Source organism: Protomyctophum bolini (genome assembly GCF_963924005.1).
Source record: "Protomyctophum bolini genome assembly, chromosome: 14".
Classification (NCBI taxonomy): Eukaryota; Metazoa; Chordata; class Actinopteri; order Myctophiformes; family Myctophidae; genus Protomyctophum; species Protomyctophum bolini.
In genome coordinates this window covers 11,467,946-11,589,841 of record NC_137875.1, presented here as the reverse complement: position 1 = coordinate 11,589,841, position 121,896 = coordinate 11,467,946, and the positions used below count along the sequence as shown (strand labels likewise).

The 121,896-nt window shown below is 43.1% G+C and overlaps 1 protein-coding gene across 1 annotated transcript; it reads left to right on the top strand.

Moving 5' to 3' along the window:
- Positions 1 to 322: 322 nt before the first annotated feature.
- On the top strand, positions 323 to 105,482 carry dntt (deoxynucleotidyltransferase, terminal; the record flags this gene model as incomplete). Its single annotated transcript, XM_080782162.1, has 11 exons — positions 323 to 420; positions 11,373 to 11,556; positions 21,415 to 21,525; positions 31,991 to 32,161; positions 36,746 to 36,817; positions 36,957 to 37,080; positions 43,869 to 44,001; positions 55,513 to 55,615; positions 70,662 to 70,922; positions 72,618 to 72,701; positions 105,396 to 105,482. Exons 1-11 carry the CDS (start codon positions 347 to 349, stop codon positions 105,480 to 105,482), a joined length of 1,404 nt encoding a protein of 467 aa, XP_080638288.1. The 5' UTR covers positions 323 to 346.
- Positions 105,483 to 121,896: the final 16,414 nt, after the last annotated feature.

Genomic DNA, 121,896 nt, shown 5'->3' with positions numbered 1-121,896 from the left:
ACCAACACTTTTCCAACTGCCACTCCATCCTGGTATTAAACAAGAAAACAAAGACATCGCAACAAAGTATCACAATACTGGCATCACCAAGTGGCTGCTTTCTTTCTTAGATGGAAGTTATATTAAGCAGTGCATGACAAGAAGTGCATCGTTTATTTGAAAAGTGAAAAGTAACAACATTATTAGATTTACTTTACTCTTTGGAAAGAGAATGCTCCGCCACGCTCCTCCTGTACCTGGCGTGAGGAAGAGGCAGCGGCGGGCAGCAGAAGCTGGCGTTCAGAGTCCTGATGGGCAGCAGCAGGTCAGATATCCAGAAGTGAGAGTGTATCTGGTGGAGAGGAAAATGGGCCGCAGCAGGAGGACCTTTCTGACCCAGCTGGCCAGGTCCAAGGGCTTTGTCGTCGATGACATCCTCAGGTTGGGATTCTGGACTAGATTTGTTGTCTTGAGAGAAGCAGTTTTGCTATAGTATTAACTTAACTTAACTTAACAGAACAGGATTCTTTGCTGTTCTGTCTGAGGAAAAGCAGACGTTGTTAATGAAGTGTGTGTGTGCGTGTGCACGTGTGCGGCATTTCTTCTTTGTTCCATTGTCCTGCTTGTCTTGTGTTTAATTGCCACAGATTCCTCCAGGATCTATATTCTCAGAAATATGGGTTTAAGATAGAACCTTTCCTAATTGTTCTTTTTTTAGATGGAACCGTACAGATCTAAAAGAGATTTATGTTCACCCTTGCCCATTTCTTACATTTCCCCCCCCCCCCTCATGTTCAATTGTTCATGTCATGAGAAGTTAAGGGTCGATTGTCTAAGGATCTGCAATAATGTCATTATAATTACTTAATCAGGAAGGAAGACCATTCATTTCTGGGAAGATTTAGTGGACTGTGTACTCTGGCCATGGCCCACAGCACCTCCATAAATAACATCAGGATGGTATAGAAAGAAAGTTATTTGCCAGCCCAGCTAATGTTTGCTGGCAACAGCAGTAAAGCAATGTAGAAACACTGCAAGAAGAAACCTTTTTTGGATGAGTATAGGGAAAAAAACAGCAGTATACAAAAACAGCAGTTTGGAAGTCATTCCTCTAGGAAAGTTTCATGAATTAACAGGGATTGGTTTTTACTTTGTGTAGCGAGCACTAATCTACCGCAGTGGTTCTCAAACTTTCATGTCAAGGACCCCCAAATTGACACTTATATTACCCCATAGACCCCCATAAGAGAAGATGTTTACAGCTCTAGCAGTGACTCAACCATTTTAATTTCAAGGATCCCTGCAGATTGACATGCATTGGGCTATACAGACCCCCATTTAATGGCATTTCTATCTCTGGGACCCCAATTTATATCGTAAAGCCAATGTTAATATAAGTGAGTTAAAGACCCATGAGGGTCCATTTGGTTCCTAACTATCCGTTTAGCTAAGGGCCCCCTTGGGACTCCCTCAAGGACCCCTGGGAGTCACATTGAGGAGCACTAATCTACCGTACAGATGCATGGAAACAATGCATCATCTGTCATCTCACAGGAGAGATAAGGACAGAGTATGTTATGTTAATTCATGTATTCCATTTATCAGTGAATGTGATGCAATGCATTGTGTTCTTGTGTTCTTGTCTTGTGACGAATACCAGAAATAGCTGATCTACACGCTCACAAGGTGTCACACTGGTATTTTCCAGTATTATGTTTGACTATATTTTTGATCAATGTTTTACATTTTCACCTGTAAGTGTACAAAATAGGGACGTGTGGTTGAAAATACATGGTTAAACTTAAGGGAGTTACTTGACAAAGATCGGTGGCAGTCCTCCATATGACAGCTGCGTTCCAACGTCACAGTTGCCAGGTTTAGTTATGGTGAGTGATGCCTTGCAGCACTCTATGTAAATAAGGATGCATTGTGGCAGGCCTATAGGCGGCAGATGTATTGAGCAGAGGTCTGTTTCAGCTGTAGTTCGATCTTTCTGGGAGTGAGTGTGAGATAGCGTGTGCGTGTGTGTGTGTGTGTGTGTGTGTGTGGTGTGTGTAAACTTTCCCTTTCTGTCAGTCTCTCTGTGTGTGTGTAAGAGTTTAAACTTTTCTTTTCTGTCAGTCTCTCTGTGTGTGCGACTGTGCGTGCGTGTGTATGTGCGTGACTGTGTGTATACGTGCGTCTCAGCCAGCTTGAGCGTCATGGCAATATTCCCAGAAACCCATCTTGAACGCTCTCCTACGGTTACGCTTGGCTTGATGCAGTTGTTTGAAACCAACGACAGGAAGTAGACCGCGGCTCCTCAAACTGACGGTAATTCTGCAAGTGGACAAATCTGTTAGCAGCTGCAGTTTGATAACGCTGCCTTTCTTCTACTATCTTGAGCAGTCTGTGGCACCACACACACACACACACACACACACACACACACACACACACACACACACACACACACACACACACACACACACACACACACACACACACACACACACACACACACACACAAATGACCTTTTGTCTTGAACTACTGTTTCATGCTACAGTAGTACAGTGTCACCTGCTTCCGTAGAATGACTACCTGTGTTGGCTAGTCTAAATGATTTCCCTTGGTTGTTTAGTTATAATAATGGGTCATGTATGTCCAAAACCGTGAACTTCTGTGCGCCACCTTTGTATGATGAAGTATTAAGGCATTCATTTTAAGGCGAAAAAACCCCCCATAAACAGTTTAAATATGGATATATGAGGTTTCTGCCCAACAGCATTGTTATGCATTGTTTTGCTCACTGCAGTTGTCTCAAACACCTCCAGGAAACAAATACACAGCAGCTGCTGGCTGTGTTATGAATAGAAATTGTGAGTCGTGCATTGAGGCCTCACTTAAGTTGTCTTGGCTCTGATATTTTATTTATGGATGTCTTAGTTATGTTTGGTTTTAAAAATGCATATACAGTACAGTGAGTCTATTCTGTGCCTTTTCGTGGTGGGCAGGGAAAGGTTGAGTGCTGGAGACAGCTCTCCGTATCAAAGCCCATTGACTTTAGACTGTCCTTGCTTGCTTGCTGAGCTGGGCTCAGGGTCCCGCTGTTTCTCAGAACTCCAATCTGGCAACAATCTGCATGCTACCTAGTTTACTTGTCAATCTCTTCTTGCATTAAATTTGGCTCTGCAACATCAGATATCTATCTATCTATCTATCTATCTATCTATCTATCTATCTATCTATCTATCTATCTATCTATCTATCTATCTATCTATCTATCTATCTATCTATCTATCTATCTATCTTAGTTTAGTCCCTTTTCTCTCATATAATCTCTCTTATTTATATATATGTAGGTGTATTCAATAATGTGCATTCAATCAATGTCCTGTTGCGTTGGTCAGTTGCGAAACAGCTTTAAAATTCAAGTGAAAGGGGCTTCAGTGGAGCAGAATCAATACCTGCCACCGTTACGTGGCAAGCAGTGCTGCTGATTAAATCAGTGACGTGGGAATGGAAGGACACTTTTGCCACTGAGTAAAAATGAAAATGCCTGAATTAAATGGGTTTTTGCAAAAAAAAAATGTCTCTCAATTGCCTATCTCACATTTGACTGGGATTAATTTTAAGGTCGCTTATCCAGCCTGGGTCTAGACTCTAGAGAGTGGATAGGGAAACGGTGCATGCAAATGTGTGTATACAAATTATCTGATTACAGTAGGTATAGACTCTAGTCTAGACAGGATCAGACCAATTAATTTAGAATAGAAATCAGGCTTTCCACAGTGATGCAAGGTTGGTTACATTTGTGGGGAAAAGGCTGAAGTTAATATTAGGAGGAAAACATCCATTTGAATTCTGAGATATAATGTTGCAATAGTGAGAATAAAACTCGTTGAGAGCTTGTAGATCTGTCTGTTATTGACAACGTGAACGAACCCTGACACCAGCGCTGCAAATACAAACGGGTTGAGAACCGCAGACGCGACCGTCTCTGCAGCCCCGTTTGCAACGCGTTGAGAGCTTGTAGATCTGTCTGTTTTTGCAGCACTGGTGTCAGGGTTCGTTCACGTTGTCAATAACAAAATAACCTATATAACAGGCGGAGATGAAGTGAAGTTCAATCAGTGCGTTGAATGGGCGACTGCGGCTCAAGAGGTCGTTCAATGATCCATGGGTCGGCGGTTCGAATCCCGGTGTATGAGTGTGTGTGTGAATGGGTGAATGTAATGCACAATCTATGTAAAGTGCCTTGGATAAAGGCACTATATAAATGCACCATTTACCATTTACCAATCAGCAGCAACAAGCTAACACCAGCCTGTTATATTAGCTTGTTGCTAATGATTTGTCACTCCCGTCTTCCTTTTCTCTCTTTTATTTTTTAAATTTCCCCCCTCGACTTCACGGGTCGTGCATTGGGTTGTGATGGCTCGTGAGACACGAGACGGCAGTGTGCATTCTGGTGTGACTGTATATTATTAAACTGCATGGGTCCGGAGCTGTCCTGACTGGAATGTAAACAACATGGAGGCTACAGTACATTAGCCTCCCTCGGTCCCAGCCTTGTTATTACTCGGCCAGCCCAGACCAGAGTGAGTGAGCGGCGCGCTGCATGACTTCAACTTCTCCCGTTCCCCGAGGCTGCTGCATGGGACTCTGGGAGCATAACGAGAGGAGGGGGTTTCCACTTTCCACCCGGCCGCTGTTACCACTTTCTGGCCCAAATTTATTTGCATTTTGCTCACACTTACATTATTTCGAAGGTTACTATTATTTTGCAAAAGAAATAATCGCAGCAATAAATCGCCTCATAACAATATTCGGCGATAGACTCATCCAAATCATGATTGCCGATATATTCGTATCGTCACCCAACCCTAATACATGTACATACAGAGTCAGACACAGAGACAGACATACATTCATACACACATTGCTTCTAATAGGAGTGGTTGGCACCATTTAAAAAGAAACTGCAACCAATGGTGACAATTTATTTATATGTTCATGTCGATTTCAGCTCTGACATTTATTTCAGACATGCTCTAGTATGTGAAGAGTCTGCCTGTGCCATTAACTCATTTTGGATTAAAATATATCAATTGTTCTCCTCCTGAACAGTTAGTCTTGCCGCCATGACTGTCTCTGTATCAAAAAGAGCCACATGGATTATGTGCTAACTTTGAGTATGAACACGTCACGACGTGAATATCTAATGTTACAATAGTAACATAATGTGTGGCAAATATGCAAAAAATGCGGAACTTTTTTTTTTTCACAGCACAGATTACAGGCTTAAATTTGACTATATACTGCCAACAAAATCGCACTGTATAGTTAAAGTTATTGTAATGTGATGCATTTCTATGAGACTTTGTTATGGTCCAGTGGTAGGATGGGAGATGCAGTCAGCCCTAAGGCATTTGAACATTTTTAGCTATGGCCTCCTTTGGAAAAAGAGTTTGGACACCCCTGGACGATACCCTTATTTATGTGGTATGCACTGTCTGTTGCCCGGTGAGTCACCGCGGTGCCCTATTATGCTTTATTTCTTAGATATAGTGCAGAGAGAGACAGGAAAGTACAAGGGCAGAAAGAAGAGAGAGAGAGACAGGAAAGTACAAGGGCAGAAAGAAGAGAGAGAGAGACAGGAAAGTACAAGGGCAGAAAGAAGAGAGAGAGAGACAGGAAAGTACAAGGGCAGAAAGAAGAGAGAGAGAGACATGCGGAACTTTGGGTCCTCGCGGCTCACAAGGAGCATAATTATGGTCTGTCAAACTAACTGTCTGAGTCACCATGCAGGCACACGCCTGGTAGCCATTTTAAACAGCCATCATTGACCAGGCCAGGGTATACAGAGCAAATCGAGGATTAGCTCCACCACTGATTTGCCCAATTAGAGCCTCAGACACCCCCCCCCCCCCCTAAGGAGCAGTTCCACCGACTCACGCCGAGCGGCGAGAGGAGGAAGAGGAGGAGCATATTGAGTGTAATTATCCACAGTCGGGCGCTTTGATTGGGTACGGTACTTAGCCACACAGTGGCAGGAAGCAGAAGGAATGAGGCTGTTATGAAAGTCTTACTGCGTCTCTGCAGAGCTGTGGGATGAGATGACGCCGGTTGAATGGGTGGAGGACGCATTTAAGGGCCTTGCAGGATTCACAGACACACGGAGGAGGCACTGAGCTGTCTGTGCCATGTGGTCGACTACTGACTAGTGTTGTTTGTGTTGATCCTCACTACACGCGCCTTGACAATGCTACGCTACTGTAGTTTTCATTTCATGATGCTTAAAAAATAACCGTCTTGTTGTCGATTATTGCCAGGAGAAATAAAGACGGCACAGTTCTTTTCAGATGTGGTATACCGTTCTATATAGGGGAATCATAGCAGTTTGAACCACTATTGATCATTTGTATTCCAGCTTACAGTATGTTGAGCACATAGGTTTCTTTTCAACAGTCAAGGTGTACCGTATATGCACACACACACACACACACACACACACACACACACACACACACAGGACACACAACTCCATTGATCCATTTGTAGACATCTCTCAGAGTTAAATCAACACTCTTGTATAGCATTCAAACGAAACGAAAATGCTACAATATATTTTATGCGGTTATTGCTCTTTGATGGAGGAAATTCTGTCCTTCAAACTTCACTGAACAGACCGGACCAGTGATACTGAGGGACAGATGGAGGCACTGAGGGGGGCCTGTCTGTGGTGACCGTTCTGTTATGTGTTGATAACTTACCAGCTGTCCTGTCCTGCCCTGTCCTGTCCTGTCCTGTCCTGTCCTGTCCTGTCCTGAAAGTAACTAAGTACATTTAGTAAGCACTGTACTTACGTTCAATTCTTAGGTATTTGTACTTTACTTGAGTATTTCCAATTTCCAATAGTTTTACTTCTACTCCAGTACATCTCAGAGACAACATTTTTACTTAATAATTGGAAAACGTTAGTTACTTTGTAGATTAGAAAACATACATTAACCACTTCAGCCCTGTATCCATTTTGGTCGTTTGAAAATAGCAGATCTACAAGCTCACTGTGCGTCGTTTTGTGAGGGACTTCTACTTGTAACGGAGTATACATCTACATACTGTACTGCAGTATTTGATACTTTTACTTAAAGGGCCACTTCATCCCTTTTGCAACCAGAGTGCTACTGTTATCTACTACAAATACTATTAAACATTGTAGTCGGGGATCCACAGGCCCAAAAGCTCTTGAAAATGGGTTGAACCTGTGATGTCATGCTATACTTTTTTTTGGTGTTTTTTCTATTAATTTGGTCATTAAGGTCCATAGAATAAGAGGGCTGCTCTGCCGGAAACATCGCGAAAAAAAGTTATGGCCATTTTAGTATAATGAAGCCTTTATTTTTTTGCCCATTTTCGCCTATTGTAAAAAACTAGGTTTCTTTTCTTAAAGTGCTCAGTAGGTTGTGTAGGCTGTCAATAAATGATTCCCAGATACACAGAACACATATGTGAACAACACCAAGTCCAGAAATACACTCACAAAGCCTTTCCAAATGATTTATAGCCATTTTTGGTACCAAAAATTCATCCGTTTTTTGCATTTTTCCCAATACTTTCATCTTTACTTCAATAGTAATCAACTTTGCCATGGGTTATGACATCAGCCAATGTCTCATTCTTTTCATCAATCTTTATAGTCATTCCACATTTTTTTTTAAATTAAAATCAACCCTAAATTAAAGGAACTGTGGTGACTTTATTACCCTAATGCTCAAAATTCCCAGAGCCTTTTTTTTCTTGAAAACAACTGTACCCCCACAAAATAAAAGTGTAACACAACAAATTCAAAACAACACAAGTATTTTTTTTATTATTATAAAATAAACAGATGTGCACAGCTGATTCTTTATGTTAGTTGAAATATCACACCTAGTGTGAAGTGAGCTGTGCTATTTATGAATACTAATATATATTGTCTCTGTTGTGATCATAGTGATGCAATTGCTATCCTTGATCTTGATTGGCGTACATACATGCTAAACGTCCCATGACGCTTGGAGCTATACTCCTTCCAGAAGCACAGCTCAAAAAAGGAAATTAAACATTGTCTGAATAAAATAATGTCTAATATCACGAAAATGAAAATTATCAGGAAAATGAAAACGACTAACTAATCAACTCACTCACTGTCACTGTCTTCGAGTGTGAGTTCAACTCGTGAACATCTTTTGGGGTCCCCAGTGCAGAGACAGGCAATGACATACTTGACACCGGCTCTTGCACAGGAGCATCCTCTGGCACACTTGCTTTTCTTGCAGTGGCAATATTTGGTGCGCTTGTATTGTGCAGGTTTTGCATCCTTCAGCATCATTGTTGCCACCAGCTTACCATTGACAAGCTCTCTGCCAAAGTTGGTTGCCACAGGGTAGGTTGGCTGAGACATGTGTGCCCTCTTACATACAACCAACTGATGCAGGGTTCTGAGAAGGTGTAATTTGAAGGCATCTTCAGTAGGTGGAAGGCAACGCAGGTCTCCTTTGATGTTGCCAAAAAGATGGGCTCGCAGTGTATCCAAGTTACCACTGAAGTCACTCCTCTCATACAGTGAAGCCATGTATCATCTAGCCGCTGTCCCGACATCTTGTGTAACATCCAGACTTTCCCCAGAGTCACCATTTTGGTCTTTCAGGTGATCTACGGCAGCTTTGTAGGCACGTCTTTTTCCTCTTCTGTAAAGATAGCTCACTGTGTCACATCCAGTCAGTATGTAGGTGCTGAGGAGTATGGATGAAAGATCGGAAGCTTCAACATCATACTTCACTGCCAGGGCATCCACAATTGCATGAGCAGGTAGGTAGATATCCATCTTCTTTACCCATAGCTCCTGTAGGCCATCCATGTGTGTGATGTAATATGCACATCATGATCACATCTGTGTCAGTAGCCACAACTACAGCCCGTTCGTGGTGCAGATGTTCTACTGAGTATGCAATGTGGGCAAACATCCTAGTATCTGCCTCCTCATGCTTCTCACAGTTCTGGAAGTTCTGGAAGCTCAACCTGGCAATCTGCTGATAACAGAACAGTGTGACTAGGATCACGGAGCCAGATCCATCCCTTGACCAAGGTTATGCCATGCGAAAAGGGAATAAGGCTGACTACTTGGCTGCAATCAAGACATCCCTTGGCAGTTCATGGTGTGAAGTGGACAGATTGCCACCATTCGACAAGCCTGTTGTAATGGTGGTTGATGCCATGGCATTCATCCAGCGTCAACAACATCTTGGTTGCAGCACCTTCCATGAACTGCAAGAAAAATACCTGAAGCAGCTCCTTAGTGGTATCCCAGACAACTGTGACTGCATCCACTTTGTTGGTGATCGATATGATGTCTCCAGCAAGATGGAGTACAAGCCACATGATAGTCTTGCCTTACCTGAATGGAAAGGCTTTGTTCAAAATCCACTGAATAAAGCAAACCTGTTGAACTATATGGGAGAAGCATGGGCTGCTCAGCACAAATCACTTCCTGCTGGATGCACACTTATTCTGGGTGGACTTTTCCATGATCCTAGTCGCACTGTTCTGTTATCAGCAGATTGTCAGGTTGAGCTTCCAGAACTGTCCTGTGAGAAGCATGAGGAGGCAGATACCAGGATGTTTGCCCACATTGCATACTCAGTAGAACATCTGCACCACGAACGGGCTGTAGTTGTGGCTACTGACACAGATGTGATCATGATGTGCATATATTACATCACACACATGGATGGCCTACAAGAGCTATGGGTAAAGAAGATGGATATCTACCTACCTGCTCATGCAATTGTGGATGCCCTGGCAGTGAAGTATGATGTTGAAGCTTCCGATCTTTCATCCATACTCCTCAGCACCTACATACTGACTGGATGTGACACAGTGGGCTATCTTTACAGAAGAGGAAAAAGACGTGCCTACAAAGCTGCCGTTGATCACCTGAAAGACCTTCTGCCTCTGTGCCAATACGGTGACTCTGGGGAAAGTCTGGATGTTACACAAGATGTCGTGACAGCGGCTAGACGATACATGGCTTCACTGTATGAGAGGAGTGACTTCAGTGGTAACTTGGATGCACTGCGAGCCCATCTTTTTGGCAACATCAAAGGAGACCTGCGTTGCCTTCCACCTACTGAAGATGCCTTCAAATTACACCTTCTCAGAGCCCTGCATCAGTTGGTTGTATGTAAGAGGGCACACATGTCTCAGCCAACCTACCCTGTGGCAATCAACTTAGGCAGAGAGCTTGTCAATGGTAAGCTGGTGGCAACAATGATGCTGAAGGATGCAAAACCTGCACAATACAAGCGCACCAAATATTGCCACTGCAAGAAAAGCAAGTGTGCCAGAGGATGCTCCTGTGCAAGAGCCAGTGTCAAGTATGTCATTGCCTGTCTCTGCACTGGGGACCCCAAAAGATGTTCACGAGTTGAACTCGCACTCGAAGACAGTGACAGTGAGTGAGTTGATTAGTTAGTTGTTTTCATTTTCCTGATCATTTTCATTTTCGTGATATTAGACATAATTCTTTATTTTATTCAGACAATGTTTAATTTCCTTTTTTGATAGCAGGAGCACAGCTCACTTCACACTAGGTGTGATATTTCAACTAACAAAGAATCAGCTGTGCACATCTGTTTATTTTATAATAAAAAAATACTTGTGTTGTTTTGAATTTGTTGTGTTACACTTTTATTTTGTGGGGGTACAGGTGTTTTCAAGAAAAAAAAGGCTCTGGGAATATTGAGCATAAGGGTAATAAAGTCACCACAGTTCCTTTAATTTAGGGTTGATTTTAATTTAAAAAATTGTGGAATGACTATAAAAATTGATGAAAAGAATGACACATTGGCTGATGTCATAACCCATGACAAAGTTGATTACTATTGAAGTAAAGATGAAAGTATTGGGAAAAATGCAAAAAACTGATTAATTTTTTGTACCAAAAATGGCTATAAATCATTTGGAAAGGCTTTGTGAGTGTATTTCTGGACTTGGTGTTGTTCACATATGTGTTCTGTGTATCTGGGAATCATTTATTGACAGCCTACACAACCTACTGAGCACTTTAAGAAAAGAAACCTAGTTTTTTACAATAGGCGAAAATGGGCAAAAAAATAAAGGCTTCATTATACTAAAATGGCCATAACTTTTTTTCGCGATGTTTCCGGCAGAGCAGCCCTCTTATTCTATGGACCTTAATGACCAAATTAATAGAAAAAACACCAAAAAAAAGTATAGCATGACATCACAGGTCCTCTCAAATTTCCGGTGACTGGATCCCCGACTATTGAGTGACTGCAAAGTTTCTTCTAGCGATGACATGACCCTTTAAGTAAACCATGTGTGTGCTTTCTGTTGTTCTGTACAGTGATGAAGTCACTCACGTGGTGTCAGAGGACAACCAGGCTTCGCCGCGGGGACTGTGGGCGTGGCTGAAGGGACACGGTGACCTCCAAGATCCGTCCCAAATGCAGCTGTTGGACATAAGCTGGTTCACTGACAGCATGAGGGAGGGGAGACCCGTTGCCGTGGAGACCAGGCACCGCATTCAGGTGTGTGTGTGTGTGTGTGTGTGCAACATCGGGAAGATGATCAATCAAGTTGAAGTCAGTAATTCGGAAAAATGCCCTGAAGGTCACATGGTATATAGGCACCTGACTAGATCATACAGTATATAAATGGACAACTGGCGGCCCGGGGGCCACATGCGGTCCCCACCTTCACCTAATGTGTCCCGCAGGTTAATATCCGAATATTGATATATTATTGATTAAATTCCAAACGTGACCCGCTTTAATTACTGCAGTCTACGGTATATTAGTAGCTGAATTATTAGTATTAGAATTTGTCTTTTTTATGCATTCAAGTTCATAAAGTTAACATGAGTAGCCACTATAACTAAATGCATTTGAAAGTTAACTTTTCAGGACTTCAATTCAAATATAGCATTAAGCAAAAATAGCAGATCTACAAGCTCAAAATGTGTTGCAGTGCAACACATTTTGAGCTTGTAGATCTGCTCTTTTTGATATGACAGTATATGGCTGCAATGTGGCCCTCGGTGAGTGAATCTGGTCCATCTTCAAAGTTTCCCACCCCTGCACTAGATGGCACTACACACCAAATGGGAAGTCCCTCCATCATTCACCATGGGCTTTAACAAAGGATCATAATTTCTGATGTTTTTGACTTGACTATATATTACAGAACCAAAAAAGATTCCTGTTAACATGAACGAAGCGGGGGGGGGGGACGGGACGACGACCGTAAATCACGGGAGAAAGGTAATTGATTGCTTGATTGAAATATGTATTAACAGTTTGCAGAATTACAGTACATTTCAAGCACAAACGCAATACAAAGACTGCACGACTGCACGACCCAATAAAGCATTACACTTGTTTACAAGAGGGTCCACCTTGTTCAATTCATCAAAACATTTAAAGACGTACAAATAGACACTTCTACAGTATCAAAGAACAGAACAGGAATTCATCATAAAACAGAACAGGAATTCATCATAAAAATTAGGGAACCAGCAAGGAGCTTTGTAATATATTAATATATATTAATAATACATGTACCGGTATATACAAATGTACTGTATATAAGCACTTGCACTCGATGTGTCTTTTTTTTGTTGTCAAATATGTTTTTATTGAACAGATTATAAATTATTACAAACATGATATGAAATACTTTTTTTTATGGAACAAAATGAAAGAAAAAAAAATAAAGACAAAAAAGATTAAGAAATCCCTTAACCCTCCCACCCATACTGCTCAGTGACACTGCATACTATATAATAAGATGATAGAAAGCTCATGGAAAACATCTGAAAAGAAAATGGCGTACAGTCAACCATATCAATGGTATCCTGTCTATTAATCGTTTCTACTCAGGTAATGGACATGGGGCAGCCAAACCTTATCAAACGGTCTCTCCCTGTTTCTCAGGAAATACCTTATTCTCTCAAGATGAAGTGTACTAGTCATTTCATTTAACCAGTGCTTAAATGCAGGAGCCTCTTCCTTCTTCCAGTGTGTCAGAATTCGTTTTTTCGCTGTAATCAGACCATATGAGAAGAGTTGTTTCTGTGCTCTCGTCAACATAGGCATGGAGTCTGACAAACCCAGAATTTATTAGTACAGGATCGGGGTCAATATGAATACTCAAAATATCAGAGAGCGTCTCAAATATCTTAATCCAATATCTTTGTATCCGAGGGCAAAGGGCGAAGCTATGAAGAAGATTTGCATCTATTGTATTACATTTGTCACAATGCGAAGAAATATCTGGGTATATGTTATGTAATTTTAATTTGGAATAATGGAGTCTATGTATGACTCGAAACTGGATAAGGCAATGTCTGGAATTGATAGAGCACGCATTCATTTCTTCAAGGCTGTCTTCCCAGAGCTCGTGCACTCGATGTGTCTAATGTGAGGCAGTCTGCGTGCACCATATGAGAGAGATGAGAACAGGGGTGGGCAACTTTCACTATATTTCCACACTCACTCCAGAGGGCCGCATTGCATATTACTGTTGTAGAAAAAATAGCCGATCTACAAGCTGAAAACGTGGCGTATTTGAATTGAAATTCGGAATATGTTTTTGCTGTTTTTGAATAGGAATCCTGAAAATTAATATATATATATTTAATTTCAAATGCCTTTAAAAATGCCTGTAAATTATAGTTATTTTAACTTTATGGAGTAAATGCAAATACATTGGACATAAAAAAGACAATAACTACTCATTAAGCTACTGATAAAGACTGAAGTAATGAAAGAGAGTCATGTTTCTGAATTTCATCCATTTATGAGATAGAACACGAGAGAGCACTTTGTTTGTGACTGGATGACTTGCCCTGCTCTCTCACTGCACATAGCTCTTTGTTTGTGACTGGGTGACGTGCCCTGCTCTCACTGCATGCACATGAATAGAATCAACACAGACTGAAGGACGTCTGAGAAGCTGAGAATGCATTTAAAGTCCCTTCAGCCTCCACTTGCAGTTCTGCATTTCAGCCTGGCTGACAGCAGCAGAAGTAACCCCCCCCCACACACACACACACACACACACACACACACACACACACACACACACACACACACACACACACACACACACACACACACACACACACACACACACACAGACATACACAGCCCACCCATCCATATCACACCACAAGTGCCAAATAGACCCATCAACTGGATGTCAGGGGTTCAGAGAAGTCGGCTAACAGAAACTCCCTCTGATTTGTTCCCCCTTGGATGGTACTATGGAGGGTTCCCATAGCATAATTATTATGGATCTCAGGCAAAACACATTTATTCCGTCTATTCCAGCCAGCCTATTTTCTTGGTCCCCCAGCAGTCAGTCAGTCAGAATACCCCATCCACGTTTTTCTCCGCCAACATACTAGTGGGCCTTCTTGTGTGCGTGCTTTGCTTCCTTCAGGCTGTGTTGCCATGTCTGCTTATTTTAAGCAACCTTTGACTTTCGACACTTTATAAACCAATAATAAATTATTGGTAGTAGCTGGTTGATGTTTTTGGGGGCTTGATTTTAAAGTGTATAGTATGCTTGCTTATTTGGGCTTGCTTCTACATTTCTTCACATCAAGGAACCCCAGATTAATACTATGTAATTGTCCACAAACATCCATCTGAACATATTTTGTGCCTTTTTTTTATTAAAATGTTTGACCTGGCCACTTGTTTCTCTTGCAAAACTGGCAACACAGCAAGAGAGCCTTTCTGTCCATCCTCTGTATACATTTACTGACTGAGGTATTTGTACTTTACTTGAGTATGTTACATTTTCAGTACTTTTACTTACTTCTACTCCACTATACCTTTCAGATATAAATATTGTACTTTTACTCCACTACAATTATCTGACAACTGTAGTTACTACTAGTTACTTTGTAGATTTTCATTATCATTACAAAACATGCATTCAGCCCTATACACATTTCGGCCATTTGAAAATAGCAGATCTACAAGCTCACAATGCGTCGCATCTTTATACATTTGAAAACTCAAAATGGGACATTCTGCATAATGAGTTCTTTCTACTTTTGGTACTTTAAAGGAGAATTCCATGCTAGAAGGCTTTCTTACCTTTCTTTGTACCAAAGAGGTCCAGGTGTTTTTTTTGTGCAAAAACGCTTATTTACTTTTACTCAAGTACATTTAGATTACCAGACTTTCACTTGTAACGGTGTATTTCTATATTGCAATATTGATACTTTTACTTAAGCAAAACATTTGAGTATTTTTCCAACCACTGCTCCGTCACTGACAGTGTCAGTGGTTACAAGGACATTCAGTATCTGTGTCATTGCTATGTGAAATACGAGGGGGGAAAGAAAAAGCCTCTCTTCTCATTCCCTCCTCTCCTCTGCCACTCGCACATCGTAAAATCCAGGGTGTTCATTTCAACTCAGAGAGTCTACAAATGGAACCAAATAGAAAGACCATTTGTACACTATATATATCAGGCGGAGTTAAATGTAACACTCTCTGTTTTACTGTGCTCGGCGGTGTTCCATCATGAGAGAGAGAAAGAGAGAGAGAGAGAGAGAGAGAGCGTGGCAGCGCATCAGTATTCCTCCTCTAGTAGCTCAGGTCATTACGTGGCGAGGCTAATGACGCGATGTTGACATTTATCGGCCCGTCTCCCCAGGTAACTGGAGGTCGCTTCATCTGCTTATCTTGTGATGTATTCCCATTCTGATGCGAGCATGGCAACAGACGGTGGCATTTTATTCGCACAGCACTTCCCAATAGATTTTTTTTTTTTACAAGATATAAATCTGTTTAAGAAGCCTGCGCACCACGCGCAGAGATACTGTCATTTCCAAAAGCGTGTTACTATCCCTGACACATTAGCCCGTGCATGGCTCTTCCTCAGCGGCCTAGCTGGAAATGCAATGTCTTTTGACTATCATAAATATTCTACGCCAACTGAGGGAGAGACGTTTAAGTATAAAAGCCATTGAAACGTGATATTTCCATTACATTCCATCACACAGGGAGCCTGTTTATTCTAAGCGTGGGGAGAGATGAGATGTTATAATAGGCTGTTTGGAAGGGAAGAAGATGAGATTGGTCTCCAGAGGATGTATCCTTGCAAAAGAGGTGGCCATAGTCAAACTCTGCACATCCCAGACGCTTCTCCCTTCTGGCACCAAAACTATGGAATAAACTTCCAATTGCTATCAGAACTGCAGACTAACTCCAAATCTTCCTCCGTGGTTTGAAAACTCACCTCTTCAGACTGTATCCAATCCAATCCACTTAACTTGTAAAGCACATTTTTATACACAAAGTTAAAACAAAGTGCTGTACACAAAGAAATACTAAAATATCAAAGAAAAAACAACAATACATAAACAGGGCAACATATAACAAGGACATAATGCAGTGGAAGCACCAACTCTTAATCAATATGTTCAAATGCCAAGGAGTACAAGTGAGTTTTCAGACGTGATTTAAACACATGTAGGCAAGGTTTGAGAAGCTCTAACATGAGGTGGAAGTTCATTCCACAGTGTTGGTGCTATAACGGAAAATGACCTATCCCGCCAGGGTTTCAGCTTTGATTTACGGATCTGGACTGGACTGGTCAGTCAACCTCAGGGCCCTTGTCGATTCTTTGGGAGCTACAAGTTCCGATATATAGACTGGTGCCAAGTTTGCCAACCCATTTACAGACTTAAAAACAAACAAATCTTAAACTGGATCCTGTAACGCACAGGGAGGGAGCTGGCAAGGATCGGGGAGATGTGGTCACACTTCCGTGCCCCTGTTAAGAGGCGAGCGGCCGCATTTTGGACTAACTGTAGTCGTGACAGGCAGGCTTGGGTAACACCAACATAAAGTGCATTACAGTAGTCAAGTCGGGTTGAGATAAAAGCATGTATAAGACGTTCAAAATCATTAAAGGTTACAGCAGACTTGACTTTCGCTAAAAGCCTCAAATGATAAAAACTTGGCCATCCAAGCTTTTATGTCCTTAAGACATTCCAGCAGGTGGTGGGATCTTTTTTATTCAGGGGCAAGTAGATTTGCGAGACTGTAGCCCGTAGCATTTGCTCTAGCCTCGACTACCTTTCAGACTAATATGCAAAGACTAAACTTATGTCATTTAGATAGCATTTTATGTAGACATAGCACTCTGTATAGAGTATAGTGTATACTCATAGCTTTACTGTACAGATTTTCTACTGTTAGACAGATGCTATAGGTTCTGAGCTTCCTTATGATTCTCGTGGTGGTGATGATGATGATGGAGATGGGGGTGATAGTGATATATGCTCCCATATGTACTTGAACCTCAGTGTACCGCAGCTGGCCCTGAGGATTGCATTAACCCACCTGGGCACGGGCGGGGTGGCTTCAACTGCATGCGTGACGAGCATTAACATGGACAGGCGGCCCTCGCCTCCTCCGTACGGTTTCCCTCTGCAGATAAGGACGGACATGACGGATGGGCGAGGGGGGTGACTGCAGGCGCAGGGTCTTTGCGTCGCTTAATCTTTCTGTCACAGCGGGGAGTTGCTTGGACTGGATAGAGCATGGTGCCGCCGCAATTGTTTTTCCTTCTTTAGATTATTGGCCCCCAAAACGAGTGGTTATAAGCTGGTGGAGAAAGACACAGACGGGGAGGAGCCCAGAAGGGGCTTTCGCTGCTGTGATCTGTCTTGAAGCTTCACCTCCTCCACAGTTCTAAAGCAGACTGTAAATGGAGTCCAGATGGGGCTCCACGCTCACCTCTGCATGCTGATGCACACATGTCTCTTACGCTCTCTCTCTCCATGGAACCCCCCCCCCCCACCACACACACACACACACACACACACACACACACACACACACACACACACACACACACACATTTTAAAACTTTATTGATTGACGGACACACGTGAAATGTATTCAAAACGTATTCCATTATTTCTCTTGCCTTTTGTTCCTCCTGGTGGGGAACAAATGACACTTATTTCTTCTTTAATCCTTTAGTGACTGATTAAGATCAGCAGTGTGAGAGAAGCTCTAGTCTAGTTCCTCCTATCATTCGATTTTTATCCTTTAATCTTTTTTATTTTACTTTTTTAATCCTTTTCTGTCTTTTTAAAATTGGTCACAGTCAACAACACAGCATGAACAGTAAAACCCTCATCGTTGTTTCCACCAGGCCAAAGGCATGGGGAGAGAGTATGTTTTGCACTCCGTCTGTGTGTGTGTGTGCCCGTCCATCCGTGTGTCCGTCCATGTGTGTCCGTCCATGTGTGTGTGTGTGTGTGTGTCCGTCCGTCTGTGTACAGCTAATATCCGGCACCGTTAACCCAGTCGATGCCAAAATTTGCACACACACTCCCTGGATGCCAACGATGAATCTCTGCCCCAAGTTTTCCAGAGCGGCCTGTTATAGCGCCACCAGGAGGCCGACTTTTGAAAAATGAAAGACTAATCTGCCCGATATTTCATATTCCATCCTAATTGGCTAACATTGGTTTTCAAAGTTTTCAGGATTGACCCGTTTTGGACATAAAGTCTCAAATCATGAACGCAGCGTGCAATTCACGTGAAATCTTTCACACACTTTCCTACTAGGCGGAGGAATATATTCCACCCTTTTCACATTGGCCTGTTATAGCACCACCAACAGGTGGATTTTTGTAAAACAAATTTTTGGAACAAAATGCCTCAAATCATCCAATTGCCATCCAAGGCATAAGAATAAATGGCACCCTTTTCACATTGGCCTATCATAGCGCCACCAGGAGGCCACAACCTGACCTGCCCTGGTGGAGACCTGTGCCCCGAGGGGCACTTTATCTAGTTAATTTATTGATTCATAACTGAGAGTGTACAAAAACATAACCAAACTGACCATAAAAGTCCATTTGGTAACATTATTTTGTATACACTCTCAGAGTGAAATTAAAACTTGATGATGGTGTGGTATGTGGTATGGTGTGATCATACAAAACTCCCTCCCCATCTCCTATAGCGTCGGTTATTCATGTCCACAGCATTCCATTGTATAAGGTCGAATTACATTTGTGCAAGAACGGTATAGTAATAACACTGCTAATACTTTTCACACATTCTGTATAAATAGAGAGCCCTTTCTTCACCAGATATAACAGGCAAATTGACACGTTGGCTGGTAGATGTGTAATGCTATATAGGTTAGGTGGTGTAATGGATTTGGACGCCAGCAGAGTGTGAGACGAGTGTCATTAGGCTGGGTGCCCTGGAGACACACTATCATAAAAGTATAACTCCAAGGCATGAATTGGCTACATTTTCAAGTAATTCTTTTTGAACCCCTGTTACTCTACAGATAGGTTAGTACGCACAGTGGGCGCATGTGTTTGGTCCAACTTACTAACAATCCTACAGTCATTACCATCCACGGGTTAGTTTTAACCTGCCACACATGTCGGGAGCCAAGGGTTTGTTTTAACCAGCCACAGGTTAGTTTTAACCTGCCACGCATGTCGGGAGCCAAGGGATTGTTTTAACCTTCCACCGGTTAGTTTTAAGGTTTTTACTAAGCTGTAGAACTTTAAAGAGCTTTTGTCCTGAAATTACATTTTTAACAAAAACTAACAAATAGCATAATCTTTGAGCTCACAATGCATTGCCTCGTGGCGCATTGTGAGCTTGTAGATCGGGTCAATATTTCGCTATTACCCTGACCCTGATTCTGTGTACATAGAGCTGGCCGATATGTAGCTAATATCAATATTGTGAATGTGATACTAGGTTCCCAAAGTGGGGTCCAGGGGTCTGCAACGCATAGCCAGGGGGTCCGCGAAATAATTCAGATTTTTCCAAAAAATATTTTTATTTCATTTTTGTCTGTGAATTATGGTATGTGATATGTGAGTTTACCATGATCACAGTAATCCTTAATCATATTCCATCATTCAAGGGCTTTTGGGTAGAAGTGAAACAGACTCCATGCAGTCACTTTCAGTTAGAGGATGAGTGTCTCTGACTGTGAGGTCTGAAAAATAACAGTAACACTATGAAGTACATTTTTGTGACGTCACTAGATGTATTTCATAATGTTACTGATTTTTTTCAAACCTCCAGTTCTAGGCAACAGCCGCAACACAGAATGGGGGGGACTTTCTTATTATATCCACATAACAACTCTAAGGTATATTAATGACAGTAAAATGTTGAAAATGAGGGGTATCCTACTATCCTGTAGTCACTATTCACTGGGATACCAAAAAACATTTGAAAAAAAAGGTTTTTCACTGTTCTCGGGTTGAATATTGATATGCGATTAAAATGCGTTTAATCAAGATTAATTATTTACAAAGATTTCTTTTTTAATAGAGTCCCAGCTCTAGTAGAGATACACCTCAATAAAAGCCAATAAAAATGAAGCTCACCAGTTTGATTCCCATGCTTCATTGTCCTCCTCCACAGCTGTATTACTCGTTTTAAACTTAATCATCACGCTAAAAAAAATATATATATATAGGTTGTATATATCCCATAGCCTGGAGGGATGCTCTGATTGGTTCAGAAACTTCAGAGCCATGAAGCGTTTCAAGCTGAAACTTCAAAATAAAATGACCACCATTTCCGTTTCCCTACACCTTTAAGCCCTATCTCCTCCCCACCAACAATTACAAATAGCCATTCATGCTTTTATTTCTTTTAAGATTAGACTACTGCAATTCCCTGTACATCGGCCTAGATCAGTCATCCCTCAGGCGGTCTAAAACTCAGCAGCGCGCCTTCTCACCGGCACAAAGAGACGCCAACACATCAGCCCTGTTTTGGCCTCGCTTTATTGGCTCCCTGTCAAATTTAGAATTTATTTTTAAGGTCCTTTTATTTGCCTATAAATCCTTAAACGGGCTGGCCCCTGATATACCTCACCAAGCTTCTTACATTACAGCCAGGGCTCTGAGGTCCGCTGATCAGATCATATCATATCAAAAGTTTTAATACAAATAGTTCCAATGGCATCTAAATGTAAGTTTGTATCGGTGTTGTACCTGGAAAACATTCTCCCCCCCAGGGGATAACTGGGCCAAAACAGTTAGGGAACCCCTGCTATACTGCATCGTGTTATGATGTCTCCTCCTGGTCTTAAAGACAGAGATTTTGGCACGGTTTCAGCCCTATTTGACCCACATTGACGTCCATTCAATATATTAGTTATAACTTATAAAACATAGCATACAGCATGTGTTCTCAACGTTTTTGGCTGGGGACCCCCAGAAATGCTTTGGCGGATGTCTCGCGAGAATCCAGAAGTTTGTGAGGTGACTGTAACTCATCACAATCACACACAGACAGAAACACAGACAAACACCCAGACCGACACTTTACTAAAACTATTTTATTTCTCACATACAGGACATTTCGCCCACATTGCCAGAAGGCACCACACCCACTCCTGTGGCTGCAGCTTCTCGGTATGCCTGCCAGAGACTCACCACAATCGAAAACAACAACAAGGTCTTCACAGTAAGTTAACTGTTTTCTGAAAACAGTGCCACTTCGTCATGTTTCTGCTTGTGCCCTGGCTTTTCTTATAATGTAAAAAAAACCGAAATGTTCATGGTAGTGTAGATTGAGTTGTGTTTTGATTGTGGATTGCTGTGCATTAAAAATAATGAAATAGAATAAGTGAAAAGCCCCCCCCCCCCCCAGACCTCTTCTATTCTACTCTTAATTTGGGATTGCCTTGCTTCGGAATCACTCACAATCCCTTTGACGCATTTACCCCCTAAGATATATTAACCTGCAAATGAGAAGCATCTGCAAGTAAGGAAACTATGAAAGCTTAGCTTATAGCAGCTGAGAGATGCCTAGTGCAAACCCTGGCAGAGGGCTGGCATAGACGCACCCTGGAGGCACTGGACGCTGTGCTGGGATGGACATGCTACTCACGAGCAATGATGAGAGCCATCTGGCTGGTGGGCAGTGAATGGCTGATGCCAGGGGGATGGATGCGGGATACGCAGCTACAGGCTCTCACAATGGCAGCTTAACTGGTGTAGTTCACGCCAAAGAGAGAAAGAGAAGGAAATGCAGTCACTGTCACACTCAGATGACTGTAACATATCGTTGCTATGGGGAGGAAATTAACCTCTTAACTCAATTTTTTTGGCATAAATCAGTGCTATTGAACACCCTTTACGGCTGTGTGTTTTGAAAATATTGAACCAATGGAAAGTAGTAAAAAGTGCTTTGGACAAAACCTCTTAACTCCATTGGACCCTCAAAATGTCTGCTAAAGCAACTAACTCCACCACCTCTCCCCCTCTCATGGAAGTAATTTACAATATATAAAGTTACAACACCAACTTTGATGAGGCTGTATTGCTTTGTTTTAAAAAATATAAGGTTTTCTTTATTTCCTGAAAACATTATATATTTTTTTACATAGAGTTATGAGGAGACAGCAGAGATGCAGGTGCACAGCAACACCAGACTGAAAGCAGGAGTAAAGATATTTTTCAAGCACTGTCAAAAATAGTACATAACATTACTGTACCAATTATCCAATGCGCCGTTAACTATGAGAAGTGTTCTATAAAGAATATAAATGGGGAAAAATCGGTATTGGCAGATACTCAAAATCAAATGATCTGAATCGGATCAGGAGCAATTTTTTTAATTTAGTGTTAATTTGTGCGTACGTAACTGAGAGGGTACAACAGTCATTTGCTTACATTTACACTCTCAGAGTTATATATTAACATGGATTTTGCTGTGTACACCAGAAGTTAACATACACTAAAAGAGCTGGGCTGATGCTTAATAACAAGCAACCCGTGTGAATAGAAAAGCGGTATAGATTTTACAATTGCGTTGTTGCTTTATGTAATACCTTTCAACCTGCTGCATGCTTTTACAGCAAATGTGGCACACCGAGTGAGCAACATGAATCATGGCCTGTTGACGGCGAATTGATTGGCGGTGCTACGGTGTGATTGTGTGGGTGTGAGAGGTCCCGCTGAGGTGTTTCTGTCAGGGCTTTTAAGTACGGCTCACTGCGGGGCCAATGCCAGGCATCTGTAGACTGTTTCATAATCCTTTCACCTCTCATCTCCACTGACTGGTGTGTATAATAATAAAAGCGTGCGTCAACATGCATGGTAAATGGTGCATTTAGCGCATTTATCCAAGGCGCTTTACAGAGATTGTGCATTGCATTCACCCACACCGATCTACAAGTTCACAATGCGTCGCATCGCGATCATAATATATATTCTAAGCATAATGACCACCTCCCTGTATATATAGACCTACTGTACTTGAACATATAACCAACTGTATATTAATCTACTGCGTGTTTGATATGAGCATATGTAAAACAATTTACTTATTTTTCCACCACTGCATATACAGCACGTGAACACACAATGGTACGCACACACGCACGCAGCCACGCACGCAGACAAACGCATGAACGGACGGGCACAGCATGCACAGACAAAGTACACGTGTATGTCTCACCTAGGGAAAGAGGGGGTCTGCGCCATTCCATATTCCCTGTTACTTTCCCCTGCGCTACCCACCTCACTAATTAGCCATCATGTGTGCTGTCTCCCTGACGCACCTGATTATCTCGTTATCACCCCCGCAAAGGCGAATAGATGAAAGATGACTCACTGATGATAGCGGATCAACAACTGGGCCTTTGTGCAAAGCCACAAGTAAATCCTCATCCGTCTGGGGGAGACAAAGCATGCACACTGTAAGTCAGACAATCCGAAAACGGAGCGATGATGTCTGTCGCTGCTTTGCCCTTTTTCATTGTAAGCCGACCCGTTCTTTAGAGATGAGAAATGAGCAAACCACCAGACACGGTGAGATGATCTGTTGTTTTGCAACAGTGCTAATGAGGGACAAGCTATTGATCGCCAGTTGTAAACCTATCCTTGGACCGTCTCTCTCTCTCTCTCTCTCTCTCTCTCTGCTCGACTGCACGGTACAGTAGTGATGTACTTCCTATGAGAATGTAATACATGTCCTGCGAAAGACCTATGGGTACAATGGGATTTCAACCCGGTCTCAACCCAAACACGGTGAAATAGCACGGATTGGCAATTCCGTACATGCATCCCTAGAAAATCCCCAAAATACGTACAGTGCATATTACACTGAAATCCTCCCCATAGGCCGTGATGGAGAGGCCCAGTCTCTACAGAACTTGAGCCATGAGAGACACCGCTGAGCACGCTATAAAAGCGTGCAAGTTGCCGCATCGAACATGCGACTGTGACTCAAGTTGTAACCCAATAGCACAGAATTATAAATTATGTCAAACCCGTATCTCACACGGACATGGTGAAATAGCACGGATTGGCAATTCCATACATCCAATACTAGTGAGAGCCACGCCTTCGTCGCAGTCGAAGAGGTAGACGTGTAATATGTATGGGGTTTTCTAGGCGTAAATGTATGGAAATGTATTACCAATCCATGCTATTTTACCGTGTATTTGGACATTAAATGTGTGTTTATGGGAGGGCGGTGAACTGGTGTATATTTTGTGTGAAAAAGAGTATGTATGAGTACTGCAAAGGTGCATGTATATGTTACAGTAGGTCTCCGTGTATTTGTCTGACAAAACATAAAATGACTTCACTTTTGTTTGTTGTTGTCCACTAGTCCCTCCCTGACATTTTAGTCTAGTTATTGTTGACGAAATTGTTAATAATTTGGTCATAGTTTTAGTTTGACAAAATCAACAGTATCTGAGAGAGGGTTGGGGGGGGGAGGAGGGAGAGCTGTCATAGTGTCAAGGAGGTGTCCGTCCATCTCACCAAAAGCACCCCAGTGAGCTGTCAATCACGCCCCGGCAGAGAGAAAACCCTCCATTCTGGTGTGCTGCACTATCGATTTTATTCTCTCTCACGCAATCTATGCCTCTCCCCTTTCTTCACTCCATAGAGCGCGCACACGCACGTGCTGAGTGTTTAAGTAAGCGCCGTGCACAATCTCATGCTATTTTCTGTATCGTTCCGCGTGTCCTAGGCTATAGCTCTCTTTCACAGTCGCACACCTTTTGATCTCTCCTTGTCACACAACTCACCTTAAGCATGCCGAACATGCTCACAAATATTGACACGTGTACCCAGCTGTCTGATGGATGTGCCCTTTCTCTGATGGCCATGCTCACACGCACAAAACACAGCGATTTAAGCATGTCCTGTATGTAATCTCGGTCTCTTTCGTCTGAAGAGGTTTACTTCCACCCTGAGACTGCTGTCGTGTACGTGGCGTACATGGATCCAGATATTGATGTATGTCAATACATGACATTCATGACATTCTCTATTTAATAGTCGACTATAGTTGCCTCTGGCTGTGCTTACACACACACCATACAGTATGTAATGTGGCATGTATTGTAAACACATTACACAAACGTGGACAGAACTACACACATGTACAGTACACAATGCACACTAGGGCTTTCTCTTCAGATTTTTACTAGTTGACTAGTTGCCTAGTTTACTAGTTGTTTAACTACCTATTAAAAAAATATGTTACACATTATGTTATACATTTCAAAACTGTGTACCGGTCATTGGTGACTATAACAGGGATTTTTTTCTTCTTCTTATCAACTAGTCAACTAGTACCAACAAGGGAAACTAGTGGATTTACTAGTCGACTAGTTGAACAGTCGACTAGTTGCTTAAAGCCCTATAATACGCATGCACGCACGCACGCACGCACGCGCGCACACACACACACACACACACACACACACACACACACACACACACACACACACACACACACACACACACACGCACTACTGTTTTTGCCTGTATAGCTCTAATGAGGGGATGGGAAGAAAGATGGAGCCAGGGAGACGGAAAGAGAGAGAGAGAGGCTAAAGGTCTTGATTTGTTTTCCTTCAGCGAGGCCTCTGTTGTGCTTGTCTCCAACATATCGATGTCCGCGGTATGGAGAGGGGAGGGGGGCTGTGCTTCACCCATCCTTAAACCCAGTTAGACCTGACACTTACCTAGCCTCCTCACCATGAGAACATAAAATCACAAAAAAATCACAAAAAAAATCACAAAAAGAATCACAAAAAATCACTAAACTCACAGAAAATCACAAAAGAAATCATATAAAAATCGAAAAAATCTATTTATTACAGCCGTAGGTTGCTTATTGATTAAAAAAATCATAGAAAAGGACTCTTTGACAGTCATTGGACAGTCATTGGAACTCCATGTAGAGGTCCCCAACATCGCTTGGCAGCCTCTTTAGCTCGAAGGTTCTTACCTCACCATGAGAACATAAAATCACAAAAAAATCACAAATCACAAAAAATCACTTAAAAGTCACTAAAAAAATCACTAAAAGATCATATAAAAAATCATAAAAAACTGCTATTTCTTACAGCACTGATCGTCTGCACTTGCAGGCAACATCTAGTTTTAAGATTGGCTTAATTCCACCTGTTTAATCCGCATTTCTTTGTTGACCCTCTTTCTATAGCACAATGTGCACAATCTCCACCAACTTTCACAGAAAAATCCTTCACATGAACGCCATTGCATATAGGCTACTTTTTTAATTGTTTGCCATATTCTACATTTGAAGTTGTTTTATTATATTATAGCGTTTTCAAAATCCTGTTTAATGGAGCATTTGCCGTTACAGGTGCACAGAACAAACCAACATCATTCAACCCTAACGCTCGTTTTTGGTCAATACAAGCTTTATTCATTGCCCATAACTAAAGAAGAAAGGTATTTTTCAGGGTGAAATCGCGCAACACTTTACACAGCATATACTTCCGGTTGACGGAAAAGACAGTGGCAGTGGCGGAAGGATTGATGAATTAATAGCCGGCAGTCAGTGTGATAAGTGGGAAACCCACGCACTGATCAGCCTAGATACGGATTGTCTTGTGAGATCCTGCTGTGGGGGGGGGGGGGGGGTGGTGGTAAATTCATGCACGCCACATCAACATCCCGTGGACATGACAACTAACCCCTACCTGCCTTAATTTCTCATTAATTAGACGAGCGGCTCTCCAGCTTGATCTAGCCCAGTAAGACCTGGCTGGAACACATCTGTGTCACTTTAGAGTTTTAACCATTATTTTATACTTTAGCTATTGAAAAATAGCAGATCTACAAGCTTGTTGCGCGACACTGCTATTTTTGAAAAATCTTAAATGTGGCGCAAATCTTTGAATATATATTATTTTTTCTTCTCTTCCTTTTTAACTCAAATCTTTGCTTCTGGGGGGGGGGGGGGGGGGTACAAAATATTTTGAGATGCGGGTCGGCGGTCATATAATAATGGGGCTCCTTGAAATGAAAAAGTTTGAGCACCACTGATGATAGAAACATACACATTTTTCAGAAAATCCTCAGGATTCATTAGACATTTAGTAGAATCTGGTCTCAAGGTCTTAATGGGCTAGGCCATCCCGTCCTCCCTGCTGCAGCGCTGGGCACTGTGCTGCCGGTGTGAGGGCTGACAGGTGACAGACTGGCTGCTGGGGGGGACAGCAGTGGTCCTGGGAGGCTGCGTGGCGCTATACTCATCCATTTTTGGAGCATATAATAACGCTGTTGGCTGAAGCTGGGAGCGTGATGACATGGGGGGGGGGAGCGTTTCAGTAAACGGAGGTGTGTTGTTGTGAACCGCCGTTATGCACGTTTAGAACCCCAAGGTTTCAGCCTGCAGCCACGTACTGTAGTCTATATTATGCCATCTGCCTTTTGATATCCACAGCTAGCTAGTGGAGAAGTGTGTGCTGGTGGGTGGGGGGAGGCATGATAAAAATGGAAGGAATTGTTTCTATGAAGAAAGAAGGAAACGTTCCGCACACAGTACGTTTTCTCCCCGTCCTCCCTTTATTTCGTTTTGCTCGTCCGGGCTTTCAGAATCAGAATCATCTTTAAGTTTATTATTATCAGTTTTACAAGTAAAAAGTGGGTGAAATTTGTTTTTGTACATGGTTCCCATCGTGTTATTTGTCCAAGAAAACAAAGAAATGGAAAAGTAAAAAGGTTTCAGATATTTAGAATCTTGTTTCACAAACGGCACACTCGTAGGGTCTCTCTAAGCTTATTCACAAACGGCATAATTCACAATTATTTATGCCTACTGTATACCACTGAGTTAACCCACTTCACCAAACTCTTCTCGCGTGTCACGTGTTCCATTGGACCATCACATACAGTAATAATAATAATGAATTGCATTTTTATGGTGCTTTTCTATGCACTACGTGCTTACTCAAAGCGCTTACAATGGTTCATTCATTCATTCATACATTGGGAGGTGAAGCGGCGAACAGTCGACGCCAGCGTCCTCACTTCCCACCCTCAATCCAACCCTTGATGCTGAGTGTCAAGCAGGGAGGCACTGGGTCCCATTTTTAGAGTCTTTGGTATGACCCCGCCGGGGATCGAACCCCGACCTCCCAGTCTCAGGGCGGATACTCTAACCACAAGGCCACTGTACAGTACACACCATAGCGTTTCAGCTGGTGTGTGTTATCCCATCGCAATTTAAGGATTTCGGCAGTGCATCTCTAGCACACTGCATGCGATTGGCATTAAATATGTAGTAGGAACCTTCCTGTGAAGCACGCTTCCTCTACGTCTACACAGCATATTGATGAGGACATTCACTCGGTGTGACCGCGCCCGCTCGTACCTCTAATTACAGGCCAGCTTCCACTTAGCTATATACCCCATGCTGTGATGGGTGCCCGGCTGTATGCATGTGTATGTACTATGCATGTACGTGTGTTTGTGTGTTTGTGTGTGTGTGTGTGTGTGTGTGTGTGTGTGTGTGTCCACTTGTACTGTACTGTATTGCACACATCTGCCCGAGGTCGGTGCAACGTGTGCTGGGGTGCGTGGGGTCGTCCCCTCACCATGTGTTACGTGGAATGGGTCAGTGCTTCACCTGGCCATGCTGAACTATATATCTACGGTCCGACGTCGGTCCGTGCTGTAGCTCGCTGACCCGAAGCATGCAGTGTGTGGGTGTGCAGAACACTGCAGGTGGTGCGCTGACCTGACCAGAGCAGAGCAGGGTAGTACTAGTGGTGTACGACTTGGAGCAGCTCTCTGAAAATCCATTCATTACTGCGTTGCCGCAGGTTAAGATCTTTTGCCACCCGTGGTCGGCTGTATATGGTTTTCAGCTTCGGGCAATATATTTATTAATGGATTCTCAAACGTTACTATACTGCCTGCTGTTTCATATCGGGTTCATCACAAACAAAACAAGTAGTCTTCCAGCATGTTGCTATTGGCTAAATATGGGAATGGATGCACTTTCCTACTATTCCATATACATCCGTGTATGAATGTGCTTCAAGAACTATGTATCGGTACGTTTACAGCAGTGGTTTTCAACCAGTGGTCCTTGAGGGGGCTCCAGGTGGTCCCCAGCTAAATGACGGAGAGTCTGTAATCAAATAGACCCTTATAGATCTGTAACTCTTGAGAGGGTAAAATGAAACCAAATGGACCCGTACGGGTACATTTGGTTTCATTTTACACTCAAGAGTTCAATTATTGTTAAACATTGCTTTACTTCATTTACAAGAAGTCCACACAATTAGATTATGTAAAATAATTGTTATCTTGATCCAACGTTTGCCTGTTATCTCTCCTATGGTACCACATCACTTCAGCATGGAATTGTGGACAAAATATTATCCAACGACAACTAAATATGTGTTAGTTTTGCATCTGAGAGGCTAAATGTTATCAAATGGTTGTCCGTGGCTCAAATCCCCTATAAATAATGGAGCCTTGATATGAAAAGTGTTGACAACCACTGCTTTACAGTATACCTGCACATGCAGGCTGCATTGACTAACTTTGTATTTTGCCTGAAGGGCTTCTCAAAAGAAGCAAATTGACTACATTGCAGCTTTGAGTTTTTGTTCAGACTATCTCTGGTCTTGTGTCCACCGCAAGGCCTGTGGAAAGGCGTTTAGAAAACCTTGTGACCACCGCAAGGCCTGTTTTCTAAACGCCTTTCCACAGGCCTTGTGACCACCGCAAGGCCTGTTTTCTTTTCACAGCTGTTTCGATGAATCGCCGGTGGAAGACGAAAACACCATAATATATGATGCTTTTCCTCTGATAACTCAACGTTTTACTGTAGGGCTGTAAAAATGCATGGAGACAACTTAGTAAGAAAGAAAGAATTCAACTTCTTTCTTTCTTTCTTTCAATATAGATGAGATGTTGTCATGGCTACAAAATTCATCAGCAAATCTTTCCCACAACAAAGTGCATCTCAATAATGTTTCCAAGCTTAATTTGAAATGCTAATTTCATTTGCAAGATTTTGTCACAACTAAGTGAACACAATGGAAGTTTAGCTAATGAATAACGAAGTTGATGGTTGGAAGTCTGTAATTAAAGAATGTTCATAAACTGTATACTTGGTTTGCATGGTTGGAAGATAAATACAATTCTTAATCTACTTAAGTAGATATTGTTTATTGTTATTTACTCAAATCAACGGGGTCCATCCATAAGCTTTTCCGACGAGTCATTGGTCCGATATGCGGAAAACGACCGGATTAAGGTTGGCGAACATGCGTTAAGGTTGGCCATCGGATTAAGGTTGGCGAACATGCACTGCTCCGTGTGGTTATGGTTAGGTTAGGTTGCTAATAAAAAACTATGAAATTAGAATAACAAAATGTAGTTTATTGAATATGCCTACCTTTTTAATTACCACCTCACAACCTCACGTGTTGTGAGCTTGTAGATCTGCTATTTTTGCCGAATGTTTGCCCAGAATACAGACACTATTCAAGTGGTTAAATTAAATGGGGACAGAACGGCAAATTATTTCAGAATAGAGCTTCTATTGGCCTCAGGTCTTAATGGACTAGGCCATCTCATCCTCCCGGCTGCAGCGCAGTAAGCAGTAACAGTAAGCAAGAACAACACATGGTAATGCATCAAATACATGGAAATAGTCATCAAGGATCATAAGCAACCTAACATCCGTCCAACAGTAGAATATCTGTACAATGAAACTATTAATTTATGAGTATAAACTATAGAGTGCTATGACTACATAAAATGCTCTCTAAATTACTAACGTGCTATCAAGTATCTCAAAGAAGATCGGAAGCATAGAAGACCTATTATTATTTTATTTTTTTGTGGCACAGTGCTTGCTTTGTTGAAGGGGAAAATTGCACTGTTGTCCCCTCAGGGGAGCCTGTCGCGAACCAGTGGAAAATGACAGATATCTCTCCGGCACTATATATGCCGAAACCCCGATGACCGTCACTGTGCGGTCATCTGGAAGAGAGGCGACGCGTGCTGCCAGGGGCAGGGCCCCACCACCACCACTACATGTACTGAATGAGAGAGGGGGGTAGGGAGATGCAAGCGCCTCCATCCCTGTCTGACTGACGCTGTGGGTCATCGCATATTGCACGTGCGAGTGCACACCTGAAACATCCCTCCCCCCACCACCACCATCTTTCTCTTTTGTTATCTCATTCTCTCTCGACGTTGTTTTCCGCTACACTCCGATTATCCCACAAGAGCAGACAAAATAAATATAGTATACTGTGACAGTATACAGGCTATACAGTGCTTTAGTTGCACAGTGAAAATGGACACAGGATTTTACAGTGCATGCACGATCCACAATGTGTTTTACCCTTCCCTTAATATGTACAGTAATGAGGATAGTTTGCAATCTAACGCTATAGATATAGGACCCTCAGCTCGTTATAATAAGGTGTACTGTAGCAAATCCAACTCACATCAGTTTTTTTCCTGCCCTCCAGTCCCTACTCCTCGTACTGTATTTTCTTTGTACACTCCTCTCCCCTCACCTCTCTCTCTCTTTCTCTCTCTCTCTCTCTCTCTCTCTCTCTCTCTCTCTCTCTCTCTCTCTCTCTCTCTCTCTCTCTCTCTCTCTCTCTGCCCACCTCAAGGATGCCTTTGAAGTGCTGGCCGAGAGCTACGAATTCAGCGAGAACGAGGGTGCATGCCTGGCCTTCAGACGAGCTGCCTCTGTCCTGAAGAGTCTGCCCCGGGCGGTGCGTCATCTGGGGGCTGTTCGGGGACTGCCCTGCCTCGGGGAACACGCCAAGAGAGTCATGGAGGTAATTTAAAGCCCCTGAGACTGAACAGACCAATGCAGCGGACACTCCCAGCTGAGTGACGTCCAGTCCGGAGGGTGGCTGCTGCTCTGCTTCTTAAACTAGACCTGAGTTCAGTCCGGAGGGTGGCTGCTGCTCTGCTTCTTAAACTAGACCTGAGTTCAGTCCGGAGGGTGGCTGCTGCTCTGCTTCTTAAACTAGACCTGAGTTCAGTCCGGAGGGTGGCTGCTGCTCTGCTTCTTAAACTAGACCTGAGTTCAGTCCGGAGGGTGGCTGCTGCTCTGCTTCTTAAACTAGACCTGAGTTCAGTCCGGAGGGTGGCTGCTGCTCTGCTTCTTAAACTAGACCTGAGTTCCGTCCGGAGGGTGGCTGCTGCTCTACTTCTTAAACTAGACCTGAGTTCAGTCCGGAGGGTGGCTGCTGCTCTGCTTCTTAAACTAGACCTGAGTTCAGTCCGGAGGGTGGCTGCTGCTCTGCTTCTTAAACTAGACCTGAGTTCAGTCCGGAGGGTGGCTGCTGCTCTGCTTCTTAAACTAGACCTGAGTTCAGTCCGGAGGGTGTCTGCTGCTCTGCTTCTTAAACTAGACCTGAGTTCAGTCCGGAGGGTGGCTGCTGCTCTGCTTCTTAAACTAGACCTGAGTTCAGTCCGGAGGGTGTCTGCTGCTCTGCTTCTTAAACTAGACCTGAGTTCAGTCCGGAGGGTGGCTGCTGCTCTGCTTCTTAAACTAGACCTGAGTTCAGTCCGGAGGGTGGCTGCTGCTCTACTTCTTAAACTAGACCTGAGTTCAGTCCGGAGGGTGGCTGCTGCTCTGCTTCTTGCAACTAGACCTGAGTTCATGATTCTGAATTCACATGAGTACACATGAATGTCTGGTCTTGCGTGGATCGCATGCAGGGTCCGCTCTGTGGATTTTTTAACTTGTGGGGTTATGCCGTGCACACGTGCAGCCGAGGGATCAGCAATTGAAATCACCTCTTTAATGTAGAAGTATTTATTAACTTATTTATTAACCCACAATATGCTGTATATCGCTCGGATTGCCGCTCTTTCTTCTGCATTATTAGTCTCACTGATCTTTGAAGCACCGTAACGTACTTTTTCAATTTGATTTCTCTTTTCATGGAAACTTTTGTTTGTTTTAGTTGTCATAATTATGCGTTTACCTTACAAACGTCACCTCTGTAATTCCATTAGTTCATGAATCCATCAACCTGTTATCCAACTCTTTAGACTACGTCAGACAGAACATCTGACACCTACAGTAGTAGGCTACTTATAGCCTAACATCTGATCCCTACAGTTGATATGCATCCAACCAGGTTATTTCAAACTGACACTCAACGTCGATCGGTATGTTTTGTTTAATAACGAGGTTAGCGGTGGTGCCCTGGATAGCCCTACCGATAGCCCTACCGACAGCTCACAGCCCTGATCGCATGATGTGAAACACACATACAGTAGTATACACATATCATTGTAGCTACTGTTGAAGTTTATAATTAATCAGTAAACTCGAGTACTGTTATGACGCACTGTTGTGACGAAAAGAGTGCTGAGCCAGAAGGCAATGCTCTCTGTCTACTGAGCAACCTTCGTTCCTACTCTCACCTATGGTCATGAACTGTGGGTCATGACCGAAAGAATAAGGTCGCAAATACAAGCAGCCAAAATTAGTTTTATTCATTGGGTGGCTGGCATCTCCCTTAGAGATAGGGTGAGAAGTTCAGTCACGCGAGAGAGAGACTCGGACTAGAGTCGCTGCTTCCTCACCTGGAAAGGAGCCAGCTTAGGTGGTTCGGGCATCTGGTTAGGATGCCTCTCCTCCCCAGGGAGGTCCTTGAGGCACGTCCCACTGGGAGGAGATCCCCCAGGAGGAAGTTACTATTTCTCTGGAGAGAGAAGTCTGGAGCTCTCTGGTGGAGCTGTTGCCCCCGCGACCCGAATACGGATAAGCAATTGAAGACGGATGGATGGATAAACCCGAGTTTGTGCGCTGTAGTGCACTGTACAATTTAGCAAGCCTCCCATGGCTAGCGGAGATATATCACACCCTTTTCTTCCATTCTCTTAACATCTGCCCTTGTGATCTATACTGCAACCCTCTCCAACATCCGTTCTCTGCCCAAATGCCCAAAATAGTCCTCTCTCTCTCTCTCTCTCTCTCTCTCATAATCACCACTGCTCCTAAAAACCCAGCTCAGTCCAGCGGGGGTGTTCTGGCACAGCCTCAGTCCATATGAGCAGGAGTCGACTTCCTCGCTCGCTGTCATGGCCCAAAAAGTTTGCACCTCATCATCCATATATCCCAGTTACTTTTCTATCTTCTTTATTCTTGTTCCTATAATAAATGTGAAGAATCTCCAACTAGTGAAGGTTGCAGTACAGAATGGAAAAGTTCTCGCATGCACACTCTCAGTCTTGCACTTATGCATGCATGCACGCACGCACGCACGCACGCATGCACGATACTATTCACACTTACCGGTATACATACACATCTACGCACACACACATACTCGTGCGCACACGCAACACAACGCAAACAGACCACTGAAAAGAATAAATGTCATATTTGGTCAGTTGGTAAACATTCAGTCATCCTCCTCTGGGCAGAAATCATTGCCAAATCCCAGGATAAGTGTCAGAAATGTTTACTCGGAGGGAATGCAGAGCCCCTAGTTGAAGAACAAGGTGAGCTCCTCTGACACACTAACCCTCTGCCACACACCGGAGGGTCTCAGAGAGACAACCAGAATCCAGAACATGTGTCACATTCGTGGACACATTCATTAGTCGTTACATGGGACCAAATTAGCCAGCTTGAAACCAACATCTCAAAGTCCCACGATTTGTCACACATTTTTATAGGCTTATTTTAACATTGAGAGACAGAGAATATATACATGAAATCACCAAAATCATAATATATAAAAGATATATATTGTATTTAATTGTATTAAATATGTATCCCTATAGCAAAACATTACTTAGTGCTTCAGATTTAAAAAATCACACCCGTGTGAAGTGAGGGGTGCTCTTATCATCTTACAACATCGAGGAGCTGGCGATGTAATGATGATGTAAAACAAACGGTGATTAAATCTAATGCGACTAGCGACGGGACTGCGACCGTCTAAAACATTAGATGGATGGATTGATTTGGATCAAGAGTTATTCACGTTTTAAGATGTTCAGTCTTGGGGAGGGGGGGGGCTTTAATAAAGTAGGCTATCTTCTCCACTTTCTTTAATCAGATGTTTTATCCCGACATTATTGACTTATGTCTTCGCTGAGCAACTGGTTGTCTCTTTGTCTCTGCCATTACTTAGTGCTTGGTGGAGAGTCCCACAGAGGTCAGAGTAACGTTTGTAGTTGGTCACTAGTCCACATCATTCTCAGGAAGAATTTTGGTCCGCTCCTCTTTGCAGATCCTCTCCAAATCGTTCAGATTTGGAGAGTGGTCATTTGGCAACTCAAAGCTTTGGCTCCATCTCCCTCCACAGATCTTGTATGGGATTAAGTCCAATCCATGACCTTCATGTGCTTCTGCTTGAGCCAATCGTTGTGTTGCCCTGGCCTGGACGTATAGATTTCGGGTCATATTGTGTGTTTCCAATGGCTTTCTTGGTGACTGTGGTCCCTAGCTGTCTTGAGATCAGTAACAAGGCCCTCCGGCCTTTGTGTTTATTTCTTTGAATTTGCAATAGCATAGGCTACATATGCATGCACGTGTCAGTGTCTGTGTACAAGTGTGCACTTCTTGAACTATCAGGTTAATAAGGTTAAGTATTCTATTGGTTTGCAATACAACGTATCATGATGAGATGAGATGATGAGATATACTTTACAGAGTTTACGCAGATATACGCATCATCATAATGGTTGATGCACACACGCATGCACGCACGCACGCACGCACGCACACACACACATATTGAGTGCCGTACGTGTCATGTATGTTGGGGTGCACACTGTCACTGCACCTGCACACACATAGGCTACACAAGATTTGTGTGTGTGCCTCAAACACACTCACACGACACGTACCATAAACCAAACACCTCCTGTGTCTCGGCTCACACCACCGGCCAGATAAATCTGATGTTCTGTTTGTTGTTTTATGGTATTTATCTTTGCACGTGGACACGCTGCCCGGTTTTACGGCTTTTGCAAAATGGTGACGTGGGTTTAAACGTGACCAACAAATTAGTCGTGTTCCTCGGGGAGGGGGAGGGGGAGGGAGGGAGGGAGAGAGAGAGAGAGAGAGAGGCAATTAGATGTGGCGCGAAGCCATTTCAGAGCAAACAGTGGTGGCTGGGGAAAACCTCACCTTGGGCCTTTTATTAACGCCATAAAACCCTGTATTAATCCTACCAAGGCACAAACAACAAAGCCATTACTTCTGTGAAAAATAAATGGGGAAATGAGGGTCTGAGGAGCAATTGATTTAAGTGGAATGTACTTTTCAAAATGAGCAGCGGCATCACATGGCTATTTGTTTATCCGAATATAACCGAAATCATCCCAGTTCAACATGCAACGATGCCGACATTGATGGTGTTTTCTTTATTTTCTTTCTTCCTCAGGAGGTCCTCGAATATGGCTGTTCATTTGAAGTCGTGAAAATATGCTCTGATGAAAAGTATCAGACACTAAAGGTAGGGAGATGCAAACCATCTCTAAGCATTTAATTCTAGCAAAAACATGGAACAGTATCTGCTTTCCAAATGACAGCTATATACAATTCATGCACAACACCTGTTCTCAAGTACACTCTCGCTTCCTTTCTTCTGACAGCTATTCACAAGTGTTTTTGGGGTTGGAACCAAAACAGCAGAAAAGTGGTACTGCAAGGGGCTGCGCTCATTCAGAGAGATAATTGCTGAGCCCTGCATTCGCCTCAACCGGATGCAACAATCTGGTATGTGCGTTTGATGTATTACCATGTTTTGTTTGTTCTTGCTTACTGTAAGTGGCTGCTAAATGACTGTAATGACTGTAAGTCTGCTAAATGCCTAAATTGAATGGAAAACAGTAGTGGTGGAAAAGGTATTCGCATTTGAAAGGACAACTTTACAACACAGTATGGCATCCCCCTTCACATTCAGTAGATCCTGTGATCTTTTGTGGCCAGATGTAATTTCCTGGGGTCTAGTAGGACTATAGTAAATAATAAAAAAATAATCGCTGTAAAATTGTGTAAAGAAAATACATATTTAGCCCCATGTTCGAATTGCCCCACCCCCTGTCAAAAATAGCTAAAATCCCTAAAATGAAAGAAAGCAGCAAATGAAAAACAATTAACACTCATCTTATACTTTCTCTAATAACAACATGAAACTTGTTTGAAAACAACTAAAGTTGTCCTTTAAGTTGAAGTATCAATACTGCAATGGAAAAATAAAACTGTATACAGTAAGGTATTCAAAATGTACTTGAGTTAAAGTACAAAAGTATTGGCATCAACAAAGTAAAAGTACTCATTGTGCAGAATGTCTCCTTTCAAGTTTTCAAATACTGTATATAAAAAATCATTTGAAAATATATGAAAATAAATGGCCGAAATGTATAGGGCTGAAGTGGTTAATGTAACTAGTAACTATGTAGTAGTCAGATCAACATATCCATCTGAGTGACAGCAGCGCACTGGCACATATGGAATGTCAGAACAGGAAGGACAGGTGGGGCGGGATCAACATATGGAATGTCAGAACAGGTCAGCTCCATATATGGTGATCATAAGGGTTTGAGGTTTTTGAGGTCAGATGTGGAGTTGCTGGCCCGGCTCCATATATTATGCAGATCTACAGTAGGTGATGATCCGGTCTTCTCCATGTATGGTTATCCAGGGTTAGATGAGGTCAGTGTCGTGGTCTTCATATATGGAGATGGCCATATATGATGTCGTGACGTGTCACGTAGTGTGACGTCACGAGGCGTGGCCATATATGGAGGCGTGACGTCACGAGGCGTGGCCATATATGGAGGCGTGACGTCACGAGGCGTGGCCATATATGGAGGCGTGATGTCACGAGGCGTGACCGTATATGGAGGTGTGATGTCACGAGGCGTGACCGTATATGGAGGTGTGATGTCACGAGGCGTGACCGTATATGGAGGTGTGATGTCACGAGGCGTGACCGTATATGGAGGTGTGATGTCACGAGGCGTGACCACATATGGAGCCGACCAACTGACGGGAGATGCAGGTTTTCATCGTAAATGTGACCTATATGTCGCAATAAGGTGCAAGCACATTACAGTTGCAAATGAAATGAACAAATTACATTTGTGCGTTTTGAATTCAAATGCATTTATCAGTAGAGCACGTTATGTATTCAGGACCAATTGGTGTCCATGTTATTTTGTCCGCTAGGCCGTAAGGTTAACATAGGTTAATACAGTGGACGGAAGTAATTGTAAAGTAAATTGTTCCTATAATTTGCTTATAGCAGAGACTCGGATAATCAATAGTTAGACTCTCGGTGAGCCTTGCCGTTTGGGACTTTTCTTTAGCCCAGAGCAGGCTCCTTATCTCTAACCAATTAAGACCTGAGACCATGCAGAGTCTACACCTAACCCATGTTTCTATATCAGTGGTTCTCAAAGTATTTCATGTCAAGGACCCCAAAAATCATATGTAATTGGCCGCCAACCCCCATCTGAAAATATGTTGTTCGAGGGACCTCCCCCAGAAGTGAAGATATGAGTTAAAAACATTTGCTGTGAAAGAATATATATTCAAAGATTTGCGACACATTTTCTACAAGCTCGTAGCGCGGCACTCGGTGCCACGCTATGAGCTTGTAGATCTGCTATTTTTCAACAGCTAAAGTATAAAATAATGGTTAATGTGGTTAAACGCTATAAGGTGACACACACACATGCGTTCCGGGCCTTAACGTGCTAATCCCCCCCCTTGTTGTGATCACGGTCTCTGCTATTTGATGAGATGCACATGGCCAACAGGGAGCTCACATTCTCAGCACAATGGACCAGACGCCGCAGGTATATATTTGCAATAAAATAATCAATGAGTGCCATTTTGTGAAGGGTAAAAGCTTTTTGCAGAATTCACCGGCCCATCATCATCAATCTGCTCTGCGGGGAACGGAACCGGCGCTTGACTTTCAGCAGGCCAGACTTGTGACGTGCTCGTCGGATTATTGACGCACGTGTCGCGCACAGAAATGTCACCCGTGTTCAAACACATGCTCGGGTGTCTTTGGAAATACCATTCTCATTTAATGATTCCTTTCATATGGATTTTCTTTTGGATTTATTAGGGCAGATCAGTGCAGGGAAAATCACGTCCGTATACAGTAGTACGTACTACGTCACGAGACATTTCTCTATCTGGGAAAACTGCGCCTATTAGAGCACATGAAGTCCGGTTTGAGCGGTTTGTGCAGTGCAGTGTTTTACACATGTATGACATTTATAGAAAACGAAAACCAAGACTTCATCATCATATACATACATGTGTTGCACACATGTATGACATTTATAGAAAGCCAATACTTCATCATACATACATGTGTTGCACACATGTATGACATTTATAGAAAGCCAAGACTTCATCATATACATACATGTGTTGAACACATGTATGACATTTATAGAAAACCAATACTTCATCATATACATACATGTGTTGCACACATGTACAGTATGACATTTATAGAAAACCAAGACTTCATCATACACATGTGTTGCACACATGTATGAGATTTATAGAAAACCAAGACTTCATCATATACATACATGTGTTGCACACATGTATGACATTTATAGAAAACCAAGACTTCATCATATACATACATGTGTTGCACACATGTATGAGATTTATAGAAAACCAAGACTTCATCATACACATGTGTTGCACACATGTATGACATTTATAGAAAACCAAGACTTCATCATATACATACATGTGTTGAACACATGTATGACATTTATAGAAAACCAAGACTTCATCATTATGGGCAAAATACAAAGTTTTTATTTATTTACTTGATTATATATCATTTTCTTAGTATTTAACCTTGCCCTTTGGCCTTTCCAACATATCGGAATTGGTCAGAATCGGTATCGGCAGATATGACCCTGCAAATTAGAGATGCTCCGATAATCGGCAATTTACCCTATCTAGAGAAACCAATCCTTTACACCAGGGGTCTCAAGATATCGGTCATAATTTCATAATGGTAGAAGGAAGGGTAGATTTATTAAATCTACCCCCCCTTCATCAAGTTACAGACGATCACAGTCAGGGCCAATTACGATGATCTGCAATCCATGCATGTGTGATATTATTAACATACTATACCCCCCTCAATGTGAAATGGCTACGTTTACACATTTCGGATATCAAAATGATGCGCCTATAGTATACTGTACGTCATGTACCGGTGTGCTATGTAGCATTTATTCTCAGAGGTGTTGAAACCAGTGTTCAAATTTTGACAAGAATGGATTATGTGAGCACTGCAGCAGACAAGTAGGACCTTTGGGACATGCAGACAGTGTTATCTGTGAATTGTCATCAGATATAGACATCCCCATGGAGGGTTAAGAGTGTAACATGGGGGACAAAAGGCTTAAAAGAAGAATCCTGCTCTTGTGCAGTCTTCCCATTCATCACTATCGTATTTCCTCTATTTCAGACCTACCTAGGTCGTTCTTCGGTAATATGTCGCGAGATATAATGTAATTGAAAATTACATTATCGCCTGCCGCCATTTCATTTTGAAACTGGATCAGATAATGGATTATGCGTGCTGACAGACATTCTCATCTCTGCAGACACAATCCATCATTCCAAACTCTATGGCGTCGGCACTGCATAGAAAAAAAGAAATACAGTTCTTTCCCCTTTGGACGAGGAAGGGGGGCTCAGGGGTAGAGTGGCCGGATGGTAACCGCAAGGTTGCCAGCTCGAACCCAGAGTTAGTTTCGAAGTGTCCTTGAGCAAGACGCTGAACCCCTAATTGCTCCCGATGTGCATGGTTTCCGCCATCATTGGTGTGTGAATTGGCGAATGTAATGCACATTCTATGTAAAGCGCCTTGGATAAAGGCGCTATATAAATGCACCATTTACCATTTATAAGGGAATAGAAGAATTATTTGACTAAATTGTAGACAGCTTCTAAAGTAGACCTTGCCAAACAGGGACATGGAGAACATGGAAATAATCTGAGAAGTGAATAATATTGTTTTCTTTCCATTCATGCGAGAACATCCTATGATATAGTATATCCATGATCCACGCGTGAATACAAATACAATCAATGTGAAGTAAAGACTATTGAATTAGACTACAAAGTAAGCAGTTTAAGAGGAAGCAAGGCTCTGGAACTCCATTTTGCTTAAGCAGTTTAAGGTCTATAAGCCTCTGTGACTGAAAGAACAATACAATATTACACACCATAGCACGTTAAATGGGGACTGCGGATGAAGATTAACATTTTTGCTAAATCCGGTGTATTTATGCAGTGTCCATTAATATGCATTGTCCCGTCTATAATAAACAAATAATGTCTGATTAAATCATAATGGCATGCGGTACCAAGTAATCTACATGAATTTGTCTTGAGTACTCATTGGCGGAAACTAAGTAACTAAGTACTGTACTTAAGTGCAATTTTGAGGTATTGGTACTTTACTTGAGTATGTCGCATTTTCAGTACTTTCTACGTCTCAGAGGCAAAGATTGTACTTTTACTCCATCGTGATGCGACGCATTGTGATCTTGTAGATCTGCTAATTTCAAAAGCCTACATTTGAAAACTTGAAATGAGATATTCTACATAATGAGTACTTTTACTTTTGGTACTTTAAGTACATTTTGATAGCAATACTTTTGTACTTTTACAATACATTTTGGATTCCGGACCTCTACTTGTAAAGTATTTTTATATTGCAGTATTTATACTTTCACTTAACCCATTTTGGGTGGGAACCCCTTTTGGTGTTAGCATTATGTTATGCTTTAGCTATTGAAAAATAGCAGATCTGCAAGCTCATAGCGCAGCACCGAGTGGCGCGCTACGAGCTTGTAGGTCTGCTATTTTTGAAAAATCAAAGAACGACTGACATAGAAACTTAGCTTTTTCAGAAAACTGTCAGGATGTAGAAGACATTTTTAGAATCTGATCTCAGGTCAAAATGGGTTAAGTATTTGTCTGCCACCATGTGGTGAGGAAAGGTACTGTATCAGAATGCCACGCATAAACCTCTGCTTTGTTTGGGGCAGAATCATTTCCGGGTGAACCGGCATGGAGAACTTCATTGTAATCGGCTATTATTGTCGTCAGCCCACGCTGTTTATCTTCTGCCAGAAACGTTTACATGTCGGGAGCGACGCGGTACAAAATCACAAATGACATCCGAACTTTGGATACATCAGAAATGGGATGCACGCGCAGATTAGACATACCAACGGACGGACATGCCGAAACAGCGGTTGGACATGCGCTGCTCCCGTGCTTGCAGATAGGTTTCTGGTTTAAGGAGGTTAGGTTAGGGTTTGAGGTAGGTTGTCGTTCTAATGACAGTCGGATCAATAGTATGTCTAAACTAAAGCCCTAAACTAAACCCTCAGAAACACCATGGACGGTGGGGCACGGTGGCACAGTCAGTAGTGCCGTCGCCTCACAGCTAGAAGGTCCTGGGTTCGATTCCCGCTGGGGACGCTGTGGGTGCTGGCGGCGTGCCCTCTCCTACGCGTCCCGAGGCAGGGTTGGCGAAAGGACCTTTCTGTGTCGAGTTTGCATGTTCTCCCCGTGTCCCCTAGGGTAGGTACCCTCGCAAAAAACATGCAGTAATCCTGGTCTCTAAACTGCCTCCTCCTGGCCAGCCGGGGCACTTGATGGAGGGGACACTTATGCATAAAGGAAGCATGAGTTCAAGTCTGTTGCTCTCCCCAGGTTGGGGGAGGGTGTGTAGAGCCCAGGATCACATTAGATAATTGAATTTAGGTGTGAAAAATTGGTTACAAAATCGTGGGATAAAAGAAAAGAAACACCATGGACAGCGAACTTAGATTCAGAGTTATGGAGCATTGTAAATCCTACTTTGAACGGAGGTAAATGGAGGGTGGGTGCAAAGATCCTGGTGCCGGGGGTGACGGAGGTCTTGCCTAGCAACCGGGCCAATGATAAAAGCTGATTTTCGGCAAAACCGCATCATACGTATATGGTGTAATGTTTTAGGTACAAACATGTTCGTAGCTGGCAGATAACGTCCCATAGGCAGGGGGCACGAATATGTAGCTGGCAATAAAATAATTAAAGGGGGAAATGCCATTTTCAACATTTTACTGTCATTAAAAAATAATAAAAATAAGTGTTTAAGAAATCTGTGTTTCCTAGAACTGTAGGTGTGAAAAGAATCATTAACATGGTGAATCACATCTTGATGACATCATCAAGATGAGTGATATTCCCCTTTAAGTACACAATGTGAGTACCTTTTCCACCACCATCCGTACTCAGTACTCATAAATCTGAAAATGTCAGATTTGACAAGTTAAATTGCTGTGTGTGGAACCTCAAATGCAATACCACAGGACAATAGCAAATAGCAATGCCCATTCACAACAGTTAAGCGGTATATTCACCCCGACTCGTCCCCAGACTCTCAAAAGGCTCTATGATTGATGGGTGGCTCAGAGGAGGCTAATGGCAACGTGTTGGTTTCCCTGCAGGCTTCCTGCATCATGGAGACATCTCCAGGGCTGTCAGCAGAGCGTCGGCGCAGGCCCTGGGGAGCATTATTGACGAGGCGGCCCGTGGGATCACGCCAGACGCCATGCTGACACTGACAGGTGGCTTTCGCAGGTACAAGACATGTCTCCTCTTATCAGCAATGATGTGGTATAGTTTTGAAACGGAACAGGACTTATACCGGTTTTGCTTTCATTCGTGCAATATTCCATTATAATTTATACATTGACTCAAGGGATATGGTAAGGTCTTGCAAATTATACAGAAGTTAGGAAATTCCCTTTTAATATGAACACAGTTTTATAATAACATTTGAGAGTCTGGTATATAGATTCTTTTTAGGTTATTTTCTGCTGTGATAGATAGAGACAGTGAGTAGAGAATGGCGGGAGATATAGGGAATGACTGCAAAGGGCCTCGGGTCGGATTCAAACCCAGTCGTGTCGAGGACTGTTTAGGCCTACACATGCACGCTCTTCTGAATCCAATCTCTGGATAAGGTACAGATAAAATGTGACTATTGAACAGCATCCATCAACATCAACATGGCCTCTTTATTCCTTGCCGTACGAGAGAGAGAGAGAGAGAGAGACAGAGACAAGCTGGTGGTGTTCACACAGCGTGCAAGTTGCAATTACATCAAGCAGCCGAAACTCATTGTCAACCACGCGGTGCTACAACAGCACTCACGGTGGAAACACACTTAAAAAGCTACCTGCTGAGTGCGGTATATTTGCTCACAGCCTGTGCCCCCCTCCTTTTGTCACCGTCTCTCTTTGTGCCTTTTTCTTTGCGCCTGAGTAAGCATGGAGCGCTCCCTCCTCGCTCCGCAGTGCTGTAAAAACCTAGCTATAAGCGCTGGCATGTGAGTTCAATAATTCAAAAGCAGTCTGGCGAGGAGGACATACACTTGCTTCTCAACGGGGTTGAATGACCCGCCACGTTTTTGGCCCGTGGTCTTTTCGTATTAATAGGGATTTGGCTACACACTGTAAAATGTATTCAGGGGAGAGGGGAGGGGGGGGGGGGGGGAGACAACCTTCACTTTTACCATGTCTGAACCCATTATCTTTGGTCATCGGGTTTTTGAAAAATGACGTTATCTGCTAATAGAATTTGTCTTGACAGACCCCACGATACCGTTAACATTTGGACTGCAGACTACAGTCGACGGCAGCGTTAATGGTGCATTTACTGTATGTGGCGCTTTACATAGATTGGTGCATAATTGCATTCACCCATTCACACACATTAGCGACGGCGGAGGAAACCATGCCAGGCACCTGCACATCGGGAGCAATTTGGGGTTCAGAGTCTTGCTCAAAAGCACTTCGACACTAACTCTGGGGAAGCCCGGGATAGAACTGGGAACCCTTGCGGTTCCAGCCAGCATTGGTTCTTCATCCCTCCCAGGTAATGGCGCTCTTGAAAGGGACAAAGGAGGTGGGGTTTGGTTATTCCGACGTGTTTAATCCTCAGAAGGAGAAACGACAGCTGGAATGATATCTGATTATGTAAATAGCCTCTCCTCGGGGGGGAAGTTGGGAGCGAGAGATGAGAAAAGTGATTAGGCCATCATGGATAGTTACCATCGGGAATGAAGGGGAGGAAGTGTCTAAGCTTTTAGAGCCTGCATGCTGCCTCTGACGTGTTGACTACAAACCCAGGGAGACAAGCTGAACCATTTACCTGGTTTGATGTCCGCTGGGGCCTGTTTATAGGTGCTTCACATACTGTAAAAAAAACAATTTGTGGAGTGAAGCTACAAGCACGGTGACCTGTACATTATACTGAATGTCAGTAATACCTTCCTCTACCCACACACAGAATGCATGCACACATCCTGTCTCTTTTAAGGGCAGAAGATTCTTTAGACACAATTTATTCACAGCAGGAAACACGCTAGTTAGGCCAATTAGATAGAAATAGACGTGTGCTTCACTTAATGACATCAGCACTAATAACGTGCTAATCTTAATCATGTGACATATTTGAAAATGCTCTTCCTCAACTCCTGTCAAAGCTCAGTTTAATTTAATTATCCATAATTTCCAGCTCTGATTTCTAACTCGTGCCTCCTTTTTTCTCTCTACCTGATTCATTAAGTTAAACGCTTGCTCGCCAATTCACTCTGACAATTCTGTCTCTGCGCAGCATAAAAAAAATGAATAAAGTTCGGTTCTCCAGTAATTGCAAGTCTTCATGCACTTGAAACGTGGAAAAATGTGTTCAAAGGATTTGTTGACATTAGTGTCATGTGTGTTATTGAAGTGAAAGACTATAGGCGACGAGCCAGTCCTGGAGCGAGCGTGTGTATGTGTGGCGGGGGTGTGATTAAAATAGACAGTGTGAAAGGGCTCAGACATGTCGATGAAAGTGCTGGCTTTGGTTTCTATGTGATGTCAGCATGTCCCTGTTATGGCCCTTTAAATTACATTAGATCAACCGTAATCCCTAATCAAAGTGACACTGGGGAAGGGTGTCAGGGGAACGTCGGTGCTCATTGAATTGGCTCCCCTGATCATCTCTCTCATCTAGGTTACACAAGGAAGGGCATCGTCAGTGGATCTCTGAACTATGCTGTATGGATGAGGCTTGTGCCATCTCATAGCTTTTATCTTTCAAACTATCTTAGAGGTTACTTATGTTCTTGTCTGAAGTCGGTGAAAACAAGTTGGAGGTAGTGAGAATGATAAAACTTGACGATGCATTGCTGCTGCCTAAGCTCTTTTTTGTGTCTCTACTCCAGAGAGGTTTTCAACCAGTGGTCCTTGGGGGGGTTCCAGGTGGTCCCCGGCTAAATGATGGAGAGTTGGCTTTCAAGAGTAAAATTATTGTTAAACATCTACGTTACTTCATTAGAGTTGATTAGATTGTTATTTTGATCGTTTGCCTGTTATATCTCCTAATGGTACCAACATCAATACAGCATGGAATTGTGGACAACAACATTATTCTTTAGTTTTGGGTCTGAGAGGCTAAATGTCATCAAATGGTGGTTCCGTGGCTCAAATAGAGAATAATGAATCGACCTTGATGTGAAAAGGCTTGAAAACCACTGCTCTGGGGACACGGTGGCACAGTCGGTAGTGCTGTCGCCTCACAGCTGGAATGTCCCATGGACAATATGAGTGCTGGGGTCGCGTTCCATCCTCTGCATCATCAGTGCCCATACCCTAGGTGGGGTTGGCGATAGGGCCTTTCTCTGTGGAGTTTGCATGTTCTCCCCGTGTCCCCTAGGGTAGGTACCCTCACAAAAACATGCAGTAATCCTGGTCTCTAAACTACCTCCCCCTGGCCAGCCGGGGCGCCTGATGGAGGGGAATGGAACTGGTTGGAATAACGTGTTCCTTCCATGCGTTACGTCCAACCAGGGAAACTGCCCTGTCAGTGTAGAGCACAGGATTACATTAGATGACACTGGGTGAAAAAATGGGTTACAAAATAGTGGGATAAAAAAATATTTAAAAAAGAAAAAAAAACCACTGCTCTACTCTACTGCTAGGGACACTTGAATTTCAGCGACAGCCACACTTCCGACAACTGTATAATTCATTCACGTCGCCCCGTCGTGGACTACACACCAGCTTGTAAATATCCATGTATATTTTATATGGTCTGGCAGAAAGAAGCACTTAATAATTTATCATTTCCCCTCACGCAATAGAGGTGTGTGTGTGTGTGTGTGTGTGTGTGTGTGTGTGTCTGTGTGTGTGCAGCGTAAGTTCAGGTTTGACGCGATGTAGTTGTCTTGTGTTGCTGCTCCTTATTTAAAGAAACACGTAGCTTTACCACACACTGCCTGTTAAAAACAACAATCAAAGTTTCCTTACTCTATTTACACCATAATCTTTCCCAGCACTACGTACCGTACATGTCATCTCGCTGGGAAGGAACGGATGCCTAATGCTGAATAAAAACTAGCGTGTTGAAAGCGTATACACCATTAGAGCCAGAGAAATAGAGAGAGAGAGAGAGAAAGCTGTACCTGACATGCTCATGTCATCTATTTTTTTTCCCGCTGACTGCAGTTGATTTATAGAAAGTATCTGCATCGACCAGACAGCCATGATGCTCTGGCTAAATCAGTAAAAAAAGCTAAAAATAAGAAACCAACTCAGAGGTGTAGGCCAGGCCTGCCCGCACTTTTATTGACTTGAGAACTACAGTACATTCAAAATGACCAGCTCATCTATCCATCAAAATCTTTTTTTTATCCCATTGCTGAAAATATTCCCGGTGGGCCGCGACCGTTTCTTTTTTGGCAGGCAGGCAGGCCAATAGGCGGCAGGCCACCAGGAAAGGTCCGGGCGTGCTGCCATTCTGCCATCACTAATTTCACTGTACCTGTATCAGTGAGTGACAAATAAACCCTCTACAAAGGGTTGTATAGTTGTCTGTTGGTTTGTATCATTTAGGCCTATGTTGTTCTGTAAAAGTGGTGGTATTAGGGCTTGTTTGTTTGTGTGTGCCGCGACGGAGCGGGCGGTAGAGTTTCTGCTATCTGCGAGCTGCATGGTTGTGGTGGGCCGGTCTGGGCCAAATACACGCAAAAATGCCCGGGCCGAATTTTTGTCCCAGTCCAGCCCTGACCCCTGGTGTAGGCTAATGCTAGCCTGGGTAAACCCACTCCCCCTGCTGGACAACATTTCATTTCTGGCGAGGGGGAGGTTTACCCAGGCTAGGCTAATGCCACCACGCCTAAGCCTCAAATGTGTTCAGGGAGCACACAGTACCAGTGTTGATTTCGTCGACTAAAACTAAAACGAAAAATGTTCGTCGACTACCTTTTTTCACTGACGAAAACTAAATGGAAACTAAATGAAAACTAAGCTATGATGACTAAAACTAAGACTAATATATTGACAATTTCGTCAACAGCTTAAAAACTAGACTAAAATGTTAGGAAGGGACTAGTGCACAAGAGATGTAGTATAAGTCATTTTACACTTGGTTGCATGCTGAAATTAGCCGATCTACAAGCTGTGTAAAAGTGTAAAATCACTGAATCAGTCATTCATGCGGCATCAAGGCCCGCCAAAATACATTTTAGTCGACTAAATCAACTAGATTTAGTCAACTAAAATCCTATGATATTTACTTGACTAAAACTAGACTAACACTAAAACAGACTTTGACTAAAACCAAAATAGAAATTTGCTGCCAAAAACAACACTGCACAGTACCCACTGCGACCCCCCGACCTCTGCTCCCCTGCTTCATTACCTCTCATCCTCAGATTTGACACAAACATAATTGAAACCGTGGTGTTTTGAGAGCTGATTGGAGGTAAACTGAATTTATGCTAATGATCTCCCCACACACACACCCTCACACCCCTTCCTTTTTGCTATTCACGGCACATATTTATGCTGTGCACTCCAGTGCGTTTTGCTAGCACAGCAGTGGCTGCAGCGCTGTGTTTCACTTAACAACTGGCGCCATATGAGCTGCAGCATGGGAGAAGTGGCATCTCTGCGTTTGCCAATTAAGAAGAGCATTGGCTAGCGTTGTGAGAAAGCGCCTCGTTCCGCAGAGATGGGGGGGATCTGTGCCGGTGCATTTTCTAAAATGGCTCTGTCCAGTCAGGGCCCAGCTGGTCGGCTCATTACAGAAGTATCTACTTCTGGGCAGCAAACGGTGAGAAGGTCAACGTGTGTCTGTCTAAATGACGCCGAGGCAGAAGTATACCACAGACATCCCACCCTGGAGAATCTGCTTTCAGCAACACGGCTCAACGCCGTCCTTTTTATTTTATTTTTATATATATATATTTTTTTATCCCACGATTTTGTAACCCATTTTTCTACTGTGATCCTGGGCTCTACACACCCTCCGCCAACCTGGGGAGAGCAACGGACTTAACTCATGCTTCCTTCATGCTTGAGTGTCCAAGTTGCTCCTTTACACCTGACAGGGGGGAGTTTCCCTGGTTGGACGTAGCGCGTGAAAGGAACACGTTATTCCAACCAGTTCCTTTCCCCTCCATCAGGCGCCCCGGCTGGCCAGGGGGAGGCAGTTTAAAGACCAGGATTACTGCATGTTTTTGTGAGGGTACCTACCCTAGGGGACACGGGGAGAACATGCAAACTCCACACAGAAAGGCCCTTTCGCCAACCCCGCCTTCGGGTATGGGCACTGGTGACGCGGAGGAGGAAACACGCCGCCAGCACCCACAGTGCCCCGAGCGGGAATCGAACCCAGGACCTTCTAGCTGTGAGGCGACAGCACTACCAACTGTGCCACCGTGCCGTCCTTTTAACACGAGTATAACTGTCATATAAATTAATGACGCTGGGTACAGATGACGAGCAGGCTCGTCTTAAGGCGTTTGATATCGCTATAACGGTGAGCACCTTGGGAACATTGGTGTTTTCTAGAGCAAGGATTGGCCTTATTTTAGCTCAGTAGCTCGAGTCATAGTGTAATAGCCTGAACACCCGGCACCCAAGCACCACCACTTTTGTCCACCAGACGGCACTCAATGTGTTAATGTTCTTCCCCATCATGCATTGGGTGTGACTGTAGGCAGCACGATAGGTACAGTAAGATGAAACACACAGCATCGCTGCATGGAAGCATATCGCCTGGACCATTTGCTCTCCATTTGATCTCATTTTTGTGTAACTCTGAGATGGCTTTCCATGACTCTTTGGCACTTTAATCCAAAGTGCTTTACATAGATTGCAGTGGTTGAGAAAGTACTCAAATGTTTTACTTAAGTAAAAGTATCAATACTGCAATGCAGATGTACTCTGTTACAAGTAGAAGTCCTGTATTCAAAATGTACTTGAGTAAAAGTGCAAAAGTATCTGCATCAAAATGTACTAATGTACTAAAAGTAAAAGTACTCATTTCACAAGTTCAAAATGTGTAAATATCTTTTGAAAATAGCAGATCTACAAGCTCACAAGATCAAATACCCGACATTTATATAGGGCTGAAGTGGTTAATGTATGTTTTCTAATCAATATCAAAATCTACAATGTAACTAGTAACTAAAGTTTTCAAATAATTGTAGTGGAGTAAAAGTACAATATTTGCCTCTGAGTTGTAGTGGAGTAGAAGTAAAAGTACTGTAAATTAGAAATACTCAAAATTGTACGTAAGTAAATGTACTTAGTTACTTTACACCACTGATATATTGTGCATTGCATTCACCCATTCACACACACACATTTATACGTCACCGCGATGGCGGAGGAAACCATGCAACCTGCACATCAGGAGCAATTAGGGGTTCAGCGTCTTGCTCAAGGGCACTCTGGGGGAGCCCGGGATCGAACTGGGAACCTCAAGGTTCCCATACGGCCGCCCTACCCCTGAGCCACTGCCGTGTTGCTGCAATCGCCTGTACAATGCCTATGTTATGTACTGTGTGCATACATATGTGTGGGACCATGACCATGACCATCTAGTCTATCTCACCTCCTCCCCAGGCAAGTGACAGTTATAGTTGACTATAGTTGACTATAGAGAGCCACTTAGGTTCAGCCTGGCTGGCAGCACACACGGTGGCGTGTCCTTTGAGAGGTGACAACATGCTGGCGCGCCCCCCCACCTCGCTCTGTCGGCGCAGCAGCCTTTGTTCTCACTTTCATGTATGATCAAATATTCGGCGTTGTGTGTGTGCTTGTTTCAGAGGGCTCGCACGCTGTGACGGCCATTACTTCATATCATTTCACACGATGCCGCTGTCTGAACCATCTTCTGTGGGCAGATGGCTGATTATTTCTGAATAGTCGTTTGTCCTCCAGATCTTTGTTGTTGCGATTGGATGACATAGCAAGGTTTTAGTACACGGAGATTTTGAGTGTTTGGTCTATTAGGCCTGCATGATTATCTGTCTGGGCACTTAAAATCCCAGAAGGGTTTGGCCGGGGTGGGGGCAAATAGGAGGCAATTTTCCCAGGAGGCAATTGCCAGCACTTTGCTAAATCACATTTTATAACTGTTGTAAAAATCATTACTGCAAAATATCATTGTTCATACATCAAAATGATAGAAATGGTGATTACACAAACATGAAATATCCGTTTGTTAAATTTTTCCGTTCCTTTTTTCTGTTGCCATGTGGCTTTGTTTTTGCTCATTCAGTCCTGCAAAATGCAGAGTAGGAAATGACTAAGTAGGAACTAATTCAAACTAATTCAAGGCTATGAGTCATTGACAACTCATGACAACAATAGTGTTTGTCTCCATAATATTAGCAACATAAAGGCTTTTATGAAGGATAAAATGGAATAATATTATTATTCCATTTTATCCTTCATAAAAGCCTTCATGTTGTTAATCTATACAGTACAGTATATAACATCAGAGACACCAAACATTCTTTGAATGTATAAAAGTGTCTTATGACTACAAATAGTGGAAAGATCTACCGTAGACGTCTGACTTACAGCACTGGTTCCCAAATGTGGGCCGGGACCCATTTGTGGGTCGCGGAAACATTTGTATGGGTCCCTTGCTTTTTTATTTCCGACATTTAGATTTTCATTATTATTATTATTTCAAAACATTTAGAAAACATCCTGGAAAAATGTCAGTGCATATTCAAGCACGATCTGTGCAGCTCTTTGAATATATATTCTTTCCCAGCAAACGTTTTAAAATCAAATATTTGCTTCTGTGGGGTGCCTGGAACAAAACATTTTGAGATGGAGGTCGGCGGCCAAATACATATAATTCTAGGAGTTCTTGACATGAAAAGGGTTTGGAACCACTGATATAGAAACAACAACTGTCATGATTTAGAAGACATTTGTAGAATCAGGTCTGAGAGTGTACAAATGGAACCGGTTCCATTTTGTACACTTCATTTAATTTGAGCCCAGGTTCCTGGTCCAAGTGCTGCAATGACCATCAGGCCAAGATTGGTGTCAGTTCAGTCTGTCTAGGTGAGACATGACCTTTGACACAATCTAAATGTGTCAATAGATAAACAGGAAGACAAAATGGAACCACCCCAATTGTATAAGTTATATTATATTTACATACACTGCCATACAGATTGTATAGGTTATATTATACTTACATACTCTACCAATACCATACAGATTGGACAAAATTATATTTTATTAATTAAAAAAGCTGCTTTAATACAGACAACTTAATATACAATCTCTCTTATCGCAAGAGTGATTTGCAGAGCCAGATAAAAGTTTGATTATGGTATTTAGAGGTATTCAGATTAATTATTTCCCTATGAAAATGTAAAAGTAATTAGTTTTTCCTTTATTACGTGTATTATGCACCCCATAAAAACAATATTACAATATAACACACAATCAAAGTGTTTTTCTTTGTTTCTTATCTGAGGACATAATGAGTTTCAAACACAAAACCTTTCTTATTTATTTTTTACATTTGTTCTTGAGTAAACACTAAACAGCCTTCGAAAAACCAACATAGGATTTATGCAAATTATTACAGTCTTTCCTAAACTGGATGGGCGTGCATGTTGTTGATTTGACTAGTTAAACACCCCGCTATGCAAATAAGCCATGGTAAAAAACACTGATATAGAAGCTTTATTGTTGTGCAAGGCTGAACACAGTTTAAGGAGGACAGCCACCCGTCTGAGAAAACTCGTTTCATGAAAAAGCATGGCAAGGAAATTACTAAAGCTGTCCACACAGACAGCAACAAGACACACAAGGGATAACATCAAATGGAAACGGCTTGACTTCACATTATATTTGTCCAGGCTACTAAACTGTAGCCTGAGACTGCAGTTATAGTTTTTGACCACTGACCAGTGTTTGCCGTGACCTCCAATTAAAATAGAAAAATCACACTTGTGTGAAGTGAGGGGCGCCCTTGACATCATACATCATGTACATTATATACATACACTGTACGTCACATTCCGTGCTCAGCCAATCAAATCATCACAAATGTCATTCTGGCCAATCACAATTTATGTCTTCACTTTTCTGTCCTCGCTTTTGTCTTCAATGTTTGTGTTTACACAATATGTTGATCCTTCGCCTTCCTCTTTCTTGGTGGTATCTTAGCCCTATGTTAGTGTGGTCTCGCTCCAGCGCGCACACGCTATAGTTCTATACAGCCACTTTTTGTGGCATCCAACTACTTCCACAATCCACATACTTTGGACCAGACCTGTACTGTGATTTAGTAATTTAATTATCCAATCTAATACGCTTTTTTTATATATAGCATATTTTACAACACAAGGTTAAAGTGCTCTACAGGAAAAAAAAAAATACACTAGCTAATACACAGAAAAACAACAGCAAGAACACAACACAACAAAAACAGAGACACATCACTGAAAAATACAAGACGCAGCAGCGCTGCGTCAGAAAATCAGCAGACAGTGAAACAAAACATAGACCTAGAAACTCAACCGGGGGTTCAAAGCCAGGGTGAGGGTTTTTTAAGATTTAAAAGTCTTGATGGACGGGGCCAGTTTGACGTGGGAGGGAGAGCACATTGCATAATGTGCGGGCTATATGACAGAACAGGCTATGCTGTTACTTCCCAATATCCCTGCCTCTAATATTGTACCTTTTATGTCAATTACACATTCTAATAAAGTTGGCTCTATGTGCGAGGAAGTCTTTGCTGAGCTCCACAGTATAATAATATTATCCAACTTGATAATCACCTACTGCACTGTATGTGTAACAATCCCTGACTGCTGCAGTTCTGCTGACAGTGAGGCTGCTTTTGTGTGAGCTTGGTCAGGCTCCATACTTTATTACACTGATCCAAGTAGAAAATGATGATCCTCATGAAAAGTTAAGGCTCTGACACAGCTGAAGCAACAAAAACTGAAGCCTTTAGAGAAGTTTAGACTTAACTTAATTTAGGAAATGTTGCTTGTTTTAACCCATTTTGACCGTAGGACGTGTGGAAACGTCATAGCTAATCCAACAGATGGATTGCGAGGTCCTAGCGCATTTTCATTGATCTCAAACGAGAGAAAAATATTCAGATTATTTTTTTCTTTTTTGGCGGGGTTGGCCTCTCAGAGGGGTTTACGGCTCAGAAAGAATGCCTCATATCTCCTAATCTAGGGAGCTCTCCGTGGTTTTGACCAGATGGATATACTAAGCTCTGCATTTCTGACTTCAACATGCCTCTCGTGCAAAATATGAAAGCAAGGGATTATCCAGAGACTTTATCGTAATCATAGCGAGGTAAGCAAGCAACATTACGCCGGTTTTTGTACGGAACGGAAGGGGGGGGGGGATTTCAGAGTAAAAGCTGCCATATCTGCGCGGCACCCCAAGCTGCTATTTTGAAAGAAATCTTGGCGCTGTTTGCGTTTTAATAAAAAAAAGGCCATGCCCAATGCTTTTAATAGCACCGTCTGCTGCGCTACAAGCTTGTAGATCTGTTATTTTAGAAAAATCATGAAAATGGGGGTTGGCGGCCAAATACATTCCTGGACATGAAAAGGTTTTGAGCACAATACGTCTTTCAGATAACTGTGGTTTACCTTAAACCGTTTTGTACCGACCCGACCCTTTGGTGTGGTTTGTGCTTTAGAAGACATTTGTAGAATCTGCCTCAGGTCTAATCAGTTAAATACTGGGACATTCCTTTACTTGCTGGTACTGTACTTACTGTAGGTCTATGTCTCTCCTTTTCCAGGGGGAAAGAGTTTGGTCACGATGTAGACTTCCTGCGGACGACGGCTGAGTTGGGGAAGGAGAATGGATTGCTAATCAATGTGATTGACAGACTGAGACAACAAGTAAGTCAGATCAACCTGTGCTAATAGTAGTACATTGTTAATGTGGTAGAGTAAAAGTATACAAATGTAGTGAAATAAAAGTGAAAGCTGTGATGAACATAAAACGGTATTAATGGTCGGGGTTCGATGCCCGGCCGGGTCATACCAAAGACTGTAAAAATGGGAGCCAATGCCTCCCTGCTTGGCACTCTGCATCAATGGGATGGATTGGGGGGTCAAATCAACTAATCAAATTATTCCCGAGTGCAGCTGCAGCTCACCGCTCCAAGAGATGGGTCAAATGCGGAGAACAAATTTCACTGCGGTAACAGTGTGTGACAAATCGTACAACTTTGAGATCCCTCCAAAAACAATGTAGGCACTATAATAAAATATTATTTGTACAACATATCAAATCTTCTTTTCTGCAGCCATACAGTATAATCTCAATGCCCTTTTGGGGCAGTGATTTATGTCCTCACAGTGTGTTCCGGCTGCCTCCTCCAGAAATCTTAACTATACATCATTTGTGTTTTACGATTAAAGGACGGGAATTTGTCAGCCCCAGTTTATTGTCCATACCATGGGATCTCTGTTCTTCCAGGATATATTCTGCGGTTGGTTCTCGTTCCCTGTACCGTGTTGGAAACCTATTGCAGAGCTGTCTCTCTGGGAGTATCTCTAGTAACAACGCATATTGCTCCAGTCAGAGACGACACATCCCATTTATTGTAATGCTGGAATTCTAATTCATATACCGTGTTATTATCAACTACACTTATGTCTGTATCAGTAGCCTATATGCCAGCAGTCAAAGGTTTTACTAAATCATTTTTCAGCCAGCAACGCATATATTCGTACCCTCCCAGCTATGGGACGTTATCTGCCAGCCATGTAGATATTCGTACCCCCCTCCGGTTGCTAGGCAACGCCTCTGTCACACCCAGCACCAGGATCTGTGCACACAGCCCATATTTACCTCCAGTCAAAGTAGGATTTTCCAATGCCTCATTTCTCTGCAACTATGAGCGCTGTCCATGGTGTTCATGCTCCAGCCGAGGTTCGGTCATTTGTGATTTTGTACCGCATCGCTCCCGGCATGTTAACGTTTCTGGCCAAAGATAAATGGCGTGAGCTAACGCTAATAATAGTCGATCGTTACAAGGAAGTCCTCCATGCGCCGGTAATGTGGAAATTAATCTGCCCCAAAACACAGAAAATCATCTGGCATACTGCCGCTGTACCTTATTCCGCCACTATAGGTGGCAGACAAAGTAGATGTATCAATACTGCTATTATATACAAATACTCTGTTACAAGTAAAACTTGAATTCAAAATGTTTGCCTATCATGATGACATGGTCATTTGGTGCTGATGGCATGGGCCAAACTTAGCCAGCCTCTGCAAACACAATCCTCTGGAAGTAAGAATTCTTCACGTTCTGTGCCAAAAAATGTGCAAGGAAAAGTCCTCCTGTCAAGTGGTCTATCAGAACGTTGGAAAAGTCCTCCTGTCAAGTGGTCTATCAGAACGTTGCTGATGCCTTTCAGAATGATCAATAGCATACACTCCGTACAGAATGTAGGAATGTAGAGAGAGCCTTTTCTGGTGCATCAGAGGACAATCTTGAGGAGAGGAGAAATTCACAGTGCTTTGGGTCAACACCGTTTTATCAGTCAGCATTCAGTAAAGAAAAAAAAGCCAGACACTGGTGTGTGTGTGTGTGTGTGTGTGTGTGTGTGTGTGTGTGTGTGTGTGTGTGTGTGTGTGTGTGTGTGTGTGTGCTTGCCTGTGAAGTGCATGTGAGACAAATAATGCAAGTGTGTGAGTGTACTACTGATTATGTACTGTAGGTGTACATGTACTGGAAGAGAGTGTGAGTTGTATAAGGTGATGGGAAATCTATAGTGCCTAATGGACCGTGTGTGTGTGTGTGCACGTGCGCTCGATTCTTCTGTTGCCTTTTACAAAATGTCCTGTGAAACCAGAAATGTTCAATGCAGTGACCCACACATGTACTGTATTTGCAAATAATACCTGCAAGTACGCCGGACATCATTGTGAATTTGGCTGTGCTTTTTGTGGAAGCTTGGAGGAAGCTTTCCTTACTAAACAAGTACCAACCATTAGTACAAGCCATTGTACATTTAGGCTATGAGTGTCAGCTCATTGCTTTTATATTTGGCTCCTTGGGCCATGTCCACAGGCTGGTGGGTTTGAGGATTGTGGGGTTGTCCAAGTGTTAGTCAAGGCAGCTTTTAAAATACTGCTCAATCTCCTCCACTATAGGCAGCCGTTCTATATGCAGGAGAAGACTTGCCCATATTTGTTTCTGGTGTTGGTAATATGGCAGATGGAAGGGTATGACCTATGTTGACTGTGAAATGTGAATACATTGAAGTGTGTTGTTTACATGCAAGCATGCTGTATGTGTATGTGTTGAACCTTCAAGATGCAGTTAACTGGTGGATATTCACAACATGGAGCTCAGAACCAACTAGTCCGTAAAAAGTAAAAGCTATATTCAGCGATGCTGAAATTGATTAGGAGTTATCCTTTTAGCCTTAATGTTTCACGTGCTGTTTACATTTTGGAGTGGATTTGTTTTTACGTCTGGATATACCCCGTCCAGGACAGGCTTCAGACGCGCCTCCTCAGGAGACTTGGCTCAGCTCTGAACCCACTTGATTTGGCATTTGGAACCCATTGCGACCGCATGCCCCTGCTGACAAATTATTCAATAAATAAAATCCCACCCAGGCAGGCAGGCACCCACACACATACTCACTTAAGGAAGTGGTTTGCACCACTTAAAAAAACGCTGACACAACGCAGATAATTGGTGGGAGAAATTCAACCTGGGCAACAATTTATTTTAAAATAAATGCATTAGTAGTAACAGCATCTGGGGAGAGATGGCAGGATGGAATTTGGTGTTTTACATTACAACATTACATTATGGCTTACAGGAACATATTCATTGTGTGATATGTTTTTGGAAATGCGTTTAGAAACACAATTGTGTTAAATTAAATAAGGGTAATACTGAGGATTTTGCAGTGTAATAGGACTGCATTCGAGCTGTGACATAATGCTCATCTTATCAGTGGTGGAACGTAGCTACATTTACTTAAGTACGTATTTGTATTCCACTTGAGTATTTCCAATTTCCAACACTTTTACTTCTACTATACATCTCGGATACAAATACTGTAGGCTACTTTTACCCAAATATTGTAGGCTATTTTAGTTACTAGTTACAGTACTTTTTTTTATTACGTACTGTCCCGAATATATACAGTACAAATACATTTTTACTTTTACTCCAGTCCATTTTTAATTCCAGACGTTTACTTGTAAGTATTTCTAAAGTATATTGCAGTATTGATACTTTTGGGGGCACGGTGGCACAGTTGGTAGTGTTGTCGCCTCACAGCTAGAATGTCCTGGGTTCGATTCCCGCTGGGGACGCTGTGGGCACTGGCGGCGTGTTCCCTCCTCTGCGTCATCAGTGCCCATACCCGAGGCGGGGGTTTGCGAAAGGGCCTTTCTGTGTGGAGTTTGCATGTTCTCCCCGTGTCCCCTAGGGTAGATACCCTCACAAAACATGCTGTAATCCTGGTCTCTAAAACTACCTCCCCCTGGCCAGCGCCTGATGGAGGGGAAAGGAACTGGTCGGAATAACGTGTCCCTTCCACGCGCTACGTCCGGCCGGGGAAATTCCCCTCTGTCAGGTGAAAAGAAGCAGCTTGGACTCCTCATGCATAGAAGGAGGCATGAGGTCAGTCCGCTGCCCCCCCAGGTTGGCAGAGGAAGTGTAGCACCCAGGATTACATTAGATAATTGGCACTGGGTGAAAAGAAAACTGGGTTACAAAATCGTGGGATAAAAAAGTATTGATACTTTTACTTAACCCATTATGGGGCGGGAACTCGTTTTGGTGTTAACATTACGTTATGCTTTAGCTATTGTAAAAATCAAAGAACGACTGACATAGAAACATAGCTTTTTCAGAAAACTGTCAGGATGTAAAAGACATTGTTAGAATCTGATCTCAGGTCAACATGGGTTAAGTAAGACAATGTGAGTAGTTTTTTCCACCACTGAATCTTACTGTATGTCTACAGTATATTATGGAAGCGCCACTCCTGCTTCCCAGAAAGCAGATTGTTTATTTACGGTAGCAGCCCAGTGAGAGATGCCTCATCAATCTGCACGTCCCTCCCCTAGAGACCATCTATTCTCCGTTGCACAACACCGCAGTACCACACGGTATAAAGTAGGCCTTAGTGGCTCAAAACGAAATGGTTCCCAGGTAATCAAAGAAAGATTTTATAGTTTGGAACAGATGGCACTACCATGACATAAAATTCATTTAGATGTCAAACTTCAGACTCGCTTCATATACTTCCATGGGATTTAGTTTGGCGTTTTTATGCCAACGGATCCGCTCTGGCTGAAATGAAGTGTGAAATCACACGATGCACTGAGATGCTCTTCCCCTTTATATTCTGCTTTGGGAGGGATTCTGCTTGAGGGAGCTGTTCATGGTAGCGAATACTGGCATCCTAATTTTGGTCATAGGTGAAAAAAAAAGGATGATCTATTTTGGAAATCATTTTTGTGGTTAATTTGACAAGGTGACATGCTGGTGCCAAGAGCCTATATAATTTTAAGGAAGCAAGGGACGTGTCACATTTCTAATATTCTGAACCTTGACTAAATACCCATTGTGGTCACATTATTACAACTGTGAGGGGGAAATGGCCCTGAGTTCTAACCATGGTTCCAGGGTGAATTGACAGAAAATAGATTGGGACAAAGTGAGTGAAATGCGTGTGAGGGAAAGTACAATTTAGAAGTGGCTTACTTTCAGAACTTTCAGCAGGGCTTTCAAGGACAATGGGCAGCGCCAGAGCACCCCGGTAATGGAAAATGGATCCCTTGATGTAAAATGACAGAAAAGAAGGGAAAAGAGTGGGGTGGGGAATGAGAGGGAGAAAGAAGTGATAAAGAAAGAGAAAGGTGTGTGTGTGTGTGTGTGTGTGTGTGTGTGTGTGTGTGTGTGTGTGTGTGTGTGTGTGTGTGTGTGTGTGTGTGTGTGTGTGTGTGTGTGTGTGTGTGTGTGTGTGTGTGTGTGTGTGTGTGTGTGTGTGTGTGTGTGTGTGTGTGTGTGTGTGTGTGTGTGTGTGTGTGTGTGTGTGTGTGTGTGTGACGGATGATGCTTACAAATAGGGATGTCCCGATACACTTTTTTTGTTCCCGATCCGATCCCGATACCACCATTTGTGTGTCAGCCGATACAGAATACTGATCCCAGTGCTGTGATCTCGTGTTGCGTTTATAGCAGACTCCTCACTCATAATGTGCACTTGCAATTTGGGCAACTCCAAAGCAAACTCCACATGCCCCAATATTTTATTTACCTGCCATAGTGTCAACCCTTTACCCCTGTGTCGGATCGGTGGTCAGACTGGCATATTCGCTGATACCGATATGACCCGATATGACAATCCTACCTGGAGGGGAGAGAACAGATGGCGGAGGTGAACGGAACACTGTCCCCTCTCCTCCCAGTGAGCTGTGGCGTTCCACAAGGAAGCATAGTAGGGCCTTTACTGGCAGATGGCTTCCTGGTTAGAGTGCAGGGTGACAATATTATCACACGAAAAGATGAAATTACCTACCTAGGTTCCATCCTGGAGGCTAATCTTTCCCATGATAAAATTGCCACCAACGTAATCAAAAAAGTCAACGAAAGAACTACAGATTCCTTTACAGGATCTCCTCACTGGTCAGCAAAAACACCTTGAAGACTCTTAAAGGAGCCCTTGTACAAGGTTTCTTCGACTATGCATGCACCTCCTCGTACCACAGCACCTCAAAGGCCCTTAAAACAAGGCTCCAGACCAACAAACTTGCCAGGCTCCTACTTGGCATCACCCCCCGAACCCACCTCACCCCTGCCCACTTTGACAGGCTGGAATAGCTTAGGGTCGAAGACAGAGTACAGCATCTTGCAATGGGTCTGGTCCACAAGATTCGATACACCACCAAGATACCCATGTACCTGTCCAAATACTTCCTTAATGTTAATGAAGTCCACACCCACAACACCAGAGGGAGTGGTGGAGCGCAAATTCGGCACAAACAAGGGACTAAATTATTTTCGCTCCTATGCCACCGAGATGTGGAACGCCCTACCAATAGTCATTAAGACATGCGAATCCCTTGACTCCTTCAAATCCGCTCTCAAAGGGCACCTACGGACGGCTGCAATTCGAAACTGGCCCCCGTAAAATCTGAATTTTACCCACCCACCCCTTTTCCCCTCACTGTATATGTTTCTTTTCCCTTTTTACCTCCTTTATGATGAATTCGATGGCTTTATAGAAGTGTATATTTGTACGTCTCTAAATGTTTTGATGAATTGAACAAGGTGGACCCTCTTGTAAAAAAGTGTAATGCTTTATTGGGTCGTCCACTCACAGTTAACAGTCTTTGTATTGAGTTGTGCTTGAATTGTACTGTAATTCTATTAACTGTTAATAAATTAATTTTAAATCAATCGATTTAAATCAATCAAACACCCCTTGGTGCTGGCAAAAAGTACAGTACAGTACAGTACAGTACAGTACAGTACAGTACAGTACAGTACAGTACAGTACACATAAATGCACTTAGTTACTTTCCATCACTGGAGAAAAGCACCTCACATCCTGTTCAGTGAAATGGGATAAAAGCATCACGATTAAAACTAAAGTGAACGTTGCGATGAGCTTGTGGATCAGCAAAAAGAAAAGGTAAGTATAAGTAAGGTAATAAATGGTGCATAAAGTGGATCAGATGGGCCTGAGAAGAAGGATGGGAGGAAGGAAACAGACAGTTGCATTGTGTCCAGAGCTCCCTTTCCACCGAGGAGGGGCTGGTGGGTGGGTGTTTGGCTGGGCAGGGGGGCTTGGGCGTAGTTGCGGAGTGGACGGAATGGGACCAGCCCGCAGGGAGAGGAGCACAAGAGACAGTGATTAAGTAGAGGTAGCAAAGGTTGACTCTAAGTCGCGTAACCTTGTCATCTGCAATTGAGCCCCCAGGGCCTGTTCGTGTCTTCACTCAGGCCTTATATATCATGGCTTGCAACCCCCCCCCCTCCACCACCCCTTTACTCTCATCCCCACTCTTCTGTTAGCCTAAGGGGTGGTAAAAAATACATTTATCTAGAAACGTCCTTGTAAAAACGGGTTCATCTTCTTTTTTTTCTCGCCCCCCTCCCGCTGATTCTGAAAGCATAACTTGGGGGCAGAGGCAAGGTCAGGCACCGCTTCTGTGGCAGACAGATGAGATTCAGCTTTGCCCTGGTAATGGCAACGGGGCGAGAGATTGAGAGGGCCACGTTTCACCCCCTTTCCATCCATCATCTCCGCCTCTGCCTACTGTATAGACGCCGTTCTCTGAAGATAGAGTGCTGGAAGAATTGCTACACGCGCGAGGCTGTAATGGTGCTATTCAGTTGAGCTTTATTGTCCCTGAGCCAGCATGGTCAAGAGATATGAGAGTTTGAGCTGAAACGAGGAAATTAGTAAGGAAACGCTCAGAAGACTGGTTGTGTGATGGTTACTTTGACTGACATTGAAAGGACTTACACACACGCATGATGGCTCCAGTGCCTCCACACACTTATGCAGTGCACGCACGCACACAGACGCACGTGCATGCGCACACACACACACACACACACACACACACACACACACACACACACACAGAGACACACACACACACACACACACACACACACACACACACACACACATACACACACACCCACATGGCCCCCTTTGCTTTAATTTGTGCAATCAGTGCGGTTCAGGCTGGCAGAGCTCTGAATCAAAGTGAAAGAAAGTGTTCAAATCACGCCTCGCTAACGTGCGCTAATCTGAGACTTGAAGGCAGAGTTTTGAAGTCTCTGAGTCTGTGGGATTGTGACATCAGATCACACAGTGCCTTGCGTCATTGCATGCCAACACCACGCTCGTTGCACCACGAGCAGATGGCCATTAAGTTGGTGGCAGGAGCCCATGTGTGCTGGTTCCATTCTCGCAAAGAGACCAAAGTTGGTGATCAAATGTATGTAAACTAACACGGCTAAGCTTTTAGATCCTTTTTATTTATTTATTTAAATTAGCATTCACTTTTTTCTTATTGACCACTGTTGGGCAAAGCTTTGGGAGAAAGATTATATGTCGCTGTTGTCCCCCTCCCCCCCTGTAATTCCCTCTGTAAACACTTAGTGAGCATCTGAGACGAGGCTTATTCCACAATGACATTATACCTACTGCGCCGTGAACGATTATGGAGTGCTGTTGGGCTAAACAGCCCGCGGCAGGCGCTGAGGCGGGAGGGAACTTCGTGACATCCTGCTTTTTTGCCGCCGGTGGATGTGTGTCAGAGAGAGCCAAATATGGAGCTGGAGAGAGAGAGAGAGAGAGAGGGACGTGGAGAAAGATGATGCAGAGAGAGACAGAAGTGTGTGTGTGTGTGTGTGTGTGTGTGTGTGTGTGTGCGTGTGCGTGCGTGCATGTGGACAGAACAGCCTGCAGGTCTCGCCCAGTGAAGGGCATCCACATTCAGACACTACTTAATGGCCTGTGCAACTGTCGCTATAACTCATTAATCCTTCTCTCTCAAGGCATCCGCGTGAGATTCGAGGCTAAAGACAAAAATATCAAGCAGCCCTCATGTAGGGCCTTATGTACAAGATGGACTCTCTCCCACATGCTTGTCTCAAGTATGGCTCGGGGGGATTTTAATTTCAGATTAGTCTGTCTTTAAATCCCTTTTATGCTGTCATTTTGGCCTCATCGTCTAAATTGGAGCTGTCAGCGCCTTTAGCTAAACCATTATTACTGAACGTAAAGGGGGACTTTAACAAACCCCCCCCCCTCCCCCCGCCTACTACATTAGAAGGTGAGTGGTTATCTGTAATTGTAGATAGAGTGTCTCCCATGGGTGGCACAGAAAAGGAGATGCTGGAGACATCAGAGATTTTAGCCGTGGCGCCGACGACTTAACCCGAAGACCCCGGAAGATAATTGCAACGGGGGGAAGAAAAAAAAAACGTGAGGGCTGGGGGCGCGTGGAACCCGATCTTGTCCCCATGTGTCCCTCAGGGCGGCTTCCTGTCAATTAATGACTTCTGTCGGCACTTCCTCTGTTATTAATGCCCTCTGGGTATAGTCCTCCATTTCATGTGAGTGTGGCGCGGAGCACAATGGAATGGTCCGACAGGGGGGCCGGTTCACACGGGTACAGGGCGGGCTATACCGGGCCTGGCCTGTGACAAGTCTGTTTAATGCCTCACCATTAACCTCAAGTCATTGGGCTCCACGGGCAGGACTGTTCAGGCTGCGCCACTTCTTCTCCCAATTATTGCTCTTTAAGGAGAGGGAGGCAGATTTATGGCCACAGAGAGGGAGTGCAGTAGCACAACAATTACACTGGCTGCTGGGATTAAATTGACAATTTGTAATGTTAATCGTCCCTTGCCCCCACTCCTGCATCGGGGTTGGGCATAATCAGCCAGGCCAAAGCCCAGAGGAAATCAATCCTTAGTTTCTCTCTCTCTCTCTCTCTCTCTTCCCTATACCGCTCTTTGTACGTCTTTCTAGCCCCGTCTTTTTTGTTTTACACATCCTCTTCTTATTCTCTTGCACTACATAGTCTGCAGTTTATCTCCTCCCTGCACCTCTCTCCTCTATAGCTGCTCTGTCCAGTTTATCTCCTCCCTGCACCTCTCTCTCTCCTCTATAGCTGCTCTGTCGCTTTTCCACACACATCTTTTGTTCTCATCAGCGTCGTCTCCCCCCCCCCCCCCCTCTTCTTTTCTCTCTCGTGAACACAGTGATGTATTACTCGGCAGAGACTTCCATTAGCTAACAGACTAGAGCCCATTTACCAGGGAATGGGTTTTAGCCTCCTACTGTGGTCGAGCAGAGGGCTGTCTCACAGTTGGCTCTTTACACTCCCCAGTACACTCTCACCCGACCCGACCGGGCTGAAATTAGACTGATGACAAGTCAGAGCAGATGTTCACACAGTGGCCTGTCTCATCCCCATCCACAAGAGGACCTTTTTGGTACCTCCACCTCACATTGTACACAGTCAAATCCATAGTCGTAATTTAACTCTGAAAATGTAGAGGATACAGCTGTGCTTCCCAGAGATGTTGCATTTGTACAGTACACTCTCAGAGTTAGAAATAGGGTTGCAAACTCAGACAGTTTCCAATAAGGGACACCTCCATTGCCTGTGCGTCAACTCCCTAAATTTCGTTGTTGGTAATATTTTGCACACACCATATAGACCAACGGAAAGTCTGTTTCCAACCATATTTCCAACTGCAAAGTGAACTGTGCCCATGACTGAGCCCAGTCTGGTTTCGTTTCTTGTGCATCGCTCGAGTGGTGGAGTGGACAAAACTTCTCTCCGTTGAATAAATAAACACAGAATGCATGGATTACGCTGACCGTGCGCGCAGTCCGCAATGCCGTATTTTAAGGGATGGTTGTTGGTAACCCTAGTTAGCAAATATACAACACTGAATATGACTCACAGCGAGTACTTGAAATGGTCTGCAGATCATTTTACAAAGCATACCAAGGTTTGTTTGATTTTTCAGGAAGTCATTGGATTCCATTTCTCACTATGGTATAAGAATCAACTTGCCTAAAACGTTCTTGAGTTAGGCTACTTGAGGAGGGGGGGGGGCGTTGTTTCTGAAGTGTAGTTTTGCTTCCTAGTGTTTAAACCACAGTAAAATCCTCAGTCTTAAAGGACCTATAACATAAAATTCAACTTTTTCAATTTATTTTGTGTTTTTGGGGCTCCCATGTGTGTTTTCTATCCCCACAAATAACCAATTTTGAACAATCAGGCCTTCATGTCATATGGGTGTTTTAATGGAAATTGCTCTCAGAAACAGCTCGACTGATTTTGGCCTCATCGTGATGTCATCAATGTCACCCTACTTTGTATAATTCCTCCTTTTCTCAGTCTTTAGTTGCAAATTTGCATTTCCACTTTGTTTACAATGTCCACCATTGTTGATTTTCCAAGCTGGCATGGAATGGAAACAAGCCTGGTTTTATCTAGCATGAGTATTATAATGACTCAAATATTAAATAATCTGCATATCAGCACCCTCTCCACCTCAGGACATTGTGGTACTGCAGCTAAAACTGCTTTCAAAGTCCAGAAATCTTATATACAAGTGAAAAGGTGTACCCATACTCATTCTTCATGCTCTATCTCCGACCGAACCACACTTTTACCACACATCTCTATATGCAAAATAAATTCGCCACCCTCCCCGAACTGACATAGCCTATTTTTTAGCCGTTCAAGTTTCTTATTTACTCTGCAAATATTACTTTTATGAAAATCACGATCGAGCCAGCAGATAAACGGGTGCCACAACACGCCGAGAAACAAGGAATTTAACCACGCTACTTGCATACACTGCAACTCGCTTACAATTCGCAAACCTGGCAACACTGCCTGCCTCTTACGTCACCAGCTCTGCTCCTCCTGGCCTCCGTAGTCCGTCGCGCTCACAATCTGTCGCAGCCATCTTGCTTTTCTTTTGGATGGGCGAGTGGACATTTAATGCTAATAAATTAATTATAGGTCCAGCAAGCAAATCATGATGGTCTGATTGTGCTCAATAGGTCACAATAACATTCCGAAATTAGGTGTTGTGTTTTGTATGGCATTTTCCCCAGTAGTAGTTGCATATCTATCTCAGCTTTTGCCTGATAGCACACATGCTAACGTCAGCAGCCATAGCAACATACAGTGTGCGCAGACATAACATGAGTTGTTTACAACACAAACACACGGCCTTTTCACCACGCAATACACACAACAGCTCGGGAGTTATTAAACCGAACGTGGACGCTGTTTCAGTGTTACATTTGCTGCGCATATCGGAATAATTGTAACGGCATGCATGATAAATGTAACAACGCTAAAAAACACCATTAAACATGTCAGCTACCATAAACCACTTCAAGTTATTAGGACGAAATAACTGACAGGAGTGACGGTGCTGTGCTGTGAGTAAACTAATAGGGGAGAGCCGCCAAGGATGTAACATTTTGCACGTTTCATTCTTTTACTCAGACATCCGTTTAGCTACACATGTAATATTTTCAGGCAACGGACCTACACATGTCAGCTACCATAAACCACTTCAAGTTATTTTTTTGATAAAACAGGTCGGGAGTTATTCAACCGAACGTGGACGCTGTTTCAGTGTTACATTTGCTGCGCATATCGGATCAATTGTAACGGCATGCATGATAAATGTAACAACGCTAAAAAACACCATTAAACATATCGTTCTCAGCTTAAAGCAATTACATTTCATTGAAGCAACTCCTTAGCATTGTTTTTATACCATGGATGTGATAAGAAAATGTATCAAACATAAGGGAAATATTAAATAGTATCGGGTGTACCAGTACCAGTTTGGCCATTTCTTTTTTTTCAATGGGGCAATACATTGATTAAACAAACGTTTGATTGATTGAGTTGTACAACGTTATACAACCCTAAACTAATTTCAGAATACACTACACGATACAATACCATTTCAGAACATATAATATTGGCCAATATGTCAAATATGTAAATATTACATATAATGGCATTGAATGGAAGCGGACCATTTGTAACACATGTTACAAATGACCCGCTTTTGCAAGTTTTCTTTGCAGTTGCTTACAGACCAGAATGAACGTGAATTCCGTCTAAACACGATGCAAACTAATGAAGAACATAAGCATGAACACATCCATGTGGATTTTTATTCACCAACACCAAAGACAAAAATTGTACCACACATATACTCCAGGTGTAAAATTAGACGCATTTTGAAGGTAAACACTTCAAACTTCAAACTCCTGGCCACGTAGAGTACGTTGCTGTACACATACTGACGCGATGGCGTCATGGTGGCGTTGACCAATCAAGATATAACGTCCATGTTACAACCGTGAAGCGTTACAACCTTGGCGGCTCTCCCCTACATTTGTTACTAACATTAGGTTGTGGCGAAGTAGACACGTGGCCAGCAGATACTGTGTTTTGGACAAACAGGCTAGGTATTGGTGTTGATTTGGGTCAACTGGACAAACAGCGTGGTGTTGTTTTGTGTCTGTGTTTGTGTTGGAGCGCCTCAGTGTGGCCGTACAGGTCATGTGCAACCTCTTCCACAGAGAGATGGAGACACTAAATCTCAGCTGGACAAACATGTTTGCATGCATGCATCGCTGCCTTGCATGCTGTGTGCTACTGTTGAGTCTGTCACTTACTTTGACTGATTTATGGCATTGTCTTTCTGTTAAAATCCAACTATGTTAATTTAAGAACTCTGGGCATATAGGTCATTGTTTATTCACTGTGCACACGTGTAGCCTATTGTATGTCAGACTGTATGTCTGTCCCACAGTCACAATCCTTTAGTACTTAGGCTGTGGAAATATTCAGGACAAAACAATGGTACATTTCCAATAACCCATTCGTTACTACATGTGGAGTCAACTCCCGCCATTTATTTCTTCCCATAGTGCGTGGCAAAGTCGCTCTGGGATGAGTGCGCGCGTAGCGCGCACGAAATTCTAGTAATTGACAAGGCTGGTTATATCAGAGTGGTGATTGAGGCTCAAACCATTAGAAATAACTTTGAGGGACATAGACAATATGATTATTAAATATTAAAAGCAGTTTTAAAATGCATGTTATTTGCGCTTTAATATTCTTCTCAAACATATTCATATCAAGGACCCCCAAATTAAAATGTATACACTGACCTCGATCTGAAAATATGTTTTGCCATCAGCCAGGAACCCCCCTGGTTGGTTTAGTGTCCCGAACGGTAGCAATAATAGTTTACACTTTGTGTTTGTGTTCCTTTGTTCCTGCCATTTTTCTTTTCACTATACTCTAATGTCATATTGTGTGTCTCGTTATTTTATTTACCCCCGTGATTCATTGTGCCAATGTGCGGGATATGGATCTTGTATACTGTGTTTGGGTATGATTTATTGCATCGGACTAGCTGTCTGTAAAGCAAATTGCCCCTTGGGGACATTAAACTCTTTATATCTTACTTTTATAGTACCTTGTAAAATGTGTAAGTGCAAATGTAATGGTCATGGGTGTGTAATTCATATGGGGGGAAAAGACAGGGGGGGATGGGGGGGGGGGTGAGATCTGTGACTAAGGTACATATTGTGAACAGTAGACCTAACATGTAGGTTAATACAAAATGTACAACAATGGGTATGAACGATACAAAATGTACAACAATAGGTATGAACGATACAAAATGTACAACAATGAACTAGAGGTGGTGGAAAAAGTACTCAAATGTTTTACTAGGTGAAAGTATCAATACTGCAATATAGGGGAAAAAATACTCTGTTACAAGTAAAAGTCCATAATTCAAAATGTACTTGAGTAAAAGTACAAAAGTCTTACTTACTTAGTTACTCCCGTTCATCATTCCGTTCATCATTGTTGGATAACGATATTTTGCTTCCATTTTCTCCAGTCCCTGCATGGCAACCCTTCTTGCTCCATAAAAGTACAAAAGTATTAGCATCAAAATGCACTTAAAGTACCAAAAGTAAAAGTACTCATTGTGCAGAATGTCCCATTTCTAGTTATCAAATGTATTAAAAAATATTTTGAAAATAGCAGATCAACAAGCTCACAATGCGTCACATCACGACACATTGTGAGCTTGTAGATCTGCTATTTTGAAATGGCCAAAATGTATATAGGGCTGAAGTGGTTAATGTATGTTTTGTAATAATAATCAAAATCTACAAAGTAACTACAGTAGTAAGTAAAGTTTTAGTGGAATAGAAGTAAAAGTATTGGAAATTGGAATTACTCAAGTAAACTACAAATGCCTCAAAAGTGTACCTAAGTACAGCACTTCAGTAAATGTGCTTTGCACTCCACCACACTGATCCATGCAGCGTGTTCCATTTCTCCCACCAGGGCATACTGCTGTACAGTAGTGACCACCAGCCGGCCTTTGACCCCTGTCGTCGCCACACCTTCTCGGTCATGGACCGCTTCCCAAAGCGCTTCCTCATCCTGCGCTTGGACGGGAGCCGAGTGGAGGAGGGCAGCGGCGGTCTCCACAGGGAGGAGGAGGGCGAGGGCACTGGCAGGGGGTGGAGGGCGGTGCGAGTGGACCTGGTGGCGCCGCCTAAAGACCACTACGCCTTTGCCCTCCTGGGCTGGACCGGCTCCAGGGTAAGAGAGAGTGAATGTCACCTGCAGTTAAACACAGTGGTGTAAAAGGAACAAATTAAATCACAACCAGAATAGAAAGGGGCTCATTGCCAAATGCACCGTGAGATTCCTTTTGGCTCACTATAGCGCTGCAGTGACAGCTCAACATAAACCACTTTCTCTCTGAATGCAGAGGATTGCAGTGATGGAAAACGTACCAGTTTATTTTTTCTTTTTCTTTTTGTACATTTATAAACGACACATTTGAAACAACGTCTGTGTTTTTAATCCCATGTGAATCGACCATGTCGGTGATTTGGGCTGTAATAATTACACACATTATACCTAGCATAATTCAGCAAACACCGGGGTCCCGGGTAATACTAATCGTGGGCGAATAGGGCTTTAAGTTTGAACCTAGTGTGAGGTGGTGCAACTGGCTCCAGAATATGAACAAAAACCAAAATACTGTTTTGATGAATTAGTTAAACTTCTGGGCATATTTTTTAATGCTAAAGTTGCATTGACCCTCAGCAGACGAATATGTATCAACCAATACAAATCTCCCTTCATTTCAATGAATTCGAACATATCCCCTTAGATATGGCCCATGGGTGATGATTGATATCCCCCTTAGATATGGCCCACGGGTGATGATTGTTGCTGGCATGGGGTGAGCCACATCTGCTGCCGGCTTCCTTGGTATAGCAACAATGTGCTGACAGGGCTGAATATGTGTGTGTTGGCAGCATTTTTAGAACTTGCACACAGCTTTCTTTTCAAAGGAAACTAATTTAGAACTCGAAGGGAGCATGACGATTTGTATGGCAGTAAAAAGTTAATTCTTAAAATTAAAATAGTGGTGGAGTATGGGTGAATGTAGATGCAAACACTGTTTAAGCTAATCACCTGGGAACTCACCATCTGTTTTCCCTTCAACACTGGTGGTATCAAAGATGCTTCCATGATCACGTAAGCACTCATTATTTTGGCAAGCACAGCAAAGATCGTTCCCTCCACATTGAGCGAGGACATTATTCAAAACGGGCTTATCTGTGGTGTGGTTCCCCATTCTCTGCCCTGTGCAAATTTGACGATGGAGAGGGCCACTATATATCCACTCTCACCCCCTAGGGCCATATATTACTGTCGTAGCAAAAATAGCCGATCTACAAGCTGCGACGCATTCTGAGCTTGTAGATCGACTATTTTTGCTATATTCTAATTGAAATCTTGAATTATTTTTTGCTATTTTTGAATTGGAATCCTGAAAATGAATTGTGCTACTGTTATCTATCTATAAATACTATTAACATCGAGTGACTGCAGTTTCTTCCAGCGGTGAAATGTCCCTTTAAGCTTAAAAGTACTTTCACATTTCACCTTCAGACTTCAGAAAGTGAAATTTGCTTTGCAGTGAGGTTAATAGGAGACATGCATCTTTGACAAATAATACAACCCATCCATATACAATGACAATCCATATGCATTAACACGGCACAGAAAATAATATTACAAATACACAACAACATAAAAGGTAGGAAAAAAATGAAGAGAATCAATAAAATCTGGCATTGTCATAAGGTACTACATCCAAGAGGAATGGATGCATTAAAGACTGTGTGTGTGTTCTGCTCAATGCCACTGAAACAGACAAGAGGAGAAAAATACAAGAGATTTGATTTCAAACTATTGATTCTGTCCCCCCGGCCGCAGCAATTCCAGAGAGACATGAGGACGTTTGCTAGACGTGAGAGACACATGCTGCTGGACAACCATGAGCTCTACGACAAAACCAAGGTAGAATCAATACACAGTATTACACACCCTCTGAAAGTTCACCTGTTTTACATTGACACTGACAGCAATAGAGGCAATAGAGCGGCAAAGGACACTCGCTCATCCCCTGTATGGTTCCAAGGGTTCGCGCAAGTTTTTCTCTATGGAGAATAACATGGTCATCTTAAAAGCGTCTCATTTAAGGATTGTGGTCCAAAAATCACAGTCACTCAATGTATCATATTCGATACAGTCTTTTTCTATCGAAAATTTTACTGATTCAGCAGCAGTGATATTTGCGTTTTCTCTCAGTCAGTTGATTCTTCATATCCATATGAGACGGCCGGGATCTTTTATTTATTTTTCAAACACAGTTCTTACAAAAGTACACAAACCCGTGGACTTCTAGCGATATTGACGTCAGACTTCCTTTGCTCTATAACACATAACAGTGTATATCTCTAAACCAGTGGTCCGGTGACCATCAGTGGTCCTTGAGGGGGTTCCAGGTGGTCCCCAGCTAAATGATGGAGAGAATGAATGAACCATTCAGCGCTTTGAGTTCTTAGAAAAGCTATAAAAATGCAACTCTTGAGTGTAAAATGAAACCAAATGGACCCGAAAGTTTGACACTCTCAAGTCTCTCAAGAGCTAAATTATTGTTAAACATCTGCATTACTTAATTTACAAGAAGTATACACACTTTCAGAATGTAGAGAGAATTGTTATTGTGATCAACGTTAACCATAACAAAATATTAATTTTGGGTCTGCATGGCTACATCTCAAATGGAGATCTGTGACTCAAATCAAATGCCGAATAAATAATGGCCCTGATATGAAAAAGGTTGAAAAGGACCACACAGTGCTCTGGCTTCTGTACTACCCTGCCTATGGCAACTCAAGGTATACTTCATATTCACTGCAGGCCATTTTACAAAGCATGCTGTGGTTTGTTTAATTTTCAAGAAAGCCATTGGATTCCATTAATCTCATTATGTTTTGAAAATCTAATAATAAGGCATTTTTAAAGCACATTATATTGATTCTAAAAGCCTAGCCAAAAATAGTCCCCGGAGAAAACATTGATTTAGGAACTAAATTCAGACGCCCATTACTCTAACCACGCAATGATGTTTAGCCAACATTGTCTTGTATTTATTCAGGTACTGCAAGTTCTGCAATATTTTTAATGGAGAAAATGCAAATGCAACAGTAAAAGTGAAAATGATGGCCACTTTCTCACCTGAAATTACCTTTTATTGAGCTTTTCAGTCGCATCTGAGGAGTTCGCATCTGAGCAGTTCATTCAGAGCTCAGGCGAGGCAGATGGCAAGTGTCGAACGCTAAATCCCCTACCTTGCCTTCCGAGGGTCCTTTTCAATTACACCGCATTCGATATTTGGCTGCATGTAGAATATCACACCCTGGTTTATACCGAGCAAGAACACAAGTAAAGAATTCACAGCGGGAAGTTAACTGCCAGCAAACCCCCTAAAACCATTACAAAACTCCTCTTCACTTGATCCTAGAAAACTCTCCTCCCCTGACAGGTAAGAAAAGAGAGTGAAAAGAGAAAGAATAGAGAGAGAGAGAGAGAGAGAGAGAGAGAGAGAGAGAGCACAACAGAAATCTGATGATCAGTGTTTTTATACCGTGAGCGAGCGCTATGCCAGGGATTTGTTACAAAGTCATGCCTTAGGCCGGAGTCTGTGCTTAGGAATCTGCTTGGTGAATTTACCGCAGCTTGTCCATAAAGGTGACTGGCTGCACGGATTTATAGCCAGGTATCAGTAGGGGAAAAACTATTTTAAATTATTCCAATGAGGTAGGGGTTTTGTTGGGTGGGTGGGCGTATATGGGCTAATAAGATTAGTGCTTTTGTAATGCTATGCATCCCATGTGAATACATCCCACTGTTTCTCAACCAATGGTCCATTGACTACTAATCATTTCCTAATAATAATGACTCAACCAGACAATAATAATATGTTGTCACTCGGAGTGAAGGGAAGTTTGATACTACTGTAGGTGCAAGAAATGTGTTTTTAATTATTGCTCATTGGTTAGGGTGTAGTGTCTCTCTCTCTCTCTCTCACTCACACATCACACATCACACACACGCACACGCACACGCACACTCAAACACACATCACACATTAACATATACAGTACATCCTCTTACTTTAAGTGACTAAAATCTATACAGTTGCAATTGCAATATATCAAGGCACACACTTGTTAAAATGAAAGTAATTGCCCTGGGAAGTGCAGCTAGGGTTCATTTGCACATTTTCTAGATGAAATAAACAACACCCGCCTCTTCTTTAGCCTACAGATGGATTTAACATAAAAGTGATACTGTATGATAAAGGACTCTGTGAATGAATTCGACAGCCTATCTCATTAGATGAAATAACCAATTAACTATTGTCTTGCCCATGAATGCAGCCAAACTTAATTAGCCTTGTTTTAACAACACCCTGCCCCATGCCTTTGTTTGGCTACAACATTTAATTGGAGATAGAATAGGCAGGTGCGTTCCTTTGTCTAGAGCGTAGACTCCAATTAATAATGGAGTGTAGTGTAGTGTCTATGCTTTACTGTACGTACATTGTCAGTGGAACTGCATGTTGCTGTTTCTTCTACATCACTGCATTGTTAGACAGGGCTATGTGCTTGGTGAGTATGGCGAATCGTAACCCCTGAGAAACTCGACTGTCATTTACACTTGGGCTATGCGAACAGCACCAATAATTCGTTGTGACACCAATTTTGACAAGCGCTAGACTGCTGCACAGTAGACTCACTCAGCCAAGCTTGATCGTAAGTCCAAAATGTGTGATTTTTCTGGATTCTATATTTGGTGATATGCCTTAAATGATTGTATAGCCTTCAGGAGAATGAACCATCCAAGTCTATTAAAATAATAAAAAATTAAAAGAATTAAAATAACAACCAGAGACGTTATTTAACATCAATCCACACCATTGGTGTGAAAGCTACAGTATTACCTAAAAAAAGCACATCTCCTCATCTTGCTTTAGCTGAATGAAAACACAGTACAAACACATGGAAAAAGCTTACACTCGGAAGCTCCAATACAATAAAAGCATGATCAGGAGATACAGTAGCCAAGCCAGAAAGTGTTTTCTATCACATCTTATGTCCCCCTTTTGTACAGCTGAACGTGTAAAAAGTGCCAAGAGATGAACGTAGAAAAAGGGGCCGAGATACACCAGTGTTTTCGTCGACTAATACCAAGACGAAAAATGTTCGTCGACTACCTTTTTTCACTGACGAAAACTAAATGGAAACTAAATGAAAACTAAGCTATGATGACTAAAACTAAGACTAAATATACTGACAATTTCATCAACAAATTTAAAACTAGACTAGAATTTTAGGAACGGACTAGTGAACAAGAGAAGTCATTTTACACTTGGTTGCATGCTGAAAATAGCAGATCTACATTCCCACAACGCATCGCAGCGTGATGCGTTGTGCGCTTGTAGATCTGCTGTTTTCAGCAAGTGAAAAAAACAGTCATTACGACTGCATCAATGCCCGCCAAAATACATTTTGTTCGACTACTTCAATTGTAGATTTAGTCGACTAAAATCTTAACACTAAAACATTCCAGCTGGTGACAAAATATATTCTAGTGACTATTCAAGTGACTATGACTAAAACTAAAATAAAAATGCACTGCCATAAACAGCACTACGATAAACAGTCCTGTGTCTGAAGGATCCATTAATTCAGCAGGAGAAACGGTAGTGACGGATGACAAGATGATGCCCCAGAGTTGGAGAGCAGCTCATCAATCTCGCTGACAGACATTGTTGACCCCGGTTTCCTCCAGTAGTGCATGTATTATCCTAACCCCACAAGCACTCATCGCGTCCTATAAGGCCCATATTTACATACGCAGGTCAGAGGAAGGGACAGCCGGGGCCATTTTGAGCAGTGCATACAGAGTTGGAAGAAGGAATGTTTAAGGATATCGCCGGGTCGCATTGACGGGGGGGGGGGGCTGGGGGGGGGGGGGGCTGTCACCGCAATGGCCCCCGTCAGCCGTTCCCTTTGGGACAGAGGTCAGGATCCAGGGATCGCAGGGTGCCAGCTTTCGTGACAGATATTATACACAGCCAGCCAACTCAGATGGTGTTTACTCAAAGCACAAGGGCAGAGGCAGGCATGCTGACAGTGCAGCCAACCATACAATAGCTGAGCATATACGCACGCACGCGAGCACAGCACACACACACACACACACACACACACACACACACACACACACACACACACACACACACACACACACACACACACACCTGCAATTGTGCAGAGTCCTGCATGTTATTGTTGGACTTAGATGAAGTATAGTAGTGCAGGTGGTTATAGGTCTGGCGAGAATAAAGATGAAGATGAAGGAAAAGTGCCAATAGATAATCCAGTAAAATGAGGAGATTATGTGATTGCTATACATTCTCTTCAATCACTAGAGTAATTGACGCGCACACACACACACACACACACACACACACACACACACACACACACACAGGATAGCCAAAACTTCGTCCACCCGTCTGTCCGTTCATCCAGCACTTTGTTCCCAGGCAAGATATCGCAAAACTACCAGCATGGCTTGCCATATATTCTGCTTTGTACCTTCATGCTCCCCGGAGGGTTAATCCTGCTGATTTTGGTGACCCCACAGCAATTACAATTCCTGCACCCTCAGGCTAAAACTTCCACTTGCACACGACATACTGCACTGTAACTTTCCATCTAATGGATGGATTGCATTAATGCTCCCCGGAGGACGAACCCTACCGATGGTGGTGACCACCGTGGCCTTTCCATTATTGACGCCCTTAGGCCAAACCTTCCATTTGCACACAATATATCCCAAAATATTGGATTGCCTTGAAATTGCTGAGCTCATAATCGACAATCTTACAGATTTCGTGATGAACCCTAGTTGTTCTGGTAACCCCATGGCCTTTCGTCTAGTGCCAGCTGTAGGCCATCAGCTGACCATCCAACAAAAGGCACCGTAGCATTTTAATAATAGTAATAATAGTTAACAAATGAATGTATTTATTATATAAAATGTCCCTTTCCCTTGTTCTCTATAATTATGTGTTATTCCTTTTGTGATCTAATATATACCCTTGTACCCCTCCCCTTTAATTGCTAGCCCCATGGAGAGCAATGTCGGTCAGTTTTAAACCGCTTTGGTCCAGTCGGGTCCAGTATATGCCTACTGTATAAGAAGCAGCTCGGACTCTATGGGCCGCCTATGGTTGTTGCAAACCAACAGTACGCGCAAAAAGCAATTTCAGTGTCTGTGGTACTGTAAACGGAAGTCAAGGAAAGTGGTCAGGGTCTTTTGCATGTATGGATCTTACATGCTTGTTCACGCACGCACGCACGCACGCACGCACGCACGCACGCACGCACACTTGTACGTGCAATTACTTCCAAGGCTAGTTTGAAGGTCAGCGGAGAGCTTAACAGTGTTCGTTCAGAGCGAGTCGTTTGAGGCTGTGGCCCGTTTTTCACTCACCGCTTCCACATCACAGCCATAATTAAGGTAATGAAGATCAATTAAGTGTCGCAGTGTCGCTGCCTTCACAGACCGTTGACTAGTTCCCCATGTTCACTCTCTCTCTTTGCTTTAGCCGGGGGGGGGGGGGGAGTGGCAGTGGTGGAAAGTACATTTACTTAAGTGGGCTACAGTAAAAAAAATAAAAGGTATTTGTACTTTACTCGAGTATTTCCAATTTCCAACACTTTTACTTCTACTATATTGTACTTTTACTCCACTACATTTATTTGAAAACTTAAAGTTACTATAGTTACTTTTGTATAGATTTTGCGTATTATTACAAATCATAGTAACGACTTCAACGCTATATACATTTTGGCCATTTGAAAATAGCTTGATCTACAAGCTCACAATGCGTCGCGATTTGTGCGACGCATTGCGAGCTATTTTCAAAAAGATTTCATACATTTGAAAATTTGAAATGAGACATTCTGCACAATATGGGCACTTTTTGGAGTACATTTTGAACACGGGACTTCCCCTTAACCCATTTTGGGTGGGAACCCCTTTTGGTGTTAGCATTATGTTATGCTTTAGTTATTGAAAAATAGCAGATCTACAAGCTCATAGCGCGCCACCGAGTGGCGCGCTACGAGCTTGTATGTCTATTTTTCTTCTATACTTCTATTCTATTTTTGAAAAATGAAAAACGACTGACGTAGAAACATAGCTTTTTCAGAAAGCTGTCATTTTCAAACAGACATTTTTAGAATCTGATCTCAGGTCAAAAGTTTTACATTGTAGTAATGATACTTTTTACTTAAGTAAAACAGTTGAGTAAGGGGCACGGTGGCACAGTTGGTAGTGCTGTCGCCTCACAGCTTGAAGGTCCTGGGTTCGATTCCCGCTGGGGATGCTGTGGGCACTGGCGGCGTGTTCCCTCCTCCGCGTCATCAGTGCCCATACCCGAGGCGGGGGTTGGCGAAAGGGCCTTTCTGTGTGGAGTTTGCATGTTCTCCCCGTGTCCCCTAGGGTAGATACCCTCACAAAAACATGCCGTAATCCTGGTCTCTAAAACTACCTCCCCCTGGCCAGCCGGGGCGCCTGATGGAGGGGAAAGGAACTGGTCGGAATAACGTGTCCCTTCCACGCGCTACGTCCGGCCGGGGAAATTCCCCTCTATCAGGTGAAAAGAAGCAGCTTGGACTCCTCATGCATAGAAGGAGGCATGAGGTCAGTCCGCTGCCCCCCCAGGTTGGCAGAGGAAGTGTAGCGCCCAGGATTACATTAGATAATTGGCACTGGGTGATAAGAAAAACTGGGTTACAAAATCGTGGGATAAAAATTAAAAAAAAAAAAACAGTTGAGTACATTTTCCTCCTCTGAGGACAGTGAGGAGTGTTTCTTGTTGCTCTGCATGGCTCGCCGCAGACAGCCAGACAGCCTCATTAATTGACACGACGCCGACGCATGGTCTGTGGCTGCCGTGATGATTGGTGATGCGCACTTTTATCTTTTTATCACAGCCATTCTAATTGGCCACTTGGTCTCGGAGAGCCATTCTAATTGGTCCGTTTGGTCTTGGAGTGTCGTTCTAATTGGTCCGTTTGGTCTCGGAGAGTCATTCTAATTGGTCCGTTCGGTCTCGGAGAGTCATTCTAATTGGTCCGTTCGGTCTCGGAGAGTCGTTCTAATTGGTCCGCTTGGTCTCGGAGAGTCGTTCTAATTGGACCGTTTGGTCTCGGAGAGTCGTTCTAATTGGTCCGCTTGGTCTCGGAGAGTCATTCTAATTGGTTCCGCTTGGTCTCTGAGAGTCTGCTCTATCCCTGTCTAACTGACTGGTGTCTATAGAGCGTCTCAGTCCCGCCCCCTCGAGAGACCCGGAAAATAAATCCCCGTTCATTTTCCTCATAGACTTTTCAGACAAAGTCAACTCTTGTCGTGACAAATCATGACAACAAACACAATTTTTAACAAATAATTAGAAAGAAGACGAAAACGGCAGGTTACAACACTTTTTTGTTTTGTTTTTCTTCTTTGTAATTATTTGTTTGGTCCAAAATATTGTGTTTGTTGTCATGATTTGTCACGACAAGAGTTGGCTCTGTACGACGCTTATAAGGTCTTTAAATAAATACATTTTGAAATGTCAATGGGAAAAATGCATTGGAAACTATTTCCTGGGCCTGGTGTCGTCATGAAAGGGGGCGGGACTGCTATAGGAACCTGCAGGTCTGATGGGCAGTCGTGGAAAAAAGTACTACATTTTTTTACTTCAGTAAATGTATCAATACTGCAATGTAGAAGTATTAGAAGTATACCCCAAGTAAAAGTCCGGAATTCAAGATGTACTTAAAGTACCAAAAGTAGAAAGTACTCACTATGAAGAATGTCCCATTTAAAGTTATCAAATGTTTACAAATATTTTGATCTACAAGCTCACAATGCGTCGCATCACATTGTGAGCTTGTAGATCGGCTATTTTCAAATGGCCGAAATGTATATAGATCTAGCTGAAGTGGGTAATGTATGTTTTGTATAATCAAAGTAACGAGTAACTAATGTTTTTTTTTTAAATAAATGTAGTGGAGTAAAATTTACGATATTTGCCTCTTGAGATGTACTGGAACTGGAGTAGAAAAATTGAAATGTTCAAGTAAAGTACAAATGCCTCAAAATTGTACTTATGCGCACAGTACTTAAGTAACTGTACTTAGTTACTTTCCACCGCTGGTGATGAGGATGGTGATGCGAGCGCACAGCTAAATTCTGAGTGTTCATTTCACTCTTGAGAGTGTACAGATGTAATCACCCACAAGCAGCCATTTTGGTTACAACTCTCAAATGTACAGTACCTACAGTATAACACTGAGAGTGTTACTGTGTGTGTCTGATTAGAGGAGGGGTATATGTCTTGTCTGAGGAGGACCAGAATAGGGTCATTTAGAGGACTTTAATCTGGACGCGGCAGCATCAAAAGTGTGTCTTGGCAGATACGCGCCGGTCTCCATCTTATTATGAAATGCTTAAAAAAAGATTAGAGCGCTCAACTCAAGCTAATGATCTCTTCCCAATTAACCCATTTTGGGCGGGAACCCCTTTTGGTGTTAGCATTATGTTATGCTTTAGCTATTGAAAAATAGCAGACGTACAAGCTCGTAGCGCGCCACTTGGTGGCGCACTACGAGCTTGTAGGTCTGCTATTTTTTAAAAATCGACATTATTTTAATCTGATCTCAGGTCAAAATGGGTTAAGGACAGGCTCGGGGGGGATCGCTGTGTCTTTGAACGTGCACGGGGTGGACGAAGAAACGACTGCACTGTAAAAACCTAATTTACGGTACGGTCACGCATGCACAAATTAAATACTCGCCCTCCCGTTCACTTTGCATTCCCTGCGAGCGAAGGGGCGTATATAGATGGTTCCGTGTCATTAGTCAGAAGGTTCATTGTTCAGAAATGACTATCCCTATCTCTATATCTATACCTAAACATAACCGCAAGCACGGGAGCAGTGCATGTTCGCCAACCTTAATGTTCGGACTAACGGGACTTCTGATCTATGGGCAATTCCCATATAGATCTATGGGCAGTTCCCATATAGATTCTGGCGCCGAAGCAAATTGGCATCTCCTGCTTTGTGTGCACACTGCACCTCTAAAAGGTGCATTCACATGTGACACAAAGATGATATCGAAGATAGAGCGGTGCAATTACTACAAAGTCAGTGTGTGGTTAAGACCAGGGGTGTCACAGGGTATCTGAAGGTGGGGGGGGGATGAGCATGGGGATTGACGTTTTATTTATTAATTCGTATACATGCAGTATGTATTCAATTTATTATCATTATTATTATTAATAAATAAAACATTTGCCTAATCCCGGCCAAAATTCTCCAAGTATAGGCATGCTTCAGCTAGGCAAAAATGTCACAGTCGCTTTTACATTACAACCAACCAACCAAAATTGTCTGTGTAGGAACAGGCCAATACTGTAGAGTTTTATGTAGGGGAAACCGAGTTGGCCAATCACAGCGGGACTTATCCATAATAACGTGCTGCGGACATCCAAGCGGGGGGGGGGTGATCTGTGAGAGTCATGGGGGTGTTGCGTCGTGTCGTCCTCACCATATATGGTGGTGAGGCCGATGGCCGAGACCCAGTCCGTATGTCTCAGTGGCTGTATATGGTCTCTGAGGCCTGAGGGGGTCCCTCAGGAACGACATGAGGACCTGTCTGTGTTTGGGCTCTGAAGACAGTCGCCTTCGTTAGCCTCCGTATATGGACTGTATTCTTCTAGGACAGAAAGTTGGTCAACATGTCCTTCCTTAGGAATCTGTTGGGGACGGTGAGCGAGGTCTCTATACCTTGAGCCTATAACTAAGAGAGGTCTAACCTCTACGCCTGTGATAATCCGCATGAGGCCCCCACCTTCACTGCGCCTCGCATGTTAATATCAGAATACTGATATAGTATTGATTTCAGCTGTTACAATTCCAAACCCACTTGAACGGGCTGACACGAATGAATGAATACATTTAGCCTCCTATTCGCTCGAAATATCAAAGTTGAAATAACTCCAGTGAAGTTTGCTTCACCGCCCGCATCTCGACAGCCATATTGGCACACCAAGAATAAAATTGTTTGCAGCTTTATACAGTAAGTGCTATAGCAATGAGCCATGCAGTCGGGTGCCTAGCTGGCGTGTGACTGTAATGCAGACTGTGAAGTGCTTTTTGGAGAAAGTTATTCGTCGTGTGAAATAATTAACTTACAAGTGCTGGTGGTGATGCATCATCTTTTTCCTCGAAAATATAAGTTTCATAAATAACTTTCAGAGAGCGGCAACCGAAGTACAAAGGGCTTTTCACACACGCAGGGAGTGAATTGATGTACCTGGTAATTCATTTTCAATGAGAGGCGAGCATTCAGGTAGGGCTGGTTGGTTAATCTGACAGGCATAGCGACGGTTGGGCGTGATCCTGTGGCTTTGTTTTTGCGTTCATGCTCATCTCATGCACATCCCCGCCTGCGTTAGAGTCGCACGTTCCTTACTAGCAAATTTAAATTAAAAAAAATTGGGGTTTTTTTGCGTATGCGTAAAACTCTCCCAAAAAAATGTAGTCTCTGCACACTTCTAGGGGCCGCAATCTGCATTCAAAGATGTTCCTAGAAGCTTTGTCATTGGTCGAAAAAAAAAACCCTACAGAAATGACTAAACAATCAGGAATAGACAGGCAAATCGACCAATGACAAAGCTTCTAGGAAAATCTTTGAATGCAGATTGCGGCCCCTAGATGTGTCACAGAGATTGTGGGAGCATTTTACCCATTGCTGGCTGTCTGAAGACCAAAGAAAAGAAAATAAGTACTGAAAGAATATTGCTTATAGCAGCTTTAACATGGTTTTCTGGCTCCACTGAGAAATGTCCAATACATTTTCCACATAGAGATTTAAAAAAACATATCAATTATTTTAAGCCTATAAAGAATCCAGCCACCCAGGATCCTGGTTTCATCATGACCAGAAAACGTTTGATTCTCAAAAAATAAATTATATATATTATATATATATAACGAATGGCCGATTTTTCCAGTGGAACCAGAAAAGCACATTTGCACCACTGCCATGCCCTGTTGTCGTTGCACATGAGGAGCGCAGCAGTGTAGTACACCCCACAGATCCAAGCCAGAACGTACCCGCTGTGTCACTCCCCATAAATAAAAGCCTTTAAATTAGGCTCTTCTGTCAAGCTGGGTTGGGACTATAAGCAACACAAAAAAGGAAGAAAAGCTGTCCTGACTTGGCGTGCCACAGTCAGTTACACTGGAGATCAATATCGTATACTGCTGAATTTTAAACTGCGAGTATACTGTTGAGGCCTGTGTGTGTGTGTGTGTGTGTGTGTGTGTGTGTGTGTGTGTGTGTGTGTGTGTGTGTGTGTGTGTGTGTGTGTGTGTGTGTGTGTGTGTGTGTGTGTGTGTGTGTGTGTGTGTGTGTGTGTGTGTGTGTGTGTGTGTGTGTGTGTGTGTGTGTGTGTGTGTGTGTGTGTGTGTGTGCGTGCGCATAACAGAGTGCAGACAGTGTAGCTTATAGTCCAGTGGGTCCCAAACTTTTGAGGTCGAGACCCAAAAGAGAAAGAAGACGTTTTCCCCGCGGGACCCAAACTAGTGAAAATAGCTGAAAATGTAGGAACTGTAAAAAGAAAGGGACCTACAGTACTGTATACTAATCTGTTTTGGAACCGGTGGCCTAGTCCAGTGTATAGCCTGACGTATGCTTGGTGTGCATGTCGTCCGGTCGCAACTAAGTATAAATCAGGCTTATGTGTGTGTGTGCGTGTGTGCGCGTGCGTGCGGGGAGTTGGATCGGGAGGGAGTGTGTGTGTCCTCTACTGTATCTCTGAAGGTTTGTGATAATTAATATGTGTGGTGGGCTTGATGAATGGGGACAGGTTGAGGGTTCCATCATTTCATCCCAGACAGGCCGACTCTCCCTGAAGCAGGCGGGCTCCATGACCTGTCCAACACCTCCTGGAAACACGCCCCCCATGCACCCCCGCTCGCTGGCTTTCATACATGGGATTTAAGGGAGTCAAATTAATCCAGAGTGTTCGTTTTAACTCTGGTTTGACGGGGAAATGGACCTGTAACGGGTCTCTCCGAGTCAAACGAACACCCAGGATTTGTGTGTATACCCTTGAAATTGTGTGCTGTGTCTGCGTGCGTGCATGTGTGTGTGTGTGTGTGTGTGTGTGTACGCCCACACGCGTATAATTGCGTTTGCGTGTTCATGTATATAGTTTGAGCATATTCGCAACTACCCCAGACACAAACATGTTTATGCAAATGCATTTCGCTATACTGTATACGTATGCACGTGTCCCTCCTCGCATATACCGTTGAATAACACATACAACTGTGTATTATTACATACTGTACAGTAGTTAGCGTGAGCGTATGCGCGACGTGCACACTCTATAGTGTAGTGTAGTGTATAGTGTGTGTCTCTCAGAGGGTAATTACTCTTTGTCAGCTGTAGGAGGAGTGTGATTAATGAGGTGGCGGTCAGTAAAGGCCGTGAGCGCGGATGTCCTGGTTGGGTTCCTGGACTATACAGTTACTGATATGAGCGCGCCGTTCATAACTCTTCACCCTTATACCTGAGCAACATTCATATTCCCCCTCTTGACAGCAGCCCCCAACCCCCCTCCCCCACCCCTGCACACACTTTAATACAGGGGAGTGGGCAACGTTGACGATGGTGAGAGGCCCACTATTATTTCCACACTCACTCCAGAGGGGCCACAAATGCATATTAGCCTATTATCTACAAGCTCTAAAAACGCGTCGCACTGCGTCGTGTTTTGAGCTTGTAGATCGGCTAATTTTGCTATATTTGAATTGAAATCCTGAATATATATATATATATACTTTATATATATATTTTTTTAATATATTTTTGAATTGGAATCCTGAAAAGTAATATTTTTATTTAATTTCAAATGCATTTAGTTATTTCGTCGGCTAAAATGGGGGGGAACATTTTTCGATGATGTCCCACCAGAAAATAACATTGTGGCCTGTGGAGCGATGCGAACGGTTTTTATATCAATAATCTCCATATTTTTTATCAATCTCCGTCTTGAGAGCTGGGCGTTACTAATACTTGATTGAACGGAGAACTCCGTCCTTGTCGCTCAGGGTGTTAATGACCTTAAAGCACGAGTGTAATTGCAATTATACAACAGTTACCCTTAAAACTAAGATAATTACTCATTTTGTATGCCAAATACGACCACAAATGTCCCAAGAAACTCGCTAGCCTAGCCACCAAGTCTGCCAAATGGGTACCTGGCGCCAACAGAATACGACGATACATAGCCTCATCCATCATATCGGCTCACACAGCCTTTGTTGATACAGTATATTGTATATATTGATTAATATCACTGACACCTGGGCAGTCATTGTTGCTTCGGTTACCGGGGACTACAACAATTTGTTTATTACATACCCCTAGGGGTTAAAGATGAAGTGAATTTTCACGGCACTCCATCTTTAAAATAGCATTTAATCAACGCAGCAAGCGGCCGTGTTTCACGTGCTGCTACAGTATGTGCCTTCTGCAGCCAGGGCAGTGGGCACGCTAGAAGTTTAGTTTGCATGCACAGATTGGTCAGCTACGCGCAATTTGGAATCCCACCAAAGCTCCAGGATCCCACTGTCGTTCCAGGTTCCAGGACCTGCCTTACCATGTGTCTGATTGGCTCCCGGGCAGTCATAGTTTTACTGACTTATAGGTTTCTGATTTAAGGACTTCAGTGTTTTGTACCGTACAATTGTATGTATATAAGTACAGAACAAAGAATGTTCTTTTTCGCCATCTTTGTCAAGGTTAAGGTTAGGTTTAGGTATAGTTTTACTGAGGTTAGGTTTAGGGTAAAGCTTAGGTTTAGGCATATAGTTGCAAAAACGAGAACTGTAGATCACAGAAAATATACCGGCCAATCACAGCAGGGTTTTCCTGGAGCTGCGGTGGGATTCCAAATAACTCGTCAGCTTCAGCCGTATCAGCCGCCACTCCGGGGTTTGATAACAGTTATCAGCCCCATGGGGCTGATATCTGTGCTTTTTTTTTTACATCTCCTCTCACCGTGCAGGGCAAATAAAGGCTGGGAAAGTGATCAAACGGAAAAGTGCAACAGAGCCCTACATTAAAGTGCCAGGGATGGTTTCAGTAGCGCCCAAGGCTCTATCGACAACCCCCCCGTTATACCTTACCTTCCTCACGAGTGAGTGGACTCATGAGTGGACAATAACAGGCCAATTGCTCTGGGCTTCGGGGAGTGCTTTGGGGAGTGGCGTTCATTTCATGAAAGCTCCCCGGCTGGCATGGCATGGGCTGGGCTGTGCGAGGATGGAGGAAGACACCCCCATTCCTCTCAAAGAGGCAAGCGAAGGGGAGGAGAGGTTTAATTTAGCGGATGGTGGCACAGGGGGGGCCTCTGGGGGTTGTCACGTTCGGGCACATGCACTCTCACAGGCGTGTGCACACACGTCTGCAATGCATGCACACACACAGCAAACACACAGGTACTTCATAGACGTACTCACGTATGAACGCACACACTCTGTATGTGCATAGTACACACACACAAGCGCATGCCATAGACGCTCAGCACCTTCGCCTAGTGGATTGGGCCTGCGAAAGAAAGGGCATGATCCTTTGTCCTCTAAACATCCGGACGGCAAGCATGCTGCTACAGTTTGGGACCTCTCTGTGACGTTTGGAAATGAAATGACATGTAGTAGACGAGGGGGTTGGGGGCTGTTCGTCTACCGCTCACATAAAAAAAAACCTTCTTCTTGACCTTGACGCCACGCCTGTTCTGTTCTGTTCTTGTGAATTTTAATTAACGTGCGTTAGAAGAATAGACCAAGTGTGTTTGACAAAGTATTGTGGCACATATTATACTGTGGTAATTGTTTCCAAGGTCAGAAGCATCTCTGTTAAGATTCAGCTTTGGAATATTATGTTTATTACTGTATTAGTAGTAGTACAATATTTTTGTTGCTTTCAATGTGAGTTCTATTCATGTAACTGTTGAAACATCTTTTGATGGTGATATGCTGGATTTGACCTTGTCAAGATTACAAAGAAAGTATGCTACATGATTGAAAGACTTAATGAAGATTAAGATCAGATGAGTTCAACTTAAAAAAGTAAAATAAACCATGTTTGCCCACACACACGCATGCACGCACGCACGAGCACACACACACACACACACACACACACACACACACACACACACACACACACACACACACACACTACACAAACAAACAAAACTAAATGCAAAAGAAAAACATTTATGTACCAATGCCTCCTCAGGGGCGACTGATATCGCACAACATTGACGGCAGCATGATAATGGTATTCAGGGAATCATTCAACCAAATAAACCATGTTTCAGAATAGAGAATGAAACATTGAAACCTGCATTGCAAGTCAAGTCTTGTACAATGCACCACCTCGTTGTTTTTCTTTTAAGTTAATACGCGTCGTGCATCCAGTATGCAGTCATAAGCAGAAACCGAACCCGATGTGTTCTCGCTTTCTGTTTTTAACTTGGCCCGCAAGGGAACAGATTAAGTCAGTGCAGACACAAGAGTATAGGAGAATGTTTTGCGTGCTGTGAGAGTATTTTGTAAATAGTTGAAACATTAAAAGAAAATCAAGACATTCACATTCAGCATGGCATGCTTAAAACTGCCTCCAGTTATAAAACACACAAATACCCATGAGCAAGTGTTTTTAACAAGCACCTAATTCAAGACATGTCAGTTCATTTCCCTTCCCATTCCACTTCCATTTTAGGCATTTAGATCATTTGGACCCACAGCAAATACAAAGGTAGAATTAGTTCATAATTCATATTTGTTTAGATGCAAAACCTTACAAGTTAGCAGCACTCGGAAGGAAAGCAACAGTGAAAGCAACAGCACTTAGGCAATAGATGTAACACATAAATGTACGGGCATACAGCAGAATCCCACAGAATCAGGTCGGAAATTGTTTTCCTTCCCATTTTACAAGAGCAGAAAATGATAGGTGGCTTGTCTTTGAGTGCACAAAGTGGATTAGAACTTGAATCATCGGCATGACTATTGTTGTACAGAGGAGACATTTCCAGCAGCGTCAGACTGGGTAATTGGAAACACTGTGTGCGTTCTATTTTCAGAAACAGAAATAAATCTGAGCAATTACTTTCCTGTGGGCTTTCTCTGGTTTGTGTATAGTCTTTTTCGATCATTATGGCCATATGATGCGCCTTGCTGTTATTTTATTTCACTCAGCACGAAATGGCCCCCGTTGGCCTAAATATTTACCCAGGAGAATTGGCTCGATTTTACATTTAACCATGCCGTTTCATTTACAGTACATGCAAGAGAGCTACATAAGTTCCTTGCACAATAGTCTCACGTTGCTAGCTAATTTTCAAATGCTTCCGGTCATGAGGAAGCTCTGATCATGAGTAAAATATAAAGTGGAAGTGAACCATCGCCCCACTTCTATTTCGTCTATACAGTCACGCAAATGTATCCTAATCAAAATCATCTAACCATATATAGTATGCTGCTTAGCAGAAAAAAACACACCTGTGTGAACTGTTGCAACTCCCCCCCTCCCCCCCTCTCTCTCCCCCAACTTTTAACTTGAACAATGGGCTGTCTGGAGGTGTGAAGGAGCCGGAGGGGAAGAAAACTGAATATTTAGGAAAAGTCATGGAATGAGAGCTTCACAGGCAAAGATAATCAACTTTAAACTTCAAAACGGGTCAGAAAGACCTCACAGTGTTAGTGTTATTCAGGATGATCTGCTCTGAGGTGTTGCACAGGGATGGCTTTCATTGGCTCTCAGAGTGTGATGTCACTGCGACCATTTAACAGGTCCGTCTGTTTTCTTTCCCCACCCAGCATTACAAAGACACCAGCCTGCTGATATTAAGCATATGTATTTATTTCTCTTTCATAGATTTCCTTTGATCACACTGATATAGGAATTTTCTTTGATCTGTTTTCTTTGAATGATTACACATCTTGAGGAGCTGTCAAAGGGGGAATTAATGCAGACAGGCACATTAGTGTGCAGATATGCCAGGGTTCGTTTAATGCAATGTGGATAAATAAGGTTTCTGTGACATGATGTGACTCCGCTTGCCTCATAGTGAGAAAAGCTATTCATTTCTGTCATCTGAAGAAGAAGAAACAGAACAAATCTCCTGATCATAATTATATTCTCAGTCTGACATATTATAGTGGCAGTTTGAGTCTGGGCACAGTTTATCTACTCAAAAACTGTCATAAAAGTCATATGAATGAACACATTCATGCTGACCAAATATTTCTCAAGTAGGTACGGTAGATCAGCATAGTAGCCGTAGTATGTGTTTCTTTAAAGATGGAGTGCCATGATTTTTAACTTCCTTAAGAGTAGCTTACTGGCTGGCTGGCTGGCTGGCTGGCTGGCTGGCGGGCTGGCTGCCTGTGTCTGAGCACGGAAATTGCATTTGGTTGGTTGTCAAAAGCAAGTGTCACTGTTACAGGGTAATGTACAAATACTCAAGTAATGTACAAATACCTCAAAATTGTACTCAAGTACAGTACGCAAGTAAATGTGCTTATAGTTACTTTCCGCCACTGCATGTTGACCAGTCTGGCCGGCCTGCAATCTATACAGTCTGACACCTCTGCCTTCCTCCCCGGACTTTAGTCGTCCTTTCCTCCCCAAATGCCAGACTAATAGTGCCCACATACCCCTGTGACTGCTGCCCTGTGACAACAGCATGTTAGGAACACATACCCCTGTGACTGCTGCCCTGTGACAACAGCATGTTAGGAATGCAGTGGACAGTGGTCACAAAAACACAATGCAACACATGGTCAGCTTGTAGAGCGGAACGGCTATTTTCGGCATGATGCGACGGGAGTATAAATTAACCCATTTTGACCAGTCGTTATTCGATTTTTCAAAAATAGCAGACCTACAAGCTCGTAGCGCGACACTCGCGCGCTATGAGCTTGTAGATCTGCTATTTTTCAATAGCTAAATTATAACATAATGTATGTAACACCAAAAGGGGTTCCCGCTCAAAATGATTTAAGCATAACAAAAGCAAATATGGACATTCATTTCAGGCAATACGATTGCCATGTGATTGGACAGTTCTGCAATGAGGTCAGAGAAACAATTAAGCGTGGTTTTTAAGGGGCACGATGGGGGTATATGTGAAGTGGGAGGGGATTGGTCAACTGATGACGCGTGGTTGTGAGGGAGAGAAAAAAGAGCCAGCTGTTAAATGGCCAGTCGTAATAGAAGCATGACAGTTATACTACCGGAAGGCTCTTTGGATTTATTTTGTATTTGTTTTATAATTTTTAAATTCATCAATGTGATGATGTTTGGCTTCATTCCTAATGGTTAGACTAGAGAGACTCTTCTTTATTTTGAGAAATTGGTGTTTAAATCGACGTCATGGAACAAAATATTCTGTGGGTCTTGAGAACGCTGGCAGTGGCTGCAGTCTGTTACTCTGTTCTAGAGAAACTCTCGCAGTGGCCGCAGTCTGTTACTCTGTTCTAGAGAAACTCTCGCAGTGGCTGCAGTCTGTTACTCTGTTCTAGAGAAACTCTGTCTGTTACTCTGTCTCAGTCTGTTGCTCTGTTCTAGAGAAACTCTGTCTGTTACTCTGTCTGTTACTCTGTCTCAATCTGTTGCTCTGTTCTAGAGAAACTCTGGCAGTGGCTGCAGTCTGTTACTCTGTTCTAGAGAAACTCTGGCAGTGGCTGCAGTCTGTTGCTCTGTTCTAGAGAAACTCTGTCAGTGGCTGCAGTCTGTTACTCTGTTCTAGAGAAACTCTGGCAGTGGCTGCAGTCTGTTACTCTGTTCTAGTGAAACTCTGGCAGTGGCTGCAGTCTGTTACTCTGTTCTAGTGAAACTCTGGCAGTGGCTGCAGTCTGTTACTCTGTTCTAGTGAAACTCTGGCAGCGGTAAATGCTTTCGCTGCAGCATCCCAGCATGGGATAAATACACTCCTAAAGGGATCATTTAAAGGCATTTTTATACTTCTATATTTTGAGGCCAGCTTAATTGCTGCTAAGCTGAAACGTTTTTGACCACACCGTAGAAATGTGAGGAGAACTATTACCCTCGTTTATTGTGGGGCGTTAGAACGGTCTGTCGGTACACAACCATAAGATTTGTATTCCTATATAGCAGTATAGTATTGACACTAAATAAAGTAAGAAATATGAGTACTTTTTCCAACACTGACACAATAGAGCAGTCCCGCCCCCCTCGAGAGACCCGGAAAATAATTGTGTTTGTTGTCATGATTTGTCACGACAAGAGTTGGCTTTGTACGACGCTTATAAGGTCTTTAAATAAATACGTTTTGAAACGTCTATGGGAAAAATGCATTGGGAACTATTTCTTGGGCCTGGCTTCGTCATGAAAGGGGACGGGACTGCGACGCTCTATTCATTGAACAGCTGATATTTAGAAAATAACAAAAACAATGTCACTTTTATCTTCCATCAGAGTACCGCATCAACCCAGTGATACTGTATTCACACTTCAGACTAGCACAGCATAAACTTAACTATTCACAGACAATTGTTCAGCTAAATCTATCCTATCAGCTCTCTCAGGAGTGTGTTGTGCGTGCGTGCGTGCAATGCAGTGCATGCGTGCAGCCGCGCATGTGTGTGTGCGACTGTGCGTGCGTGCGCGCCTGCGTATGCGGGATCAATGATATGATAACGATAAAACCGGGAGTGAGCATGAGCTAAAGAATAGACTGTAAAAGTCCATGAGGAGTAGGAGTGACGGACGGACGGACGGACGGACGGACGGACGCGTGCAGATAGATAGGGCAGAGAGGTTGCCTATTATAACAGCAATGATTCACAGGCTGTAATGTCCTCTCTATACCAAGGTGAATAACATCTGGTCAGATCCTTCAGTGAAACAGACCAGCTCTCCCTATACTGTGACTCTCTTTCATTGTCAACACACACACACACACACACACACACACACACACACACACACACACACTATCTCTCTGTCACCACCGCATCCACCATCCGCCCACAGAGGGCTTATTATCACCCTTTACTTGGAGGTGGAGTAAAAAGAATGTGTTTATTTATAGATCAGGACTGTGTGCCTTAATTGTGTTCTGTCAGTACAAAAGAAATGGCAGGCTATTATTATCGTAACTCGAAACTCTGCAACCTGCAATTAAATCTGTGGTTTAAAATAAACAATTTATGTTAGTGTGCGCTACCTCTGAACTAGTTATAGGGAGCAGGAGGTGAGAGAAGGAAGCAAGGAGGATAATGAAAGAGATGGAGGGAAGCTGTGCGTGCGTGTGTGAGGTGTGGGTGGGGGGGTTCTGGGTGGTGTATGCTCGCTCACGATAAGGATCACTGCTTCATTATTGATGATAGTGAATGGCGGAGGGCTTGGGCAGATCGGCACCGCGTTTCGGCCATGTCTGGCTGTCATGTAACATTAATTGACACGGCCCTTGTGGTGACACAGGCACCCATCCATCTGGGGCTCCCGTTTCACTTTGGTCCCATCATTTATTTATGGGACACACACTCGGCTGAGCGTTCATTGAAGTGGTTGAACCCCCTGTTCTGCAGCAGCCTGCAAAGTTTTGACTATACTACTGTTGGTCGCTGTGTTGCAGTGTTGTTTTTGGCAGCAAATTTAGATTTTAGTTTTAGTCATAGTCTCTTGAATAGTTTTCATTTAGTTTTAGTCACATTTTAGTCACCTGGAATGTTTTAGTGTTAGTCTAGTTGTAGTCGACAAAATATCATGAGATTGTAGTCAACTAAATCTACAGTTGATTTAGTCGACTAACATGTATTTTGTCAGGCCTTGATGCCGTCGTAATGACTGTTTATATGCTGAAAATAGCCGATCTACAAGTTCGTAGATCTGCTATTTTCAGCATGCAACCAAGTGTAAAATGACTTATACTGGATCTCTGCTCCACTAGTCCCTGTTGACGAAATCGTCAGTATATTTAGTCTTAGTTTTAGTCATCATAGCTTAGTTTTCATGTAGTTTCCATTTAGTTTTCGTCAGTGAAAAAAGGTAGTCGACGAACATTTTTCGTCTTAGTTTTAGTCGACGAAAACAACACCCCTCTCGCCGACAGCATGTGGGTATAACTTCGCGTCACCAGGCTTTCCACCTCGGAGGACAGCCCACTTCTGTGTTACTAATTTGCCCTGTGATCCGGTCGGGATCGGATGATATCGTTACGTCATGTTGTAGTCATTGTTTTGTAGTCTTATCAGGCTGGAACCCTCAATCTGGAAACGCCTTTCCCTCAATCCGGAAGAATAACAATAAAAGCGTGACTCGTTCTCTTAGCTTTTATTGGGAAAAATAGACACAATGCCTATTTGCTCAGAAACATTATGACAGGCGGCGGTGGCTCAGGGGTAGAGTGGCTGGATGGCAACCGCAAGGTTGTGTAGGACAAAAATACTGATTTGCTCAAACACATTATGACAAATTGACACAATATGAACACAATTCTCCATACATTGTCAATTGGAAGTTATTAAGTTCAAGTTAATCTTTGTGTAGAACAAACTCAGAGACAGAGAGAGAGGACACAGCGCTCTGAAACTCAGAGACAGAGAGAGGACACACAGCGCTGACTGCATCCACTTAACACTCATTCCTTGCCAAGAATTTTTACTCGACTGCCAATCTACTGCCATAATTGACATCCATGTATTTTTTATTCACTTAAGTATAGTCACAGAATATTCATCTTCACTATACGATCGCACAGCACCGGATGGTTGGTAATGAGAGAGCCGGCCTGTTCGTTGTGTGTTCGTGAAAAAACGTCCATGTAATTCATAGTTAGAGCCCATTACAAGATTGAATGGTCTCTCAGGGTGAAATTGGAACGACACACAAACAACAAATCGGGGTATTTTGTTTTAATTTCGCTGTCATTTTGGGGTACCCAGCCCCCCCAAAAGAGAGAGGCAGGTAGGCAGACAGACTAGTTGCTGAATGGATGCAACCACTAGTAGCAATAAAGAAAGAGTAAAGCCACTAATAGTGCACCAATGCAGCAACATATTGGGGGTATTTTATTTTAATTTTGGTGTAATTTTGAGGTACCCAGCCCAGACAGACAGACAGACCGCTGTGCATGCGTGGCAGGCTTTAGGGCTTTCCACAGCTACCCCACAACACAGCATCACTCATGTCTGCAGTGCAGACAGCAGAGCAGAAGCTCTCAATGTTTAACCATAATAATAAAGATACAATAACTAAACATAATTTTTACTTGAATTGGATTGCAATACTTAACAATTTCAAATCATATTCAAAATGTCGGAAGAAAATATTTGAGTAAAAACGTTCCCTCTGAAAGAATATATATTCAAAGATTTGCGTCTTTTGTATTTTAAAAAAATAGCAGACCTACAAGCTCTGCTATTTTCCAATAGCTAAAAGTATAACATTATGTTTAAAACACCAAAAGGGGTCCAGAATGGGTTAAGAGCGAGCGCCCTCACAGTAACACAGTTTAAAACGTACACTGTCCAGTGTACGTCATTTGTTAGGATTAGCCTTTGAAAAATGCAAATGTAAATGTAATGCAAATGTCATTGGCAGAGAATGAAAAACTTCACGACATGATCCACCATCTTCATGGGTCCAATTTGATGGACATGTCTATTACCTTATGTTATTTAGATAGACATACACAGTAGCCTACTGTTTGCTTGACCACAAATGTTAAGAATGATATTTAAAGGAGAATTCCATGCCAGAAGGCTTTCTTACCTTTATTTGTAGTTGTTACATCCCCACCAAAGAGGTCCAGGTGTGCAAAAGTGCATTATTATTTCCCCTAAAATAAGCCCTCAATGGGGGTGGTTTTTTGTGATAATTCGCTTATTTCCATCAAAATAAGTAGTAAAGTGTGCCGCTTGGGATACTATTTACATTATGAAGAGAGAATATATAAAAAAATCTAATTTTTTAGCGATGGAAATAAGCGAATTATACTCAATTCAATGCAATTCATTGAGGGCTTATGGTAGGGGAAATAGCCAATAATGCAAAATAACAACTGGACCTCTTCATGCCGTTTACTCTGATAATGCACTTTTAAGTGCAATATCAATTTACAGTAGGCATTTAACAGTCACGTCTGCCAAATGTCCCAGATTGTATATTGTACACTTATATTGTAATCTTCAGAAGACTTGCACGCTATACAGACAATTACCACACATGCCTGCGTTCATGACATTTAATAGCCCTTTTTGCGGGCGGAGATTACATATTATAGGCCTACACAATAACGTAGGAGTGATGTACTGTAATTGTACTGTATGTCTGCATTAGCACTATAGCCTTTATCCCATTCTGACCGGGAACCCATTTCGGTGTTAGCATCATGTTATGCTTTAGCTATTGAAAAATAGCAGATCTACAAGCTCATAGCGCGCCACCGAGTGGCGCGCTACGAGCTTGTAGGTCTGCTATTTTTGAAAAATCGAAGAACGACTGACATTTTTAGAATCTGATCTCAGGTCAGAATGGGTTCATCAGACCAGTGTGTGTCCAGTGGAAACCTCGTATGAATCTGATCTCAGGTCAGAATGGGTTATATATACTGTTGGCCTCCAAGCAGCAGGAAGCTCAATACCTTCCTGGAGGGCAGTTCAAGGGTATTTGTTGGTGAGGAGGACTGGTTCTTTTGCCTTCAAGCTTCCTCCTTGCTTATCCATGCAATATGCTGTATAATTGCACTGTTGGCTCACTTAACTGTAGGAGCTCTGTGGTAACTGTGGGTCCGTTGGCGCTTTGACGATCTGGACTTTTGTCGGCAATTTGGGGATTGGAACGTGTGACCATATGTGCTCATTAATCTAACCGATTTTCTGCTTCTGACAAGGCGAAGGCAGGAGTTTTTGAGAACTTAAAACGAATACAAAGGTGCCTGGCTGGATTCATGCCATGCAAATTCCCAAACAAAAGCTCATATTTTTGCCAGCGCACTGTTTTAACCCATTTTGGGCGGGAACCCCTTTTGGTGTTAGCATTATGTTATGATTTAGCTATTGAAAAATAGCAGATCTACAAGATCATAGCGTGCCACAGAGTGGCGCGCTACAAGCTTGTAGGTCTGCATTTTCTTTTTAATCGAAGAACGACTGACATAGAAACATAGCTTTTTCAGAAAACTGTCAGGATGTAGAAGACATTTTTAGAATCTGATCTCAGGTCAAACTGTTTTAATTGAGCAGAATGGGTGTGCTGAGGCAGCAGCATCCGATCACACTGTCTGGTGCGGGAAGCAAATTGGTCATGCAAAACCAGCCCCTCTTCAACAAACCAATTAATTATTTATGGGCTTCAGTGGAGCAGAGAAAGTTAATTTATTGTTATCATTAGAGGCGCGTTCTGTTTGGGTCCATACGAGAGAGAGAGAGAGCCGGGCTACAATTACAGGCTCATAAGATAAGGCAGAACGTTACACCGTGGCTGCCGTATTTTCTCCCACTTCAAAGATAGCCTACTCCCAAAACTTCACAACAGATGAACTTTGGAAAGTGCATTTGGCTGTTTACGGAAAATGAAAGCCTAGATGCTGACGCTATACAATACAGGGCACGGGTATGTGGAGAAACCATGGGGCAGAATTCAATTTGTGATATCTTTCCACCAAATCTTGTGGCACAGGGTTTAAGTCTGGGGTTATTTACTTAAAGCATGCAGTCTTGAAATTGCCTGAGATCATGGTACTGCATCTGAGCACCCACCCACCTGCCCACACACACACACACGCGCGCGCGCGCACACACACACACACACACACACACGCACACACACACACACACACGCACACACACACACTTCCTCCACTTGTATGAACTTTAGAATGCATCCAAAATAATGACTGTTTGGGTTGTCTGTGTGTGGCAAGACAGACAACAACAGAAAAAGAATAGTATAGAAAAATATATATCACTGTTCTGTATCATGCCTTGAATTTGGAATGCGTCTCTGGACACATTATTGTCTCAATACCTACGCATCGCCAACGCCCATATATTTGAACTGACGTCTGAAGATGATTTGTGTGACCATGAGTAATAAAGTGAAATACGATTAGTTTTTTTATTACACCTCCACAGTTGTAAACATTCCCTCCTCCACCAGAAGTCATGCACTTAAACAAAGAGACATTATTATGCCACGGGGACGCAAAGTAGAACATCCAGCATTGTTTACGATTCAGCCTTTGATTATCTGACACCGCCGCATATCGGCTGGTTAGCGAGAAGCGGTATAAAGGTGAGGCGATGACGCGGATGCGCGTGCACTCGATAGCTCTTTATAAGAGCAGTGCTGCTTTATGACGCTTGCGCTAATTGCTGGCTTGATTAGTGGGGTGTCTGTGTCCTCTCCCCACCCTATAGGCTATACTTCCTCTGGTTGTGCTGTGAACGGAGCCTAGCTGTCTGCAGACAGGGGGGGGGGGGGGGGGGTATGAGCACGAAAACAGCATGGTTGTTTTTCATCACCTGTGCGCAACCTAACGCACACACAAACACACACACGCACGTATTAACTGTATATAATGATGCTTACAGTACAGTACAGTACAGTACAGTGACAGTACAGTAGAGGGTACAGTAGAGGTGTTGCGGGTTGTCTGCTTCGGCAGAATACTCTTCTCTTGGAAATGTATCTAGGGCAGAAGTGCATTACTTACTGTAATGTTTTGTAATAATAATCCAAATCTAACTATAGTAACTAAAGTTTTCAAATAATTGTAGTGGAGTAAAAGCACAATATTTGCCTCTGAGATAGTGCAGTATAGAAGGAAAAGTATCGAAAAATGGAAATACTCTGGTAAAGTAAAGGTATACCTCAAAATTGTACTTAAGTACAGTACTTAAGTAAATATACTTAGTTACTTTCTATACTTTGGTGATGGTGTTCAGTGCACCGTTTGGAGGAAGACACAATGCCATAATCGACTTCCCACTTTTTTCCGCCCCTGTCAGCCCTTTCCTACATGGGTGCAATAAAGATAAATTAACTTAAGAGGCAATCAAATGAACCCCCCCCCCCTCCCCCCATCCTCCAGGAAAGTGATGTGTTCCTAAAGCGTGAATTCTGTTTGTGTCCGAGCATAGGCATGGTAACGCCCTGCCTGCCTGTGATTGGCCTACCGACACTGTCCTCCGAGGTGGATCAGTAGACCAATCACAGGCAGGCAGGGCGTTACCATGCCTCAGCCATGCCTATGCTCGGACACAAACTGAATTAACGCGTTCCTAAATGAGGTGAAAGTGTGTGTGTGTGTGTGTGTGTGTGTGTGTGTGTGTGTGTGTGTGTGTGTGTGTGTGTGTGTGTGTGTGTGTGTGTGTGTGTGTGTGTGTGTGTGTGTGTGTGTGTGTGTGTGTGTGTGTGTGTGTGTGTGCGTGCGTAGTCACACCTATGTGTATGTGCCCACTTCTTTCAAATTATTGCACCAAAGGTATTCTGAAACTTGACATTTGATGACGTTCCTCATAGAGTCTGAGGCCTTTGAAGTAAAATTCAAGCCTCCTTTTCCATCTGACCTGAATCTCTGTGTCCTTGAGGTTGTGCAGACAACAGGAATTAGAAAAGTGAGATGACTGTGGGAAGAAGTGCTTTGACGCTGGGCTCAAGCCCCATCGCTTTCTCGTGCTTAGAGCCATGAGTTGTTTTGCGTACGTGGATTTGCATGCATTTCAAGTTTCATTTGCATTGCTTTGCATGAGCTTTGGAGGAGATCTCACTCTCTCAGTTTGTTTTTCCTCTCTCCATTTCCCCCACCCCTACCTCTTTCTCCTTGTCTCTGTAAATCTGACTGCCATCATCTCTTTTGCACACAAACAATGCTTGCGTTTTCTGTAGGTGTGTATCTATCCACCCCCCTCTCCCTCCCTCCCTATCTCTCGTGCTCTCTTGCCATCTTCTTCTCACACATACTGTAATAGGCTACTATAAATGTGTGTTTTTTTCTGAGCGTAGATCTTCACCAGGCCGGGTTGCCTATATACCTACGGTATAGGGCTGTGTCTGACATGGGCAGCCGTAAGGGCACAAGGAAGCTATGGGGGGGACCATTCGATTCCAATTTGGGTATGATTGGATATTGCATGCATGAGATATGGTGTTCTTTGTAACTGTAAGAAACAGGCCCTGCCCAAAATGTTGTGAAGGCATTATAGGCAATCAAATAATACCCTGTTTAGCACTTGATGCACTAACATGTATGCGAAAAAATGATGTGCCTGCAACAAATAGTGACATTGTTTGCATTTGTGGTACCGCCTTGGATTTTGTGCTAAATGGTTTGTGTGATAGTTTTTCTTTATTTTTTATTTTTAATAATGATTTTGCAACCCATTTTTTCACCCAGTGTCAATTATCTAATGTAATCATGAGGAGTCCAAGCTGCTTCTTTTCACATGACAGGGGAGAGTTACCCTGGCCAGACGTAGCGTGTGGAAGAAACACGTTATTCCGACCAAAATGGTTTTTATTGCACGACCTATACAGTTCAGAGAGCTACAGTATGGCCCAAAATGTGAAGCGACCTGTTATACTGTAGGTTGCTAAGTTGGCAACACTGGACTGGACACAGGGCGGTTTAAATACACAAAGACTAACTAGACACAGGTGCAACATAACTACAAACAACATATCATTGGCTGAGACTAAACAGGACTCAGGTGGAGAAGACTAGTAATCACAGGGAGGTGAGACAACACAGGAAACAGTGCCTGAGATTAGCTGCTCACAGACACACAGCCACACAGGACACAAGGACATTCCGGCCTGGCGGAGATAACAAATTACAAATGTGCAAACTGTGAGGCATATGCATCAAATCAAATAGTTGCACATACAGTATTCCTTTCCTTGATCTCTCTTTTTGTGTCCCATATCCGTCTCTTTCTCACTCGTTGTGCGTGATGTAGCCGCTGGATAGGCATCTGGGCAGGAAGCCATGCATGTCCATCTGCTCTATCTGTCAGTAAGTAGCAGTGGTGGAAAAAGTACTCAATTGTTTTACTTAAGTAAAAGTACCAATACTGCAATTTAGAACTACTTCGTTACAAGTAAAAGTACGGAATTGAAAATGTATTTGAGTAAAAGTGCAAAAGTATCAGCATCAAAATGTACTTAAAGCTGCTATAAGCAATAATATTATGTCTACATTTTTTCTTTTTCTTTTTCTTTTTTTTGGGGTATTCAGACAGCCAGCAATGGGTAGAACGCTCCCTAGATGTGTCTCTGTGACACATCTAGGGGCCACAATCTGCATTCAAAGATGTTCCTAGAAGCTTTGTCATTGGTCGAAAAGAAACTCGGTCGCAATGACTAACCAACCAGGAAGCAGACAGGCAAATCGACTTCTAGGAAAATCTTTGAATTCAGATTGACATATTATTGCTTATAGCAGCTTTAAAGTACTAAAAGTAAAAGTACTCATGTTGCAGGCCTTATATAGAGCCGTAAAAATCTTCTCTTATGGGGGTCCTTGGCATATATTTTCTAATGGGGGTCCGCGGGCTAATGGGTATCATTTTGGGGGTCCTTGACATGAAAAAGTTTGGGAACCACGAATGTAGACCGCTTCTGTGCTGGCTCGAGGAGCTACTGATGGAGCTGCTGAGGGAACTGCTGATGTCGCAGCGTGCAGAAGTTGTGTGCCAGTGGCTCTAGACGTTGCCCTGGAGCATATAGCACAGATTAACTTGTTTTTAATGATCAACTCGGCGATCTTCAAGTCTTATTAGCTCCTTGCTGTTTACTGCAAAGATCTGGAATAAATGCTACATTTGGTATCATAGCAATGGGTTTTCCTGTGAATGCCTTAGAGTAGAACACTCGATGCTACACAAGATCTCTGGACTTTGCAACTCTGAGGGCCTGCGGTGGTTTGTGCTAAGTAAGTAAAGCACAGTTTCTCCCACAGGGCAAGTAAAGACTGCGGACATTGGGGAGAGTGGCCAATGCAGCAGGGAGCAGGCTTTAGTTGTGATTCAGGATCAGGACAATGGATAAATTGGGCAGCACTGAGAGGAGATTCTTTGTCCGCCCTGTGTTTTCCCTGTTAGCTGCATCCCTAGAGTGTTCCTGTGCTTCTTCTGTACGATAAGCCCTGTGTCTTGTTAGAGACGGTGGATTTAATACAGGTCACATCTGTCTGTCTGGCTCCAGGCAAGACCTGTATCTGTCCGTCTGTCTGTCTGTCGAAAGAAAGAAAGAAAGAAAGAAAGAAAGAAAGAAAGAAAGAAACAAAGAGAGAAAGAGAGAAAATAAATAATGAATGTATCTTTCTGTCCAAATGCATCTCTGGACTCTACCGATATGATGTATAATTTCTCTGATGAGTGCGGCAATTTCTCTGTGCGTTTCTGAGTGGCTTGCAGAGCCATGGGGTTCATTTGTCTGAGTGCAGAGGATAATGAAGGCTGTAGCAAGACCTCTTTACAGTCCCTGGGAAGGTTTGACTTGAATGTAACTGCCTGCGGGGGTGTAATCTCCACACTCGCTCTGTGTACTGTTTGTTATGAAAAGAGCAACAAGGTTATTCTGGACAGCGTCGGCTCAACTTACTGTACTGTTGTTTTCTACTCTACATGTGTATTTGTGTGTTCAAAACCAGCTGCAGACTGGACACGAGCTGGTGTTATGATAAGCAGGCAGGTTAAGATGAGAGGCTTGGAGGGTTTCATGGAGGGTCCATAATTCGCTCAGAGCAGTGACGTAGCCGCCTTCGAAAAGGTCTCTTTCAACCTGTCAGAAAGAGGAGAAAAATATCCATCCACCATTGAAATGATAGAAGAAAAAAATCGGCCTAGCAGTCCAAGCACCTACAGTAGGCTGGTAATCCAGCGTGTCGGGGATTGGAGTCCCGATCCCAACGACCTCTGCTGCGTGTCTTGCTGTCTTCCCCCCATCTCTCTCCCTGTTTCCTGGGCGTGATTTCTTTCTACGTCCGAGCATAGACATGGTAACGCCCCGCCTGCCTCTGATTGGCCTACCGACACTGCCCGTCTTGCCCGTCCTCCGAGATGCAAGGGTAGGCTACTCCGTGGTGGGAAATAATACAAGTACAAGAGAATGGCAACACGCGACAGTAACTTGTAACTTTAATTTTTGTAGAATTGTTTATTGAGTGGATCCCCATTAGCTGACGCCGTGGCGACAGCTAATCTTCCTGGGGTCCATATAAAATACATACAAAAAAATACATACGGTAATTACAAATACATTCAACAGTTAAATACATGAAAATACATAATTACAATATATTCTATAAAGTTAAATGCAACGTAATGAAAATAACATTATGGTCATGAGGTCAGCTGTAGCAAGTGTTCCTTTAAAGCATATTTGAAAGATAATTTATGTTGCGTTATGTTAATGTGAGGTGGTAACATAAATGATATTGATCGATACAGTTTAAGGAGGTTCGTTTTTGGAGCAGGGAGTGATAAATGACCGAGGCTTGCAATTCTGGTGTTATGATTATGTCTGTCACTTGATTTTAATAACTGTTTGAAAAAGTAATCTGGTGTTTGATTAGAAATTGTGTTTCTAACAAACATGAGAACACTGCAATGGAGTTTGTTTTTGACAGATAACCAGGACAGGCGTTTATGCATATATTCAATATTTGTGCGAGTAGAACAATGAAGTGCCAGTCTAGCAGCTCGGTTCTGAACAAGTTGTAGTTTGTTCAGGTCTGCTTGAGTCGCCGCTGACCATACAACAGGACAATAATAAAGGTGACAAAACACCAATGACTGTATCACTTGACCCATGACTGAGGATGTCAAGTATGTGGAGCACTTCCTGACCATGGCTACACCTCTACCCATCTTAGTTACAATGCCATCAATATGGTCCGACCATGACCAGAAGAGCTCCCGGATCATACAGACTTTTGAAACGGAGACCAGCCTTTCCTCAGAGGTGGTGGAAAGCCTGGTGAGGCGAGGTTACATGCTGGATAGTCTGCCACAAGGTTTTCTTTTTGAAGATAAGCAAGCATGGAATGGGACCGAGGTTACTCCGTGGTGGGAAATAAATAAATATCTTTTTAGTATTAGTTTACTATAATTAGATTAATACACGATAATCAACACTAACACTTTAATTTAGAACACAGCCAAATCAAATCATACTTGTTCAATCAATTATTCAATCAAAGCAAACTGCACAAACAATATTAGTTTGCCTCTTCTACAAGAATTACTGGCAGTTACTGTCGCGTGTTGCCATTCTCTTGTACTTGTATTATTTCCCACCACGGCGTAGCCTTGCATCTCGGAGGACAGGCAAGACGGGCAGTGTCGGTAGGCCAATCAGAGACAGGTGGGGCGATGCCATGTCTATGCTCGGACGTAGAAAGAAATCACGCGTTTCGTGGGAAAAAAGCTGCAAAACAATATCTTTAAAAAAAGGAAAAGGTTTGGGATTTATCAAGGCCCGGGTCATGGAAAAAATATTTTGATATGCATTGTTTTTGGCTATTGATTTAGTTAATAAAAAGCATTTTCTAAAACATGTATAACATTACCCGAAATATGTAACACAAGTAGTTTTTTTGCCAAACAGGCTGCATGATTGTGTTCCGGATGTGACAAAACAAAAAAAACAGATCTACACGCTCAGAATGTGCTACAACGTGATCCTGTGCCTTGGGATAGGTGGTGTAGCAAAATATTTGGCCTGAAATTTGGAATAGAATTATACCATTCTATGCTTTATTATTTTTGCTACGCGTCTTTGAGCATTACAAATATAGGAGTAAAATACTCATTATTGCACTGATTGATAGTAGGCCTGGAAATTGGGTTAAATATTTTGGAAAGGTTTTGGAAATGGATTGGTAAAACTGTGTGGGAACCCTGCTTGTAGTAGTTTTCCTTCTCCACGCGGTCAGTTAGCTGCACTGTGTTTGTCTCTTGACTTTGACCGACAGCAGAAACTTAACTTTTTTCCTTTCCGTTCTGCATGCCAGGTCCAGTTTAGCGTGTCAGAATACCAAGCCTTTCTCTCTTCTCTCTCTACTTAGCTTTCTCTCTGGGCGTTCGGACTCCCAAGGTGAGTCAGGCGTCGCCGCTGCTCGTCACTGTTCCTATTGAGACGTGAGCTGACACGCAGCGCTGCTGAGTGGCCGGCGGTTAATGGCCCTGTCGAGATTTGTCGCAGAAAATACTTATCTCCTGAACAGTGCAATCACTTTAGAGCAAGGTTATAGTGTTTGTGGAGGGAGGGCCACCAACCGACAAGTCAGATGAACATCACGTGTGGCCACAGGCCATGCTGGTGCTCTATAGCTGCTCCAAACCCAGTAGATAAAGTGGGAAATGGACATTGACTGCTAAAAGAGAAAAGATCAAATGTTATTATTAAGCATGATTAATGTCGACCATGTCAAACTCCTTGATTCTGACAGACATTTCAGGTCTATCTCTTTTATGCATTCAAATCCATCTGTTTTTTTCACCCCTTCTGTTTCAAGGAAGAATTCCTGGCAGCTCAGACGGAAAAGGACATCTTTGCCCATCTGGGTCTGGACTACATCGAGGCTTGGCATCGCAACGCCTAGGACTGCTGCTCCTCCCTGGGTAGATCATTCCACACATTGTACATCATCATGTAACCCATCTGCTACCCCTTTTATTCTGCCACTCTCTCTCTCTGTTGTCACTGTGTATGTATTTATGTATGTACGCTGTTGTTGCTTTGATTATACGCGCTGGCACGGGGAGTCGTGATTCTGCCTATTCAGCTTCCTCTGTTAAAAAAAAGGCAGGTAAAAAGGGATGTGTGTATGTGTGTGTGTTTGCAATTTGCAGCTCGCTCGTCTCGAGCGCCATAATCTCGGTATACAGAACACAAAGGCAAATCAGCCCTCTGGAATTGCTTGCTGGTGCCTAGCAAGGGAGAGAGTGAAGTGTCAGAGAGATGCAAAAGAGAGAAGGAAATACAAGAAGACAGTTAGTGTGTCAGAGGTTGGTGCAAGGGAAAGAAAAAAAAGACTAAAAAGACTAAACTACTGTGAGAGAGGAGGGAAGGGGGGGGAAGTATAGGGGAAGTGGCGAGAGAAGACAAGAGGAGAGACACGAACAGCGAGGAGCAAGAAGAGAGGAGGGGAGCTTTGTCGAGCAAAATGTTGTAATCACCCTCCTCCTGGCAGCACAGTGCTCGGCATGACGCTGAGCCAGGTCCCCTGGGAGTGCAGAGGCGAAGTAATGAGCTTCGGATGGTGGATTGTTCAGCGTCGCCATTTAGCCCCCTTTTAAACCCACGTCCACTGGAGAGCGTTTAGCCGGCGCATGCCACCATCCACCAGAGCTGTAGTAGTCCTGTTTTTTCGAGGACCGGGTGAATCCTAGTATCCTACCCCCAGATGCCTTCGCGAAATTAAAAAAAAGCAAACCAACTGCACTGTGCAGTATGCAAGAAGGAAGTCCAAGGTAAACCGGGCCTGTGGATAGATTTGTACAGGCGGTGTGTGGCAATGTCTGCCGTGCACGATGAAATAATCATCTCATCGATTTGCTCCATGTTTCATTTATCAGTATTGTTTGAACAATTGATCAAGGATCTAGGCCTTATCCCTGATTTGTGTGGATGCACGCATGGTGTCGTGCACCGAAAATCGCAGATCTACAAGCTCACAATGCATCGCGTTGCGAACTTGTAGATTTGTGTGTGTGTGTGTGTGTGTGTGTGTGTGTGTGTCTGTGTCTGTGTGTGTGTGTGTGTGTGTGTGTGTGTGTGTGTGTGTAAGAGAGAGAGAGAGAGAGAGAGAGAGAGAGAGAGAGACACCGGTGTGCAACTAAGTATAAATCACTCTTCAGTGACTCATTTGGCTCACATGACATGACATGACCTGCCCATGCAGCTGTCCACGACCTCACGCCCTAGCCCATTTTCCCATGTTGCTTTGCGCTGTTCCATCATCCCACGGTGTCTCAACAGGAGCAGAGACAGATGACCAGAGCAAGACACCTTACTGAATCACCCTATTTAAAGATGTTTAAGTAGAGCAGTCCCGCTCTTTAAGGACTCGACCCCGAGCGCATCTTTCCTTGTTCTCCCTCTCTGTCTCTGTCTTCATACTCTCGCTCTCTCTCTGTCAGCCATTCTATCATAGAGAGAGAGAAAAATGCTTTCGTGTATTTGGATCTGTTGCAACCAGTTCTATGGCGAGATGCCGCCCTTGGGTCCAGTGGCGTGCACAGACATTTAGAGGGGCAAGTGCTCAAGTGAAAAACGGCACCTTGTCTAGCGTGTGGAACCGGCCGGTTGCCTTAATAGTGTGAGATTTATAGATTTTGGGGCCTACATAATATTATTAGAAGCTTTTTATCAAGAATTGATCAATGTCACCATGGTCCACATACTGTACAGTGTACACTGTTTTTGAGTGGTGCAACCACTCCAAGGAACAGCAATGTCCGTGTTGGTTAACCTATGTGACTACCTACAGTCCTACAGTATGTATGTGACGTTAATGAGCACCAGTATGACTAAGTACCAGTAGGGGCGCTGTTGTGCCAGAAACAGAGAGAGAGAGACAGTGCTGCACTGTTGCCTGCTAATGAGAGAGAGAGAGAGGAGGGGGGGGGAGAGAGAGAGAGGGGAGTTGCACCACTCAGTTCACACGGGTGTGATTTTCCCCCCCAAATGGGCACATTGCACGCCACTGCTTGGGTCCCCGGTCTGGTAAACCGGAAACGGGCGTTTTAGTAAATAGAGAAGGCCTCTCAAGAAAAGAATGATCTGACCTCAGTATATTCACACACTTAATGTTGTCCTTTTCCTTCTTTCACATAATGAATACTTCACCATGCAAAATAATCCAAGCTGTTGGGCTCTGCAGTGCTGACAATGGTTTATTTTATTTTATTGGGTCAGCAGTTCGCCATGTAACAGTAAACTCCAAGTGCATAACAATTAAACAATTAATTATAAATATAACATAGTTTATGACCAATGAATGGGACAGAGTTTGAACTTAACCCATTCTGGGCGGGAACCCTTTTTGGTGTTTTAAGCATTATGTTATACTTTAGCTATTGAAAAATAGCAGATCTACAAGCTCGTAGCTCGAGCTTGTAGGTCTGTTATTTTTTTTTAATTGTGAAAATGTGGCGCAAATCTTTGTCCCTGGAACAACATATTTTCAGATGGGGGTCGGCGGCCAATTACATATAAGTTTGGGGGTCCTTGACATGAAAATGTTTGAGAACCACTGACATAGAAACATGAGTTTTTCAGAAAACTGTCAGGATTTAGAAGACATTTGTAGAATCTTCCTCAGGAATAGTGTGACAGGGAATGGGTGCAGTGCACTGTCACACTATTCCCTGTCACACTATTCCTGAGGAAGATCCCAGTGATCGAAACGTTGCATCAATAAACCAGTGGAGCCGAGTTTTTCCTACCAGTGTTGAGGACTCTTCCTCTTCCTTGTACTGCCATTTTGTCCAGCACCATGGGCTAGAGTGATGCTCTATTACCTTTGGTACTTCACTTTCAAACATGATGTTTGGGGTCATTTTAACACCATCACATTTGAATAATATGCACAGAACTCCAGCAGGACCTCGCCCTCCCTCCAAAACTAATTATAAAGTATAGCGAATTGCCAACTAATAATTGCAAAGCATTGAATAGAATTGTATGTACTCGTATAGTCAAATATATATATTATACAAGTCCAAATTCTACTGCCTCAGCAGGCTTGTTTTTTCATCACTGCTTGCCAATCATGTAGTCGTAATTTTATATGCAAATTAACACCTTCGGCTTCCCGCAGTTGTGGGGGTGGAGGGGGGGGGGGGGGGGGGGGGGGGGTCGGAACACCCTCTTTTTTGCATGTTCGATTTCTGAGGTCTGGCTCAGATGACAGGTGTGCTGTCGGATGAATGAAAAATTGCTTGCAGACATTTGCATAAAAGTGCTTGATTCACTGACAGAGCCGTTGTAGTTTGCCTTCCAATCAGTTTTCATTTTCACCAGTGCAGTCATTTGCGATGCTCAGTTTGCTTCTCACAAGCCAAGATTCTATACCTCTGGAAACCTTCAATCACGCCCCCGTTTTGACAGCAACATTTTGATGTTAGTTTTATTGCCATAGTCTCGTGAATAGTTTTCATTTAGTTTTAGTCACCTGAAATGTTTTAGTGTTAGTCTAGTTTTAGTCAACTACATTTCATTTCAAGATTTTAGAATAATGACTTGCTGAAAATAGCTGATCTACAAGCATCGCGTTGTGAGCTTTTGTGATGATGATGAAATTGTCAATATATATAGTCTATATATAGGTTTTAGTCATCATAGCTTAGTTTCCATTTAGTTTCCATTTAGTTTTCGTCAGTGAAAAAAAGGTAGTCGGCGAACATCTTTCGTCATAGAATTATAGTCGACAAAATCAACACTGGTGTGATTCTTGTAACTCCAGCAGATCTGTCACTGGGAAGGGAAGCTTTCTATTGACGGTGGTGTAAGTCACACTCCATATACGCACTGCAGCCTCGCTCATCATGACCTTTTTAACGAGCCTGCAGTGCACTTTGATACATCGTCGCATATAAGCAGCATAAGGTCACTCCACGGCTCTCATCAATTCTCCAGTGCAGATATTTCGAGGTTGATTGAGAGAGCTGATGATATCGGGTAGACGGTATGCTGCATCAATAGGAGGTGCTTCGGTTCAAGATGAACGGGCGGCCCCTCGCAAGAAAAGACACAGCCTGCCCATGGGGAATGTGCCAGAGCTATATTCACCACCGCCGAGATGGTTTGAAGCCCCAATATCAGACGTGTCATTTGCCTTAAAACAAAATGACATGGCAAAGGTCATTGTTTGACACGAGAATTGGGTGAGAGTATATACTGTACATACCGTGGATGTGAATCATCATCGGTCACAGAATCTGCACCTACCTACAGGTAAATGCAAGTGAAACTACCCTAGGTACAGGCAGACAAATATGGATATACGTTTGGATCACGATCTGAGAGATTTCTGCGATGAATAAAATCACGATTTGCCCTCTGAGTGAGTGACATACCCATCCTTTTGTGTCAGACTGACGAGGGAAAGGAAGAGAGAGAAAGAACATGGATAAAAATAGATGGGTGTGTGGAGGGAGGACTGCGTGATCATCTCTGTGCTGAGCTCTCCCCGAGCAAACTTTCTCCTGTATTCGTATCGGAAGACAGTGATTTATTGGCTGTGCTGTAGGGGCTTGAATGCATGTGTTCGGCCCAGTCAAAGCCAATGGAGGAGGGTGACAGAATAAGGACACTGCGTATCCTTGCCTCTCAAGGCCTGTCAGTGTGTCAACTCACCCGGAGAGAAGTGAAAGCGACGCATGGCCACCGCCGTCTCTCTGGAACAAAAGGAGCAGCAAGTGCAGGGTGGGTGGTGGGGAGGGACTTTCAGCGGCTCTGTGGAGTGGTGTGTGGGCGTCAGATGTAGAAATGACCACGTGCATTTTGAGATCTTATCTCGTGACCCCGTCACCGCCTCCACACGCTCTGCAGCACATGCGATCTGAATAAATTACGTAGTTAGTGCAACTGCAGGTTGCATTTAGTATTGAATCATGCATTTCCTGTCAGTGTGTTGGTTGGTCACCCCAGGCAAGCCCACATTTCAGACTCTAGACGGGCCTGCCCCAAAGTTATTAGTGCAGCCGCGCCAGGCAGCCGGCAAAAACTAGAGTTCTCAACAGGCCCGAAAATTAAGGCCCGGCCCATGGGCCCTCATCAAACCCGTCAACGAGGCGGATACGTGCACTCTCGCCCTCAGGCGTCTTACTGGTTTTTTGTGCATGCGTGTGTGCGTGCGTGCGTATATATATATACTGTATATATTATATACATACATACACAATATGGATCTTTTGGTTACTTTCTCTGTTTCTACGTTCTCACACTGTGACTTTCATACCGTTTCATACTTTCAGTCTAAGTGATGAGAGTGTGCAAACATCCTTAACTAGCTTGGGGTGACTTGTCCCTCTCGTGATGAATGACCTGCATACTTTTGGGTGGGGGCGAAGAAGTGTCCGCCTCCACAGGTGGGAGAAGGAAGGAAGAGGGACAGAAAGGAGGAGATTAGCCATCTGTTCTGACAAGTCAAGTCACTGCACATCACTTCTCGTCTCGTTAAATCTCTCTCTTTATCACAGCCACGGAGGTAACGAGGGCGAAGATCTGCACAGTACACAGCATGTATGTATGCTATATATAGGGTCCGTTGTTGTTGCTTGAGGTCATCCACTCCAGGGCTGGCATAATTACACAGGCTTGTTCGAGGTAAGATAAGGATGACAGCGATGAAATGCCAGCCAGGGTATCATTTGCTTGTCACATACTTAGAGCTGGTATTTCCTAACTAGGCCCTCCAGTAAAATGTGTTTATGCGCTTGCATTTACCGCATAATCAGCCAAATGGGACAGCTTATGCAAAGGTTATTCTTTTTTTTAAAGGGTACATAATCCCGCAAACGTGCCGCATATTTCACGGCATAAATTCACATAAAATCCCACGTATTTCCGCATATTTCACAATTTCCGCATATTTCGCATTTCAAACTTTTCCACATATTTCACGATGTTTTTTCTCCTCATTTCTTAGTATAAACGATATGATCCTCGGCTATACAAAATGTATGTTATAGGTGAATTAAATAACAATCGTGGGACCCGTTACACAGCAGATTATTAACTTCCTGGGTCTCGGTTTCCGAGTGAAGCGGCATTCAAACTATAAGTCTCGCCGTATTAAAATATGACTAAAACGTCTAAATATATTATATAACAAATATAAACTAGACTAAAATGTTAGGAAGGGGACTAGTGGACAAGAGATCCATTATAAGTAAAAGACACAAAGTCATTTTACACTTGGTTGCATGCTGAAAATAGCAGATCTACAAGCTCACAACGCGTCGCAGTGTAAATTCAGGCATTACGACGGCATCAAGTCTCGCCAAAATACATTTTAGTCGACTAAATCAACTGTACCTTTAGGCGACTAAAACTAGACTAACACTAAAACATTCGAGGTGACTAAAATGTGACTAAAAAACAATTCAGGAGACTATGACTATGTCAAAAACAACACTGCACTGCACCAAGTGTCTGTTGCCATGCCCCATCCTGCCACCAGTTGGGCTGTGCCTTAGAGTATATATGATGTTCTTCCGATGTATGTTCATCATCTTGTATACTATACCATATTGACTTATTGATACAGTGTTGTGGGTGAATAGGTGGGATGGGAGCAGCTAGTTTTGGGAGAGCTTTGTTGTTTGTTTTGTCCTCGATTATGTATGAATGTACTTGTTGTATTGTCTTGTATTTATTGTATGTTGCTGGACCCCCTCGAAAACGAGATGATGCATCTCAAGGGGATATCCTTTCTCAATAAAGGTTCATATAATATTAATAGAGACGGCACCCGGCGAAATGGACATAGTGGTCATTGCAGCTCGAGCCAGCGCTGGTCCGTTGACTATCATTGCGCACGTTCATGTTATTGGGCCCTTGACGCATGAACGAATGTTTCTTACCTGAATGCGCGCAAACGGCGCAATGATAGTCAACGGCCAGCGCGTTCATGTTATTGGGGCAATCCATCCCAGAATGCACTCTGTTCCTACCCGGAAGGAGGAGTGAAATCGCCTCATGCGCTTTTGAGCAACTTACTGCTAGTGGATGGGAGGAGAAATCCGGTGCCGTCTCTATTCATATATACTCTAAGGGCTGTGTGTCCCCAAAAGGGGGCCCTGTGAGGTCATGCGGTGCAGTGAGATCACTTCCAGTGACAGTTCAGCATGCTTTAGCTTAACCTGATTGGTTCAGCTATAAGCCCGTGGGATGGCTTACTGTAAATCGCTCTGGATTAAGAGCGTCTGCTTTTTATACTGAAGCACCACCTAAGAAAATATTTGGCTCTCCATAATAAATAACATTTATTATCTAATCATTTAGTTAAAATACAGGAGTGTATACCTGTACCTTTTTTGTTCCATTCCTAAGCCAATAATGCTGCTTCTCTGACAAAACTCTGTCTAATCACTGATCAGCACAACTGATGACATTTTTAATGTGATTAATCCGTTCTCAAATCTTCTATTAGGAAGGTGTGCTGGTGTGCTGTCATGCCCATTTCAGCACGGCTGGATAGCCTATTTCAACCAATTGCTTGGTCAGAAGAACTCCTTGTAGTAAATGGTAATGTTGGGGGGGGGGGAATAGAGTTCAGTTGTGGGGCACTCATCTTCTCTTCTATTGAACGGATGATAGTGAATTTTCAGTCCTTTCTTAAAGGAAACCAGTGATTTGCTAGTTTTGAGGGATGGGGGCAAGGCATTCCACACCTGCGTGGCAGTGTACGTTGTGGAAGGTGAATTTACCCATATTTGTTCTAAAAGTGTGCAGCACCAGATCACTATTGTGGCGAGGCTCTACGGGTGTTTGGCCGGCCTGTCTGTCAGTCCGTCCAACACTATAGTCTCAAATACAATGTCTTAAAAACTACTATAAAAACTATACTCCCTGGAAGATTAACTCCATTGATTTTGGTGATCCCGTGACTTTTGTTGCGTTGCCAACCTTAGGCCAAAATCTCCACTTGCACACATATCTCAGAATCTATTATATAACACAGCCACTTACCAAGGAAAATAAGAGATGCAGAGTTTTTCGTTTTTACACAAATAATTATTATGAATATTCAAACACAAACAAAAGCTTCATTGTTAAAGCAACCGTTTCTTGTACAGCAAACAGCTGCCAGTTTGTTTATATCAGTGGTTACATGATGCAGTTTAATATCACGAGCATTATTAGAAAAGTGATTGACTGGGTCTGTGTTTACGATGTCTCAATGTACAATTTTAACAGTCATCTGGATGCCTGCCAGTTAGAAATTAGTTTAATGTGTGTGTGTGTGTGTGTGTGTGTGTGTGTGTGTGTGTGTGTGTGTGTGTGTGTGTGTGTGTGTGTGTGTGTGTGTGTGTGTGTGTGTGTGTGTGTGTGTGTGTGCGTGTGCGTGTGCGTGTGCGTGTGCGTGTGCGTGTGTGTGTGTGTGCGCGACATATGCGTGCACTGCAGGCCTGTGTGTCTCTTATGTCTGCTATAGGACCCACCCACCCATACTCAAGCTGTCTCTGAACTCTTCCTCCTCGTGCGTGTGGTGCGCCCATCAGTCTGTGGCTGGCCAACCAGCTACTGCCTACCCCCCCCCCCCCCATGGTATCCCAGATGGACCCGCCACCATATTGAGCCGCTAATGAGGTGGCGCCGTCCATTCATTGGCTCCATAGATGTGCAGGCCAATCGTTTAACCCACGCCAGAGCCCCCCTTGACCCCGTGTATTTTTAGGATTCACCTCATTTCATGCTGAATAAACACCTAACGTGTGACTTATCACACTATGGTCCACAGGGAGCAAAAAGAGACATAATTTACATCCCCGGCGCAGTCGGCTGAATGGTCAAGATACAATATACTAAACTAAAGACGACTCCTCTCGAGCTGCTATCTGGAATAAAGCCTGCACGTTTGTTTCCGCCAGTCAAGAAAAGCACCAAAGACATCATGTCACAAGTGTACAAGCCCGGGTTATGTTATAGTTGCGCGCCGTCTAGGTGCCGTGCACTCAGAGACGCTGCTCTACACGCTCACGTTCCATGTGTGACACACCGCCATGCAGCTATAAGAATGAATGGGGCGTTATCTGATAATTGCTTTCCACGTACAGTACTGGAGATCATCCAGTACATTACAGCTCTTAAAAGGAGACAGTGAAAACTAGGTGGTAGGAGATTAATTATCGTGCAGAAAGCTGACCTTTCACTCTCGAGTGTCTATAGACACTTTGAAATGATCTCTCTCTCTCTTGCCATCTGTCTGTCTCTCACTATCTGACTCTCTCTCTCTCTTCTCTCTTCTCTTCTCTCTCTCTTCTCTCTCTCTCTCTCCCTCTCTCTCTCTCTCTCTCTCTCTCTCTCTCTTATAAAGCACTCATTGTGTCAATCTAGATGATTGCTCCTGATTAATGGAAGTGAAAGCAGGAGATGGATGTCACTGGCGGGAATCACTTGATAAATCCCACGGTATCCTTGACTGTCAATCTGGTACAATACATGTCCTTGTCCCAATTTATTTGACTTCATTTATCAACACATTCTTTTTCTATTGACATGAGAACCTCGTTTTTACTATTTTCATTCCATTACTGGCTAATGTTTGGCTGGAGACAATAAGTTATAAAAAAAAATGTTACTTGCAAATGGATCGCCAAGCAACAATTATAATGTCCATCCACAGTTTAAGGGTTCAGAACGGAAGACAATTTGAATTGTCTTTTTGTGTGAAATGTACTACACAAACTTGCTTGGCCTTGCCAAAAGAACAAATAGAGCATCAGCCACAGTTGATGTTGTTAGAGGCCTGGAGAGTATCTATGTATTCATACAGCCATACTACCTTCCTGACATTTCGCTAGGTCCAGGGTATAGTATATATGACGGCAAATGTGTAAAAAACTCAAACTAAACAAGTCATTAGCATGTATGACATTGGAGATTTCTCCATTCTGTATGACGTTGTCTATAGTGGCTATAGTCCGGCAGCCGACAGGCTTTTTTTGTTTAAAGTGGGACATTTGGTATATAGCCTTTTTTCTTGGGCTATTTTCTTGGGCTATTGTCTAATGTATATACATATATTCATGAATCCACTTGCTTTATATGTTGGTTCATATGTGACCATACCATTAACATCCCATATAAGGCAAGATTTTCACATTTTCATTATGCTTTATGTATAGCATGTTAAACTAGGGGTTTTTCATGATTCTGAAAAATGGCCAAAATGTGCCCAAATTCTCTTGCTGACCTCATCACATGTGTGATGATTGCAACGGCCGATTTTAGCCCAAGGAGTGTTTTTTGTGCAAAACGAATGCTTGGAATGGATTCAGAATCATTAAAACACAATTTTTGACATTTTTGCCAATGGTAGGGTCACATATAAACCCCTATAAAAAATGCTCAATACCAACAGCCAGTGGATTCATGAATGTATAGAGACAATATTTTAGCCAATAAAAAAAACTATATACCACATTTCCCACCCCACAACCCCGGCTGCCGGACTTAGCCTTGATATATATAGGTCTTGCTGGGTTTAAATTATTATACTGTAGCTCATAGAATAATGAATAGATAGGAAATATGTGGCCTTCTTCCATAGATTCATATCTTGCTGAATGACTTGTTGACACTTGTCAACAACTTGGCCTCATCACTGAGATGAACAGAGATAGGATGTGCAGGTGGTGGCAGACTCTCAGTTGAATAAAATCACATACTGTAGCTAATTAACTGCTTTTATAGTTGGAAGAAGTTCAGTTGGAAGAAGTTCATATCAGTATAAAATCACATACTGTAGCTATTGAACTGCGTTTATAGTTGGAAGAAGTCCACACAGAGCCACAGTGTGCCCCACACAGAGCCACAGTGTGCCCCACACAGAGCCACAGTACGCCCACACAGAGCCACAGTGTGCGCACACAGAGCCACAGTATATGCCCACACAGAGCCACAGTATATGCCCACACAGAGCCACAGTATATGCCCACACAGAGCCACAGTATATGCCCACACAGAGCCACAGTATATGCCCACACAGAGCCACAGTATATGCCCACACAGAGCCACAGTATATGCCCACACAGAGCCACAGTATATGCCCACACAGAGCCACAGTATATGCCCACACAGAGCCACGGTACACCCACACAGAGCCACAGTGTGCCCACACAGAGCCACGGACTGTGACAGGGAGACTAGTTATTTTCTGGGTCTCTCGAGCTAAGGTTTGGGAACACCGGTACCATACTGCAGTACCTTAATTAGTGAGTGAGCCTACGGTGTCATTCTAACCACTGTGTGGAAGATAGGAGTTCCCCCGACTCTCTCTCTGTCTCTGTCTCTCTCTCTCTCTCTCTTTCTCTCTCTGATTATGGGCATCAACAACGTCTTAGAACACTAAAGGGCCAGACTCTCAGCTAGCCACCGGCATGCATGGAGGCGAGGCTGTGACAGCTGGAGGTAATTCACTTTGCCTTATTTTGCCCCGTTGCTAACAGCTCAAGGGATGATAACAGCACGGCAACAGCTTTAATCATATTCTTCCTCCCTTCACGACTGATATTGCTTTTTTCCCCCTATACAGCTTATTGAAGTAGGTGGTGGATAAAGGTTGGAGGTGTGTGTGTGCGTGCCCGTTTGTGCGTGCCCGTGCGTGTGTGGGAGTGTGTGGAGTGTGCGAGGTGTCGTGGTGGGCCGGGGGACATGTAGCATTGATCTGCTATACCGGGGTTTCCTGTACACAGAGAAGCATTACAATGATCCATGGCCTCCTTTGTGGGGCTAATACCTCTGATATTGAGATAGCAGACCCTCCTGTTTTCTGTTCCCGGCAGCGGAGGCACACGCATGGCACACAACCGCCCGCCCAGCCGACCCACGCGAACAGAGTTAGCACACAAAAGACAGCTGAGTTCCATGAACGATGCCGAGGTAATCTAATGGGGGACATTTGTTTTTGTCTCCCACTTGTTTCTCGCTTCTCTCTCTCTCTCTCTCACACACACTCTCTCTCCGTTCTCGTTCGGCTTCAGCAACAACAGCTTTCGTCTGGGGGGGCCTGCAGCAGTATAGTTGCCTCTGTCTGTGGCATATATAAATAACAGTCGGTACGACAGCGAAACAAGTGTAACACACACCATCTGGCCCTCTACCGTACCGGGTGTCTGCCTCTGTGTGCACGGGAGAGAGAGCAGCGCATATGTGGTGAAGTGGGTGGGTTAGTTGGTTTGGTGGGCGGAGGTGCCGCGGCCGCCATGGGGGTGCCATGGATGCGATCAGAATAGCATCTCTTTTTTCCAACTGAAGAAGGGTGCCAAAAAGGAATTGAATGTGACTGGCTGGCTGGCTGAGTGGCTGTGACTTTTCACCACCAAAAATAGCACAGGAGTGCAGTCATCTTCAGCATATGCTGCTTTGCAAGCTTCACTACGTTCCATACGATATGCATGCTGAAGAAGAGCTGTAGTAAAAGTAAACAAAATCAAATGAGTCATTAAGGAATCTGTCGGCAAACATGGTTGTGGCTTGGTATAGCAAGCTGCCCACGTCTTTATTAGCTGCCATCCAGTATAAGCTATTCTGTCAGTCCGTCACAAGCACCGCCACAATGCCAAACCTTTGATGATTGGCTCAGGTCATGCACCATAGAGTTATAAAAGGATAGAGGGATAGAGCGACTTCGATGCTCACCAAAAATGTTGGTGCATGCCCAAAATGCAGAAGTGCAAACGAGCGCTCAACGTTAAACCCCAGCTGCAGTTTCCTTGTCATAAATCCACAGGTCCGCCTGCAGTCCCAGCTCTGACCAGTAGGGCCGAGCGCTTCAACGTTGGAGAGCCTCCCTGGGGGCTTGCCATGCACCAACATAAAATTTATCCTGGTTCAGACTTAACCTCAGAATATTTAATGTATGATTACCAGTAAACTCATTCATAATTAATCAGATGTACATTACACATATTAATTTTAAATTTTAAGCTATAGATTACCGGTAGTTTAAATTATTAAAATCCACCAATGCTGGATTCTTTGTAAACTAGATATTTAATAGCCCCTCGTGCGTGCGTACGTGCATGCATGCGAGAGAGCACGGAATGTGCCCGGAATGCACAGTTTTGTGTGTATGAGGCTATGAGCACCGAATATGCTCAGCTGATTAGCAGATTTTTAGCAAATCTAATGAGTTTTCTACTGTTACCACTGCTCATCGTATTACTGAGCTTTGTAATACCTTGTGTGACCAAGTAGAATATTTATAGAGCCTAGGTGTATGGCATGGCAAAGGAACTCACATTTTGTTTACAATATTTGTGACCTTATAGTGGAAGAGTTTGGGGCAGTAATTGAGGACAGAAACACCTAAAGATGCTAAACTAAACTACTTGTATAGCTGTAGAAGATGGTGACAGTCAGTGACACAGCAGAGTTCCGCTCATGCCCATGCTATAATTTGCTCAGACACACATACATTCTCCATTCATTGTCATTGTTTGTTTAGGACAAAAATACAGATTTGCTCGTCCAAATATGACATCTCCATTGATAGTCAATGGGAATTTAATGTCTGTGTAAGACGAAACTCTACACTAATAGCTGAATATACGAGGGGCTATAGCCCCTCAATAATATAAAATAATAATAAAGCTGTTGGGCATGCTTGTGTACTGTATAGTGAAACAGAGGCTGGATAGTGAAGTGAGGCTAGTTGTTTCATATTTTATCACTGTTCCTCTGCATTTAACCCATCCTAACTATTAGAATCAGTGGGGCTATTAATTCAGTGCCCAGGGAGCCGTTAGGCATTAAGTGTCTCACTCAGGGACACTTGGAAACACAGCAGGGCAGACAGACAGGTGACCTTCTGATTCCCTCTCTAACCACTCAGCTACTGAAGTAATTATTACATACACCTCTATTTAACCCATTGAGACCTGAGACCAGATTCTACAAAGGATAAACTAAATCCTGACAGTTTTCTGGAAAGAAAACTCATGTTTCCGTCAGTGTTATTTCAAACCTTTTCATGTCAAGGAGCCCCACAATTACCGGTATATATAATTGGCCGCCTCAAAATATTTTGTTCCAGGGACCCCCCCAGACAGAAGCAAATATTTGAGTTACAAATGTTCTCATTTTCATGATTTTTCTAAAATTGCAGATCTACAAGCTCGTAGCGTGGCACTCTGTGTTTTCAAAATCATTCTTGAGAGCAACGTTTAGTTTAAATGACATTGTGTGTTTGTTTACATGGCTGTCATGTTGGGGTACAGCATATAAAATCCAAGCAGCGCAGCAGGTGCTCTGAGGCTTTGATTAGGCAGCGGTCTGTTATAGAGCGGAGCGGTCTGTTGTGAAGAAATAACACACCGCTGAATTCAGTGATTTACTAATCAGAATCAAGCATTCAAACAAGCCGTGATATAACACGAAATAACAATCGGCTAAATTCAGCAAATGTACTAATCAGAATCAAGCATTCAACCAAGCCGTGATATAACAAGAAATAACAATCGGCTAAATTCAGCAAATGTACTAATCAGAATCAAGCATTCAACCAAGCCGTGATATAACATATAAGACTTTGTAACTGTTACCAAGCATTTGTATTTAACCCTGAAATTGTGCAGATAGGCAATATTTTTGGCAATAGTTTTGCGTCACTTTATTATAATCTTTTTGGATACTGATATGTTACTTTTGATACCTACTAAATCAAGTTAAGTAATGTTGGGGGGGGGGGGGGAGGTGGAATTCATACTGGCCACATATTGTTCCCTCATTCATTTCATTTCTCCAAAGGCACTAGGAGATAGATTTTCATCACTTCCATGAAATCCAGATCGATTCTTGTGGCAAAAAAGCACGTTCCATTACGAGAATTGCTCATCCCACAGTCGGGAGAAAGGGGATATTAATCAATGCAACCTTTACAACTAACAACCTTGTTATTCTTTAAAAGCCAAACTAAATGAGAATTTGGGGGCGTTCAAGGCTCAGTCATTATTAAGACTGCCACAGAGCAGACATTATTCAGTGCATTGTTATTGATCACAGCATGAAGACAGGCCTATACGAGTATACGCTGTCGATATAATAGAGCAGCACTCTGACTGAACAAATCATCTCTGTTTATGACTGTATATATCCAGCACAGGAAAGCAGCCTTTCATTTACACTGGTGGACTGGAAAGTATAACTAAGTATACACGTACTTATGTACACCTTTGAGGTACTTTGTACTTTACTCGCGTATTAGCAATTTCCAATACTTTTACTTCTACTCCACTACATCTCAGAGGCAAATATTGTACTTTTACTCCAGTACATTTTATTTGAAAACTTTAGTTACTAGTTGTTTGATTATTATTACAAAACATACATTAAACACTTCAGCCCTATATACATTTTGTCAAGTACACACTAGCCCTTCTGATAGCATCCTTTATCCCTTGTCAAGTACACACTAGCCCCTCTGATAGCATGCTTTATCCCTTGTCAAGTACACACTACCCCCTCTGATAGCATCCTTTGAGAAGGCCTTGTCAACTAGCCGTTTTGATAGCATCAGCAGCACAGCTTTCAGAAGGCCTCCTTCCTTTTAAAATGTGACTTTTATTGAGTTTTCGGCTTTAATAGATTTGCTGAGTGAGTGAGTGAATGTGAAAGATGAGAAAGGCAGGACGGCAATAAAAATCAATCCAAAGTTATACTGTAAGTTGTTGATCTATTGATCCAAACCCACGACACTGCCCATTTATTATGACTTTTATCTTTCTTTGCTTTTTTTCTCTATTGCTCTGTAAAGCACTTTGAGCTGCATTTCAGGTCATGAAAGGTGCTACATACAAATAAAGTTTTATTATTATTATTGTTGTTATTATTATGTAGACAACCAAGTCAACCAAGCTTTCTCCCACATGAGTTAACACCTCTTTCAGCTGCATGGGCACATCCCAGATTGAACATATCTTAATTTGTCTGTTCCACGACCACAACTGAAACAACATTTACCACTGGACCACAGGCAATTCCTTCATGGACAAGGGATGAATTTAGGCCAATACTGTCTCAGGCTAGCCTGGCCCAGCCAGCGTGCTTTCTAGAAGGGGTGGGTCACGCGTGGTCGAGGAAGCGCTGGAGAGTATTGTTTCATCGATCTGAGCACCCCCTCTGCCCCTCCCTGGTAGAAAACAGCGGAGAAAACTGATGTCACCATATTTCGAGGGGAGCGACGCCCCTCTGCACTGTAGTTCACTCCCACTCCTAGACCAGGAAATGCATCTCGTTCCCCCAGGCTTTCAGTTTTGCGAAACTGCGGGATGCGAATGCGA